The sequence below is a fragment of the Aotus nancymaae genome, unplaced genomic scaffold (genome assembly GCF_030222135.1).
Source record: "Aotus nancymaae isolate 86718 unplaced genomic scaffold, 86718_ANA_hifiasm-v0.15.2.pri h1tg000008l, whole genome shotgun sequence".
Taxonomy (NCBI): Eukaryota; Metazoa; Chordata; class Mammalia; order Primates; family Aotidae; genus Aotus; species Aotus nancymaae.
The window spans coordinates 55,060,769-55,204,947 of NW_026988419.1; the positions used below are offsets into that span (position 1 = coordinate 55,060,769).

The 144,179-nt window shown below is 37.4% G+C and overlaps 2 protein-coding genes, 1 long non-coding RNA gene and 1 other non-coding gene across 5 annotated transcripts; 2 read left to right on the forward strand and 2 right to left on the reverse strand.

Moving 5' to 3' along the window:
- Positions 1–584: 584 nt before the first annotated feature.
- ATP5MC3 (ATP synthase membrane subunit c locus 3) lies at positions 585–4,061 on the reverse strand. 2 transcript variants are annotated; one of them, XM_012471919.2, is made up of 5 exons: positions 3,975–4,061; positions 3,674–3,785; positions 2,417–2,494; positions 1,720–1,913; positions 585–1,093 (listed from the first exon to the last, which is right to left on the reverse strand). In XM_012471919.2, exons 2-5 carry the CDS (start codon positions 3,710–3,712, stop codon positions 979–981), a joined length of 426 nt encoding a protein of 141 aa, XP_012327342.1. In that variant the 5' UTR covers positions 3,713–3,785; positions 3,975–4,061; the 3' UTR covers positions 585–978. The 2 variants fall into 2 exon arrangements, with proteins under 2 accessions (XP_012327342.1, XP_012327343.1); XM_012471920.3 differs by lacking the exon at positions 3,975–4,061 and having other exon boundaries at positions 3,674–3,960.
- On the forward strand, positions 4,003–102,168 carry LOC135273662 (uncharacterized). The gene is made up of 4 exons (XR_010341454.1): positions 4,003–4,198; positions 39,278–39,443; positions 51,905–51,998; positions 102,080–102,168. It is a non-coding gene; the product is annotated as an uncharacterized LOC135273662 (long non-coding RNA).
- Positions 12,262–12,368, forward strand: LOC135273696 (U6 spliceosomal RNA). Its single transcript, XR_010341512.1, has one exon. It is a non-coding gene; the product is annotated as a U6 spliceosomal RNA (small nuclear RNA).
- On the reverse strand, positions 29,912–33,000 carry LOC105730592 (thyroid hormone receptor-associated protein 3-like). The gene is given in 5 exon segments (XM_064372852.1): positions 29,912–30,297; positions 30,299–31,871; positions 31,874–31,913; positions 31,915–32,114; positions 32,117–33,000. Coding segments are annotated over 5 exon segments (2,850 nt in total). The 5' UTR covers positions 32,871–33,000; the 3' UTR covers positions 29,912–30,014.
- Positions 102,169–144,179: the final 42,011 nt, after the last annotated feature.

Genomic DNA, 144,179 nt, shown 5'->3' on the forward strand with positions numbered 1-144,179 from the left:
GGGCACTAAAAGAAGTAAAATATAGCTTTCCTAATTGTCATCTTAACTTTCAAAAAACCCTGAAACTTGGATGATAGATAATATGGTACAATATAATTTGCTAGGGGAAAAACTGTCTATAGTAGCACCACGTTCTTCCTCTGAATGGGAAAAGTTTGATCAAGAAGCAACATATTAGAAGCAAAATACTATTGAACCAGCTATCATCCCAGACTCCCACTATACACGTTAGCAACAGTGATAAACGCTGGCTTTCAGCAACTTTTGACTTTAAAAATCTAGCCAATTCAGTTTACTTTTTGATATCTGGTTTTTAATAGTCTTGTTCAAGTAAAAAGCTAGCTGCTAGCTGGACTGACCCTGTTCTGAAGAGACATGGAAGATTCATTATAGGCACACAACTGCTTAATGTGAAACTTACTGAAAAACAAAAATCACATTATCTTCCAGCTTCAGGCTTCATTTCCTAAAAAGCTGACGTGATTTATTTTTAGAACCAATCATTTGGAAGGTAATTCTGATTTGATGGAAGGTGATTCTGATTTGATGTATTCTGAGGTTAGTCTTAAAAACACAAGACCATCTTGAGTATTAACTATCTTTAATATTTTATAGAAGCTTAAAACACCCAAATATTTATCCTTTATATGAATAAACAAAAGTCCCATGAATTACAATGTGCAGAACACTATATAAAAGAATTCCCATAAAAATTATATTGGGATATTTTTCATCAGTGGAGCAACTGCTGTAGCTTCCTTTGAACTGGACAGCATCTGCCTTAATGCATGTTCTTCTTATCTAAACTTAGTGTAAGTACAAATCACAGAAGAAATTAAAGTTTTCATCTTTAATGAAATGACTTTGGAAACAATATACATTTCCATGACACCAATACTACAGTTTTGGAGTCACAGTAAGATACACAGAATTACATCCGTAATTAATATGAATGCCAACATGTCAAGCAGTAATTTGTTACATGGCAAACAAAATCAAGAAAGCAACCATCAAACAAAAGAGACCCATAGCTTCAGACAAGGCAAATCCCAGGATAGCATATGAGAACAGCTGCTGCTTCAGTGAAGGGTTTCTAAAAGAGACCACATACGACTGTTACTTTGAAGTATTAGTTTCAACATGTTTGGTAAATGTTAAAGAATCAGATTACTAGTGTGGGGATTTTTGTAAACTGAAAAGTCTGCTGAAAGATTATTTGCCTAGGTCTCTCTCACACTCTGTTCTTCTCAATCCTGATAATACAGCATAAAGGTAGGGAGCTGTCACACATTTTGACGGCTTCTGACATTCTTATTCCTCTGAAAGTATGTTCTATACCTTTTAAGATCTGACAGTTTAGGTGTTAAATAAATTGATCCTTTTAAGGAATGTGCTCTAATAATTATATTCCCAATATAGCTTAACAATTAGGAATGCAGACTCAAGTCAGACTTAGTTAAAATTCATTTTCTGACATTTACTAGCTATGACCTGGGCAAGTAATGTAACCTCTGTGTCTCTAGTCCTTCCTAGGTGTTACTCTAGTAACACTGCAAATGGTGTTATGAGAATAAAGTGAGATACTGCATACAAAGCCCTTTAAATATAATGCAAGATACAGAGTAAGCACTTAATGCAAACTATTTCAGTAGCTTTCTAAGTTTCCAATGATTTCAAGCATGCTCTTAAAAGAACTTATTTAGGGACAGAAATGATTACCTGGCATAACCAATGATAAGGCTGCCAAAGACTGTTCCAATACCAGCACCAGAACCAGCCACTCCTACTGTTGCAGCACCCGCACCAATAAATTTGGCAGCAGTATCAATGTCTCTGCTGATTGCACTGGTCTGAAACTCCCTTTGGATTAGCTGAGATACACCATTCTGGGCCCCATTAAATACCGTAGAGCCCTAGAAAACAGAAAATAAAGGTAAAGGTCGTATCAGTGATCACAGGTAGCTATTTTAATTAAGTACCATACTGTCAAAATAACTACTTCTCTATTTTGCCAATCCAGGCTAATTTTTAAATTTTTTGTAGAAACAGGATCTTACTATGTTACCCAGGCTAATCTTGAACTCCTGAGCTCAAGCAGTCCTCCTGCCTTGGCCTCCCATAGTGCTAGGAACACAGGTGTGAGCCACTGCATCCAGCCCAAGAAAGTAGATTTTTCAGTAACTATAGCTATTATAATTTTAAATATAGGCAACTTAAATCAATAGACTTATAAATACTACAGTATTTCTTGGCCAAGTTTTGGATAGAGAAATTTCTCTATTTGGCTCATCTAGTTTTTTGGATAAAAGAGTGGAAAAGAATTGCCCTAAAACTCATTAATAAAGTTTTTTTCCTTCACTCTAATCAAAACCCTTACTTGGTAGTGTTACCTAATTTCAATTATTGCTGCTATTACCTCTCCATTTCTAGTCTCTGGTCGAGATAACACTGATGCAGAAATTGGTCTGTATGCAACTCTGGATCCAGCTCGGATCTATTAATGAAAAAAAAAAAAAGATTCCAGTATTAAGAAAGAATACAGGTAAGACTTCAAAGACTTTTCAGGTACTACGAATTCTAAAAAAATCAAGCAGTAAAAATGAATCAGAGACTTCTGTATTGACTCTTCGCTGTTTGGTCATTTTTAATACATGAAGAAATTTTAATAAAGTTTCATGCTAATGAAATTGTAAAGCTTGCTACCCTGAATAAAATTTCTAATAACAGTTACAAAAAGATTAAGAACCGCTTTTGATATTTCCATTATTGTAGTCCCATAATTCAAGTCAGAAAAAAGCAATAAATACCACACGTTCTCTGGCAAGTTTAAGTGGACCCAACAAGTACATTAGGAGTGTCACTATAAATGTTTATCATTCAAAATAGCCCAGCAGTTAATACGACCCCTGACCATTTCCAAGATATTTCTATATGATCATTAATCACAAATTTTTTTAAAGGAATTTAAGCAATTCTACATCAGTTTAAGTATAATCTCTGAAATATCTGACCATAAGGACATATTCCGGTCCAACTTCTCTGCCCTTGAGTGTCCACTAAACTAAGGTCACAGAAAAATCCCTTCAGAACCAAGACCTGATTCTCGAAGACAAATCCTCCAGATTTAGGCTTCACTTAAAGCCTGCAAAACTGTTATGAAAGTCATACTCAGGAAGCAGCAAGAAAGACTTTGGGCTCGTTCCCCCACCATCTTCCTCCACCCCCACACGGAAAGGCAGTCCCTCCCTCTGCAGGAACGAGTTTGACCTACAGACAGGCATTGGAAAGCGCTGCTGCGGTGAAATAGGCCTCAGCGGCCCCCTACATCCTCTGCAGTACCCCAACCTTCGCGTCGACCCCAATCCAACAGAGAGGTTGAGGAGGCGGAGGAAAGAGTCGCTCCGGGCCTAGGGACAGGAGGGTTTGACCTACACCCAGAGAAGCCTGACAGGCCTCGGCTGCTCTCCATCGCCCTTGTGGCGAGGAGAGGGCTGAGATGCCGTAAGATTAAGAGGAAAGGAAGAAAAGGGAAATGGGTTAATGGGTGAGGAGAGAGTCGTTCCCGAGCGGGCGGTGTGCCCCGCCCGAAGATTGCCCCATTCAACAATGTGAACGCTCCAGGCCAAGAGGCCCAGCCAGACCTCAGTCCCCCGGCCCTGCCTGGACTACGCACCAGAGCGGGGGTGCAGGCGAGCTTGGCGCAGGCGAACATCTTACAGTCTTCTGGACCACGCGGCTGGAGGTCTTGAATGACACGCTACGTGGGCTCCTCTCCCGCTTCCTCTCTGCGGAGGTAAAAAGACTTAAGGTCAAGTGCCCTCCAGGGGCCTGTCCTTCCCACCGAGGCCCCGCGGGCTCCTGTGCACGCCGTCAGCTTGGGCCCCGTGCCCAGTGAGGCGCTGGCACAATGAATGGGTCCCTATTGGGCGCTGCTCCGCCCTGGCCAGGCCGAGCTCACTCTGTCCTCCACTTACCTTCCCAAGAGGTGACGGCGGCACCGGGTGCGGCAGAGGTCGAAGGAATGGGGCTTAGCGCGCAGGCGCGGTCTGGCTCTTATTCGCGCCGCAGCACCCGGATGAAGAAGGCGGGGTTTCGAGTACAGCAAGGAAGACACTCAAGGTCATTTTGTAACAACTTTATTGGCAACTAGCCGGGAAGGACAACGACAACCACCTGGTGATGGGGCAGGCAGAGAGTGGTAAGAGAGAGACAAAATGAAAACTAGACTAACCCGGCAGAGAGGACTAAACAGATTAACTTTTGATCTAAGTTGGCTGCAGGATAGTGGGCCTTTTTCTTCACGTTGACACCTTGTAAGATTTGGCCTTTTATCAGTTGCTACTTCTCGGTAGTAGAGTGGCATCTTTGCTGGTCATTCTCTTCCTCTGTGAAATAGGACTGTGGCTGGGGGGAAGAAAGAAGGGTCATTCACTACTTAACAAGAAACTAAGGTCCCCAGCAAAGTGAAGATATTTATTTCAAGGAACCTGGAAAATGGTTCCAGAAGTATGGCAAATCCTTCAGGTGAAAGAGGGCCTGATCTAGAAGTACTGGTAGAGCCTTAGCAAATGAGTAGATCTAAGAGCTTTGTCACCTGGAGCACAAAATTGCCTCTGGGTAAAGTGAGGGTGCTCAACTTTTCCAGCTCTAGGATTGGAAGAATTAAGGGATTTAAATATATTTTATGTAGGACTTGAGACTAAAAAAAGTCTTGAGTATTTTCAAAACCTACTCAAATTTAACATCTTGTTTTTGTTAACTTTGGACAAATTATTTTTTTCCAGAGGAACGCAGAAATATCTCAGAAAAATGGCTCTTACTGAACTTCTGGTCTTTTTAGATCCTTCAATTATGTAAATTTAATTTAGTAGTTATAACAAATGGCTACCAGAAGTGATATCAACATGTCAACATAAAAGATCAAACATCTAGTCAGATGCGGTGGCTCACGCCAGTAATCCCAGCACTTTGGGAGGCCGAGGCGGTCGGATCACCTGAGGTCGGGAGTTCGAGACCAGCCTGACAAACACGGAGAAACCCTGTCTCTACTAAAAATACAAAATTAGCCAGGTGTTAGGGGCACATGCTTGTAATCCCACTACTCCCGAGGCTGAGGCAGGAGAATCGCTTGAACCCAGGAGGCGGAGGTTGCCGTGAGCAGAGATTGCGCCATTGCACTTTAGCCCCTGGGCAACAAGAGCGAAACTCCGAAACTCCGTCTCAAATAAATAATTAAAAAAAAGAAAAGGTTTAAACATCTAGAATGCCCTGCTAAGAAGCTGGCTGGGGACTGAACTCCACCCCACTCTGCCTGGAGCCCTGGTATGAGACATCATCAACCTAGAGGATCAGCTTTTTACTCATTAGCACAAAGGTGCAATATTATCTAGCAGCAATCCTGGGGGGAAACCCTCAGAACTAACACTTAAAAATAAATAAGACTTTGTCACTAATCCAACTTCAAATGCAAATCGTTCAGAATTACAAAATGCTAATCATTTTAGGCTCAATCTTTAGCTGGAAAATAGAGATAATTCACATGTACAGTTCAAGAAGCTAGTCATACAGTTTTTCAAGTACTCAATTCTAACCTGAAGAACATGGTGTCCTGTGGTCTACAGTAGAATAAACAATAAGGCCTTGTACTTCAATAATAAATTCTCTAGGGGAAAAAATTATTCTAAGTGGATTTGTGTAAAGAGATGGTTTAAATGATGTTTCTATCTCTTCAGCACTAAATCAGTAGCAGTAACTATTGAGGAGGAAGCAAGAAAGAAGCCAAGATCTACAGTGGCTGATTCCAAGTTGCATGTGGACTAGTTTCTCATGGCAGGGAGAGACATAGGTTTGAAAATTCAGGTTAGTCTGTTCTGTTGAGGGGCCTGACCGTGGCTGACTCCATGGGGGTATTCTAGATAGATTAACTCAGACTTTGCTTGGTTTTGCATCCTAAGACTTGCATTATAGAAAGAGGGGAGTGAATTGGAGTAACACCAACCCATGTTGATTGAGGGTGGATATTTGCACTGAGGGAGTTTGAAGTAAAAAGGTACCTTCTGAGAAGACTAAAGTGAGGCCATAAAGATGAACAGGGACCTCCCTGAGAAGTATCTATTCCTTTCTGTGCTTTTTCATGAACAGTGGAGACAGTCACAGTAAGTTATGAGGCATCATAATTTGACAATATCTGATAAGACTGGGTGATGATGATAGCCTGAGTGATGATGGCATGTTCAAGATAGGACTTGGATAATAAAGGGAAGTATGACAGATCACTCCCAAATGTGCCCCTGTCCAGAAACCACCTGGACAGGAAAAAGGCCAGAGAAAGAGAACTGAGGCATCCAGCACATATGAGTGAGGCCTTCTTGGATCTCTATCTCTCGTCAAGCCTTCCCAACACCATGAGGAACAGTGTTGTTCCTCATGGTGTTGTCATGAGGAGTGAGTCATCCCCAGTGAGCTCACTGTTATGGTGAAGTATGGTTATATTGGCTAATTTGAAGTCATTGATGATCACACAGCTGGGAAAAATTGTTGTGAACCTCACAGGCAGGCTAAACAAGTGTGGAGTAATCAACCCCATATTTGATGTACAACTCAAACATCTAGAAAAATGGCAGAATAATCTGCTTCTATCCTGCCAGTTTGGTTTTATTGTACTGACAACCTCAGTTGGCATCATGGACCATGAAGAAGCAAGAAGAAATCACACAGGAGGGAAAATCCTGGGGTTCTTTTTTAGAAATGTAATACATATTTACAAATAAAATGCCTCATAGACTCTGGTGCTTAAAAAAAAAATACCAAAGGTTTTCATTTGAAGCTATGTTTTAGGATAGTTTATTATGAAGTGCTAATATATATTTAGTAATAGATAACTAAAACAGGAAACATTGTCTGCCAAATATTCACTACTTCTTTGAGATCCACGTGGAGGTAGCATCATCTCTTTTTTTTTTTTTTGAGACGAAGTCTTGCTCTGTCATCCAGGCTAGAGTGCAGTGGTGTGACCATAGCTCACTGCAGATTTGACTCTCTGGCTTCAAGTGATCCTCCCACCTCAGCCTTCTGAGTAGCTGGGACTACAGGCATGCACCACCATACCTGCTAATAAAACTTTTTATAGAGCTAAGGTCTCCCTATAGAGCTATGTTGCCTAAGCAGGTCTCTGATGCCTAGGCTTAAGTGATCTGTCTCGGCCACCCAAAAAGTTGGGATTGTAGGAGTGAGCCTCCATGTCCATCCAGTAGCAGCATCTTAAAATGGGGAATTTCAATTTAAAATTCCAAGTGTAGCTCATAACTAACAAGATAGAAGGAAGCCCAGGTCTTGGTTACTAACTCCCTTTTCTTGAAGTATTGAGGTGGAGTAGGATTGTTGTCATTAACTTTAGTAAGGTAATTCTAACTGACAACGTGGAAAGATATATTATCTACTTTTGGACATTTTAGGCCAGGCGCGCTGGCTCAGGCCTGTACTCCCAACAATTTGGGAGGTCGAGGTGGGTGGATTGCTTGAGTTTAGGAATTTGAGACTAGTCTGGGCAACATAGTGAAACCCCATCTCTACAAAAAATACAAAAATTAGCTGGGCCTGATGGCGTACACTTGTAGTCCCAGCTACCTGGGAGGCTGGGGTGGGAAGATCTCTTGAGCCCGGGAGGTGGAGGTTATAGTGAGACAAGATTACACCACTGCACTCCAGCCTAGGCGATGGAAATGAAATCCTGTCTTTAAGAAAAAAAAAAAAAAAAAAAATTGGCCAGCCGTGGTGGCTCAAACCTGTAATCCCAGCACTTTGGGAGGCCGAGGTGGGCAGATCACCAGGTCAAGAGATCGAGACCATCCTGGCCAACATGGTGAAACCCTGTCTCTACTAAAAATACAAAAATTAGCTGGGTGTGGTGGCGTGTGCCTGTAGTCCCAGCTACTCAGGAGGCTGAGGCAGGAGAATTGCTTGAACCCGGGAGGCGGAGGTTGCAGTGAGCCAAGATTGTGCCACTGCACTCCAGCCTGGTGCCTGGCAACAGAGTGAGACTCTGTCTCAAAAAAAAAAAAAAAAAATTAATGCCTGCAAAAGTTTCACCAGCCTTCTCATGCTGGTGTAAATTTAAAAAATAGTTGAAATGAAAATCAGAAATATAAGTTTAAAATCTTCTGGGCTCTGTTACTATATTTCATTTTTCTTATAAAAGTTTTTACATCTTATTATTGGCTTTAATTTGTTATCAACTTCTCTGAATAAAAAAAAAAACCTCTGAACTTGCACTAATTTTATAGGACATTCAATTGAGGTTAGCTCAAATAAACACTATGCCCTTTCTTTGAGCATCGTGAGGACACAGGGAACAGGTAAGAGTTTGAGATGTAATTGGGATATTGGACTGACATATATAAAAAAATAGAGAAAAATACAAATTAGTACATGTTCCAGGACAAAGTTGTATGATGCACTAAGGGAAATAGCTTTAGAAAAGAAATTGACCTGGTCAGAAAGTACCTTACTGAAGAGAAACTTGAGCTAGGACTTGAAAGATGGAATTATTTGGATAGAAAAGATTTCTAGGTATCTCTTAAATAGACCCTAACACTCCCAGATCTACTAACTGCCTACACTGCTAATCAATTTCTAGTATAGAAAATTTTGTCCTTAAACTTCATTTTTGACTATTTTACAAATTATTTAACTATTTTAATGACATCTAGTATATTGGACTAGAGTATTTAGTAAATGGGCCACATATAATTTAGTAAGAAACTAAAAGTAAATGTATCTCTCCATGTCCTCTTCAGTTACATGAAACAATATCCTAATAAAATAAATTTTATTCTGTCCTTCTTTTCTACTAAGATATTTTAGTTATTGAAGAAAAAACAATTGTGTGTCATAGTGTATAATTAATATAAAAAGACTACTTACATGAAAAGAAAATGAACAAGTATATGGAAATGAAATCAAATCCCTTTGCTAACTCTTGCCTATCTCAAATGTAAGTAATTTCCTAATTTTTCAATTTGTGGCAGATACAGCTAGTTACCTATCCAACATTTATTCTCTCCTTTTTTCTTACTTTCAAAGATCTGTTCCCAGTTTAAAAAAAAAATGCTGAGCTTCTCACATTCCCTTATGATTAGGAATGGTCAATGACATGTGAGTTAAAGTTACTTGGTGATGCCCCCAAGAATGTGCAGAAAAGGGATAGATTCAAATGGATCATTCTTTCTTTTCCATTACCTCCCTTTTTTTCCTGCCTGGAACACAGATCTAATGTCTGAACAGGGGCGCAGCAATATTGCGACCACAAGAACAGAAGTCACATGTTTAGGATGGAGAATCTGGAAAGTAGGAGCCTGAATTTTTCCCTTTTTTTTTCCCTTTTTTTTGGAGTAAGCAGCCCTTAACTGCCTATTTATGGAGTTCATGTCACATGAAAAAAAAAAATCTCTATTTGGTTAAGTCAATGAGGCCAGTTTCTGTTATATGCAGCTAAACACAATCCTAACTAATAAATAATTTTACAGACTTACATCTCTGAAGATCTTTGGCCTTTGGGCTGTAATTACAGCTGAAGTGTGCTTTCTCCCCCCAAATTTACATTAATTTACTTCTGTCTTTTCCTCCTTATTTGATGGTATGTCTGGGACCAATCAGGAGATAAAAAACATACCTGTAATTTGAACAGGGAAAATTTAACATAAAAAATTATTAACCAGTGAAAGATGCCTAAAAGGTATACAGTGGACTCTAAGGGGTCCAGTAGTAGTCCTGTAGACACAACTACTAACCTTGGCTGAAGAAGAGCGTACAACAAGAAAGAAACTGAGAAATTTAGAGGAGCATTTGTGGCTGCCACAGGAATGTGCAGTCCACTTGTGCTGAAGCAACTTGCTGGAGGATTGGGCCATAACTGAGTGGTGAGGACTGCTGAGGTGAATACTCCCAGGCCTCTCCTGCAAACCAGTCCACTGGCTCCACACAAAAAAGTCTACCAGAAGAAGAATGTCACGTCCTTTCCTCCTGCTCTGGCTTCTCAGTGTCTCTCCATCACCCTCTATTGGCAGAACCTATCACTTTACCACTGCCAAAGCAGAAATGCTTTCAGGGTACAGCTCCAGAATAACAAAGCAAGGCAAAAAAGGGTGGATATGTAGCTGAGAAGTCATAAGTTAATAACTAGCACAGATAGTAACATTCCCAAGGGCAGGGATTATGTCTAATGCATGCTATGTCTTTCATGGCACCTAACAGAGTGTTAAACATAGTAGTCACTCAATAAATATTTGCTCGATAATAAATAGTATAAATGAAGTAATTGGCAATACTTTTATTTTTTATTTTTAATTTATGTGGGTACATAGTAAGTGTATATATTTATGAGTACATGAGATATTTTAGAATAGGCATGCAATGCGTAATAATCACATCATGGGTAATTGGCTACCCATCCCCTCAAGCATTTATCCTTTGTGTTGCAAACAATCCTATTATACCTGTTTAGCTATTTTAAAATGTACAATTAAATTATTATTGACTATAGTCACCCTGTTGTGCTATTAAATACTCGGTCTTATTCATTCTGTTTATTTTTTGTACCCATTAACCATTCCCCCTTCTTTCCTACCCACACTCCCTACTACCCTTCCTGTCCTCTGGTAACCATCCTTTCATTCTCTATCTCCATGAGTTCAGTGTTTTGATTTTTTTATTCCACAAGTAAGTGAGAACATGCGCTGTCTATCCTTTTGTGCCTGGCTTATTTCATTTGACATAATGACCTCCAGTTCCATCCATGTTGTTGCAAATGTCAGAATTTCATTTTTTGTTATAGCTGAATAGTACTTCATTGGGTACAAGTACCACATTTTCTTCATCCATTCATCTGCTAATAGACACTTAGAGGCTGCTTCCAAATTTTGGCTGTTGTGTGAATAGTGCTGCAGTAAACATGGGAGTGTATACATCTCTTTGAAATACTGATTTCTTTTTTTGCGGGTATATACCCAGCAGTTTGCTGGATCATATGGTGGTTCTATTTTTAGTTTTTTGAGGAACCTCCAAACTCTTCTCCATAGTGGTTCTTCTCCATAATTTACATTCCCACCAACAGTGTACAAGGGTTCCCTTTTCTCCATATTCTTGCCAGCATTTTTTATTGCCTGTTTTATGGATAAAAGCCATTTTAACTGGGGTGAGATGATATCTCATTGTAGTTTTGATTTGCATTTCTCTGATGATGAATGATATTTAGCATCTTTTCATATAGGTTTCAAACAGGTTTCATATATAAACCTGCTTGTCATTTGTATATCTTCTTTTGAGAAATGTCTATTGAAATCTTTGGCCCATTTTAAAATCAGATTATTATATTTTTTCCTACAAAGTTGTTTGACTTTCTTATATATCCTGGTTATTAATCTCTTGTCAGATGGGTAGTTTGCAAATATTTTCTCTCATCCTGTGGGTTGTCTCTTCACTTTGTTTCCTTTGCTGTGCAGAAGCTTTTTAACTTGATGTGATTCCATTTGTCCATTTTTGCTTTTGTTGCCTATGCTTATGGGGTATTACTTAAGAAATTTTTGCCCAGACCAATGTCCTAGAGAATTTTCCCAATATTTTCTTGTAGTACTTTCATAGTTTGACATCTTAGATTTAAGTCTTTAATCCATTTTGATTTGTGAGAGAAAAAGCTCAATTTCAGTCTTCTGTATATGGATATCCAGGTTTTTTCCAGCACCATTATTATTATTCTCTTTTAGCTAAGATGTGTGTCTCTTGAGACAAATTAGGATGACCTCTAGTATTTCTTTCGTATACTGCAAAATTCAGAGAACCCAAGGGATAGTTTAAATTTTGTGGTATGAGTTTAAAATACTTGGACATTTCTGTGTCTATGAAGGATTCTGTGTTTATCCTTTCATGTGCCTAAAGAATTCATTAAAAAGCCCAAAACATTAAAGCCCTTTATGGATCCATTGCATGATCTAATAAATATTGGCAGGAATGGGACATAGGCTCAGGAAGAACTAGGCCCTAGGCTGAGTTGTGAGGTAGGCAATGTCTGTTTGTGGTCATCGTTTCACTTCTTTTGTCAATACCTTCAGTTCATTCCCAGGCCACTTACTCTCTCTTCAGACATCTGGAATCTTTATGGTGGCTCCTGATTACATAAGGCTTTTATGGTAGCACCTACTAAAACCATCTCTGTCTAGACCATGTATATCTCCTGAATTTTTACCCATGTAAAATCTTGATCTCTAAGTGCTTGTTTCAGCAGCATATATAACAACATTTTAATGATATAGAGAAGATTAGCATGACTCCTATGCAAGGATGACACACAAATTCATCAAATATTCTATATTTTTATAGTATGCTATCATTTATCTCAGAAGTGGAGAGAGATGTATGATTTTTTCTAAGAAGTGAAGAGAATTACAAATTTATTTCTTACATTTAAAAAACAGAAGGGTCATAGACACCTGTGGGAGAAGGAATAGGTCAGAGGGAATAAGAATAGAGGCTGGACTTCTTTGCATGTACTTGGCTTTGTAGATTTAAATTTGGAACCATGCAAACCATATGAAAATTACAATTTTTAAAAATTCCTAAAAATTAAAAATTAATGAAACAAATGAATTGAACTCCACATAGTTGGTAGCATAATTACACAGAGTAAATACAAAGAGTTTCTATTAAGGAGTAAAAAGTCCTTGCTCTGCTTCACACATACTGGCCTTCTTGCTCTTCCTCAAACATGTGAGCCACACTTCACCTCACAGAGCTGTACGTTTTGTTCCTTCAGCTTGTAATACGTTTTCCCTGGATATTCACTTGGCTCTCACTTTCACTTCTTTCAGGTCTTTGCTCAAATGTCACGTCTTAAGAGAGGCTTTCCCCGGCCGGGTGCGGTGGCTCACGCCTATAATCCCAGCACTTTGGGAGGCCGAGGCTGGCGGATCACGAGGTCAAGATATCGAGACCATCCTGGTCAACATGGTGAAACCCTGTCTCTACTAAAAATACAAAAATTAGCTGGGTATGGTGGCGCACGCCTGTAGTCCCAGTTACTCGGGAGGCTGAGGCAGGAGAATTGCTTGAATCCAGGAGGCGGAGGTTGCGGTGAGCCGAGATCGCGCCATTGCACTCCAGCCTGGGTAACAAGAGCGAAACTCCGTCTTAAAAAAAAAAAAAAAAAAAAAAAGAGAGGCTTTCCCCAAATCCTTTACTTATCTTTATATTTCTTCAGAGCTCTTCTTGCTACCTGGCATCATGTATTTATCATTTGTTTGTTTGGCTCTTGTATTGGACTGTAAATCTATGAGGACAGAAACTTTGTTTTTTTCTTTCTTTTGTTTTTTTAAGGATGGAGTCTTGCTCTGTTGCCCAGGCTGGAGTGAAAAGGTGCGATCTGGGCTCACTGCAACCTCCGCTTCCCTGGTTCAAGCGATTCTCCTGCCTTAGCCTTGGGAGTAACAGGGGACTACAGGCGCCCACCACCATGCCCAGCTAATTTTTGTATTTTTAGTAGAGATGAGGTTTCACTGTATTAGCCAACATGGTCTCGATCTCCTGACCTTGTGATCCGCCTGCCTTGGCCTCCCAAAGTGTTGGGATTACAGGCATGAGCCACCAAGACAGCCCCCCTCTCCCCCTTTTTTTTTTTTTTTTTTTTTAGGACGGAGTCTTGCTCTGTTGCCCAGGCTGGAGTGCAGTGACACGATCTTGGCTCACTGCAACCTCTGCCTCTCAGGTTTAAGCCGTTCTCATGCCTCAGCCTCCAGAGTAGCTGGGATTACAGACATGTGTCACCACGTCTGGCTACTTTTTTTTTTTTTCTTTTTTTTTTGAGACGGAGTTTCGCTCTTGTTACCCAGGCTGGAGTGCAATGGCGCGATCTCGGCTCACTGCAACCTCTGCCTCCTGGGTTCAGGCAATTCTCCTGCCTCAGCCTCCTGAGTAGCTGGGATTACAGGTACACACCACTGTGCCCAGCTAATTTTTTGTATTTTTAGTAGAGACGGGGTTTCACCATGTTGATCAGGATGGTCTCGATCTCACGACCTCGTGATCCACCCACCTCGGCCCCCCAAAGTGCTGGGATTACAGGCGTGAGCCACGTGTTCCGGCCCGACTTTGTTTTTTTCATTGCTGTGTTCACACAGTCTAGAACATGCTTAGCCCATTAAGAGGCACTCAATGAATGTTTGAGAAATGAGGTTGGAGAACGAAAGGATAAACTGTTAACTTTTTCTCTATACATCTCTGTACTTATTTGATATGTTATAATAAGCATGAATTACTTTAACAATTAAAAAAGTGTTAGGAATGTTTTAATATTTCACAATAATTGATAAAATATTTCCTCCGTGTGCTTGCATTAATTAAACCAAAGGGAAGCGTGGCTAAATGTTGAATTTCAGTTCTTGGTGACAGGCTTGGGTGTACTTTCAGTCTATAGCCCTAACCGGCACTCTTCAAATTATATTCTAACCCTATCTATGGCTCGGCTATCCTTGTTTTAAAGCAGTGTGTGTGTGTGTGTGTGTGTGTGTGTGTGTGTGTATGTGTGTAGGGGCTGTGTGTGTGTGGAGTGTGTGTAACTTTCTATCTATATATTGGCTATAGTGCCTTTTTTCTTTTTTTGTTTTCGAGAAGGAGTCTTATTCTGTTACTCTGTCACCCAGGCTGGAGTGCAGTGGCACGATTTCCACTCACCGCAGTGTCCGGACTCCCAGATGAAGCAATTCTCCTGCCTCAGCCTCCTGAGTAGCTGGGATTACAGTCACGCATCACCACGCCCGGCTAATTTTTGTATTTTTAATAGAGACAGGGTTTCACCATGTTGGTCAGGCTGGTCTCAAATTCCTGACCTCGTGATCTGCCCACCTTGGCCTCCCAAAATCAGGCCTCTAGTTTCTTATATGTGATAGGAAGACATTATGTGAATTTTGGCTATTTTTTAATAAAATCAGTTGCAAGTGTAAATCCTCATTCTCCTTCAAGAAGTTAAATTCATCTATATTTAGTGGACCCAGATATTCAAATTTTGGTTAAGAGATAAGAAATTTCACAACAGTAACAAAATATTTAAAAGCACTTTTACTTATCAAAATTTTCTGTTACTGTAGTCCCAGTGAGGTCTGTAAAGGTCATATTCCTAGTCAATTCCTTATATCAATTACAGAATTCTAGGGTTTGCATGTGGTACAAGTGCACCATGCTGAGTATGCTTCGTTTTCTCTCCATTTTTGGATCGTGTCCTGATGGAGGAATAACATAGTTACACAGAGCTAATCATACTTTTCTTGGCTGCCTTTTTCCATTACTGATTTAAATCAATTATTCCATTAGATGAATAGTCTCAGACTTTTCCTTGCCCATCTTGCCCTTCTAAAAATTTCTGATCTCTAGACTTTGAAAATTGGGTTAGTTTCCTATGTCAGGTCCCCAAGCCAGGGAACTTGACTTAAAGTAGTGATGCCTATATAATAATTTTAGGTGAAATATGATGTTCAGAGGCAAAACATCAAGGAAACACATTCTACAAAATGGGGTCTGTAAGTGGGAGCATCAGGATTTGCTTATGGATTGAATTAGATTGCTTGCTAAAATTGCTTTCATTGATTTGAACTAGAAGATAGCTAAGTAAAAGATGCATGTTTTAAATTAAAAACTTGTATTTGAACTTGAAGTAGAAAACATGGTTGGAGGAACACCCATGATCAATAACTACAGAAAAACAAAGCGGAGAACATAGTAGTTAAAAGCTTTAGTATTTAATTTAGAAGGCCCTATCCCTCATGTTGCCCAGGCTGGTCTGGAACTCCTAGGCTCAAGTGATCTGCCCACCTTGGCCTCCCAAAGTGTAGGGATTACAGGCATGAGCCACTGCGCCTGGCCTCCAGCTGCCCTTCTTGACCTTTTAAGGGAATCCTCTGAACTTGTTCTACCTCAATGGAGATAAACAGATCCCCTATGAGAGCATAGCCTTAAAGAACCAGTAAAACTTTTTTAAGGCTTCTGTTCTATTTTAGCTTAGAAAAAACTTCAAATCTTTTTAAAAAATTATGCAATGTTTGTATTACATTCTATTGTGTATCTGATTGAGATAATTTAAAATACTTTAAATTACCAATTAAATTACTAAATTTCCTTCCTATTATGCTCCAGTAAAACTGATACTCTAGGAGATAAGCCATGCTTTAGTATGGTTTTGCTCACATCCCATCCCACCATTGCCTACCTCAAGAGTGCAAGAACCTCAGGATTTAGGTGGAGGGATTTGTTGTCAGAATTTCTGCTTTCTATCTGATCATCCCATAGTCTCTGGCTAATAGAGGGTACATAATATACAACAATATAGGCAGAAGGTAAACAGTCCATCTTTCTGGAAACTACTAGACTATAGCAAACTGTGTATGAATCCTTTTCTTAAGATCCTAGCAATTTTAACTTCTCAAGAGTTAACCTTAGTCAAGTTTTCCCCTCACCCTATTTCCTCACTATTTTTTAACCTCTTGGCTCAGAACATCCAATTCATGCTTTTTTATACCACATTCTTATTTTGGGTCAGCATCAGCTAACATCTGATCACACAGCATGCTGAGAGCTCTGGGGAAAGAACTGGGAAAAGAGACCAGGTATAAGAAGTTCAGGGTAAACTCAGGGCCTAAAGTGATAACTGCTTTCCCCATGGAGAGACTGTGGCTTCTTTAGATAAATACTTTGGAGCACACTTTTGTAGGCAGAATGGTTCCCCACTACCACAAAAAAAATGTCCATGGCCTAATCCCCAGAACCTGTGAATGCGTTACTTCACATGGCCAAAGGGACTTTGCAGATGTGATTAAATTAAGGATTTTGAGGTAAGGCGATTAGCCTGGATTATCTGGATGGGCCTGATATAGTCACAAGGGCCATTATAAAGTTAAAGAGGGAGGCTGGAGGGCCAGAATCAGAGAAGGAGCTGTGATGACAGCAGAATTAGAGTGGTGCTGCATGAGGAAGACTCCACTAGCCATCACTGACTTTGAAGATATGGAAGGAGGCCACCAGCCAAGGAATGTGGGCAGCCTCCAGAATATGGAAATGTAGGGCAGTGGGTTCTCTGTGGAGCCTCCAGAAGGAATGCAGTGTTGGCAACACCTTGATTTTAGCCTGCTGGGACACATTTTAGACTTCTGACCTCCAGAAGTATAAAGTAATAAATTTGAGTTGTTTTAAGCCAACAAGTCTGCGGTAATTTGTTACAGCAGCAGTAGAAAACTAATACAGTAGTCAAACTTTTGTCTGCTTCTAGGCATGGGTCATTAATCTGGGAGGACAAACCAAGGAGAGGAGATGGAGCCTAGATTCTGGAATTCAGGCAGCTGAGGTGGACTTTGTTATATGGGATGGGTCATGTTAGTGCAGGGTCAGGGATATGAGCAGCAGGGCCATGCCCTGACAAAATGGTAACATGATCTGCAAAAGCACAGTAGGTATACTAGGCAGTGGGTTGGGTCATAGGACCAGGCTTATTCTGGGCACCCAAAATTTTGGAGAATAGGAAAAAAAAACACATACCCAAGAAATGGACAGAAGTGTACAAGAAGAGAAGGTTGATTATCTCTAGGCTGGTAGATACAGGAAGCTGATACATAATAGTGCTGCTAAAATGCTCTTAAGCATTAAAGCTACACACACACACAAAATTAAAGCATTAAAGCTACACAACACTTTATGAACTACACTGGCTGTTAAAAGAAGAGCTGGTGGGCTTGGTGGCCTGTGCCTTTAGGACCAGCTATTTCAAGGCTGAGGCGGGAGAATGGCTTGAACCTGGGAGGCGGAGGTTGGCGTGAGCCAAGATCACACCACTGCACTCCAGCCTGGTGATAGAGCAAGATTCTGTGTCAAGCAAAAAGAAAAAAAAAAGAAAAAGAAAAAAAAGAAAACCCTGCAGGAACAGGGAAGCTAGAGAAGAGTCATCAATGACAGAGTGTTGGCCAGAAAGGTAATAGAAAGAAGGCCAGGAAATGTGAGACAGTGTCAGTTCAATGATGGGTCAGTTTCACTGATAGCTTACCAGAGGGTAAAAGTTATGGGTTTCTAAATTCACACTTTTTTGACATTGTTGTTGTTTGTTTCTTTTGAGACGGAGTTTCTCTGTCACCCAGGCTGGAGTGTAATGGCGCGATCTCGGCTTACTGCAACCCACACCTCCCAGGTTCAAGAGATTCTCCTGCCTCAGCCTCCCCAGTAGCTGGGATTACAGGCACCCACCATCACACCTGGCTAACTTTTGTATTTTTAGTAGAGACGGGGTTTCACCATGTTGGCAAGGCTGGTCTTGAATTCCTGACCTCAGGAGATCCACCCACCTTGGCCTCCCAAAGACTTTTGATTGTATTGGGGTCCTGTCCGGTGTTACTGGGGAACAGGTCTAGATACATTCTTTTATTTTCTTCCCCCACTGAAACCATTCTATTTACACCAATATCTTACTGGTGTTAGTCTACTTTTATTTAATCTTATTTAATCTACTTGTCTTCATCTCGTCTCATTAGATTCTTTTGTCTCACTCATTCATTCAACAAGCATTTTATTTGTTTATTAAATACAATTGCTAAACTGCTTTCTTATTTATCTGATGAAAAACCTAGAATAAAATGTATACTAATTAATGTGAACTTAAAAGCCTTCTTTTTTTTTCTGTCCTTCCCTGACCCTGACCATTATTGAAACCCTCTGATCTGCCCAAAATGGTCCAGTTCCCATCCTCCAGACACCCATTGCATAACTTCTTTGTAACTCTGACTGCTTTGCTGTAGTAAAGTTCACAGAGATCTCTGAGTCTTCAGTTAGCTCCTTCATATATTAGCAAAATATAACCTACCCAAATACAGCTGAAGGTTAAAAATATAATAAACTGTGGGGAGTAGTACCAAGTCTTCTTTACTGTCTCTTTCTGCTATTGCTGCTGCCAAATTATCTGGACAAACAGCATTACCCTTGAGATCTGCTAATTCCTTCTCACACTCAGCTCTTCTGCCTCAGAGTTTTTATTTAATTTGGATCTCTATCCTGCCAAAATATTGACTCTTGGCCTACTTGTCCTGTGCTTTCACATCTGACCAACTTTCTCTTAAAACCAAGAGCAAAACAATCCTTATATAATTATATAAGAAATACATGAATATGAGCTCATAAGTAATCTAAACAATATGAATTATGTAGAGCAAAACCATAGCTCGTGCACAGCCTACTCTCCAGTATCGTTTTCCTTTCCAGAAGTAATCATTATTAACGGTTTAATATGTATCTTTTCAGATATTTTACTATGTTTTTATGTGGAAACATATAAATATGGTTTTAATTTTCTTAAATAAAAACTTACACTGTCTTTTCAATAGCGGTTCTAGGAAAACTGAATATCCACATGCAAAATTATGAAGTTGGACCCTTACCTTATACCATATGCAAAATAACTCAAAATGCACCAAAGATCTAAATGTAAGATCTAAAACTACAAAACTCTCAGAAGAAAACATAGGAGAAAATTTTCATGACATTACATTTGGTGATAATTTCTTGGATATAACACCAAAAGCATGACAACAACAAACAGATAACTGGAACTTAAGCAAAATTAAACCTTTCATACATGAAAGGGTACTCTTAAGAGAGTGAAAAGACAACACACAGAATGGTGAAAAATATTTATATATCTGATAAAGTACAAATATCCAGAATATGAAAAGAATTCTGACAACTCAACAAGAACCAAAATATTCCAATTTATAAATGGGCAAAGGCCTTGAATAGATGCTTCTCCAAACAAGATATATAAAATGGGCAATAAGCACATGAAAAGACCACATCACTAGTCACTAGGAAAATGCAAATCAAAGTCATAATGAAATACCACTTCATACCCATTAGGATGGCTGGTATTAAAAAAAAAAAGAAAAATAAGTGTTGGTGAGGAGGTGGAGAAACTAGTACCCTTGTTTGTTGCTGTTGGGAATGTAAAATGGCAGTCATTGTTTGAAAACAGCATTGTTTGAAAATTCTGTGTTTAACTTTCTAAGGAAAAGTTAAAAACAGAATTAACATATGATTCAGCATTTCCATTTCTAGATATAAACTCAAAAGAATTGAAAGCGGTGACCCAGACACATACTTGAACATCAATGTTCATGTACCATTATTTACAGTAACCAAAAGGTGGAAACAACCCACATGTTCATCAAAAAAATAAACAAAATATGGTATATACATGCAATAGAATATTATTCAGCCTTAAAAAGGAGTACAATTCTTATATATGTTACAACATGGATGAACTTTGAAAACATGCTAAGTGAAATATCCAGATTCAAAAGGATAAATAGTATATGATTCTACTCGTGTGGCATACTTAGGATTAGCAAATTCATAAAGACAGAAAGTAAAATAAGAGGTTCCCAGGGCCTGGGGCCAGAGGAAATTGGGAGTTATTGCTTAATGGCCACAGAGTTTCTGCTTGGTAAGATGAAAAGTTATCTTTCAAATGGATAGTGGTGATGTTTGTACAACATGTGAATGCATTTAATGCAACTGAACTGTACACTTAAAAATGGTTAAAATGGTAACTTTTATATTATGCATATTTTACCATAATAAAAAGTGTTTTTAAACTAATATATATTAGTGTTTCAATTTCAGTAAACACAGCACAGAGCTACCTCAATCAACCTTGATTTTTCAACTCATATATATTATTAGTATTTCAATTTCAGTAAACAGTTACCTTAATCTCTTAAAAATAATATTACAATTTTATAATGGAAATTAAAAACAAATTTCAAAAAAGGAAATAGTATAATAAATTCCCACATTCCCACCTGTCCCCCAGGGTCAGCACTTATCAACACATGGCCAATCTCGTGTCTTCTATTCTTCTTCTCCTCCACATCATTTCCTTACTACCTCATGTTGTTTTGGAAACACATTCCAGAAATCATGATATTTAAATTATAAATGTTTAAGTATGGTTTTCATAAAGACTCTTTTCTGAAAAACATAACCACAATACCATTATCACACCTTAAATATTTAACAATTTGTTAATATTATCAAATATCCAGCTAGTGTTAAGATATCTCTGATTGTCTAATAAGATCTGAATGAGTCTATAAATTATAATTAGTCATATGTCCTTTAAGTCTCTTTTAATCTCTAGATTCTCCCTTCCTCCTCTTTCAAATTTATTAGTTGAACAAATTAGATTTTTTGGCATGCAGTTTCCCACATTCTGGATTTTGCTAATTTTATCCTCATAATATTACTAAACATGTTCTTCTGGACCCTGTATATCCTGTAAATTAGTAGTTAGAGCTACAGGCTTGGTCTGATTTGGATTTTTGCTTTCTTCAAATGGTATTCACAGGTGATGTTGTGTACTTCCTATGTGCACCATTTAGGAGACCCATAACATTTGATTGTCTTTTTAGTGATGTTAAAATTAATCAGTGAGGTCAGTCTGATTTGTTTATTTTAATTCCTGTCAGCTTTTCACTTAGTGATTTTAGTGGCCATTAATGATTACTGTCTAGATCCATTATTTCATTGGAATTGAAAAATGACAGTATTCTTTTTCTATTATTTCTTCTTCATCTCTTAGCTGGAATTCTTTTACAAAGAATAGCTTTCCTTTATCAATGATTTTTGTTACCCTGTAATACAATTAGAACCAAAAAGCCAGAATAAATTGCTGAGTTTTTCCTTTTATTTACTAGTTTTCAGAATAATGAGTCATATATAATTTTAAACTATCAAGTAGTTAGTGCAGAGTGATTATCTCATAGAGTAAGATTAGATGATGTGTCCTTAAGGGAATTTTGATGATTTTCTGTCTTTGAAAGAAACCTGGACTAGGTTATCTCTAAGGTTCCTTTGAGCTCTTGTAGCTCATAATTTTTCTTGCTCATGAAAAACATTTATGTTTTAATTCTCAATTTTCAAAAAGAATTAGTTGTTATATTTCAATGTTATGTAGGGAGGAGGCATTCCTTTAACATAATTATTTGCTAAAGAATTTGCAAAAATTTTGTGTATTTGTCTTGAAGTTCTGGATAATTAGCTAATTTTTTTCAGGGGCTACTTCACTATCTTTTACATTTCTTTATGTACATTTTAAACTTTGATTTTTAAACTTAAAATTTTTCAACTTAAAACTTTAAACAATGAAAAGTTACAAGAAGTATGCTGAGAATTCCTATTTGTTTTTATGCTGATTCAATAAATTTTGCCATTTTCCATACTTTTTAATACTCTTTCTCTGACTGTTCCTGCACATGCGCGCGCGCACACACACGTATGGTATTAACTATATATATACACATCTGTGTGCCTGTCATCTATACACATTTGCACAAGGACATTTTATAGGTATTTTAATTTCTTTTCTAAGCCATTTGAAAGTAGGTTGCCTGCATCATGCTCCTTAATATTTCTGTGCATATTTTCTCAAAACAAGGAGATTCTCTTACATAGCCACAGTACAGTTATCAAATTCAGGAAATTTAACAGTGATATAAAACTTTTACTTAGTCTGCAGTTCATAGTCCAGTTTCATCAATTATTCCAATAAGGTTCTTTATAGAATTTTTCCCCTGTAATATAGGATCCAGTCCAAAATTACATATTGCATTTATTGTTGTGTCTCTTTACTCTATTGTAAACTAGAACTTTTTTTGTTTTTTTGAGATGAAGTCTCGATCTGTTGCCCAGGCTGGAGTGTAGTGGCACGATCTTGGCTCACTGTAACCTCCACCTCCTGGTTCAAGCAATTCTCCTGCCTCAGCCTCTCGAGTAACTAGGATTACAGGTGTGTGCCACCATACCTGGCTAATTTTTTTGTGATTTTAGTAGAGACGGGATTTCACTGTGTTAGCCAGGATGGTCTTGATCTCCTGACCTCATTATCTGCCTGCCTCGGCCTCCCAAAGTGCTAGGATTACAGGTGTGAGCCACCATGCCCAGCCGCTAGAACATTTTTTAGCCTTTCTTTATCTCTCATGATTATTTTGTTTTGGAGAAAGGGTCTCACTCTCTTGTCCAAGCTGTAGTGCAGTGGTGCAATTGTAGCTGACTGCAGCCTCAAAATCCTGGGCTCAAGTGATCCTCCCACCTCAGCCTCCCAAATTGCTAGGACTACAGACATGCACCATCACGCCTGACCAATTTTCATTTTATTTTTGTAGAGATGGGGTCTCTCTTTGTTGCCCAGGCTAGTCTTGAACTCTTGCCCTCAAGTGGTCCTCTAGCCTTGTTTTCCCCACAGTACTGGGATTATAGGCATGAGCCGCTGGACCCACCCACATCGACATTTTTGAAGAATACAGGTCAACTGCATACTTTTTGTCTGCTAAAATCATATGTATTGCCCAGTTATTAGTTGTAAATAATAGAAATTGCCTGTGGCTGATTTAAGTAGAAAGGAATTTATTGAAAAAGTATGGAGGACTTCCTAGAACTTTAATGTATCAGTATATCTCAATAAATATTTTATTTTAAATTTATAAAATATACACCTAACAATATTATTTATAAACAACAGTAAATCATATTTATTGAGCACTTACAATATGCTGCACACTGATATTACACTATTGCCTTAACCAATAAATAGCCCTATGAGGTAAATTTCCTTTCCAATACTCCTGAATTTATTTTAAAAATGAGATAACTATAGATTAGGGAGGTAAAATGAATTTCCCAAGGCCACACAGCTAGTAAGGTGCTGAGCCAGTGTTCAAAGTCAAGTTTCGTCTGACACTAAACTTCCTTTTTCTACTCCACACTTTAATGGCAGCATAACTTGAAAATAAATGATCTGTGGTAGACTGAAACTTTAAATATTGCTTCAGTTGATATTATGAGAGATGTGCATTGTAAAACATACAAGCTTTTTAGCTTTTCTCTGTCTTTATTACCAAATGCTAGAGGAGCTGGAGAGAAAATCCTCAGCGTGCACATCAAACTGTACCCACTTGGGGGCACCCACAATGCAGCTTTCCTGCCTGTTCTGTCTAGAAGCTTCAAGCCTGGCAGAGCTGGATTGAGCCAGCTGACATTCAGTCTGCTCTACAGGACTCAGACAGCCCGATCTGATGTCTCAAGAAATAGTTCCCTATATCTCCAAGTTTGGGGGATATTTTATTTAGTTTGTTGCCCACATGATAAACTATTTTCTGTGATTTAAAACATCAATAATTAATACAATTACTACAGGCTGAATGTGCTGGATATATGTTAGGGTTTAATGACCAACAATGAATAATAATTTGCTAATTTAAAATTATATATTTGTCCAGAGGATTTTTTGGATTTATGCTATGCCAAAATTAGGAAGATAATGATTAACCAGTAGGGGTAAAAATTGTGCTATAAAATCAAGCTAAGTGTTTTTAAATGGTTTTGCATTGTGGTCTCACCTGAAACATGCTTTTTGATATGGATATGTGTTGGCAATCTCCAGTGCTGCTGCTGATGTAATCTCCAGGCCAGCCATTTGGTTTTTAGCTCTATCTGATAGGAGAGGTCCTCTTGATGTATACTAATGTCTAAGATACCTCTGACCCAGATGTAGTTAGTGTGGCTTTGCCTAGAGAGGGGTTATTATTCTAGAGCATAAGGAGAGAAGATAGAGCAAACAAGATTGTACGGGACATGGCTATCACAGTCTTTTATATCCTCCACTGCTGCTAAAGAGGCAGTTGAAGGTGGCCATGTTTTAAACCATATAAATCCACCTTTAATATGGCTGCTTAGACTAGAGGGAGCCAAAGTATAGATGAGAGCAGCTCATGGGGTGGTTTGGCTCAAAAAACAGTTCAAAAAGAAACAAGTTGGACCAATCATATGCTCACCTATGAGGATCTGATTCTGCATACAGAATATGAGATGAGTCATAGTAGAAACTGATACGAAAGGATGTATAGTGGGTGTATAATGTAGAATATATGTGTATATATATATATATAGCCAAGAGCAAAGCCAGATTATGAGGAAGCTAAGCCTTGAAGAAAGTAAGACAAAAAGCTGAAGCTACCAGAAAAAGAAAAGATGAAGAAAATGAATTTAGTCTTTGGCAAGAAGATATGTGAAGAGAAGCAGGGACAGGAAGAGGCTGAGCCATGTTTCTGGTGGCGCTCTTGAGGGAAGGTTCACAGCTCTTGCTCCTGAGGGTTCTTGGGTACAGTCCCAGTTTCTGTCCCAGTTCTGGTCCCTTCTCATTGATCACCATGAGATCCTGGCTTCCATCTTAAGTCTTGCAGTAAACAGCCATTACTTGTGGAAACTTGAGTGAATATCTGTCCCTTCCCAACCTAAGTAACTAGCTAGACTAGGAGTAATATGAGAGAATAATATTCCTGTTTCCTGTTTTCAGAGTCCTTTTAAAAAATTGTAATAAAATATATATAACAGAAAATTTACTATGTTAACCATTTTTAAGTATACAGTTCATTGGCATTAAGCATATTCACATTGTTGTCCAACCATCACCACCATCCTTCTCTATAACGTTTTTGTCATCCCAAATTGAAATTCTGTATCCATTAAACAGTAAGTCTTCACTCCTTACAGTCCCTGGACCATTATTCTACTTTTGATCTTTTTGAATGAATAATATAGATATTGAATGGTTAAGATTTATTTATACAGCAAGCCTGTAAGTGTCAAAGCCACTGCCCAGAGTTTTTGGGGAGCTAGAGTTATCCCAAATGGCCTGGAAAGTGTTGTCTATTTATTGTGTATAGTCAGGCAACTGCAGAAGCATGTCTCACAACTTCCCTGGACTTGGCTGGTACCCTGTTCTGTCCATCCGTTAGAATGGCTGAACGACTCATTTTACAACAATAGTGAAAAAAAAAAAAAAGAATAGTTGAATGTCCATTCCTTCAGTAGATCCATCATCAGAGAGTTAGGGGAGATGGAGATAAGGGAAATGAAGTTATGGGCTAGCAATAGATCCAGCAATGCAATAATTAAGTGTAATCAATGTTAATAAGAACCGCCACCACTTAGTCATGACTTACCATGTGCTTTTGTATATTAACTTATTTGATTTTTATAGCATCCTCAAAAAACCGAAAATAGAACTACCATATGATTCGGCAATCTCACTGCTGGGTATATATACAAAAGAAAGGAAATTAGTATATCAAAAAGATGTCTGCACTCCCATGTTTATTGCAGCACTATTAACAATAGCCAAAATATGGAGTCAACCCAAGTGTCCATCAATGGATGAATGAAGAAAATATGGTATATATGATGGAATATATGAAGCCATAAAAAGAATAAAGTCCTATCATTTGCAGCAACATAGATGGAAGTGGAGGACATTATGTGAAGTGAAATAAGCTAGGCACAGAAAGACATATATTGCATCTGCTCTCTCACATGTGGGAGCCTAAAAATTGATATCATGGAGTGAATAGAATGGTGCTTATCAGAGGCTGGGAAGGTAGGGAGGAGTAGGGTTGAAGAGAGATTGGTTAATGGGTACAAAAATATAATTTGATAGAAGAGATAAGTTTTAGTGTTCGATAGCACAGTAAGGCAACTATAGTTAAGAATTTATTGAATATTTCAAAATAGCTGGAAGAGAAGATTTGAAATGTTCCCAACACAAAGAAATGATAAATGATGGGGTGATGGATATCACAATTACTCTGATTTGTTCATTACATGCTGTATACGTGTATCAAAATATCACATGTTCCCCATGTGTATAACCATTATATATTAATAAAAGAAAAATTACAAAAAATTTCTTTTAAAAAAAATTTTTTTTTTTTTTAAATATTTTTTGTAGAGACAGTGTTTTGCCATGTTGCCCAACCTGGTCTTGAACTCCTGAGCTCAAGCAATCTACCTGCCTCAGCCTCCCAAAGTGCTGGGATTATAGGCATGAGCCACTACACCTGGCCAACAAAAAATTTCTTAATTTTATGAGGCAGGTATTATCATTTCTGCATTTTGTAGTTAGGTAAATTAAAGTACAACATGGTTAAATTACTTGCTCAAGCCGGGCGCGTAGCTCATGCCTGTAATCCTGGCACTTTGGGAGGCTGAGGTGGGTGGATCACCTGAGGTCAGGGGTTCAAGACCAGCCTGGTCAACATGGTGAAACCCCATCTTTAAAAAATAAATAAATAAATAAATAAATACAATAAATAAAATTACTTGCTCAAGGTCACATAGCTGGTAAGTGACATAACTGAGTGACTCTAATGGAAGAAGCTAATTCCAGTCACTTCTCACTTCATTGTTTCTTATCAGCATCAAGCTGAACCTTAGCAGTGTCAGTAGTATTATTATAAAGGACTATTGTTCTCATGTTAAAATAGATTTGTTGCTGAACAACTGAAAGGAAACAGATATTTATTTGTTACGTTTCTTTTTTCATAAAACTATATTAACATTTCATTTGTGTATCTGAATTTTCATTAGTTCCCAACAGTGAATTTGGTATGTGAATTTTTGATCTCTTGGCCTTAAAGCAGCCAGGTGGTCAGCAACCTCTCCTATTCACTCCAGTGGATTGTGCAAATATTATAATTTCTATGTGTGCTTTGATGTGAAATGGGTTGGGAAAACCTAGCAAATTAGTTGATACATCAAGTTTTCCTCCTCTTGTCTTCTTATTCAAATACTTATGAATACCAAATATGCTGGATAACCTTGTGGCTTAAAGAGCCTTTTTTTTTTTTTTTTTTTTGTTTCTAATTATCTCAATTTAGATTGTTTGAAGTTTAAATATTTTGATATCAGGTCTCTCCCTGGCTGGGAAGAAGACACGAGGAGCAGGATACCAGTAGAATAGGGGTTTAGGATATTACATTAGAAGGTGTCCAGTTCAATGAGATGAAAAAAGTACACTGAAATCAGAAGCAAACTTAAATATAGTACTGTGAGAAAGGGTAAACTTGAACGTAAGTGACCCACAGAACACACAGAACTTTGCTAAAAGCCAGATTTTGCATTAATTTTATTATATCTCAGGGCTTAAAATAAAGTGATCCATCAATCAAAGAATTATTTAAGCAAAGATCTATACATATGCTGTTTCAATAAAGACTTATCTGCATTTAGGAAGACTTGAAGCATTTCTCCTCAAAGCTTCTGCTAGGTATTCTGATGAACTGGAATGGTGCTTCTCAAACTTTGCTGTACATTAGAGTCACCTGTGGATATTTTACAATTCTTGATGCCTAGGCTGTGCCATATGCCAATTAAATTGAAATCTCTGGAATTGATGCATAGGCATCAGTATTTTAAAACATTTCTCAAATAATTCTAATGTTTGGGAACCAGTGGTTTAGTGCACTGGTTCTCAGACTTTAGCTGCACTAGAATCACCTGGTGGGCTTGTTAAGCCACGTGTTGCCAGGCCCTACCCCAAGAGTTTCTGATTCAGCAGGTTAAAGGTAGGGCCTGAGAATTTGCATTTCTAGTGATTTCCTACATGGGGCTGGTGCTGCTGGTCCAGGGAACCACAGTTTGAGAACCACTGATTTAGAGAATTATTTACTTATTCATTAATGCCATTTGAAGACATGAAAGTCATAAATTTTTGCTGGGTGGCCTAAGTAGATGCAACATCCTTGGAAAGAAGTCTAACCACAGTTGTGAACTCATTGCACACACTGATTCTCTGGCAGGGTTACATTCAGGCCCATCTGTTAGGCTGGCAGCATGCCCACAGAGAATGTGCTATGCCAATTTCAGCAGGGCATAGGTGCTAACCAAACACAGTTTTAGAAGGGCGGCTTTCATCACACAGCAAGCGCCATTTCTTGGGCCAGGCAATCCTGCTGTTTGCAAACAGCTCCAGTCTGAGGCCACATGCTTTCTTACATCTGTACATGCTTGAGGACATGATTAAAAAATAAATAATCAACAAATGGTTGATTATATTTCTCCCTCAATCTGCCTTAGTGTTGTAATTTGGCATGTAGAGAGGCAGTCTTTCTTTGGTAAGCTGGAAGCCATTCTAAAGGACCATAGAGTACAAATGTAATGCTTTAAAACTGCAAGATTTGGATCAGCTGCATTTGTTCCTTTGAAGATATCATTATCATTTTTTGCTTTAATTTATTTAGGCTTTTACTCTGCAAGCTAGATTTATTCCCCCTGTTTATCATCAGTATTCTGAGGTCTTCACTAATTTATTTTATTTTTTTTCGAGACTGGGTTGTTCTCTGTTGCTCAGGCTGGAGTGCGGTGGCATCATTATGGCTCACTGAAGCTTGACCTCCAAGGCCCACGCAATCCTCCCACCTCAGCCACCTGAGTTGCTAGGACCAAATCAGCCACCATCCCTAGCTAATTAAAAAAAAAAATTAGTTTTTGGTAGAAACAGGGTCTTCCTGGGTTGCCCAGGCTAGTCTTGAACTCCTGGACTCAAGTGATCCTCCTGACTCAACCTTCTTTTTTTTTTTTTTTTTTTTTTGAGGTGAACACTTCAAAGTTTATTCACATGCTTTGCTTTCGCTTTTAAGAATCAAAGTTTCCCAAATTAAATGTTTCTAATATTACTACATATGCCTAAAAAAAGAAAATTAAAATAGCGGGGCTTTTTAAAATCAGGACAGGGGAGAAGAGATTTAAAATCATCAAATTAGTCCTCTTAGCTCGAAATGAAATGAAATTAAGAACAAAACTGTTGGTTTCTAATAGGAAACAAAAATCCAAGCATTGCTCTCCCACCCTACCCCTGCCCCCACCCCACACACCAACAACAAATGAGAAAAAAACAGCTAAAGCCCAATGCGTTGTGTTCTGCTCAAGAGCTGGGCCTGACCCCCAGGCTCCACGGCCAGCCTCCTCTGTCCAGTGGGAGGCAGCGCCAGGGATGCCTTCTGTGGTGGGGGCAGGATTTTCAGAATCTGCTTGAGGTTCCTGTGTCTTGCTCCTCGCCAGCCATCTTCCCAGCGCCTCTCTCCCCTGGGCAGGAATCCCGTCACAAGTGGCCCCTACTCGGTTGCGGGCTGTAAATTGTCCTTCTCTTCTCGGTTCTCTGTCCCGCTCTCATCGTCTTCAATCTCCCCTTCTTCCCCACTGAACTTGTCATGGGCCCACTTGGGGCTGGTACTTGATTTCCGGAACATGAACCGGCCCCGACCCCGAGGAAAGGCTCCTCGGCCCCGGCCCCGGCCCCGGCTCACCCACTTCTCACTGCCTTCACCCTCACGGTCATCATGCAAGTAGTATTTCTTGCTTTTGGGTGTGTACTCTGGATCCCACTCCTCTTCCCTTTCTTTTTTGAAAATCGTTGTCGCTGTTGTTGTTGTTGTTCCCAGAGTAGTTGCCTCTGCCCCAGCCTCTTCCTTTGGCTCGAAATTGAAAGGTTCCTCGAGCTCTGCCACCTCCTCTTTCACTTGGACCCACAAAGTCTTTGGTCCCCAGTCTTGATTTGTCAAAGCCTGTGGTGCTCTCCTCTCTTTCCTCTGTCTCTTCAGTGTACTCTTCTGCTTTGTAGGAGTGAGATGACTGGGAGGAAGAGGAGGAGGATTTTGACCTGTCTCTCGCTCTCTGGTGCTGCTTCTGCTTCTTTGATCCTTTATGAGTTTTCTCTGTTTTCTCAGCTGACATTTCCCTTGAGTGGCTGGAGTCTCGCGAATCCACTGATTCTCTCGATTTACCTCGTTTAAGATCTCTCTCCTCATGTTTTTTATGACGTTCAATATCAAGGTGGAGATCAACAGGATCATCTTTGTATTTTCCTTCAGCCTTGTAGCCAGGTTCCCGGGGACTTTTCATTTCATCATGAACCAAACCATGTTTTCTGAAAGTACTGGGGGAAATGTCTATTCTCCTGTGTATCTCTGGGCTTTTCTTGTTTTTGGCTGCCTCCTGCTCAGTTCCTCTCTTTAGGTATTTAGTAAAGCGTTCATGTAATGTCATTCCTGAGGACCCAAAGTGATGCTCTTTAACATGGTGAACAATGGTCACTGTATGTTGGGCAAACCGTTCTGAGGGGCTACGCTGAGACTGAGCTGACTGTATGCGCTGGAAAACGGAACGAAACTCCTGTTCCTTTTTGTTGCTATGGACTAGATCTCGGCAAAGCTTGCATTCCTGAGCCAATAAGCCACTGGGTCGTGCAAGGTCCTCATCAAAAGAGTCCATCCGGACATTGAACTGTGCCTCTCGAGTAATGGAAAAGGAAGACTTCCCTGTGGAAAAATCTCCTTTTGCTCCCAGCTTGTCTCGGCTCTCAGAGGTCTTTCTTGGGGGAGGTGATGAGCTTTTGTCCTGGACTGCTTTGTAAGCAGTCACTCGGAAATTCTTCTCAGGCACAAAGCCCCTGTGCCCACCTTCGGTTCTCTTGCCCCGATCCTCCTTTTTGGATCTCTCTGAGAAAGACTCCTCCTCCAGCTCCTCTGTTTTCCTCTGCTTTTCCTTCCCTGGAGGTGCATATACCAGGCCCTCCCATTTGCCTGACTTCTCCTCCTCCTGGTTTTTGTTTGCACCTATGACTTTAGACATAAATTTGGGTTCATCATCAAACTCAGATTCCTTCCTTCCCTTAGCTTTGTCCTTATCTTGATCATCCATCTCCTCCTTGTGAAAGTCAGCCATCTTCTTCTCAAAGTCATCTCGGAGCTTATACCTTTTGGGAGACTGACTGCCCCGAAAAGGCTTCTCAGAATCAGTTTTGGGAGCAAAAGAATCAGATTTCATTTTTCCATCACCCAAGCCTGTGTCAGAGAAGCTCCCTTTCTCTTTTATTTTTTCTTTATCGGTATTTGTTTGTTTCTGTTCCTTATCTTTTCCATTCTCTGTCTTCTGCTCTTCTAGATATCTCTTTGTATAGGCTGCTCCTCCTTCTGAGATGAGCCATATGTAGAGCCAGTGGATGGTGGCTCTTTTTTTACCCACAGGGCTCTTTTTGGATGGACTCAGGGACCCAGAACCATGGTCGAATTGACCTTGGTGTGTCCCAGACTGATACCCAGCACCACTCGGCAGAGATGAGCCCATCTGGGATGTGCTGGAAAGTGGAGGACTAGGTTTTGGCACCAGGCTAGGACGGGGTGACTGCCGCCTCACCACCACAGACTGGAGGGGCTTTTGAGAGCTGGGCTTCGCTCCCGAGGACTCAGCTCAGAAACTGCTGAGGCCCGGGATGCAGAACCAGTGCCATAGGTGGCATCTGGCCATGGCTTTGAGCTCTCAGATGCTTTTGTATCTTGAGAGGTGCTTCCAGGGAATGCCTGCTCCTTGGTCTCATCTCCCTGGTTATCCCCGGCAGCCTGAGAGGGCCGGTTATCATTAGAAGAGGACTTTTTCTCCTTTGCAGACTTGCGCTTAGAAGATTCAACTCGGCTATGGTTGGAGGAAGAACGGGAGGATGAGGAGCGCCTTGACCGGTCAGAGGACGACTTATCAGAGTTTCTAGAACGGCTCCTGGACCTTGGTGAAGGGGACCTTCTCTTTGGGGACCGGGATCTTGAGCGGCCTCGACGAGGACTGTATGCTTGCCGGTAATTCTGCCAATTTGAGCGGTAGTTTCCATAGCCGCCTCGGTTATACTGGCCCCATGGATAAAAGCCTCTGTTGCGCCCACGAAAATAATAGGGCCTTCTATAGCCTCTGTTGTGACCTCGAAAATCCCGATTCTGATATACTCTTGGGTGGTTTCTTTCTCTGTTATGAGCTGGAGAATATGATCTGGAACGAGACCTAGAACTCAGCCTGTGCTTCCTTGAACGAGAGACAGTTCGGCTTCGGGACCGAGACTTCGAAAATGAACGAGAACGAGATCTTGATGCAGATCTTGAGTGAGAAGAGCGAGATCCAGACTTGGATTTGTTTGTTTTTGACATCTCTGAAGAGAGGATAACTTTTCAATTACACCTTATCTGAACAATGGTTCGACTTGCACTGGATCCCAGACCCCACCCCAAAATAGCACTTGCAGCACCACTGGCTTCTTCAATTTACAAGTCAGGATACACTTCTGGGCCTACCGCAGCGATTGCAGCTGTAGCTCGCTCAACCTTCTAAAGTGCTGAGTTTATAGGCTTGAGCCACTGTGCTCAGCCTAACTTGATTTTTTTTTTAATTGGTTTTTTAAATATATGTGTGTGTGTGTGTGTGTGTGTGTGTGTGTATACATGTTTTAAAGTAGATTTTATTTTTTAGAGTAGTTTTAGGTTCACAGCAAAATTGAGCAGAAGGTACAGTGATTCCCATGTACCCCTGCACTCCCCACATGTATAATTCCCTGTATTGTTATCATACTCCCTGCCCCTTATAGTGCTATATTTGTTACAATCCATGGACTTACATTGACACATCATTATTACCTAAAGTCCATAGTTTACATAGGGTTCACGCTTGGTTTTATACATTCTATGGGTTTGGACAATTGTGTAATGGCCTGTATCCACCATTATCATGCCATATGTATCATACGGCATAGTTTCGCTGTCCTAAAAATCCTCTATGCTCTGCCTACTCATCCCTCTTTCCTTTCTAACCCCCAGCAACCACTGATTTTTCTACTGTCTACATGGTTTTGCCTTTCCAGAATATCATATAGTTGGAATCATACATCCTTTTCAGATGGCTTGCATTTAGTAATGTACATTTAACGTTCCTCCATGTCTTTTTATGATTTGATAGCTCATTTCTTTTTCGAGTTGAATAATATTCCAAGTCTAGATATATCACAGCTTATTATCCATTCACCTATTGAAGGACTTCTTGGTTGCTTCCAACTTTTGTCAATTATTAATAAAGCTGCTGTAAATATCCATGTACACATTTTTGTGTGGCCCTAAGTTTTCAACTCTTTTGGGTAAACATCAAGGGATGAAATTGCTGGATCATGTAGTAAGAGTATGTTTAGTTTTCTAAGAACTCTCAAACTGTCTTTCAATGTGGCTGTACTATTTTGCATTCTTGCCAGCAGTGGATGAGAGTTCCTGTTGCTCTACATTGTAACCATGATTTGGTGTTTTCAGTGTTCTGAATTTTGGCCATATAGATGTGTAGTGGAATCCTATTGTTGTAATTTGCATTGCTCTGGTGACATATGGATGTGAAATATCTTTTCATGTGCTTATCCAGACAATGGCAGGTCATTCAGTGCTAAAAAGAAATGAGCTATTAAGCCATGAAAATACATGGAAGAAACATAAGTGCATATGACTTAGTGAAAGTCATTCTGAAAGGCTACATACTGTATGATTTCAGCTATATGACCATATGGAAAAAGCAAAACCATGGAGACAGTAAAAAGGTTAATGATTGCCAGGGATTAGAGGGCAAAGAGGGATGAGAAGGCAGAGCATAGAGGATTCGTAGGGCAATGAAACTACACTGTATATTATATTGTTGGATACATGTATATCTGTCTATCTTCCTTGGGGAAATGTCTGCTAAGGTCTTTAGTCCACATTTAATTTCTTTTAATTGTTGGATTTTAAGAGTGCTTTATGTATTTTAGGTAACAATTTTTAAAATCATATATATCTTCTGCAAATATTTTCTCCCATCTGTGTATTCTCTTTTTATTCTCTTGACAGTGTCTTTCATAGAGCAGAAATTTACAATTATAGTGGAGTCCAACTTATAAATTCTTTATTTCACAGATTATGCCTTTGGTGTTGTATCCTGAAAGTCATCACCGAACCCTAGGTCATCCAGATTTCCTCTTGTTATCTTCTAGGAGTTTTATAGTTTTGCATTGTGAAGTATTTTGAGATAAATTTTGTGAATGGCCTAAGATCTAGATTCATTTTTTAATGTATGTGGATGTTCAATTGTACCAGACAATTTGTTGAAAAGACTATCTTTCTTCATTGTATCACTTTTGTTCCTTTCTCAAAGATAAGTTGATTATATTTATGTGACTCTGTTTCATTTATCTGTTTATTCTTTTGCCAATACCACACTGTCTTGATTACTATAGCTTTATAGTAAGTCAAAATCAAGTGGTGTCAGTTCTCTAATTTTATTCTTCTTCTTCAATATTGTGCTGGCTATTCTGTTTTTGTTTGTTTGCTTGCTTCTCCATATAAACCCCAGAATCAGTTTGTCAATATCCAGAAAATAACTTGCTTGCATTAAATTCCAAAGATGGAAAAAACTGACTCAATCTTAACAATATTGAGTCTTTCTATGCATGAACACAGAATATCTTTTCATTTATTTAGTTCTTCTTTGATTTCTTTCATCAGAGTTTTGTAGTATTTCTGGCAAAGATCTTGTACACATTTTGTTAGATTTATACCAAAGCATTTTGTTTTTGGGGTGGTAATATAAATGATATTATATTTTTAATTTCAAATTCCACTTGTTCATTGCTGTTATAAGGAAAATGATTGACTTTTGTGTAGTAATCTTGTATCCTGCAACCATGCGATCATCCCTTATTAGTTCCTAGAGTTTTTCTGTTGATTCTTTCAGATTTTCTACATAGGTGATCATTCCATGTGTGAAAAAAGACAGTTTTATTTTTTCTTCACAATCAGTATACCTTTTATTTCCTTTTCTTGTTTTACTGCATTAAGTAGGGCTTCTAGTATGATGTTGAAAAGCAGTGGTGCAGGAGACATCTTTGCATTGCTCTTGATCTTAGTGGAAAACTTTGAGTTTCTTACTATTAATTATGTGGCTAGTTATGGAGGGTTATTTGTAGATATTATTTACCAAGTGGAAGAAGTTCACTTATATTTCTAGTTTACTGGGAGTTTTTAAAATCATAAATGGTATTGGATTTTGTCAAATACTTTTTCTGCATCTATCAATATGATCATGTAGTATTTCTTGTTTAGCCTGCTGATGTTATATTACATTAACCAATTTTCAAATATTGAACCAGTGTTGCATACTTTGGACAAACCCCACTTGATCATGGTGTATAATAATTTTTTTTTTTTTTTTTGAGACAGTCTTGCTCTGTTGCCCAGGCTGGAGTGCAGTGGTGCAATCTTGGCTCACTGAACTCTGCCTCTTGGGTTCAAGCAATTCTCTGCCTCAGGCTCCCAAGAAGCTGGGATTACAGGCACACCACCGCTGTCTAATGTATAATTCTTTTTATACATCGTTGGATTTGATTTGCTAATAGTTTATTGAGGATTTTTGCATCTATGCTTATGAGAGATATTGGTCTGTATATTTTTTTCTCTTATAACATCTTTGTTTTTGGTATTAAGGTAATATTAACTTCACAAAATGAGTAAGGAACTATACTATTCTCTTTACTATTTTCTTTTCTTTTTTTTTTTGAGATGGAGTCTCACTCTGTCACCCAGACTGGAGTGCAGTGGCATGATGTTGGCTCACTGCAACTTCCACCTTCCATGTTCAAGCAATTCTCCTGCCTCAGCCTCCAGAGTAGCTGGGATTACACGCGCCTGCCACCAGGCCTGGCTAATTTTTGTATTTTTAGTAGAGACGGATTCACCATGTTGGCCAAACTGGTCTTGAACTCCTGACCTCAGGTGATCTGTCCACCTTGGCCTCCCAAAGTGCTGGGATTACAGGCGTAAGCCACCACGCCCAGCCTCTCTTTACTATTTTATAAAAGAGATTATGGAGAATTGTTACAATTTCTTTCTGAATTGTTTGGTAAAATTCAGCAGTGAAACTATCTAGGCCTGCTGCTTTCTGTTTTAGAAAGCTATTCTTGTTTCAATTTCTTTAAAAGATAGAGGCTTATTCGGTTTGGCTATTTTTTCTTGTGTGTTTTGGCAAATTGTGTCTTTCAAGGAATTAATTTCATCTATGTTATCAAATTTGAGGTTATAGGGTTGTTCATAGCATTCCTTTATTATCCTTTTAATGTCATGAGATCTGTAGTGATGGCCCCTCTTTCATTTCTTATATTATTAATTTGTACCCTCTCTCTTTTTTCCTTTTCTTTTTCTTTTTTTTTTTTTTTAAAAAAGAAAAAGAATAAAGAAGAGGAGGAAAAAGGAAGAGAAAGAGAGAGAGAGAATGGGAGTACTGCTTTCTTGCCCAGGCTAGAATGCAGTTTAGTAATGGGTATTGAAAACCTCTTTTATACCAATAATCATACTTGATGTAAACAGGAAGGAATAAGGGAAGAAAATAACAAACGAGCAGCCAACCAATATTTCATTTAAACCTATGAAATGCTATGCGATTACTGAGGAGTGATTTACTTCCAATTATGGAGTCACTTATGGAATAGGTGTGAGGTGGTAATGTATGTTTTGTGTATTTGAAGTGGAGAGTTCTATAAATGTTTATTATAATAAAGTTTACTTGTTCTGGGTCTGAGTTCAAGTCCTGGATGTCCTTGTTAATTTTCTGTCTCGTTGATCTATAAAATCGTTAGCTCTTCTTGTTACATTGATCCTTTTGCCATTATGTAATGTTCTTCTTTGCCTCTTTTGCTCTTTGTTACTTTAAAGTCTACTTTATCAGAGGCGAGAATTGCATCTCCTACTTTTTATTTGTTTATTTTTACTCTCTGATTGGTTGATAAATCTTCCTCCTTCTCTTTGTTTTGAGTCTTTGTGTATCGTTGCATGTGAGATGGGTCTGGATGCAGCATAGCAATGGGTTTTGGCTTTTTATCCAATTAGAATATATATAACTTTAATACTAGCATTTAATCCTAGCTGGCTGTTTTGCCCATTAGTTAGTGTAAATTTTTCGTTGTGTTAATGTTCTTTCCTTTTTGATATATTTTTGGAAAGGCTGATATTGGTTGTTCCTTTATATGTATAGTGCTTCTTTCAGAAGCTCTTGTAAAGCAGGCCTGGTGGTGGTGAAGTCTCTAAGTACTTGTTTGTTCGCAAAGGATTTAATTTTTCCTTCGATTATAAAGCTTAGTTTGGCTGGATAGGAAATTCTGGGTTGAAAGTTCTTTTCTTTAAGGATGTTAAATATTGGTCCCCACTCTTTTCTGGCTTGTAGGGTTTCTGCTGAGAGATCTGCTGTAAGTCTGATAGGTTTCCCTTTATGGGTAACCTGACCTTTCTCTCTGGCTGCCCTTAGTATTTTCTCCTTCATTTCAACCCTAATAAATCTGGCAATTATGTGCCTTGGGGTTGGTCTTCTTGAAGAATATCTTTGTGGTGTTCTCTGTATTACCTGGAGTTGAATATTACCCTGCCTTGCCAGGTTGGGAAAATTTTCCTGAATGATATCCTGAAGAGTATTTTCCAACTTGGATTCATTCTCTTCATCACATTCAGGTACACCTATCAAACGTAAATTAGGTCTTTTCGCATAGTCCCATATTTCCTGGAGACTTTGCTCATTCCTTTTCATCCTTTTTTCTCCAATCTTGTCTTCTCATTTCATTTCACTGAGCTGGTTCTCGACTTCTGATGTCCTTTCTTCTACTTGATCAATTCGACTGTTTAAACTTGTGCATGCTTCGCGAAGTTCTCGTGTTGTGTTTTTCAGCTCCATCAATTCACTTATATTCCTCTCTAAATTGTCCATTCTCGTTAGCATTTCGTCAAACCTTTTTTCAAGGTTCTTAGTTTCTTTGCATTGGGTTAGAACAAGTTCTTTTAATTCACAGAAGTTTCTTATCACCCACGTTTTGAAGCCTGCTTCTGTTATTGGAACACACTCGTAATCTATTAAGCCTTGTTCCGTTACTGATGAGGAATTGCGATCCCCTGTAGAGGGAGAGGCATTCTGATTTTGAGTATTCTCTGCCTTTTTACACTGATTTCTTCCCTTCATTATATATTTATCCGTCTGTTGTCTTTATAATTACTGACTTTCTAACTAGGTCTCTGAGCAGACGTCCAACTTGTTGATTCCCAGCGCTGAAATCTGAGCAGTCCACTGCGCTGGCCAAAATAGCAGTGTTAAGATTGATGGTGCTTTTCTGCCCGGGAATCTCCGGACTCTGCACCAAGAACTGCCGCGCTAAGGCACCAGCAAAACCGCTGCGCGGGCCCCAAGAGTCGCCCTGGCGACCCGTGGGGCTCCTCTGCTGGGAATCTCCTGGTCCGTGAGCAACAAATATTCATCTGAAAGTGTGGCGTCCTCTCGTTCTCTGCGCTTTCACTGGGAGCTAGGAGCCCAAGCTGCTAGTGATCAGCCATCTTGGATCTCTCTCTCTCTTTTTTTCTTAGCCTGGACAGAAACTTATTGATTTTATTGATCTTTTCAAAGAAACAGCTTTTGGTTTTATTGATTTCTTGTTTCCAATTTCATTAATTTCTGCTCTAAATTTTGTTAATTCTTTTCTCCTGCTTACTCTGAACTTAATTTGCTTTTCTTTTTCTAGTGTCTTAAGGTGGAAGCTTATGGAGATGGAGGCTGGCGCTGTCACCAAGGCTGGAGTACAGTGGCATGATATTGGCTCACTGCAACCTCTGCCTCCTGGGTTCAAGTGATTGTCCTGCCTCAGCCTCCTGAGTAGCTGGGACTGCAGGAGCATGCCACCTCACCTGGTAATTTTTGTCTTTTTAGTAGAGATGGGGTTTCATCATGTTGGCCAGGCTTGTCTTAAACTCCCAACCACAGGTGATCCCTAAGATGGGAGCTTAGTCGTTGATTTCAGATCTTTATTTTTTCTAATTTATGCATTCAATGCTGGAAATTTTCATTGCTTTTGCTATATCATACAAATTTTGATGTGTGTTTTAATTTTCATTTAGTTCAGAATATTTTTACATTTCTCTTGAGATGTCTTCTTTGACTCACATGTTATAGAAGTATGTTGTTTAATCACCAAGTATTTTTAAAATTTCCAGCTATCTTTCTGTTATTTTTAGTTTAATTCCATTGTGATCTAAGAGCAGACATTGTATAATTTCTATTCTTTTAAATGTGTTAAGGTAGGCTCCTTGGTTGGCAAAAGTTTCATGTAGCTTGAGAAAACTGTGTATTCTGCTGTTGTTGGATGAAGTCATCTATAAATATCCATTATATCCAATTGATTGATGGTGTCGTTGGGCTCAACTATGTACTTACTGATTTTTTTTGCCTGTTGGAACTGTCTATTTCTGATAAAGGGATGTTGAAGACTTGAGCTATAATAGTGAATTCATCTATTTCTCTTTGAAGGTCTATCAATTTTTGTCTCACGTATTTTGATACTCTGTTATTAGGTACATTAGGATTGCTATGTCTTCTGAGAGGATTGACCCCTTTATTATTGCATCATGTCCTTCTTTGTCTCTGATAACTTTCCTTGCTGTGAAGTCTGCTCTGTCTGAAATTAATATAGCTTCTTCTACCTTCTGTTGACTAGCATTCAGATGGTATATCTTTATCCATTTACTTTTAGTTGACATGTTTTTATATTAAAGGTGGGTTTCTTAAAGACAATGTTTATTCGGGTCTTGTTTTTTGATCCACTCTGATAATCTCTGTATTTTAATTGGTTCATTAGACCATTTACATTCAAAGTGATTATTAATATAGTTGGATTATAGAGATGGAGGTCTTGCTTTGTTGCCCAGACTGGTCTCAAACTACTGGGCTCAGCGATCCCCCTTCCTTGGCTTTCCAAAGTGCTGCAATTGCTGGAATTACAAATGTGAGCCACTTTGCCTGGAGATATATATGTAAAGTATGTGTGTGTGTGTGTATATATATATAAAGTATGTATATATAAAGTATATGTATATATATGTGTATATATAAAGTATATATATATAAAGTATATATACATACTTTACATATATGTAATTTTACTGTATATACAAAATAGTTTTAAATATCATATGTATGTGTAAATCATATACATATATATGATTTTAAAGCTATTTTTTATTTGTTGCCGTTGTTTTTTGTTCCTATTTTTGCTTTCCACTCTTTATCTGCATTTTGTAGTTTTAAGTAAGCATTACATATAATTCAATTGCTTAGCATATCAGTTGTACTTTTTTTTACTTTTTAAAGTGGTTGCCTTAGAGTTAGCAATATACATTTATAAGTAATCCAAGTCCACTTTCAAGTCACATTCTACCATTTCATGGGTAGCATAAGTACTTTATAATGACAAAATAATCCTGATTCATCTCCCCTGTTCCTCGTATCATTGCTGTCATTTACTATCCTTATATACAAGTATATATAAGCATATGTGTACATAAACATATTTAACCATATGTATATATACATGCATACATAATTGAAAATATTGTTGGTGTTCTCTGGAACAAACTGTTATCTGAAGATCAATCAAGAATAAGAAAAATAACAGTTTCTATTTTATCTTCACCTATTCCTTCTCTGATACTCTTCCTTTCTTTATGTAGATGCATGTTTTTGACATATTATTTTCCTTCTCTCTAAAGAACTTCTTTTAACATTTCTTGCAAGGCAGGTCTACTGACGACAAACTCCCTCAATTTTTGTTTGTCTGAGAAAGTCTTCATTTCTACTTCACTTTTGAAGGATAATTTCACATGGTATATAATTCTGGGTTGGTGAGTTTTCTCTCAACAGTCTAAATATTTCACTCCACTCTTTTCTTGTTTGTATGGTTTCTGAGGAGAAGTGAGATATAATTCTTATCTTTGCTCCTCTAAAGATAAGATGTTTTCTTCCCTTGTTTTTTTTCAGGACTTCAACTTTGGTTTTCAGTAGTTTTAAAATGATAGTCTAGGTGTAGTTTTTTCAGCATTTATTCTGGTTGGCATTTTCTGAGCTTTTTAAATCTGTTGTTTGTTGTCCAACATTAATTTAGGAAAATTCTCAGTCATTACTATTTTAAATATTTTGTTTCTTATGCTACTTATACTCTGGTATTTTCGTCATACATGTATTACGCCTTTTGTAGTTGTCCACAGTTCTTAGAGACATTCTGCTCTGTTTTTTAAAATTCCAATCTTTTTGTTTGCTTTTCAGTTTTAGATATTTCTATTAAGATAGCCTGAAGCTCAGAGATTCTTTCCTCAGCTGTGTCTGGTCTACTAATAAACCCACTTAAGGCATTTTTCATTTCTGTTACAATATTTTTATTTCTAGCATTTCTTTTTAGTTCTTTCTTAGAATTTCAACCTCTCTACCTAGATTGCCAAATTATTCTTTCATACTGCCTACCTTTTCCATGAGAAACTTTAGCATATTAATCATAATCGTTTTAAATTTCTGGTCTAATAATTTCAACATTTCTGTCATATTGAAGCCTAATTTTGATGCTTGCTTTGTTTATTCAAACTGTGTTTTTTCCTTTTAGTATACCTTACAAATTTTATTGTTAGCTGGACATCATGTACTGAGTAACAGTAACCTAGTCCTAGTCCCTAAAGAGGTTGCTGCTCATGGATTTCTGCCTCTTGTAAGTTAGGATTCTCTGTATTTGCCTGCTCTTTCTAATTTTGGAGGCAATGATTTGTCCTATGACCTTACTTCCCTTACAGATCTAAGAACAATTGTTGATTTTTCAGTTTGTTCAGATTTTTACTTGTTCTTAGGACAGAGTGGCAACTTTCAAGCTTCTTACATGCTGGGCTGACAACCAGATGTTTAATTTGACTTTTAAAATCTAGAAGAATCCTATTATAAATTTAGACTGGGGGTAAGAAGGGTTCTGCTACAGAATTCCAATTACATTGTAAATCAATGTGTATATTATTTTGTCTTATAATGAAATTTGGAATATGAGGAAATCTTTTAATTTTTTAAGATTAAAATATTAATTTTTGGATTAAAAATTATTTGAGCTCTTTAAAATAAACAAATAAATATATAAATATAAAACATACAAAAAAAGAAATCCATTGATTAGAGTTGCCAAAAATTACTTTCTTTTAAGAAAGCATACTGATTATTCTGGGATTGTGCATGGTAAGCTAGGGCTGGAATAATGGATGAGCAAGGAGAAACTGGAAGAAGAGCAAGCCCTCTTCCTTATCTATGGCTGGATTTTATATTGGTATAAGTGGCATCCAAGGGGGAATGGAGGTCTGAAGCATTATGTACCCCAAATTCCAGGAAAGGAGCCCTGTTTGTTAAGACCTAAAGCAAAACTGAACATAAATTATGACTATAGAAAAGAAATCATTTTTATTAATTATACTCACTTGGTTGGATGAGAAAAGTAATATTTAAAGTGGATTTAGAAATGATAATCACTGAGATTCTTTATTACCCTAAAAAGCCCTTGAAAGTCTAGAAGTCTCCTTCAGAATTTTCATAGATGTCTCCATTGACCATCTCTCCAATTTCTGTATATAAGTACTTTCTTGAGGGCAAATTTTGAAGTTAAATTTCAAAAACTCATTTTTAGAATTTATTTTTAAAAATTAGTGATATAGTTTGGATGTTTTTGTTTCCTCCAAATCTCATGTTGAAATGTGATCCCCAGTGTTGCGGGTGGGTCCTGGTGGGAGGCATTTGGGTCATGGGGGCAGATCCCTTATGAAAGGTTTTGTGCCCTCCCCATGGTAATGAGTTACCATGAGATCTGATTGTTGAAACGACTCTGGGACCTCCCCTCTCTTATTGCCTCTCTCACCATGTGACATGCTTGTTTCCTCATGCCTTTTAACATGAATAAAAGCTTCCTGAAGCCTCACCAGAAGCCAGGCAGATGCTAATGTTATGCCTGTACAGCCTGCACTGTGAGCCAAATAAACCTTTCTTTGTAAATTACCCAGCCTGAGGTATTATGAACTATCACAATTAGTAATAATTATTTTTCAAGAAAGATTTTACATTCCTTTTTGATTTCAAGGTTAGATTTGTAACTATGCTAAAACAAGATTTAGGGAATTAGCCTATGGATTTATCTAGCATGTACAACATCATTCCTTTGAGAAAATATCCAGTAGAGCACACAGTTTAGAAATAGGCAAAGAGCTTGGGAAGATAATCTTTCCAAAAGTTGAGAACAATCCAATTGAAACTTCTCTGATTAAAATGAATAGTTATGAATAATAATATTAATATAACTGAAGGCCAATTAGGTATTTATTTTCCTTTGCAATTTAGAAATGCAGTTCTAAATTTTTTAAGCATTAGGAGTTAACAAGTAGCAAAACATGTACCTTACATATTATGTTATTTTATATACGTGTGTATGTGTATAAAATTGAACTCAATCTTTGTATGATGCTACTTGAGAAATATTGTTGTATTACGAAGTTGAGTAAAAAAGATTTTAATGTTGCTCATTAGTACTCATTGATGTTTCTTTTATACAATTTTGATTCACTAATGAAGGAAATAAAAGGGATATATTTTTATTGCCATTATTTTATGAGAGAGGTTATTATTTTAAAAGTATAATATTTAATGTATATTGCTAAAATTTAATTTTCTGGAAGTGAATTATTGCAGAAGAACTTTAAGACATGCTGTAATTTGTTCTCTACATGAGTATCTTTGTTAGTTTTATGTAACATTTTTTACTCACTGATTTCTTATATCAATAATAAAAATTTAATCATAAGAAAGAAGAGTTTCATTAGTAGAAAACTAGATGAAAAGAGGAACACTTTAGGTACACTTTTCCTTTCTTTAAAAATTTTTTTTTCTTTTTTTCTTTCTCAGTGTGAATAGGTACACTTTTCATATACTTCTCAGTTAGGATATTATGCAGTTCATAGATTAAATTACTATTCCATTTCGATTTAGGGAAATAATGCCTTAAAACAATTTCTAATTATATGAATAAATCCACCTCCATATAGAGACAGGAAGAAATGGAAAAAGCCAAATACATCAAATATCTTAAAACGTCAATTTAGAACATTTTATGTAGAATTCAAATAAATCTTTTTAAAAGGTGGTAATTATTTGATAGTAAAGATGCAAAGTCTAAAAGCCAATTAGTGGCTTTTCAAAAATGATTTTGCTGAGGTACAATTGAAACACAATAAATTACACATATGTAAGGGTGTAATCTGATAGGTTTTGACATATATATATATATAAATATATATATATATATACACACTTGAATTCATCACCATTAAGAGAATAAACACAGCCAGCAGCACCCAGAGTTTTCTTTTTCTTTTCTTTTCTTTTTTTGAAGATGAAGTCTTGCTCTGTCACCCAGGCTGGAGTGCAGTGGCGTGATCTCGGCTAACTGCAACCTCCGCCTCCTGGGTTCAAGCAATTCTCCTGTCTCAACCTCCTGAGTAGCTGGGACTACAGGCACCAGCCACCACGCCCGGTAATTTTTTTTTTTTTTTGTATTTTAGGAGAGATGGGGTTTCATCGTGTTGCCCAGGCTGGTCTCAAACTCCTAAGCTCAGGCAATCTGCCCACCTCGGCCTCCCAAAATGCTAGGATCACAGGTGTGGGCCACTGCACCTGGCAAAAGTTTTCTTATTGCCCTTTGCAATCCCCTCTACTTCCACTGCCCCCAAGGAACTGCTGACTTGCTTTCTGTACCTATAGATTAGTTTGTATTTTCTGAAGTTTTATATAAATGAAGTCACACAGCATATATCCATTTTTGTTTGAATTCTCTCACTTGGCATAATTATTTTGAGTTCATCCCCAATTGGTAGCTTTGTATCTCTGATTTCAAATAATTTTCAGGTGAAGGGAATTTTTATGTATGTATGAGGACAACATAAAATCTCTCTCATTAGAGGGCCAATCGATTAGAATTGTGAGTTGGAATCTGTAGGAGCCAAGGAACTACCAGAAAGTCACCTTTTTTTATAATGTCAGACTCCATATCAGTTGGGTTTTCTGTTGCAAACAAAGAAAACGTTTTCTGGAACTTATGAAAAGGAGGAATTTACTGGAAGGGTGGGAACTGACTTATGGGAACAAAAGAAAATGTGAACAACCAGGGCTCTGTAGTCCAATTTTAAGCCATATTTGAGCCTGAGGAAAAAGGAAAAAGCAGTAACACTGATACTGTCTTTAAAGTGTTGATATTTTGTTCATGGATTTTTGCATTAATTTTTATTTTTAAAAATATTACATTTGACTATTATTAACTTGATTATTGAGTTTTTTATTAACTTGATTATTGAGCCCTCTTAAATTTTTCGCTCCAGGTGAATGCCTCACTTGCCTCATCCCTTCACCCTAATCCTGGCCCTTGCTCTGCTAGATAAAAATTGGGGGAAACTCTGGATTCTAAATAGGCAAACAATGTATATTCTCTTTAGGATATGGCACAACCTCAGATCAGCTCCCACTGCATTGAACTTCACTGCTCAAGATTCAAATGCCAGGAGGCAAGAGGCTAATGCCCCTTTGTCACTGGCAGATGAGGGTGGGTCACCTTGCTTGACAGTTTTCCCAGAACGGCTGTTTCAAAAGAAGGTGGATGAGATGCCTGACAAGGGAAAACAGGAGATGTCAATTACAGATTCCAGGAAAGAAAAACAAAAAGGTGTTTAGCTGCAACTTATTGTTCAAAATCAAATCTTCATTAGAAAGCTATCAGAAAATGATTGAGAAAAGTAAGGTGCGAGTTATCCTTAAGTAGCAGGGTAATTTGACTTCCTTTTGGCATTCACAGGTTGACCTCTCTTTCTTTCTAGAAACAGGCTTTCTGCACACCAGGTCTCTGGGGTTCTCCTTTTATGACTTCCTTTTCTCAGTGCTTTTCTCTGGCTCTTTATCTTCTCCCCTTTCTTTAAGTGCACCTGGTACCCACTTTCCTTGACCCTGTTCTCTTTTCATTCTACTCGTTGCTCTGAAGAGTCTCATTCATTGCTCTGGCTTCTCTGGTCCTTTGTGTGCAAATATACTAATAAGATAACTGAGCACAAACTTCTTTCCTGAGCTTGTGACCCATATGCTCAATAGAAAACTGAGCCACAATCATCACCCACCTCATATGTAAACCTGTTTCTTATCATTTTTCCCCTTGTCTCAACCAGTGGTCCTAGCGTGTTTCCAGTGACTCAAGTTTAAAATATGTAATTCTAGACTTCCTCACTTTATAGAATTAATTCTCATTTTTGATGATACTCATTTCTGAATGTGTTTTTGGTTTGTTCGTTTTTTCCCATGTCATTACCTTAGTCCCATAACCTGTCATCTCCTGTTTGAATAATTTTCAATAGGCTCTTCATTGCCCTTTCTTCTTGCATGTTATGCTCTCTGATACACTTTTTGTACTTCTCCCAGAGTATTGTTTCTATAATTTATGTGTCATCCTCTTCTTAAAATCCTTCAAAAGTTCATTGTGATCTTTGAGATTGAGAGATCTATTCTTCTGCTTAAATAATGTAAAATAATTGAAACCATATAAAGTAGATACTTAGAATCCAATGGAATTGAATTAAAAACCAACCACCAGCCAGTAATCTCAGCACTTTGGGAGGCTGAGGTGGAAGGACTGCTTGAGGCCAGGAGTTTGAGACCAGCCTAGGCAATATAGGGAGACCCACTCACCACAAATTAGCCAGATGTGGTGACGTGTGCCTATAGTCCCAGCTACTTGGGATGATGAGGCAGGAGGATCCCTTGAGCCTAGGCAGTTGAGGCTGCAGTGAGCTGTGATTGTGCCATTATACTCCAACCTAGGACAACAGAGTGAAACCCTGTCTCAAACGAACAAGAAACACAAACAAGAACAAAACCAACAAAGGGAAACTTGGAAAATTCACAAATATATGGAAATTAGATTACATACTCCTCCCAAATAACCAATGGGTTAAAGAAAAATTGTAAGAGAAATTAGAAAATACTTTGAGATGAATGAAAATGAAAGCATGAATACCAAAATGCATGAGGTGCTGAGTGTTTAGTGGGAAATTTATAGTTGTAAATGCCTATAATAAAAAAGAAGAAAGATCTTCTTGGCACTGAAGAGGAAACTAAACCCAAAGCAAGTGGAAAAAAAAAGATTAGAGTAGAAATAAGTCAAATAAAGAATTAAAAAACAATTGAAAAAAAATCAATGAACCAAAAAGTTTGTTCTTTGAAATGATGAACAAAATCAACAATTCTTTAGCTAAATTAGCCAAGAAAAAAGAGAGAGAGATAAGTCTCAGATTGTTAAAATCAGAAATGAAAGAGGGAGCATCACTACTGATTTTTAAAAATTGAAAGAATTATAAAGAAATACTATGAATGACTATACACCAACAAATTATGTAACACAGATGAAATTGACAAATTCCTAGAAAAATACAAACTACCAAAATGGACCCAAGAAGAAACAGAAATCTGAATAGACCTATAACAAGTAATGAGACTAAATTAGGAATCCAAAAAACTTCCCACAAAGAATAGCTCAGAACCAGATGGCTTCACTGGTGAATTCTATCAAACATTTAAAGGAGAATTGCCAATCATTCGCAAACCTTCAAAAAAACAGAAGAGGAGGAAACACTTCCCAACTCATTCTATGAGGTGAGCGTTATTCACATACCAAAACCAGACAAAGACATCACAAGAAAACTACTGACCAAGATACTTTATGGATATGGATATGAAAGTCTTCAACAAAATACTGGCAAAGTAACTATTAACATATACAAACGATTGTATTCCATGACCAAATGAGAATCATCCCAGGAAGGCAAGGTTATATATATGAAAGTCAATAAATAATATACTATATTAATAGAATAAAGGACAAAAACTACATAATTATCTCAATAGACAGAAAAAAACATTTAAAATCAAGCAGCCTTTCATGACAAAAATACTCAAGAAACTAGGAATAGATGGAAACTTTTTACAACCAAAAAGGCATCTATGAAAAACCCAAAACTCATGCCATAGTTAGTGAAAGACTGAAAGCTTTCCCCTTACAATCAAGAACAAGGCAAAAATGTCTACTCTCATCATTTATATTTAACATTGTACTGGTGGCTCTAGCTAAAGCAATTAGTCAAGACAAAGAAATGAAAGGCATCCTGATTAAAAAGAAAAAAAGTAGATGTATTTCAATTTGCAGGTAACATGATTTTGTGTGTAGAAAATTCTACGGAATTCACTAAAAAGCAATTAGAACTAACAAATGAATTCAGAAGGTTGCAAGTTCATGTACAAAGTTACAAGATCATACATAAAATTATTTTTATACACTAGCAATGAACAATCTGAAAATGAAATTAAGGATACAATTTCCTTTGTAATACTATAACATACTTTAATAAAAGAAATATCAGACATCAATTGAAAACCACAAAACATTGTTGAAAGAAATTAAAGAAGTTTTAAACAAATAGAAAGACATCCATGCACATAGATTGGAACACTTTCTGTTGTTAAGATGGCAGTATTCCCCAAATTGATCTTCAGATGCAATACAATTCCTATAAAAATCCCAGCTGGCTTTTTGCAGAAATTGATTATCTGATTCTAAAATTCATATGCAAATGCAAGGGACTTAGAATAGCCAAAGTAATTTTTTAAAAAAGGAATAAAGTTGGAATTTTCACATTTCCCGATTTCAAAGCTAAAGTAATCAAGATAGTGTAGTACCAACATCAGGATAGACATAAAGATCAATGAAATATAAATGAGAGTCTACAAATAAATCCTTACATTTTTGGTAATTTTTTTTTTGCAAGGGTGAAAAGACAATTCAATGGGAGAAGGGTATTAATTTCAACAAATGGTGCTAGGACAACTGAATATTCACTTTCAAAAGAAGGAATTTGGATCCATACTTCACACTGTGCACAAAATTTTAGTAAAAAAGGATCAAAGACCCAAGTATAAGAGATAAAACTATACGATTCTTAGAATGAAACATAGGCATAAATCTTCATGGCCTTGAATTAGTTAATAGTTTCTTAGATATAGCAAGAAAAACATAGATAACAAAAGGAAAAAATAGCTATATTGAACTTCATCAAGATAAAAGCTCTTGTGTTCCAAAGGGCACTATCAAGAAGTAAAGACAGCCCACAGAATGGAAGAACATATTTGCAAGTCATATATCTCACAAGAGCCCAGAATATGTGAAGAACTCACAGCTGAAGAATAAAAAGACAATAGCTTAATTATAAAATGAACAAAAATTTGAATAAACATTTTTCCAAAGAAGATATACAAATGAGCACATGAAAAGATGCTCAACATCATTAGCCATTAGGGAAATATAAATCAAAACCACAAAGAGACACCACCTCTTGTTGTGAGTTGAAGTGTATCTCCCAAAGAGATATGTTGACCTTCTCACTCCTGGTACTTGTGAATATGATCTTATTTAGAAATAGGGTCTTTGCAGAGGTAATCAAGTCAAGATGAGGTCATACTGGATTAAGATGGACCCTAATTCACTATAACTGGAGAAGAGACACAGGGGAGAATGCCATGTGATGAGTCAGAGATTGAAGTGACATGCATCAATAAGCCAAGAAATGATTAGGATTACTAGGAACACAAGAAATAAGGGAAGGGCATGGAACAGCTTTTCCACTAGGGCCTCCAGAGAAAGCATAATGCTGATGATATCTTGATTTCAGGCTTCTAGCCCCAGAACTGTGAGAGAATAAATTTCTGTTGCTTTAAGCCACCTAGTTTGTGGTAATTTGTTACAGCAGTCCTAGCAAACCAATACACCACTTCATATCCACTATGGTGGCTATAATATTAAAAAGCTAGACAATAACAAGTGTTTGTGGGGATGTTAAATGGTACAGTCACTTTGGAAAACAGTTTGACAGTTCCTCAGAAAGTAAACATAGCCAGGTGATGTGGTACATACCTGTAGTATCAGTTACTCAGAAGGCTGAGGCGGGAGGATTGCTTTAGCCCAGAAGTTAGAGTCCAGTCTGGGCAGCACAATACCCCATACCCCTTCTCTCTCCCCGCTGCCCTTTTTTTTTTTTTTTTTTTTGAGACAGAGTTTTACTCTGTCACCCAGGCTGGAGTGCAGTGGCGCAATCTCGGCTCACTGCAACCTCTACCTCCTGGATTCAAGTGATTCTCTGCCTCAGCCTCCTGAATAGCTAGCGTTACAGGTCCCTGCCACCACACCTGGTTAATTTTTGTATTTTCATTAGAGACAGGGTCTCTCCATGTTGTCCAGTCTGGTCTTGAGCTCCTGGCCTCAAGTGATCCACCTTTCTTAGTTTCCCAAAGTGCTGGGACTACAGGCGTGAGCCACTGCACCCGGCCTGATACCCCACCTCTTAAAAAACAAAACAAAACATAGAGTTATCATATGACCCAGCAATTCTAAGTATATATCAAAGAGAGAAGAAAATGTATGTCTACCTAAAAAATTGTACCTGACTTTTTATAACAGTGCTAACAGGCAAAATGAGAGAACAACCCAAATGTTCATCAATCTATGCATTGTAGACAAAATGTGCTTTATCTATACAATGGAATATAATTTAGCAATAAAAAGAAATGAAGTACTAACGCATGCTATTACATGGATGAGCCTTGAAAATATTATGCTAAATGAAAGAATGCAGTCACAAAATATCATAGACTGTATGATTCCTTTAATATGAAGCATCCAGAATAGGCAAAACTGTGAAGGCAGAAAGTAGAATTCGTGGTTGCCTAAGGCTGGGAGTGAGGGATGGAGAGTGACTCCTAATGAGTATGGGATTTCATTTGGGGAGTGATGAAAATCTTCTAAAATTAGGTAGGGATGATGGTGGTACAACTCTGTGAATATACTAAAACCCACTGAATGTACACTCTAAATGAGTGAGTTTTATGATAGGTAAATTATATCCCAGTAAAGCTACTAAAAATAAAAGTCCATTTTTTTCTGTGGGTACTTCTTATTTTAGCTATGTAAAACTCACTCTGCTGTTTCCCAGCTCAGATCTTTATACATGCTGTGCTGAGAACTCTCTTCCCAACTTTGTCTACCTGGCAAATTCCCACTTAATCAACACTCAGTTTCCACATCAACCCTCCTGTGAAGCTTTTGTGCTCCAAGGAGAGCAGCACTTTAATGCATTGCCTCTTTCTTTGGTACTTGTGTAAAAACAGTTGCATGCTTTTCACTGTATCGACACTCTTTGTTTTCTTTTTGCTTGGTTCTCTTCTGTAGATGGTGTTCCTCCCTGAGGACAAAGAATGTATTTTACCACATTTGCGTCTATCCTGGGTGCTCATCACTCTGCCTGGCACATATCAAGCACTCAGTAAGTACTTGTTAAATTGAACAAAATAATTTGCAAGCATTGGAACAAAGCTCAGGAGTAAACAGCAAAGAAAGGGTTACCCAAGGTTGTGGTCATGAACAGCATTTCCTAATTAGACTGCTAAGAATGTGGTAATAACATGGCATTCAAGGCACTTGCAGTTATAAAAGCTCTCAAATCTACCCTTCTATCACCCTAGCTATACTTCCAAAAGCCAGCTAGCTTTGTGCTTTCATTCTTTCTTCCCTCCTACTTTTCTTTCCTTCCTCCTCTCTCTTCATTTTTATTTATAAGCCAACATATGCATATTTGTTCCTATTTAAAATTTTTCTGAATTTCCATTTTGAAGTAATTTTAGGCTCATAAAAAAATCGCAAATATCAAATAATTATCATATGCCCTTCACCAAGCTCCCTAATGTTAACATCTTATAGAACCACAGTACAATGAACAAAACCAGGAAATTAATATTTATGCAATACTATTAACTAACTTACTGACCTAAATTTTAATTTTGCCAATTGTTCCATTAATGTTCTTTTTCTGGTCCAGGATCCTATACAAGATCAGAGTCATGCCTTCTTGATCTCTTCCAATCCTCTAATCTGAGGCAGTTTTCCAGTCTTTCATGACCTTGACACTTCTATGGAGTACAGGGCAATTATTTGAAGAATGTCCTAAAATTTAACAAAGGCCTATGAGACACTTTTGTAGGCACTGTGCTAGGTTCGGAAGTACTTTAGTTTAGGTTCAGTCTTTGCCCCCAGGAAGTTGATCTTATTGTGGAGAGGAGCTGAGATGCACAAATTAACAGGTATTTACAATGCAGTGTAATAAATGCTCTAATAAGGGTAAACACTGAGTATGGAGAGGACATCAGAAGGGGCAACTGGGTATGCCTTGGGAGACCTGGAAAGACTTCTTGAAAGAAATGACATCTAAACAAAGAACAGAAGCATGAGGAGTGGTGACCCAGACAGAAGGTGGGGGCCCTAGAGAGAAAGGTGGTCCAGGCAAAATTTAATCCATCAAGTATAACAGAAAACTGCAGTCATTTTAAGGAATAACCTAAATACTCCTCTTAAAAATCTTTATAATCAGGACCACATTTGAACATGTTGAAGAAATCTGCTGTGACCTTTTCTGTCTTGTCAGAATTCATTTAAAAACCCTTGACATTCTGACATTCATCCTGGTACTTTGACAATTTTAGAAGTTGTGTTGTTAAAATTGACTTTAAGAAGCATAATAAATGTGAAGCTAAAGAAGAAAAAATGATTTTTTAATCGAAGTGAACTAATGCAAGTAAATTCTAAAGTACATGAGCCTCTGAAGAGCATGATTAGGGATGATATAAAAGGAAATTAATTTGTCAAAGGAACTCTGATCTTGGTCATTGCCAAGAAGCAATCACATAAATGTCATACAATTAGACAAAATCATACAATTGTGTAACCTTTTTGTATCTTGTAATACCCCACAGGAATAGTCCCCCTTTGGACACAAGGGTTATAATAAGTTCGTGTAAGTGGTAGCGTGCCAGACTCATTTAAAGCTGGGCATCAGCAGATTGACTGATGAACTGAAAGCTGCCATCACTCAGGTTCAACAATTTTTACTTAGGAACCTTTGAATAAGATCCTTTTTGTTTTTTTGAGACGGAGTCTCGCTCTGTCGCCCAGGCTGGAATGCAGTGGTACGGTCTCCACTCACTGCGACCTCTGCGTCCCGGATTCAAGCGATTCTCCTGCCTCAGCTTCCCTAGTAGCTGGGATTACAGGCACCCACCACCATGCACAGCTAATTTTTTGTATTTTTAGTAGAGATGGAGTTTCACCATGTTGACTAGGCTGATGAATAAGATTCTTGGCTGTAATTTAGAAACAAATTATTAAGGATGGCTCTATAGGTAAACTGTATATCTAGAGTGGAAAACTTCTTCCCTCCTACCCTCTTCCTCCTCTTTTTCTTTTTTTTTCTTCTCCATTTTCTCTTCTGGTAACAGCCTTTCTCTATCTTACTCCCCCTGCCAAAACTTGACCAAACATAATTCCTCATTTCTTTGGCCACTGTGATTGGCTTAAACGTAGGAACAATGCTTTAGCAGGGCCAATCAGAGCTTTTTGCTGGGATATTTCAAACTGGTCTGGAAAGAGAAGCCACCTTGCCCTCCAGCTGTGGAGTTAGATGCATAGGAAACTGGAAGCCATGACTAGCCATGTATCACTTACATGTTGGGAAAGATCTGCGTCGAATGTGTGAGAAAAACAGAGAAAAGAGGCTGAGAAAGAACTCTGATAGCGTTGGCTCCAACCATTCTTTGATAGTATTTCTTTTTTCTTTTTCTTTTAACAGCTTTATTGGGATATTATTTGCATGCCATACAATTCACTCATTTGAAGTGTGCAAATCAATGATTTTTAATATATTAACAAAGTCATAAACCACAATCAACCTTAGAATATTTTCACCCCCTGACCCTACAAAAAAACTGCTGTGTGCATTATTAGTCACTCCTCATTTCTCCCTAACCACCCCAGTCCTAGGGAGCCACTAATCTACTTTCTGTCTCTATAAATTTATATTTACACCTTTTTTCTTTTTTCCTTCCTTCCTTCCTCTTTTTATTTTCCTTTCCTTTCCCTTCTTCCCTCCTTCCTTCCTTTCTTTCTCTCTAATCTACTTTCTGTCTCTATAAATTTTATACTTTTTTCTTTTTTTCCTTCCTTCCTCTTTCTTTCTTTTCTTTTCCTTTCCTTTCCTTTTTCTTCTTCCCTCCTTCCCTTCTTCTTTCTCTTTCTTTCTTTCCTTTTCTTTCTTCCTTCCTTCCTTCTGTTCTCGCTCTTCTCTCTTTCTTTCTTTCTTTCTTTCTTTCCTTCTTTCTCTGAGACAGGTCTCACTCTGCTGCCCAGGCTAGAGTGCAGTGGCACAATCATGTCTGACTGCAGCTTCAACCTCCTGGGATCAAGTTATCCCCCCACCTCAGTCTCCCAAGTAGCTGGGACTATGTGTGTATCCCCATGCCCAGCTAATTTTTGTATATATATATTTTTTTTGTAGAGATGGAGTTCCACCATGTTGCCCAGGCTGATCTTGAACCCCTGGGCTCTAGCGATCTGCCTGCTTCAGCATCCCAAAGTGATGGGATTACAGGAGTGAGCCACTGTGCTCCATTGATTTTCTTATCCTTGACATGGCATATAAATATAATAATATACCAAGTGGTCTACCAGGACTGGCATCTTTCACTTAGCATGCTGTTTTCAGAATTCATCTATCTTGAATCCTAGTGCATTCCTTTTTATGGCTGAATATTTTACTGTATGAAAGACAATCATATTTGTGCCATTTTCTGGCCGTTCTGAATATGCTGCTGTGAACATTTGTGTACAAGTTTTTCCGTAGACATATGTTTTCATTTATTGTGGATATATACCTAGCAGTGGAATTGGAGGCTCATATAGCAAGTCAGTTTAGTTTGTAAGGAACTGCTAAACTGTTTACAAAGTGGCTGCACCAGTTTGCATTTCTGTCAGCAATGTATGGGGCTTCTAGTTTCTCCTCAACTCTGCAAACACTTATAATTGACTATCTTTTTGATTATAGTCATCCTAGTGAGTGTAGAGGGCTATTTCATTATAGTTTTTATTTGCAGTTCTCTAATGGCTAATGATGTTGAACGTCCTTTCAGTTGCTTATTGGCCATTTATATACCTTCTTTGGAAAGATTTCTATGCATATCATTTGCCCATTTTTAAATTTAATTGTCTTTTAAAAATGAAGAGACTTTATTTTTAGAACAGTTTTATATATACGGAAAAATTGAGGGCTTTTCATCTTTTTATTACTGAGTTGTAAGGGTTTTTTTGAAAAATAGATTTTAAATACAAGTTACACATCAGATATATGATTTGTAAATATTTTTTTTCCATTTCATATGTAACCTTTTCACTTTCTTAATGTTCTCCCTTGAAGCATAGCTGTGAATTTTGAGGAAGTCTTTGTCCTTTGTTGTTTGTGCATTTGTATAGCCCCAGGTCACAAAGATTTAATCCTCTATTTTCTTCTAGGAGTCTTATAGTTTTAGCTCATACATTTCCATTTGGAGTTAATTTTTGTATATGATATAAGAGAAGGAACATTCTTTTGCTTGAGGCTATCCAGTTGTCCCAGACCTATTTTTTGAGAAGGCTATTCTTCCCCATTGAATTGTCTAGGCACCCTTGTCAAAATCAATTGACCATAAATGTAATAGTGAGTCTCTGGACTCTTGATTCTGTTCTATTTAATTTGTATGTCTATCTTTATGTATATTTCTTTTTTTGTTCACTGTTTTCCCCTGTGCTGATTTGGATTGATGCCATTTATTTATATTGGTTATTATGGAAGTTTTATTATATATATTTAACTGAACAAAGTCTAAAGCTGCATAATAACTTAGTCTCTTGTTAAATAAACAAGTCTTTCTAACAATTTAATTTGGTTCACACCATCTCCATTTCTGACTTGTTTGTTATCCTATATCTTAATTTTGTCCTTTTTCTAAACTCATAAATTAGACATTATTATTTTTATTATTTAAACAGTAATTGCATACATCATTACCATATTATTTTCTCACTATTCCTTCTCCTATCTCAGATTAGCATTTTATAGAGTCATTTTTTTTGTTCCCAAAGTACCTCCTTTTATTATTCCACTTTCTTTCTTGAAAGATAATTTCGAAAGGTACACAATTCTAGATTGAGGGTTTTTTTTCTCTCAGTATTTGAGAGAAATACTAGCTCCTAGCTTTTATTATTGATATTAAGAAATCTACCATCAGCTTAGATGGCACTTCTTTTTAATCTCTCCTTTTTCTCTGACTGATTTAAAGATTGTTGTCTTTGTTGTTTGGCATTTTTACATGATGTGCCCAAACATGAATTTCTTTTTATTTACACTTTAATTCCAGAAAAATTTCAGCTACTATTTCTAAAAATTTATTATTTGATTATCTCTAATCTTTCTTTCTGGGACTACAATTAAACACTGAGAACTACCTTATATAATATACAAAAATAGTTAGAATTAAGTCTTAAATGAAGGAAAATGAAAAAACTTTTTTAGGAAAATATTTTTATGACTTTAGGGTAAGGGAGAAATTCTTGAACAAGAAACAAAGCACAGACTTACAGGAAAATATTAGTGAATCTGACTATGTTAAGGTTAAAAAAAATCTGAACACAAAAGGACACACCATTTGAAATATAAAACATATTTTTTTGTTTGGTGTCATTATGAACTTGTGAATTTAAGCACATAAATTGTATTTTAATCCTTTAATTATTCTTCTTCTGAATGTTCAAACTACCCTCTTTGTTCAGTGGAAAACTCAAATTGACTCTTGAGCACTGTTGATGCAATACTAGCAGTCTTTATAGTGTTCTTATTTTCAGTTATGATGTAGCAGACTTATTCCATATATTTTTTATTATAGATTAGGAGATAACCATTTATTTAAGTATCCTTAGTTTGTTCAGTAGGAAACAATACTTGGAGCCCACAATCTGTTCTCTTTTGTAGGATTGTAGGAAACCATTTTATGATATTGAAAATGGTTAAAAGAAATATAACATTTATTTTGTCTTTCTTATTCATATATTGGTGCTTGTACTTGTACCATATATGAGGTACTTGTACATCAGGGTACCAATAGCTCATTAGAAGAAGTTTTTTTTTCCAGATAGCAAATGAAGATAGACTAATAGCATTAGAATATCATCATTTTGCAAGCCCTAATGAATGAATGGATCTGGGCAATGATCTTCTGTAGCTGCTAGCATCTCACAAAGAGAGCCAGCTAGAAGTTATGTATCTCTTGCTGTAACTACACTATCATCCGTGAAGAACTTTATTTTATTTATTTTTTATAGAGATGAGGGTCTCACTATGTTGCCTAGGCTGGTCTTGAACTCCTGGGCTCAATGATCCTCCTGCCTCAGCCTCTTGAAGTGCTCCGCTTACAGGTGTGAGCCACCATGCCTGGCTCAAAAACATCAATGAAGTAATCTTGTCAAAATAGTTGAAGTTGAATCTATTTAGGGATCTCAATTTAACTACCAATTTATGGAAAATACAGGGGACAGAGGAACATGCTACACTACAACCACATAGATTCAAACAACAAAATTCCAACTTCATAAACTGCACAGGACAAAAGCCTGGCTTTATCAACAATAACAAAACATTTCCAAAAATAAAAATAAAAAGAGGAGAGAGAGAGAGAGAGGGATGAAGAAGTAACCTATAATTTAAAATGTGCTTAAAAGATATATCAACCAGTTGTAGTGGTTACTGGATAATGATTGTTGAACACTGATGGTAATTGGTTGTTTGGATATGGACGCAAACAAATTGTAAAAACATTTATAAAGCAATTGCAAAAATTTGAACATTGACTGAATAATTCGATTATACTAAGGCACTGTCTTTTTACATATTATTAGATTGATGATGGTATTATGGTTTCAGTTTTATAGAGTTCTTATCCTCAGAGATTCATAGGAAGTGACATGATGTCAGGGAATTTTCCTCTAAATAACTTAGTGTGGGAGGATGTGGGTGGTGATATAGATGAAACACGATTTCTGTGAGCTGGGTGATGGGTACTTTGGGATTCATTATATGATTCTATTTTGTATATGATTGAAGATTTGCATAATAAGACTTTTTAAAAGTGAAGAGACAATCTACTACCTGGGAAGAGATATATCTAATGCCTGGAATTTAAAAAATTAATATCAAGCATATTTTGTAAAAGTTTTTATATCAATAAGAAAGAGGCCAAAACCCCAATTTAAAAGTTAGGCAAAGAATATGAATAGGTAGTTTACAGAAGAAGAAGCTCTAATGATTGTAAAAATATTAAAAGATGCTGAGCTTTACTGTTAATCAGGAGAATGCAAATTAAAACCACATTGAGGTGTCTTCACACAACTATTAGTTTGGCAAGCATTAAAATGCTAGATGACACCACATGTTGGAAACTGTAGGGAAGTGGGAACTGTCCTTTGTTGTAGTAGGAATGAAAATTTTTATATCTACTTTAGAGACCAACTGAGTAATAGGTAGTAAGTTTGAAAATTTGCATATTTCCCTGCAATGAAAAATTGCAAGACACATGCCTTCCTAAGCCTTCTGTAAAGATGGGATGCAGGTGTTTTACTCAGTCTGCCAAACAGATGCACCAGCTCCAAACTGTATGAAGTGTGAATATAGTATTAAAAAGTAGGAACCAAGCAGAACTCCTGTAGTGAAGGGGGCAGCAGTGATGGCACCTATGTATAGTTTCTGGAAGCAGCAATGACTATAGTGCAGAAAACAATACCCATCACCCAGCATGTGTCATTTCAGAAATATAAGTTGCAGGAAGTGTGTTCATAAGCAGTGCAGAATCCACATTAGATCAAGTCCATGGTGTCATATTGAGTGGTTTACCTTCAAGTTTGCTTCTCAAGCCTTCCTGAAATTCTGTAAGCTATCCAACATCCTTTAAAAAAGAATTTTTCTTGTTTGAATGATCCATAATGGCATTCTCTTGCTTATAATTAAGAATCTTGATGATGTGAAAAGCAATTTGGCAATATCTATTAAACTTGAGAATGTGCATACCTTACAACTCAGCATTTCCACAGCTGCATGTACACTTTATGGCAGCATTGTCCAATAGAAGTTTCTATAATAATGGCTGTGCCATCCAATATGCTAGCCACTAACCACATGTAACTACTGCACACTCCAAATGTGGCTAGTGTAATTGAGGAATTGAAATTTTAATTTTATTGAATTAATTTTGATTAATTTAGTTGATTTTAATGAATTTAAATTTAAGTAGCCACATGTGGTTAGTGGCTACTTTACTGAACAACACAACTCTAGCAAAATGCTTGCCCACATTCACTGAGATGCTCATTGTAGCAATATCTATAATCATAAAAAAAACGGAAAAAGTCATATTCACTCACAAATGTGAGAAAGCAGTCAAAATGAAGAAATTCAGTTTGCATTATTGATATGGGTAAAACTAAAGAATACAATTTGGAGGGGAAAAGCAAGCTGCTTTTATGGAGGAAAATTTTGGGTCGGGGGACAAACAAGCTAAGTTATCATATGATGTGAAATCACTTTACATAAAGTCAAAGAAAACACCTTGTTATTCATTATACTGTGTATTGATTTCAAAATGTAGTAAAATTTTAAACAGCGTGGAATTGAAAGACTCACACTAAATTAAGGAGGGAGTTTCCCTCTGTTAAGGAAGGGGAAAGAATTGGAGGTCTCTAACTGTATAAAGTCTAAGATTTGTTAAAGCTGGGGTGAGTATACACTAAGTTGTTTTATTATTATTGCAATTTGTGTATATATAATATATGAAAATTCATATAAAATATTTAAAAATATATACATATGTATATATCCTCTTGTACATTGAGGAACAGACTAGACTGCCTCTTCAGCCTCTTTTCATTCTATTGATTATAAGGATCATCTGTCCACCCAAATCTATCTCCCCTTCTTTCATAATAATGGAGATTTGGTTGAGATAAAACATCCCATTTCCCAGCTCTCACTGAAGCTAGATATGTGTGTGTGGCTACACTTTTGTCAATGGAATGTAGGTGGAAGTGATGTGAGCATCTTGCTTCTCATAAATTCCTGGTCCTGGGCTTCCAGGCTTCCGCCCTCTTGAGGCTGGAATGGCAACAACCAAAGTAATTTTGGAAATCACAGGTGGAAGCGGGAGGGCTGTTACCAGCCTCAGTCTCTGAATGGCTGCGTAGAACACAGGCTGCCTCCCTACCTGTGACTGCTATCTGAGAAAGAAATTAACTCCTGTGTTTCTTAAGCCTTACTATTGAGTCCTACGGCAGCCCCTTTATATATGTAATCATCTCTCTCTTTTTGTTTTCACTCACTGTGTTCAAAATTAGCTTCTGATACCTTCTTTGTTCACAGTGTTTATTATTCTACTAAAATAAGAGATTAGAAATAGGTATAAAATAATAGTAATGGTCACCCCTGTTATAGTAGGTAAGGTATGATACATTTTTACAACTGCCAGACATAGGTGGTGGGAGAGGGAGTAGAAAAGATAATACTAGTAACATTTTCATAGCAGTAAATAGGTTAGTGAGGATAATCATAGGATAGTGAGTAGAAGACAATATTGGTAACATTTTCATAGCAGTTATAATTTATAGGAATTTTATATGTGACACATGTGGGTCTGCCTCTAGTTTAAACCTCTTTTTCATAAAGAAACCATGGCCCAAAGTTGTTGTACTTGACTAAGTTCACATTGTGAGTTAGTGGCAGAACCTCCTGGTTTATTTCCTATCCCATCCCTCAGCTCCTCATAATGCCTCCCTTGCTTGGAAAGGAATTTAGAGATAATTTGGTTGACATATGATGCTTAAATTTTAACCACAGTAGTTTATTGAAACATAAAGACAAGATGCACACAATCCTGAGAATTCATAGATTTGGGTCACTCCAAATGTTCACTTACACAAGTATTAGAGGAATAAACTCAGAGCTAGTAAGAAGTTTTGAAACACAGTAGTAAGTCTGACTATAAATTCTGGTGCACTGACTTGAAGCTAAAGTGGTATTTTTCACAGTAGAATTTGAGAAGTCATGTAAATTCTAAGGCAATGACTTTCCAACTTTTCCCTTGAAGTTTCCTGGTGACCAAGCACAGTGATCATCCCTTTGCATAGTGGCCAAGGTGAGAGAGGGGTTCCAGGTGTAAACTCTAAACCTCCTTGCTCATGGGCAAAATTAATTTGAAGGATTGCATTTTACTTTAAAAATTCATGCTGATTTTTGCATGCTCCTCCACAGTATGGCTGTAATTGCTTTCATATAAAAAGATAATTTAAATCATTAATTAAATTTCTTAATTACTTCTTCAAAAGCTTTGTGGAAAGTTGATACATCATTTGTCCTGTGTCCAAATACACTTCCTCATGTTCTCAAAGGGACAAGGTTCCAATTTCTATAGTCATTAAACTAAGATATTTGGCATGAGACTACTTGAAGATCTTCATTCCAAAGTATTATCTCTCCCTCAACCTTCTGAGATTCAGGCCAAAATTGTCCAGAATTAGAAACTTTTTGCAGGGGTTGTTTGAAAATTGGGACTGACTGTATGCCCATAGATGTCTAGAAAACTTTTTAAATTCTTTTTGGTGGGGGCGGGAGGAGAAGGCCGGTCATGTGCATTTTGGCTAGGTAGAAGAATATGAACCATAGAACATTAGTACTAGAAGGGCTGGTAGAGATTACTTAATATATAGCATTGATTTATAGATGAAGAAACTAAAGCCAAGATAGATCATGGTTCTTGTCCCAAATTACAAAACTGGCCAAGTACTAATATTTACTTTTTCCTTGATTAAGAGTTAGGATATCTTTTGCCCACATTCTATATTACTAAGAGTTATAGAATGTACAGTGGCCATCAGCTGCTTCCAAAGTTATCAAGAAGTTGTTGAACATTTATAGTTTATTCACTCTTCAAGGTGGTCATTACAGTTGGGATGGCATTTTAATAGATATTTTATAATCCTTTTGTATTTGAAATGCCATTTCAAACCAATGTTATTTTATGCAATCTTCAACAACACTTAATTAGCATTCCTGAATTACAAGAAAGATTGGCCAGGTGCGGTGGCTTACGCCTGTAATCCCAGCACTTTGGGAGGCCAAGGTGGGCGGATCACCTGAGGTCAGGAGTTTGAGACCAGCCTGACCAACATGGTAAAACACCATCTCTACTAAAAATACAAAAATTAGCCAGGTGTGGTGGCAGGCATCTGTAGTCCCAGTTGTTAGGGAGGCTGAGGCAGGAGAATCGCTTGAAGCCAGGTGATGAAAGTTGCAGTGAACTGAGACTGTGCCATTGCACTCCAGCCTGGGTGACAAGTGCAAGACTCTCATCTCAAAAAAAAAAAAAAAAAAGAAAAATTAATTATTTAAGTAGAAATAACATGTGATGCCATAATTCAAAGGCCTAGAGCAGAGGTTGGCAAATATTTTCTGTTAAATGTTTATGGATAGTAAATATTTTAGGTTTTGTAGATCATAGAGTCTTTGTTGAAACTACTCAACAGTGCCATTATAATGTGAAGGCAGCCATAAATGATGTGCAAAAAAATGAGCATGACTATGTTCCAATAAAACTTTCTTTACAAAACAAGGCAGTGGGCTGAATTTGGCCTTCAGGCTATAGTTCTCTGACCCTAAGGGTCCTGTATTTTATAGGTTTTAAGTGATGCGTGTGTATATAAAGTGATGCTTGCTTTAAAAATGCTTACTTTAAAAATGCAGATAATCTTTTGTTTAGCTAGTTTTATTTTTCTTTTAAATAGTCCTTACATATTTAACTAAATTGAATATAAATACAAGTGACAGGGTAGTTCTAGAGATATGTATGTGACCTGGCAAGAGTTCATACAATATGACTCATCTCAATTACTTCATCTGTAAAATGGCATATAATATAATCCTTATTTAATTGCTATTTCCAAACTAGTGGGCTTGGGGATGATAGTAGGATGCACTAAAGACACAGAGGGCATACTATTTATTTAGTGATGAATTTGTTATATGTATCTGCTTCTTTATTTTGTACCTTGAGAATGTCAAGTTTCTATACCAGCCTCCTATGCGACCTCCTGTGAGTTATCTCTGCTCCTTTATCTAAATCATAAAGAATGATGCTTACCTACATCTTATGGGTGTGGTATGGAAATTTCTAGAGATATGACAAATGTCATCTAGCACTTAAATGCCATTGGAAAAATGGACATGGCCACACACTTTAAGTTTTGCATACTGATGACTGCCAGGCCTCAGTCTTATGGCTTTCCATCAGACAACCTGAGAAGGGAGATAAAAAGGAAAGTAAACTAACAAAGCAGAAAAAGAAAGATGATAAAAGGTAAGGATAATGGTTGAGTGGATGATGGTAGGGAGACATCTTTAGCTGCCATGAAAAGTATTAAGCCTATGTGTTTGTTGAATTCATTTTGTTGGTGGTCATTTTGTGTTTATTCTGAACATCCAGCAGTTAGCTAAGTAAACACACATGACTGATGAAAGAAGAAAGGGAACTATTTTTACAGGGGCCATTAAACTTTAACTACCATCTGGCAGGGAATGATTAGAGAAGATCAAAATTAAGGCAGTCAACACAAATGCTGTGTGAATACCTCAGGGAATTAACATGGATAAAGACAGTGAACTTGTGGTTAAATAAAGAGACAGACATAAGAGGGAAGTGGTGAACACATCCTTTATAGCTTTGGACCTCATGGTCATATTCGTTGCCAAAGGAGCTTAAAGGGAGAAAATAACAAGGAGGCCATGAGAAAATCTGAAACACCTGGAAATAATCAGATGCTCTGCACCAATCATAAAAAAGAAAGTTAAAGAACTACACAGGACCACATCATTTGGGCTTCCTCCCTACCCAGGAAGGAAATGTTTATAGGAGAGGTGTGTTGAAATTGGCAGGTAGTTAATATTCAGATTAGTCTACTATTTAAAAGTAGGAAATGGTTGTGTATACTGCTGGGAAAAACATTAGGAACTATATCCTTGTGAACACTAAAGACTCCATAATTTCTAGGAATCACTGTTTGCCCACTAATTAAACAGTCACCCAGCAGGTAGTTTGAGAGAGGATATGAAAAAGGGAAGTGCGGCCTTACTCTTGTAGGGGTGCGTCTCTGTCTTCTATCAGTTGTAGTACAATGCTTAACCCTAGGGCAGCTTCACTCTGTTAAAAGCACACACGATTCTTGGAGAAAGCTATTTTTTTTTTTTAATGTAGCTTATTTCTGTATTCAGGTGGACTCAGAGGCCAACCTTCAGAACTTCTAAAGAGGAACCATGACAGGTTAGCTGTGTTGGATGGGTCATTTAGCCTGCTCTAGGTTCTGAAATAAGGATTCCTACCCTGAAAAAGTCCAGGGCCCTAAACTTTAATTACTAAAGTGATCAAGACAGGTTTGGAACAATCAAACCTAAGCTAGTCTATTCTACATATCAAAATGGAAATATCAGGAAGGAAGGAAGTATATATTACCTGAGTTGATTCATGTGTGATTAACAATGTATGGTTTCTTCTTATTTAGGATTTATTCTCAACCAGATGCAAAGTGTGTTTCTATCTATTATCTCATTTAATCATCACCACTATCTTATGCGGTGTGTATTATAATCCCCATTATACAGAGAAGAAAACTAGGAACCAAGATATAGAGAGGTTAGGTAACTTTTCTAAGGGTAAGGTCACATGGTTTACTAATGCTCATGTCAAGATTCAAATCTAGGTCTTAGTTATAGCTCTTACCCAACCCACCATTGAAAAACTTCCCTCCTGTGACTCTATGGGGACCACAGTCCTAATGCAGGTTCCTAGCATAGTGGCCTCCATGCTTTTCCCTTTTTGAAGGAGACTGGGCCCAACTTCCCTTTAGGGTCAGAGGGTTAAATATAATATATACCTAGAATACTATGCAGCCATAAATACAATGAGTTCATGACCTTCACAGGGCCATGGATGAAGCTGGAAACCATCATTCTTAGCAAACTAACACAGGAACAGAAAACAAAACACCACATGTTCTCACTCATAAGTGGGAGTAGAACAATGAGAACGCATGGATGCAGGGAGGGGAACATCACACTCTGGGGCCTATCGGGGGATGGGAGGCAAGGGGAGGGATAGCATTAGGACAAATACCTAATGCATGTGGGGCTTAAAACCTAGATGATGGATTGATTGGGTGCAGCAAACCACCATGGCACATGTATAGCTATGTAACAAACCTGCATGTTCTGCACATGTATCCCAGAACTTAAAATATAATAATAATAATAATAAAGATAATATATACCACCTAGGAAAGTGCTGAAGCAAACCTGCTATTATCCGTCCATAGCAGAGGGCAAAGGCTCCCCTGTACAACCAGGGAGACAGAGCCGTGCAGGACCTGGCAAGTCATTCCTACAAAGGCAAGAATACCTGGCCCAGGCCACTTCAAGGGCTTTTGCAGATGAAAATCAATAGAAAACAAAACAACTAATGTTTTCAAGCTTTGAATAATATTTAGTAGAGTTTGATGGTTAAAACATTTCCTTTATTTCTTATTTTTAGGATAAAACATTCCAGAGAAAAATTCTATTTTAATTAAAAATTCAAGGAATGGCACAATTCATGCACATATACCCAATGTGCAAGAAAAGGCAGTGTTAAAAAGGAAGATAATTTCAAAGGTATGCCAGAAACCTCATCATTAACACATTTCCTTCTGCCTTTGTACTTCTGGAATCTCTGAGCATCTGGTGATTTTACCATCAGGAAACAGTGCAGTGTCCATCTGTTAAATCAGGCTTTGGCTTGATTCACCTGGGAGGATCAACCAGATGTGGGTGTCCTTTACATTATTAATGATTTCAGCCTTCCTTTTGTACGTGCCCTGTGAGGCCACAGTGTAGGGTACAACCTATAAATCACTACAAAGTGAAGAAGTCATATTTTACTTCATTTTAGGCCTAATGAAGAACATTTTTTAAAAAAAATCAGGGCATAAACTATTAGAATCTGTTTAAATGTTTGCCACCAGAGGACTTTCAACTATTTTTTTTCTTTGACAGGAAAAGCTTGATAAACATTACCTCAACACAAAAAAAGATTTGCCGATGCTCAGACACTGGATGTTAAGTGAGTCAATCTGGCAAAGGTGTTCCCTAGATCTCTCATTTGGTGGCAGTCTATGTGATCTTACAACTTATTTACAAACAGCTTCATACAAAATTTCAGCCCAAGTCTTTACTATCCCATCATAGTCACTAGTCATGCCCATAAGTTACAACATCCCTGTGATAAAACACTGACTTCAGTCAGGTTGGTGGCCTGCGACAGCATGGCATAATGATGATATCCTGGGCTCCATCCATTATGACAGTGACCTTTGGCGAGTTACTCAATCTCTCCAAACCTCATTGCCTCCTCTGAGAAACCCAGATGCTGGTAATGATAGTACCTACTTTATAGGATTGTGTTCAGGATTAAATGTGACAAGGTGTATAACTGCTTGACATATAGTAAGGCAGCAAAGTTAGCCATTATTAAATAGTCACTCAGAGCAAACTGCTTATGAAAAGCTTTTTCAGCAAAACTGAGAGGAAGGTACAGAGATTTTCCATATACCCCCACCCTAACACATGCAGTTTCCCTCTTTATTAAAATCCCCCTCCACCCACAGTGGTACATTCGTTACAATCAATAAACTTACATTGACACATCATTATCACCTGAAGTCCATAGTTTACATGAGGGTTCACTCTCGATGGCATATATTACATAGGTTTGGGCAAATGTATAACAACATGCATCCACTTTTACAGCATCACACAGAGTAGTTTCACTGTCCTAAAAATCCTCTGTGCCTAGCCTATTCATCCCTCCTATCCCTCTAACCCCTGGCAACCACTGATCTTTTTACTGTCTCCATGGTTTTGCCTTTTCCAGAATATCACATGGTTGGAATCACATGGTATGTAGCCTTTCAGATTGGCTTGTTTCACTTAGTAATATGCATTTAAGATTACTTCCTGTTTTTTCATTGCTTGATAGTTCACTTCTTTTTAACATTGAATAATATTCCATTGTCTGGACATATCACAGTTTATTATCCATCCACCTACAGAAGGATGTCTTGGTTGCTTCCATGTTTTAGCAATTATGAATAATTTATGAATAAACTATGAATAAATAGCATCCATCTGCAGGTTTTTGTGTGGATACAAGTTTTCAATCCATTTGGGTAAATACCAAGGATTGAATGGCAGGAGTATATTTAGTTTTGTAATAAACTGCCAAGCTGTCTTCCAAAGTGTCTGTGCCATTTTGCATTACCACCAGCAATGACTGAGAGTTCTGTTTAATTTTGCTATGAACCTGTATTAGTCCCTTTTCACACTGCTGATAAAAACTAGGAAATTTACAAAAGAAAGAAGTTTAATTGAACCTACAGTTCCACATGGCTGGGAAAGCCTTACAATCATGGCAGAAGGCAAAGAGGAGCAAGTCACATCTTACGTGAATGGTGGTAAGTAAAGAGAGAGCTTGTGCAGGAAAACTCCCCCTTATAATAATCATGAGATCTTGTGAGACTTACTCACTATCATGAGAACAGCATGGGAAAGCCCTGCCCCCATGATTCAGTTACCTCCCACTGGTCCCTCCCATAGCATGTGGGAATTCAAGAGAAGATTTGGGTGGGGACAAATCGCATGTCCTCACATTTCAAAACCAATTATGCCTTCCCAGTAGTCCTCCAAAGTCTTAACTCATTTCAGCAGTTACTCAAGAGTCCACAGTCAAAAGTGTCATCTGAGACAAAGCAAGTTCCTTCCACCTATGAGGCTGTAAAATCTAAAGCAAGTTAGTTACTTCCTAGATACAGTGGAGGCACAGGCATTGGATAAATACACACACTCCAAATGGGAGACATTGGCCAAAACAAAGGGGCTACAGGCCCATGCAAGTCCAAAATCCAGCAGGGCAGTCAAATCTTAAAGCTCCAAAATGATCTCCTTTGACTCCACGTCTCACATCCAGGTCATGCTAATGCAACAGTTAGGTTCCCAGGGTCTTGGGCAGCTCTGCCCCTGTGGCCTTGCAGGGTAGTCCCCATCCTTCCTGCTTTCACAGGCTGGGATCGAAGGTCTGTCTTTTCTAGGCAAACAGTGCAAGCTGTTGGTGGATCTACCATTCTGGGGTCTGGAGGATGATGGTCTTCTTCTCACAGCTCCATGAGGTGGTGCCCAGTATGGACTCTGTGTGGGAGCTCTGACCCTACATTTCCCTTCTGCTCTGCCCTAGAAGAGGTTCTCCATGAGGGTCCTGCTCCTAGAGCAAACTTCTGCCTGGGCATTTAGGTGTTTCCTTCCATATTCTGAAATCTAGGCAGAGGTTTCAAACTTTAATTCTTTTTTTTTTTCCTTTTTTAAATTCTTTTTTTAAAATTATACTTTAAGTTCTGGGGTACATGTGCAGAAAGTGCAGGTTTGTTACACAGGCATACATGTGCCATGGTGGTTTTCTGCACCCATCAACCTGCCATCTACCTTAGGTGTTTCTCCTAATGCTATCCCTCCTCTGTCCCCCACCCCCTGACAGGCCCCAGTGTGTGATGTTCCCCTCCCTGTGTCCATGAGTTCTCATTTTCAACTCCCACCTATGAGTGAGAACATGTGGTGCCAAACCTCAATTCTTGACCTCTGTGTATCTGCAGGCTCAACACCATGTAAAAGCTACCAAGGCTTGAGGAGTGCACCCTCTGAAGTTTGAGCTCTACGTTGGCTCCTTTCAGCCATGGCTGGAGGGCTGGGATGCAGGGCACCAAGTCCCTACATTGCACAGAGCTCAGGGAACCTGGGTTTAGCCCATGAAACCACTTTTTCTTCTTAGGCCTTTGGGCCTGTGATGGGAGGGGCTGCCATGAAGACCTCTGACATGCCATGGATACATTTTCTATTGTCTTGGGGATTAACATTTAGTTCCTCATTACTTACGCAAATTTCTATAGCCAGCTGGAATTTCTCCTCAGAAAATGGAATTTTCTTTTCTATCATATTGTCATGCTGCAAATTTTCCAAACTTTTATGCTCTGTTTCCCTTTTAAAACTGAATGCCTTTAACAGCACCGAGGTTACCTCTTCAATGCTTTGCTGCTTAGGAATTTCTTCCACCAGATACCCTAAATTACCTCTCTCAAGTTCAAAGTGCCACAAATCTCTAGGGCAGGGGCAAAATGCAACCAGTGTTATTGCTAAAACATAGCAAGAGTCACCTTTGCTCCAGTTCCCAACAAGTTCCTTATCTCCCTCTGAGACTACCTCAGCCTGGATTTCATTGTCCATGTCATTATCAGCATTTTGTGCAAAGCCATTCAACAAGTCTCTAGGGAGTTCCAAACTTTCCCACATTTTCCTGTCTTTTTCTGAGCCCTCTAAACTATTTCAACCTCTGCTTGTTACCCAGTTCCAAAGTCACTTCTACAGTTTTGGGTATCTTTTCAGCAGCACCCCACTCTACTGGTACCAATTTACTGTACTAGCTCATTTTCATGCTGCTGATGAAGACATACCCAAGATTGGGCAATTTACAAAAGAAAGAGGTTTAATTGAACTTACAGTTTCACGTGGCTAGGGAAGCCTCACAATCATGGCAGAAGGCAAGGAGGAGCAAGTCATATCCTACATGGATGGCAACAGGCAAAAGAGAGCTTGTGCAGAAAACTTCCGCTTATGATAGCCATCAGATCCTGTGAGACTTACTATCACAGGAACAGCACCAGAAAGACCCACTCCCATGGTTCAATTACCTCCCACTGGTCCCTCTCACAACATGTGGGAATTCAAGTTGAGGTTTGGGTGGAGATACAGCCAAACCATATCAGAACCTAAAGCTGCTCTAAAAAAAAGCACATTAAAAACTTTAAAAAAGAAGCTTTTTTCCTTGCTAAGTGGTTTTTTTTTTTTTTTTTTCATGATACACTTGCTTTCATGGGCTGGATCAGTAGCTCTGTAATCATGGGCATGGCCAACTTAATCATTCAAAGTTTCTTGTTCTTTGAGTGTGTTGGTGAAAATTATAGAAAGATTATTACACTTGTGAACTCTTCTAGAGGTATTAATTTTAATAACTATTACTGTTTTCTCAGTGACCATTTACTGAGAGCTTCCCACACAGCAGATCTATACCAGAGGCTAAGACATATAGTGCAGGTCAAGATAGGAAAGGGGCATGGGGTAATTCCCAACCTTCAGTATTGGATACTCTGACATATAGTTTGTATTCTAAATGTGTAAAAAGAAAAACAACTTAAACATATATAAAACAATTTATATAATTCTGGCAGAAATATAAACTTTTCCTCATTTTCTTCATGAGCATACTTTATTCTAGAAAAATCACATTTAACAATGAGAACCAGTTCATGTCACTTCCAACCTCTGAGAGACATAAAAACTGGGCATTGAACATCTCTTTAAAAGCCAGTATGAATAATGTGATAAGCTACCAGTTTTTCTGTTTGTGTTGTGTTAATTATTGTATTATATATGTTCTCAGCTCTTCACTCTCTCTCAGGATCTGTGGATACATTTTACTGGTTGTTGGCTTTAAGTATTTACTCTTTTCTCTCTCCCCCTCTTCTTTCTCTGATTTGTAATCAATTCCACTACTGCCCTCATCCTGTTCTTGCTTCTGCCTGGGACACAACTGGGACGTTTGTCATCATTCTCCAGCTTCTCCAGGGCTTGATTGAATATCCAAGAGTTCATATCGGGAACCACTCTACATTCCTCCTCTTCCAGAACCCCTCCCCTGCTTCTCAGCTCCCTTTCCCCACTTCTACTTCTTTTTTTGTTGGTTTTTAGACAGGATCTTGTACTGCTGCCCAGGCTGGAGTGCAGTGTCATGATCATGGCTCACTGCAGCCTTGACCTCCCTCCTACCTATCCTCCTACCTCAGTCTCCCAAGCAGCTGGGACTACAGATGTGTGTAGCCACATATGGCTGATTTTTAATTTTTTTTGTAGAGATTGGGTCTTGCCATGTTGCCCAGGCTGGTCTTGAACCCCTGGGCTCAAGTGTTCCTCCTGCCTCAGCCTCCCAAAGTGCTGGGATCACAGAAGTGAGCTACTGCTCCTGGCCTCCACCCCTACTTCTTAGACGTCTGCTCCTTGTAGTTCATAGAGTCTCATTGCTGCTCATGATGGTGGTACCTATGGTTATGTTTTAGAACTTGGAAACCCCAACTCCCTCTATATGACAATGGAGAAGGGCAAAGATAGAGTTGCTGTGTTCTTCCAGGGTGACAGCCAGAAGAAGTACATCACTAGTATTTTTGTCCCATTTTCTGAACTAATTTTTCAAGAAAGATTGAACCAAGCTGTATTTATTTTCTGCAGTGTTTATAGATTCCATGTTTTGTTTGCATTCATCGTTAATGGAAATTCTGCAGCTGACCTGATAGACACTAATTCGCAAGACGTTAGAAACACAGCTTTTTACTAAAAAGTTACTGTGGTCACCAACAATATTTTATCCAGATTTGTCTGGATATAGCTATATTTATGGTATCTTTATTTGATCTGAGTTGCATTCTATCAATCTAATAACATATAGCTTTATAGAATGTTCTATAATTGGCTCTAGATTCAAAATATCTGCCCAACTATGAATTGGCCTTTATCTTTGCATGTCGATGAGTGGAGGAGAAGAGATGCAGAGAAAACTCTATGGGTTGGATGCTGTCAGGTTAGGGTTCTGTGTGGATGCAGTCTCCTTAAACTCTATCTTTTATGATTGGGCCATAGGTCCTTTTGGAAGCACTTTCCAGATGTCTTGCAAACTATTACTAATCCAGTAATCCCAAATCCAGAATTTTACTTTTTCCCATCCTGAAGTCAAGCCAAACTCCTTTTTATTTATGTAGCTAAGAACTGCACATGAGATTAAGAAAAATAAATGGAGAATATTACCCAGAATATCGTTTATATTTCTAAATTGAAAAAAATACTCATTTATTGATATGGACACACTAATATCTTAATTATAAACATTAGTAAGTAAAAATATTAATTGAACTTGGTTCCTAATATTTAGTTTATGATTTCATAATATAAAATTTAAAATGTACTATTATATGATACTGACTCATAAAATGTAATTCAGATTTAGTGAACAATTGATTGAAACTGGAAACAATTTAAATGTGATAGTAATTCATATTTGAAATATTTTTCTCCATTTGTGTGTAAACAGAAATGGGAATGTAAAATGTGTCCTACATGTTAACCAGAAATGAAACTACTATAGAATGATATTGAACATACTTTGAATTTTTAAGGTTTTGATTAATTTTCATACATTTGTATTTTGAAAAATCAGCCTCTACTTCAAGATGTAGAACAAAAAGCAAGCAGGAAGATAGGAACTCATTTAAATAAGGTAATTTCTATGTTTTAACAAGTTTCTAAATAGAGATATTGACCACTAAAAAATGGAGATCTCTTATGTCATGAGAAGGTACTACTTTGTGGAAAATAATGACAATATTATTTATTGAGCACCTATTATGTGCCAGTCATGGTGTTAGATGCTTCATGTTAGTTAATTTTGTAATATAATCCTCAATATAATTTTTCAAGATTGGCAAGTTTATCCAAAGAAACTGCTACTCAGGGAAATTTTTTTTTTTTTTTAATTGCATTTTAGGTTTTGGGGTACATGTGAAAAGCATGCAAGGTTGTTGCATAGGTGCATACATGGCAGTGTGATTTGCTGCCTTCCTCCCCTTCACCTATATCTGGCATTTCTCCCCATGCTATCCCTCCCCAACTCCCCACCCCCTGCTGTCCCCCCCACTCCCCCCCAACAGACCCCAGTGTATAGGTGTATAGTGCTCCCCTCCTTGTGTCCATGTGTTCTCATTGTTCAACACCCGCCTATGAGTGAGAACATGTGGTGCTTGATTTTGTGTTCTTGTGTCAGTCTGCTGAGAATGATGGTTTCTAGGTTCATCCATGTCCCTACAAAGGACGCAAACTCATCATTTTTGATGGCTGCATAATATTCCATGGTGTATATGTGCCACATTTTTCCTGTCCAGTCTATCATCGATGGGCATTTGGGTTGGTTCCAGGACTTTGCTATTGTAAACTGTGCTGCAATGAACATTCGTGTGCATGTGTCCTTATAGTAGAAAGATTTATAATCCTTTGGATATATGCCCAGTAATGGGATTGCTGGGTCAAATGGAATTTCTATTTCTAGGTCCTTGAGGAATTGCCACACTGTCTTCCACAATAGTTGAACTAATTTACACTCCCACCAACAGTGTAAAAGTGTTCCTGTTTCTCCACATCCTCTCCAGCATCTGTTGTCTCCAGATTTTTTAATGATTGCCATTCTAACTGGCGTGAGATGGTATCTCAATGTAGTTTTGATTTGCATTTCTCTAATGACCAGTGATGATGAGCATTTTTTCATATGCTTGTTGAAATTAAGTAGTAGGTTATAGCTTATAAATACCACACAAAGTTTGGTTAGCAGCACAAGGCTTCCTTGCCTTGAAATTTACCTTCCCATTGAAATGATAGCTTTTCTTGAATTCAATTGAGGAGAACTACTTCAACAGCACAGTCAAATGCAAATGCCTCCTTATTCACCTTCCCTGTTTCAACATTAACAACCTTCAGTCCATTTTAGTACACAGCAGTTAGAGGTCTTTTAAAGCCAAGTCACTTTCCTCCTTAAAACCTTTCAAAGGCTTCTCATTGCACTTTAGAAAACTCAAGTTAATAGATCTTACAAGGGCCTGCATGATCTGGCCACAGCCCATCTCTAATGCCATGCAGTCGCACTGCCCCTAACCTGCTCTGCCTCAGCCACACTGGCTTCCCTGGGTCCTGGGAACACCCAGGAATCCCAGAGCACTTTCCTTGTGTTCCCCCTTCTTGGAAAGCTCTATATGTTTCTCATTTTGCAGACTGTGGCTTAAATGTCATCCTACAGAAGCCTTCTGTATTTGACTGTTGGCATTCCCTACTCATTCCCTTCACAGCATGTATTATCATTTGTAGTTGCATATTTATTTATCATCAGTATCTCTCATAGACTGTAACCTACCCAAGGGGAGGGAGTACATACCTATGCTTACTTAGTGCCTCACTCACAGTACGAGCTCAATAAACACATGTGGAATGGATGAATGGGCTTATGAATAATCAGAGACTGAACAAGAAACTGAGAATTTGAAAGAAGAAAGCCCAGACCTTATTTGACTTTAGGACAGCATAACAAATGAGAGAGATTAGGACATTTGGGCTAAACTTGACGGATGACTCAGAGTGAGTTCTTACAACTTATATTAAAAATGAACCAACCAAACAAACCCAGATGAAGATGGCCACAGTATTTATATCCCTCATAGGATCATTATCTGATTTAACCAACTATTAAATACTTGTTACGTTGTACTTCTTGATATTTTTATTCATCATAGGTTTCATGATTAAAACCTCAACACTTTGAAAAGTTGGGAAACTTGGTCCCGAATGTCTTATGCTAACTTTCTCTTAGCCCTGTCTGTGCCCCAGGGGCCCAAAGGCTGTAACAAAAAAGCATTTTGCATAGAACATTTACATGCTTGATATAGTACATGGCAGTTGCTAAGGCAGAAAGCCAGAGGTAATGAGCACTGTGAGAATTATGTGCAGATCTTCTTAGCAGCACTTCCCCACTGTAATTGAACTATCCCTTCCTGATCCTTCAGGTGCTATCAGCATGATTTTCTGCAGACTTCAAAAATATCCCTGAAGGGCCAAAGACACTTTTTTGGTGTTACAATCCTTATTTCAAGTGAAGCTAAATGTTTGACTCCTGAGTATTTTAATAACTTTCAAGAAAAAGGAAATTCTGAGTTGCAATTCCTTCTTCCCCACCCCATACAAAAATGGAGAAATAGATCTTTATATCTATTTATCATCAAAATGTAAGAAATGCATAATATTCAGCATTATACAAGAATGAGAAGTGGAAATTTGGTTTTCCAACTTAAAGGCACAACATATTTGTTTGTGTTTTTTTCAACTCTTCTTTTTAAGGGGAGATAGAAGGGAATTAATGTTCTATTTTTTAAAAAGTGCAATATCAGCATATGAGTTCCAATATGCAATTTCTAAACCTAGTAGTGGAATACATAATGCCTATTTAAGTGTAGAAATTGGATTTTCTTTCACAAATGAAGACTATACATTTCACTAAAACAATAGGAAGGTCCCAAAACTATGTCTTTGTCATAATCCATGCTTGTCTCAGACACTCTGTTAAGTTTACAGGCATTTTTTTACTTACATTAGGTTCTGTAAGTGTCATGTATGTTAATGGGAGTACAGAGCCCATTTGGTACTTATGGCCTCAGCAAAGAGTCTGAGTATAAAATAAATAATAATAAAAATTCTGTCTTTTTCTTTCATCTCCTGGAGTTGACTTAAACAGGATAAGGATACCTACCTATCTACACTTTGCATTTTGAAGCTCTAGCATTTAGGTTTGTGTGCAATTTGTTCTTTCTCTATGTGTCCTAAAAAATACTAGCTTTCTAAACATAAACCTCATTAGAGTAACCATTTACATACAAAATTCCCTAACAATATTGATGACCATGACTTTTTGAGCTCTTATACACCAATTTATAATTTATACACCAATTTACAATTTATATACCAATTTACAATTCTCTACTTCAAAGAACGGTGATAAGGACTGAGTGAAGTAATTGTAAATTATTTAGCTATTTCGAGTGTATATAATGGGAATATAAATATTTCTATTAGTCAGTGTATAAAATAGGTGATATGGTTTGGATGTATCCCCATCCAAATCTCATATTGAATTGTAGCTCCCACAATTCCCACATGTTGTGGGAGGAAACTGGTGAGGTAATTGAATCATGGGGGTAGGTCTTTCCTGTGCTGTTCTCGTGACAGTGAATAAGTCTCATGATATCTGATGGTTTTATAAAGGGGAGTTCCCCTGAACAAGTTCTTCTTGCCTGCCACCATGTAAGATGTCCCTTACTCTTCCACCATGATTGTGAGGCCTCCTCAGCCATGTGGAACTGTGAGTCAATTAAACCTCTTTCCTTTATAAATAACCCAGTCTCTGGCATGTTTTTTATTAGCAGCATGAGAACAGAATAATACAATAGGAATTAGATATTTTTATTTCACATTTGAAAAAGACTCAGAGGTGAGAAGAAACTTGTCAAGATCCTTCCTATGTATTGGTTTAGTTGAGGCATGGTTTTGAACTCAACTTTGTCTAGCTCTGAAAACTGGGCTCTTAGTCACCACGATTCTGCTACCTAATCATTTATGTGTTCCTATCTTTCCCTTTTTTTCAAGAACAAAAGAGAAAAAGGGAAAAAACACATTTTTTCAGGTGAAGATTAATTTTTACTGACATCTTTTCTTGTGTTAAAATGTGAAGTCTCTTTTGTCTCAATGTCAGTCAAGTATTTAGTTTTCAGTTTCTTTATGCTATTTGTATTAAAAATATACTTGATCTTAAAAAAGTAGGGGAACACTTGATTTGGTCTGTTTTCAGATTCCTGCCATTAATTTGGCACACATTCAAAACGGTCAGATGATTTAATTACTTATCATTTTCATGAGTTTAGTTATTCTAAAGTAGTTTCCAACCTATGGATCTTAGTTTCTAGGAGTCCTTAAAGTTACTGTGGTAAATTTAGTCTGTGAATAGATTTAAAATAGGTTTTAAATACTGTCTTCCATATACATATATTGCTACTTTCCAAATATATGTAGATGTTGTGATTAATTAATTGCAAGTTAATCTAAAATTAAATTAATCATTAAATTGGTAGTAGCTTTTCATCATTATATTGCTTCCTAATCAGCAGACACTGAAAGTTCAGACTTTCAGCAAGGAATCCTCACACAAGGGAACTTCAAAAAGTTCACAGAAAATGCATATTATGAAAAAAATTATGCATGGATTAAAAAAAAATTTGCACCAAAATAAACTCCTAGTGACTTGTTATAACATGTCTGAACAGGATTTAGTTTGAGGCATTAAGAAGGATAAGGTATCAGTTTGAAAAGAGCCTCTATCAAAGCAACATGACTTCTGCTAAAATTGAAGCAAGAACTAACATCAAATTTATTGTGAAGCTTTTGTGGAAGAATGGTGAAATCACTGAGACTTTATGAAAAGTTTATGGGGACAATTCCCCAAATAAGTCAGCAATTTACAAATGAAAACCTAGTTTTAAGAAGGAAGCACGATGATGTTGAGGACCAAGTCCCACAGTGGCAGACCATCCACATCAATTTTTGAGGGGAAAAAAAACTTGTTCATGCCTTAATTAAAGAGTACTGATGGTGAACAGCAGGAACAATAGCCAACACCATAGACATCTTAATTGGTTCAGCTTACACAATTCTGAATGAAAGATTAAGTTGAGCAAACTTTCCACTTGATAGGTGCCAAGCCATTGCACCCAGATAAGAGCAAGAGCAGAGCTTTCAATGAAAATTTTAAATAAGTGGGGTCAAAATTCTGAAGCATTTCTTTGAAGAATTGTAACAGGAGATGGAACATGGCTTGACCAGCACAATCCTGAAGACAAAGCACAATCCAAGCAATGGCTGCCAAGAGGTGGAAGTGGTCCAGTCAAAGCAAAAGCAAATTGGTTAAGAGCAAAGGTCATGGAAACAGTTTTTGGGGGCATTTTGCTTGTTGACTTTCTAGCGGGCCAAAGAACAATAAGATATGTTTATTTAAGAGTTTTTTGAGAAAATTAGCCAAAGCTTTAGCAGAAAAAATCCAGAAAAATCTTTGCCAAAGAGTCCTTCTCCAGCATGACAATGCTCCTGCTAATTCCTCTCACCAAACAAGAGTTTTGAGGGGAAATCATTAGGTATCCAAAGGTTCCAGTCTTGATTTGGCTATTTCTGATTTCTTTTTGTTTTCTAATCTTAAAAAGTCTGTAAGGGAATTTATTTTCCTTCACTTAACCGTTTAAAAAAGACTGCATTAATATGGTTAAATTCTCAGAATTGTCAGTTCTTTAGGTATGGACTAAAATAGCTGATATCTTCACTTAAAAAAGTGTCTTGACCTTGATGGATTTTTTTTTGAGAAACAAAGTTTATATTTTTTAATTTTATATTTTAATTCCATTTTCCACAAACTTTTAAAAGTCCCCTTGTGATTAAGAAGGTTGAGAACCTTGTTACAAATGATTACTTTGAGATTCTCTAAATAATTTCTAGAGATTTTCAAGTGTTTTCTTAAACATTCTCAAAGACATCCACCCAAAATTAGAAGTTTCTCTCATGGTACTCTCTTTGTAAAGTATTTTCATTTTTGCTGGGTTCAACATTTGGAAGAGAATCAAAGAAACACAAGAAGTTTGGTAGGCATTATGACTTTATCAAATCAAGATACTTATGGAGAGAAAAATGGGACTTTAATTCACTATTGAAAGGTCAATCAGCAGGATGTATTTTATTTGGCTTTCTGTTTAAACCATGATTTATTGCTTTGGGAGGATAAAAAATTTGTATCCCCTGGGTGTCCATTTCTTGTCTTGTTTGACTCTACTTCAACACTAAAAGGAGAATGCTTCCTTTACTCCCATCCCTGCTGAATGCTGCTCAAGAAAGGTGGGGAACACAGTTTTCCTGTGCCTCTTACAAGTAGAGCAGAAGAACCTGTCATGGCGATTCTGTAGAGGTGGCCCTCTGTGGATAAGTGAATGCAAGTTAACATTGGCTGCCAACCCTTGCCTCTCTCCTTCTCTGCTGAGCCCCATCTGGGCATCTGAAGCTAGATTTGCATTCAGGCAAGGGGGAAAAGATATGTTCTCCCCTTCCTAGTGTAAACCTCGGGGGTCTCTCTCTTTATCTGTGACAGCCTGGTCTGAGCCGAGTGCTTGAGTAGATATTCCTTAGTTGAGTTTGCAGGCAATATGGACTTATCAGCTTATTCAGCATTAAATATTATAAAGCATATATTTTAATCTTGCTTTCTGATATTATGACTAGACAAGAGTAGATTTTTGAGTGTGTGTTTTACAATTCTTCCTTTCTCTGGACCTCAGTGGTAATTTGATTTGCATCTGGCATACATAAAATGCTGTTTTTAATGCCAGTATGCTCATTTCTAACAATACTTTTCTTCCAGTTAACCAAACTTGTTGGAACGTATATAAAAATAAGAGTAAATAGACTATAAATGAGGTACTAAGGAACTTTGCCACAAATAAAGTGGTTGAGCTTTGACCTGATTTATTCTTATTTCTTAGATGCCTTTTCAGTTTTCTTCTGGTTCCTTGGTTGTTGTAGTCTATAGAATGAAGTAATCAGATATGTGAGATATAGTTAAATGAAATATTACTATGCTTTTGAAAACATAGCTAAGTCTATTTTCTCAATTGTTGACAAAATCAAGAAAATAATACAGTTTATTAATGTGAAGTCTAAAGGTCAGGTAGGACAGATTCCATTCCAATTAAGAGTTACTGGAATAGAATTCACAGAGTAGAACATGACAATTTCATCCATCTGTATTACCTAACATTGAAATGTAGTCAAAATTGAGTTGATCTCATGGAAGGCTTTATAGAGGCAAAATATTTGCCAAATCTTCTATTCAGAAAAATAATTTTTTGCCATTGAATGGGTTTTATAGTTGTAAAAACATAATAATTTCATATTTCTGGTCTTTATTCTTTAAGATGTAGGTAGCATATGTTCTATAATAAAATAAATTGACATTTTAACTGAAAACAGCAATTTCATATATCATATTTTAAAATATAGGTATCTTTTCTATGATAAATTAATGCAATTTTACATTTTTATTCAATTTGGAAAACAAATATAAATCTTTAGAACTAATTTCTGTACCAAAACATTTTTAATGAAAAGTTGTCAATTGTAATAGTTATTAAAGATAAAATTGCAGGTGTCTATATGTTCCAGCATATAAACTTAGGTTGAATCTTCTTACTGTCATGTCACTGCTCTTCCCTGTAACCTTGATAGATCACCCCTATAAATATTTCTTGGGGTGAAAAGTAATTTAATCTGCAGATCTGTATATTACCTCCTCATGAACATCCTATCAATTGTGCCAGAGTGCTTTCACGATATGCACTGAACTGAAACCATCAAACCAATTTCACTGAGGATTGTTAGACCAGAATCTTTGGTCTCAACTCTGTCATTAAATTTTGCTAAAAGGTTGTGCACTTATGCATGTAAAAAGCTAAGTTCGTGATTTGGTTTCAAAAGATTCTCTCCTTATAGTCTAGGTGACTCCTGGGAACTGTATTATTCATTTGTTTTTATCTTGAGCCTGACCTAATTAGAACCCAGGTTTTATAGTTCTATACAATAACAGAACTCTTATCACTTCCTGAATGATCTTGAAACTTGGAGTTTTGAGAAAATAGCCCACCTTCTAAGTACCAGCATAGTGGATAATGATAGAGTGGTCCCTTTTAGATAAAAAAAAAAAGTCTCAGAAGAGGACAATGCCTACATTTGCACAATTTTAGCTGAACACTAGCTGGAGGTCTCTCCAGATCCTGACTAGAACTCTACCTGGCCTGTTCCCTCATGCCATCTTTCATTCATTGACAGAACCCTTAATTGAAATTCGTCTACAGCTCTCAGAAGATTTGGATTCATTGAGAGCTGGTCTGAATAGGGTATTGTGAAGTACAAATATGGACAAGCCATCCAAGACAACATCATTAATAAAAAGCTAGATTATTTAAATAATTTTCTTGATGCCTTTTTATTAAATAGTTCTCAAGAGACAGAGGCTTTTGAGCCTTGTTGGAAGAAAACTCTCTTTTCCACTAACTAGTGTATAACTTGGTGACAATCATTTAAACTCTCTGACCTCTGTTTCTGTATTTGTCAAATTAGGTTGATAGTCTCTGCTCTATTTCTAGGGTTGTTAGGATACAATATGATAATAAATATGAAAATACATTTCAGATTCAAAAGAACACTCATGTACATGAGTATGCAGTCTCAGGGATTCCACTTTGAATATTTTTTTCCAACTTTTTTCTTTCTTTTTTTTTTTTTGAGACAGAGACTTGTTCTGTTGCCCAGGCTGGAGTGCAGTGACACTGCAGCCTCCGCCTCCCCAGTTCAAGTGATTCTCTTGCTTCAGCCTCCTGAGTAGGTGGGATTACAGGTGCGCATCACTACACCCAGCTAATTCTTGTGTTTTTAGTACAAACAGGGTTTCACTACATTGGTCAGGCTGGTCTCGAACTCCTGACCTCAAGTGATCCACTCGCCTTGGCCTCCCAAAACTTGTTCGGATTACAGTCATGATCCACCATGCCCAGCCTCAAATTTTTATGTAATATATATATTACATTGAGATGGGAATTATGTCTCAGGAAGTATTTTTTTTATCAGATGGTATGTGCGGTATTTGTTGTATAGAAATTATAGGGGAGAATGAAGTAGTTTGGGTAGCTAATAAATCTTCACTATGTCTCTATTAAGTGTTCCATTTTTATTTATGTAAGCTGTGGGTAATAATTTGTATAAGTGATGTTATAAATTACTCTGTATAACTGGCAAATATTTATTTTTAATACAAAATAGCTCAATTTTCAGTGATGAAAAGACTAATTAATTCAACCACAGAAATATCACTTAATCTTTAATGGGAAAACTGGCTAGCTGTAAACCAAAACATTGGTTTTATTGCATAAGTGTCCAACAATAAATTTAGCTCTAATATAAATGGCAAAATTGTGGTAATAATGATACTGCCCTCATTCTTAAGTGCTCTGTAAATTTGTCATCTTTCACTACCAGCAGAGGGAGCCCTGAGAATTAAATCGTGCCAAAATGGCTTTGCTAATTCTTTTGTGTTTACACATTTAGCTCATAATAAAGAAATAAAATCCCATCACAGATTAATGGAAAGTCATTATACTTGGATTAGGCTGTAGATAATTTGATTCCTGACTACCAATTATAATCAGCTTCGATAGAGAAGGAGTGTCTATAGCCTGCCTCCACTCTGCCGTCAAAGCCTCAGCTGCAAACTTCCATAGCCAAAAAAGTTCAGTAATATAGCAATGTACAATCCACTTCACAAAACATCAGAAAGAATATATTCCTCAAACCATAATTTTATCAAATAAACTGCAACAGTATTCTGAGCCATCTATTACATCCACATGAGAATTGGAAAACATACACATATTGTACAATCAGTTTTTCCTAATTTAAACATAATTGTCTACATTTTATAATGTATTTTAATAGATGAGTAAACTAAAATAATGTGAATGAATAATAAATCATGATGTTACAGCATTTATGACTCAATGTAAAGTTTCTTTACAGTATCTCATCAAAAAATAGGTTTTCCAAACCTCAAGGAAAGAGCCTATTTATAGAGAACACATTTTCATTGCTTTATTTCCTTTAATTAGATACTACAGTGCAATGAAATGTATATATTATGCACCTGTGACTAACGAGGCCTATTGAAAATGGAGACTGCAATAACTGCATTTTGATATTGCATAGCAACTCTCATTTTAACAATGATGCAGTATTTTAATATTGGCATAACTCCCAACCTAATATCAAAAACGCCTTTCTCTTGGCATCAAGAAATTTACAAGCACATGTATTTGCCTTCTAGGAGCTTACATAGTATAGTTGGAAATCACACAATGATTGATTCTCTCCTTCATGATAAGGAATTTACTTCCACAAACATTTATTGGGTACTTTTTAGGAGCAAGGCATTGTGCTTAAGTGAAGAGGTACAAATGTGAATGACAGTATACCTGCTCATAATCAATAGACTAAGGCTGACAAGCAAGCCAGTGACTACGAGGCAAGGTGGTACAGATATAATGAAGGCAACCACTCTGCTGGGCTTTAAGATTATTGAAGGTAGATAACATGTCTGATCTTTCTAACTCCAGAACACTCTAGCACTTAGCACAGTGTTTTGCATATACTTAGTGCTCAATAAGTATATACTGAATTAATTAGCAACATGTGGGATATATTAGTAAAGCATCTTCTTGGTAATTAAGCGACTTTCATGTTTCCTACTACTTCCTCTTCCCATCACTCCAGTTCTCTTTTCCCTAGTTCTCACAACTTGTGGGATAACTGTGCTTTCCTTTTACATAGCGTAGGACCTAGGCAACATAATAATTGATGCTTGATGATTTTCTATTCCCTGGATCTTTTATTTGCTATTCTCTATGCTGTTAAGGCTTGGAATTCATGAGATGGATGTAATAAAACAATAAAAAAAAAACAACAAAATTGTAGTGACAGGCATTCTGCTAAGCACCATACATTCATTATCTAATTTGATTCTTAAAATACTCTCGTTATTTCTATTTTCAGGAGAGAGATCTTGCACAGAAAAGTAACTTGCTTCAGGGCACAGGTCTGGTCAGTAGCAGAGCTCAAATTTGAATCCAGAACTCTCTGACATCAGAATTCCTGCTCTGAATGACTGCACTGTATGGTGTCTTTATTTAGGTTGCTTAAAGGCAATTTGAATTAGTAGTGGAAACATTTTCTTGGAAGAGATGGTCTACTTCCTCTGAAAATACTATGAATAAAAAATTTTAATCCATAAGATACACTTAAGGTTTTAGAATTATTTTATGAACACAGTAAAATATTTAGTTAACAGAAGTACAAAAGAATCAACAACAGATAATGCTTTTAAGTAACCTATTTCTTTAAAAAATCAGAAACTAAGACATTTGATTTCTATAATAGGCAAAACACTTTAAAATGTATTTTCAGATGCTCAGCAGACCCCCAAAGACTCCCCCAGTGCTGGACTGCAGTGCAGTCTGCTGCGGAATGCTTAGCAGCTTTGTTTTCCTGACTAGACTCATTAGCAATGCCAGGTGGTAATAACTATCCAACTGATTCGTAACAGTAAAAAATCTGCCTCAGGTCACCATGGACTCTTTCCCCCATTCTCTGCTTCATCTCTGACCTGATATGCTTTTGCAAAATAATTATGCATGGCAGGAAGTTGCCATACAACAGAAAAGGATTGTTGTGTCCTGGGATTATATGGGATCTCAGATCAAATAGGTTTTATTGTGTGAAGAATAAATTGGAAAACATGGTTTTCACCAGCATAGCACAGTGAAATTTATTTCTTGCCTTTTCTTCTTTCTTGTTTATTTCACCATTAAAGACCCAATAAAGAAAATTATTCACCAATTTGGGGAATGTTAGCATTGGTGTTTAGCATCAGCACAATTACGTAGATTCAAGAAGCAAAAACAGCTCCAGGGTCTGTCAAAATTAACTCGAATAAAAGAGCAGATATTTTTAAATGAACTTTTTTTTGACACGTTATACATTGTTGTTCATCAGGTAAAAATATAAAGTGGTACACGAAAGTAATCAGCACTTAGTTAACCATTCTCTATCTAGGAGGAATCTTCAGTTAGCCAAATTTTGTTTGTGCTTTATTCTTTATTAAATAGAGAAACATAATGGGAAATAATTGTGAGGCTATGTTTTAAAAAGTAACTTTCCACTAACTTCAAAGAAAATATAGTCAGTCAAACTCCTAAATCTGCACTCTTCAATATAGTAGCCATTGGCCACATGTGGCTATAAAGCATTTGAAATGTGACTAGTTCAAATTGAGATATGCTTATGTGGAAAATACATAGTAGATTTCAGAAATGGAATGTGAATAAAATAGAATGTAAAATATCTCATTAAAAAGTATTATATTGGCCAGGTGCGGTGGCTTACTCCTGTAATCCCAGCACTTTGGGAGGCCGAGGCAGGTAGATTACCTGAGATCAGGAGTTTGAGACCAGCCTGGCCAGCAGGGTAAAACCCTATTTTTACTAAAAATACACAAATTAGCCAGGTGTGGTGACACATGCCTGTAATCCCAGCTACTTGGGAGGCTGAAGCAGGAGAATCACTTGAACCCGGAAGGCAAAGTTGCAATAAGCCAAGATTGTGCCACTGCACTCCAGCCTGGGCCACAAGAGTGAAATTCAGTCTCTAAAAAAAAAAAAAAGAATTCTATTAATTACAGATTGAAAAGATAATAGTTTGGATATGTTGTGTTCAATAAAATAGATCATTATAATTAATTTTACCTGTTACTACTTTTAAAAATGTGGCTATTAGAAAATTAAAAATTACACATAAGACTCACATTTTGTCTCCATTGTACAGCAATATCCTAGCCTTTTACTTTGTGACATTATTGCTCCTCCAGAACCAACTGACCACAAACAGCAACAAGAGCTTCAATCAGAATTAAAACGCTTTTGAAGAGCATTTCAAGATACATATTAGGAGATTACAGTGTCTAAACTCTTTGAAGTAAGAATTACACTTCTAGTCCTATGTCCTAGAAATTCCATTTCTTGTATATACCCAAGAAAAATGAAAATGTATGTCCACATAGAAACTTCTACACAAATGTTTCTAGTAGGATTATTCATAATAGTAATATATGGAAACAACCCAAATGTCCATCAACTGACAAATGGATAAACAAAATGTAGTATATCCCCACAGTGGAATATTATTTGGCTGCAAAGGAGTGAAGTACTGAAGGCTACAACATGTATGAGCCTTGGAAACATTACAGCAGAAACATTAAGTGAAAGAAGTCGGTTACATAAGACCACATATTGCCTAATTCTAATCATATAAAATATCCAGAACAGAGAAATCTATGGAGACAGAATGCTGACTATTAGTAGGGGTGGTTGAAAGGGGATGCTGAAAAAAGGGTAGGGAAGTGGTAGCTAAAGGGTACTGGGTTTCTTTTGGGGATAATAAAAATGTTCCAAAATTGTCTTTGGTGACAGTTTCATTTATCTGTGAACATATAAAAAACCATTGAATTATACACTAAAAAGGGGTGAATTATGCAGTAACTGAAAAATACTCAATACATCTGTTTAAAAATAACTACATTTCTGGGAAATCAAAGTTGAGAAAATGATCCTAAGTAAACTAGAAAACTCCTTTTGTGCACAGTTGTTGCACATTGCTACATTATATAATAGTAAAAAATTAAAAACAACCCAAATGACCAAATAGGTGTGTGGCTAAGTAATGTATAGTATATCCTCATCATGGAATGCAGATGCTAAAATGCTTCATGTAAGCAAAGTCTTGTAAAAAGTTATAGTAATTTGAGAAAATTTCTGTTTTCTACAAGTAAGTGAAACAAAAAAACCAACTGTGACATTTATTTGCATACTACCATAACTGTAAAAAAATGCCTAGAAAAAAAAAAACTAGAAGGAAATACTTGCCCCAAAAATAATAGTGTTTGTGTTGGGGCTATGTGAAAAATTTTCCTCTTTACATCTGTCTTTATTTTTTATGTCTTCTATAATTAACCTTTTTTCTTAAAATATATTTTGTTAAAAAATCCATATACATTCTATTTTTTTTAAAAGTCAGTGTTTATACTTTCATTGCCAAGAAAGGAGAGTAGACTAATTTTTTTATAAAATTCAAAATCAGAGTTGGAACAAGGCAGAATTTGTTTGAAATCGTCAACAAACCTTCACTTAACCGAGACGTTGTTAGTATTCCATCCCATTAATTAAGCACCACTGTCCTTAGTACATGCACATGAAGATAATTCAACAAACTGAGGTGATAATTAAATTAGCTAAAAGGAAGGCATTGCATGTTATTTTACTGTGTTGAGACCATCAAGCCCAAATTCCAGCATTTTCAGCTTCTCTGAAATTTTCTTTTCTTCTTGTAGGTACAAAGCTATAAAGAAAAAAGTTCCTTACTCCTCCTCTATGTGTACCTTTCTAACTGTGCTCTCTTTCTGCTGCTAATTTTTCATATATTTACAAACATGTTCAAATCTCCCCTCTTTACTGTGGAAAACTTTCCTTGCCCTTGCTACTCTGTTGCCACTTCAAGTTCTCATCTCCTTTCTCCTCCTCATTTTCCAAGACCTCCACATTCTTTCCCCCTTGGAAATCCTGATGATATTGCTATGACCCTTGTAAAATAGCGTTCCAGAATATTTCTTCTTATCTGCTTTCACCAAACCCAGCGCAGTAGGATTCTAAATGACTAGCATTCTCCCTCCTTCAGGCAGTTGCCTCTGCCCTCAATTACTCAGTTGCCTATTAACTTTTTACTCAGCCTTCAGGTCCAACTGGTAACCACTTCTTGCTAGAGCTTTTTCAGATTCTGGCTGGCAAAAATGCTCTGACTCTGTGCTACATGAATGAAGGGCATGGATGAGTCTTCTTCACTTTGTTCCTACTTAGTGGAACGTTTTTCACAGAGTAGTTAATGTTCCAATGGCCACAATATTGGAGGGGCTGACAAGACAAAGGGATGTTGAGCTTTTTCATCTGCTTTTGTGGGTGTTCAAGAATTTCTCACATCATTTGAGAATCTTATTCCTGAAATCGAATCTTAGAGTAGGAAACAGCAGGTCTAAACTTCTCATTTATCCATGATGAAACCAAGGCCCAGTGGCACTGAGGCCAGTCAGACTGGCTCCAAAGACAAGTTACTCTTCCCTGCTTATTTTGTATTTCCATTGCCTAAAAATTGCAGAATTTTTTGTGTCCTTTTGTATCTTTTACACTAAAAGCAATAAAAGCAATTTACTGAGGACACTACTGTCCTCCCTGGTCTATACACTCAGAATTTCCCTTTGAAAGTCACTTCAATGGATATTCCATTAAATATTTATTGTGTACCAGATACATTGACTAGCTGTTTTGGTTTGCCTGGGATTGAGAGTTTTCCTAGGACTTGGGTTGCTAAATGAAACTTGAGAGTCTCAGACAAACCAGGACTTTTGGTCACCCTAGTATCAGGCATGCTACTAAGCACTTTAATATCTTATATGATTCACATGACAGCCCTGTGAAGAGGTATTATCATTCCCATTTTACAGGTAAGGAAAACTGAGGCTCAAAGAGGTTGAATGATTTGTCCAAGGACATGTGGCTTCTAAGTGGCAAGAGTCAAGATTAAACCCTAGATGTGCTTAGGCTCATAATCTTTCCACTACAATGTGGAAGTGTGGGTGCTTTACGCTGTTAAAATCTGCACAGGGAAAGACAACCCTGTGAAATACTTAGTTTAAAACTTGGTTTATTATAGACTAGTTTCTTTGAGGTCTTGCTAATTTGCATGACTGACACCTAAGCAGAAGACAAGCAGCTGCTTAAAATGCATAAATTATTGAAACTGATAATGAACCAGGTAAAACTTAAATTACTCAATCTCAATCCATTTAGTTTGCTTTTCTTGGAGTGGAGGATGGAGCTGGTGAAAGACAACATGACAGTTATTTATATATCTGGTAAGAAATAAATCCAGTTAATTTTATTAAGCTAAATTTGAATTAATGGGCATACATTGCAGTCAAATGAGCAGAGTAAAAAGTAAAAAATGTTGGCAGTTGCAGTTGGAGTAGTAGTTTGATGAATTAGATGGTTTGAGAAATTAGATCTCATTCAAGGGTTGACTTACACAGCTTAAGCTTTAAGAGCACTTGATTTTCTTCCTTTCTCTAATTCTGAGATCAATTTAGTAATTCATTCTTTTCTTTTTCTAGAAAACCCCAGTAATTATAATTAATGCTGTTTTAAAAAATGATCTAAGTGCTTGAGTTTTATTTTTATGAAAAGATAATATGTTGAAATAGGTAAGAATAAAGCATAAAAGGCAATGAAAAGTCTCCCTTCCACTCCCAAGCCAGACCGCATAGTGGCTCTCCTCTACACAACCAACCACAGTTATTCATTTCCTGGATGTCCCTTCAAAGAGAGTGCTATGCAAGTAAACACACAGTGATGGTCCTTTTCCTTCCACTAAGATGGTAGCGCATTAAGAACATTACTCTGATTTTCTTTTAAACACAATAACATATCTGAGAGATCTTTCTGTATCTATACATAAAGAGCCTCCTTATTGTTTCACAGCCACGTAGTATTCCACTCTATTAATTTACCATATTTATTTCACTAGTTCCTGTTAATAGTAGGTACATTACTTAAACAACTTTTAATTTAATTCATTGAATAAGTAATACATTCGTATGTTTCAAAAATTAAATATAAGTATAATATGTATATATAAACGTGTTGTACTCATTCATGTCATCCATCCATTCCAGTGCCCCCAAGCACCACACATACACTCAGGTAAAAACTTTATAGTTATAGTTATAGTTATTATTGTTATTTTTAAAATTTTTAATTTTTTTGGTACATAGTAAGTATGTATATTTGTAGGGTACATGAAATGTTTTGATACAGGCATGCAATGTGAAGTAAGCATGTCATGAGAATGGGATCTCCATCCCCTAGTTTTAGATATAGTCTTCAGAGTTTCCTTATGCAAACAGAAGTAAGTGCAAATGTATATTTGTAATTTTCCTCTCTTTTTGCAGAAAAGATAGCTCCTAGACACAGTATTCTGTGTTTTGCTTTGTTTACTCAACAAAATGCCTTGGAATTTTTTATATCACAGAGAGCATCTTCAGTTTTTGTTCATTTTAACAATTGCATAATCTTCAACTGTGTGGATATACCATATTTTATTCAACTAGTTCCCTCTTAATTAATGGTCATCAAGAACTATTTTGCCTATTCAAATGCTCCATGACTCAACATGCTGTGACTATTGTCTGGCATAGAGAATATTTGATGACTTCAGTTTAAACTTAACTGCTTCTTTACTTTCACTAAAGGTTTTTCACACTAAGGGTTAAATATCTGCTGAATTTTATTATTCTGTGCATGGTAGAAGCCTGTTACCTTAAGCATCATAAATAGTCTCTCTGAATATTATTGAAATGCTGTTGCTACCACAATGAGGAATTACAAAAGATGTTGTAGCAATTATTACATTACTCTTCTCTATTGATTGAGCTGTTGCAGACAGTACCAGATGTGAGTGTGCTGGGAATGCCTGACAATACCCAAGCAATTTGTTTTTAATCTTTTTTTTTTTCTTTTGGGTGTGAAGAAAGTGAAGCCTCCAATATTCATTGATTTTTTAAAATGTTCCCTGACCAGGATCCAAAATGATAATTCCCAATGATCCCTAATTAATTACTTCAAGAGCTAGAGTCCTATATCACTAAATAATGCAGAATATATACAAACCTTATTTTAGATTTGTTTTAGTGGAAACACTTTACATATCACATACAATACTATAAAATCCTTCTTATGCAAGGACCACTATTAGAAGACTTTTATTTAAAAAGTTAAGCATAAATTATGGTAAAGTGGCTTTGGCCACTTTTGGTAAAGATGGTTAAAATTGAAATAATCAGGGGAGGGGAGGGATTCATCTACTTTTCTAAAATAGAGGCATGTTTTGCAATCAAGATAGGGCAAACTCTGGTATTTTAGAGAGGATCTTCAAGTCCAATGTGTAGTTACAATGATGGAAATAGTCTCTATCAAACACAATTTGGCAACATAAAGTAAAAGAAGTAGAATTGAAATATAACAATAGTTATTTAGTTTTCACATAAGGATGGGTCTCTGGGGGTGTAAACTTTGTTACTAAAGAAGCAAGTCATAGATTTTAAGCTTTATGTTTTAAAGAATAAGGATTTAGGCTTTAGTGATAGTATGACCTCTTGGCATCTGAGAGGCAAAGTGCTGCAGTGGTTAAGAGGGTAGGCTTTGGAGCTGGCTGACATGGGTTTGAATTCCAGTTCCAAAGTTTTGTAACTTCAGGAAAACCCCTGAGACTCAGTTTTCTCATCCATCACATAGGGTTTTTGTGACGAACTCAGTGCCTGGAAATTTCAAGCTCTTAATCAGTGGTATCTACATACGGCTTAGCCACTATACTCAGGCACTTCTCCAAGGCTTTTGATTCTCTCTTCTGATTTGCCCCATCATTAAGGTGTGTTCTGCTGTCACATTGAGATGAGATGTCAGATGAGATCCTGGGAAATAATCACGAAAGCCTGAGTGCTGAGAGGCCACCTCTCTGTCCATCCATTTGGCAAACTTGGATTGTTTTTGTGAGTGTTACACTGAGAACAGAGGTGGGGAAGGCTTAGTAATCCCTCAAAGGCCTCTCTATCTAATTTCTGTGCTGTGGCAGGGCACTGATTCCTTTAGTCCTGGAATTCAGAAGACTGCCATCAGAGTATTCCTTCCATTGGGTGAACAGCACACTGTGGAATAAAGAACATAAACTCAATATTGTCTGCTGAAACTCCACTCCTTCATCTGGTCATATTTTTCTGAGCACTCAGAGGAAATGGTGAGAAACGGATGACCAGTTTATTGGAATTTAAAAGAGTGCTTTCCATTTTTAATTCCTACATTCTAAAGTAGCTATATAGTAACCTGTCAAGCATTTTCTAATTTCTTTAATACACATAATAAAGAATGAAGAAAAATAGGGTTATGAAAATCAAAGTAGTATTTTGACTAGTTTGTGTGTGTATTATAAAGAATTCATAAGATATCAAAAGGCTCTATGATACACATAGAAGAATCAAAACAGCATTCAAAGAGTATGCCCTTCAGAAAAGGTCAAAAAAGCCAAGCCCATGGTTTAGAAATGGTAACAATGCACAGATTTAATAAAAAGTTTTAGGTTATGGCTGATTTTTAAAACCACATAAAGTCTAAATAGAGGTGTGAAGTAAGCAATATATAAATATAGGTCTGAAATTTTTCTTGTATTTGTAATCTTTGATCTTTAGGAAATGAGCTACATTTTTACTCACTATTTATCCCTGGCAGATATTAGTTACTTAATATGCTTGATGAATAAATGAATGAATGAATGAGTTAATGCTAGGGTCTAAAAACTCTTGACAAATTTTAACATTTGCAGTATTTTCAATGTGAAAATAGCAAGACTCAGATCTACATCTTGAATGTCAAATGTCTTATGATTGGGTGATAAATCTAAAAATAAGACAAAAAGAATTCTTCAGTATTTTAGGAAAAAACCATAAATGTCATCCATAAATTTGCTGCCTATATAAAAATGAAGACTTTTCATTAAATATGTAACAAAAGATATGTCTTATGACCATAATACTTACATTAATTGTAAGTAATTAAACTTAAATATGTTAATAATTGTAAGTAATATGCTACAAGAGGCAACAAGTTAATAATGTGTTATTAATAATATGCAAACAAAACAAAACTTAAGCTAGACTCCTACAGTGAGTACAGTGAGGTCAAACACCTATACTACTCCTTCTGTTATTTTTTGCTTTTTGTAGATTTTAGGAGCCAAGATAGAAACAAAAATAAAAATCCATTTTCAAGTAGTATATTTAATTCATTTACTTTATTATCTGGAGATCTTATAAAGTAATATTTTATTTTGAGTGATTTTTGCAAGCAATTTGAAATTAAACCTTTTCCTTGCACCTGTAAAAATGTGTAAATGATGGAACTGGCAGCATGATGATCACTTTACAGAGAAGCATTTCCTTCATCATCTTCAAGGTCGTACAGATTTATGATCTAATCACCCATGGCTCTTTAACAGGATGCATTTGAATCTGATTAAAAAGAAAAACAAATAGCTGTATGGATTTATTAATAAAATGTGCCTGACCTTTCACTTATCTACCTCTTTCAACATATTGTGAGTTTAAACCAGAAGGGAGTTTCTGGGGTTTTAATCTTGAATGTTTCAGCTTCAGAGTTGCTTCAGGAGACCCTGTCTACCTATTGGTGTACATGGATCATGGAGGGCTATCTATTTCCCCCCTCTTTCTCTTTGGGGTTTAATTACTTCACCTACATCCTAATTCAGGTAACTCATAAAGCTTAGCCTTTGTTGTAGGTCCAACAGCTGTCTTATGTCAGTAGCAAGTAAAATGTTCACAACGTATCGGAATGCTGCAAGACGGTTTATAGTGCTGCAATAAAAGGTAAATTGAATTTACAAAGATGCATTTGTCACTGATTAAAAACTTACAAAGTTAATTGGAAACACTGTGGAGGTGTTACCACACAACTCGAGGTGTAATGGGTGGTTCTAATTCAGCCTGGAGGAGAATTGCAGGTCCCATTATAGTCTCACACAGTAAGATGCCCAGCGACACCATCCAATTTAAGTAGCAAAACAACACAGTAAAGATTTCAAATATTTTTAATATGAGGTGAGTGTAAATTTACTCACAATTATTCTTGAAAATAGCTGGAGGAGACAGCTTTCTGTGTTACAGAAACACCGAATGTGCTAATCGCATGACTTCCCCTTGCAAAACATATTGAAAGGATTTTATTTTCCCCATCTGCAACTTTTCTTATTTTCCTGCCATTTGCATTGGCAGCACCATGACAAGAAGCACATCAGTTGAGAAGAAAAAAATAAGACTGAGACAGCCAGCAATCTGAAGTTAGCAGGACCCTCCCTTGGGACTTTGGCGAATTATCTCCACATAATTCACTTAACCTTTGCCATTTGGAGACTTGGGAAACTGAATGTTATTTCTAAACTTGAGGCTTTTAATTGCTGGTTTTAATGTCACTAGTCCAGCTCAGTTGGAGAGATGATGATTGAAAAACAGTTCTAGGAGGCTTTTCACCTCTGGTGCGCATCCTGGATATAATTAAGTTGGTGGCCTGGGTGGCTTTTAGATTTCTTCAGACAGGAGTGAACAGTTAAGCCCCAAGTGATGGGACTTATGTAAACATTCTGTGTGTGTCTTGAGTTGAATACCTTTAATTTTAATTTTAGGCCAGATTTTTGTTAAGAGATTAAAAGGCAAGATAATGAAACTGAGTAATTGCCTTTGGTAAACCCATTATACCAATAACGAGTACCAAGTTATCACGGAGTCATCGAATTTTTGGACTGGAGTCTTAGAGATCATGTTTAAATTTAAATCTCTTGTACTGAATTTGATATATATTTAAATTTTTTATTTCTATATACTCTATACTTTTAAAGAGTTTAGTACTATTTACCAGCAGTATTTTTGGCATCAGAGATGGTAGTGACTACAGAATTTTCATATGTATCTAATTGGTTACCTCAGTTGGATGGACAGTTTTAAGTCTCATTGATTCTCCTAGTCAATGGAGACTATATAGACTATGTAGTTTAAAGGCTATATAGACTATATAGTCTAAAAGCTATAGACTATAGGCTATATAGTCTAAAGAATACCATACAGCCACATAAATCTATCTATTTTTTAAGCTAACATTTATTGAGTGCTTGCTGTGTGCTAAGTGCTTCTTGTGTTTAGCCCCATTTAATCCTCACAACAATGCTGTAAGTGCTATCGTTATTCCTATTGTACAGTTGAGAAAACTGAGATTCTAAGATGTTAGGTAACTTGCCCAGGTAAGCATTGCAGCCAGGATTTGCACCTTGTATTGTCCAATTACAGAGGAAGGGCTCTTTGGTATATGACCTTATTACCACTGCATTTGTATGTCAAAGGCCTATTGCAAATATGTAGAGGCAACTATTTCCTTGACCTTTGCTGGTTCCTCAGGATTTGGGGACTAGCTGGCATCAGTAACTAGATGAATATTAGGAGCAAAAGTCAAGTTCATTTCTAAGAGTTAATGTGGTATGGGAGGGGCACAGAATTTGGTATATGAATCTCAAAGTCTTCTCTGACAGTCTTCTATTGATTTAAATAAGTCAACTTCTTAAAACTTCAGCTTTTTAATCCATAAAACTGGGATAATATAGGTTATGAACATTATTGTGAGGATTAAGAGAGATAACATGGGGAAAACACTGGGTAAAATTAAAGTCCTATTTAAATATTAGTTACAATTTTCTTCTTTTTCATATAACATCATTTTCAGGATTTTCAGCAAAGTCTCTCTTATAAAGTAGTTGTACTCACAAGCTGTTTGATGAACTGACTTTTGTAGACTTGGTTCCAGTGATCCATACCTGTTTTGGTTGGAATTTTCCAGCAGATCTTAGGATACCTATGAGGAAATTCCCTTCTTGAATGCTGTGTATGCATTGTCAAAGGAACCAATCACTTTGCAACCACAGTGAAACTTGGAGATAGAGTTAAAGTTAAAAGTTAAAAAAACAAAAATTTGCAGAATTTCATCAGAAAATCTGAAAAAATCAGATATGCATCATTACAGAATGAATGTTAGTTATTATATACCTGAGATGTAAAGTGTGGTTCAACTTAGGAAAGTGGCCCAGCCAGCAGGGAGCTCCATTTATCTTAATTCTTTCTACTTTTCTTAAGCTCCTTTCTTTCTTTTCATCTTGTATCTGTGGTTTATTGAGTTTTGTAAGGTCCTTATTTTTAAAACTGTCCTTTTATTGATGCTGCTCATTAAATAATTATAGTGGCAAGGCAAGTCCATTATTATACTTACAAGAAATCTACTATCCACTGTTGCTAACTCTTGGCTTCCATTCTCAACAAGAAGGTAGGAGAATCTAAATGATTTCAATCTAGAGATAATTTAAAAAAAAACAAACTTTAGCCCTTACTCTTTTTCTCATCAAGCTCTTGGTGAAACAGTTAACGGTGTTGTAAAATAGTCAAAAGTTAGGGTGAAATTCACAAACTTCATAATGAATTCTCAAAATCTATGTATTTGAGTTTTTCTTCCCCATGAAGTATATATTACTATTATTCTATTATTCTTTTATGAATAAGGAAATCAAAGTTTTAAGAGATTAAAGGATTTGTCTGAGATTAGTAAAAGCCAGCAGGGAAGAGCCTGGGATTTATATGACAAATCCTTTTAGAGAAATGCTCACAGACACTTCTCTGCCACAAAGGATAATGATAAACAAATTTATATTATCATCTTTGAACCTAAGGAAGTAGCATCACATTGAACAAACAAAAACAAATTTATTGATATATATATGTATAGATTTACATAAAAAACAATTCTGTTTTAAAAGCATGTATCCCCACAAATCCTTATCTTTTGAAAATATAAGAAAAGTAAAAAATACAAGATAAATTATGGATTACAAGGAAAAGTCTGAACAACAAAAAGAGTAAAATAAGCAAGAGTGAACTTTCCTTGTTTCTAAGTAAGGTATGTTCTCTATCCTCAGAGAGTTACTTCTAGGTGAGACAAAGATCCAAAAGATTTTAAGACTTGAATGACTTTATAATAATATTTTTAATTCGTATGCAATCTCTTTTGATTAAGGATTTGAAAATATTTATGAACAAATGGGCTCAAATTTCTTATTACTCTTAAAATATATTGGTAATACATATATATTATCCAAGTTATGCTAATTCCAGGAAGAGGAGCTGAGCAGCTAAAAGATCTCGATGTGCAATTTATATTTATGAGGTAAGGGCCTTCTTTATTACTGACTCTACAGCACTATGCTTCTTTTTCATGTAGTTGAATTTTTACTTTAGATAGTATGGAATCATGTTTTAATTTAGAAATTAGTTTAGATGCCAGTGAAGATGAGTAGCTGTGTAGTTTGAACAGTCACATAACCTCTTTGGGCCTTAGTTTTTTTCATCTTTAAAGCACATATGTATACAGGAGTGAGGACTGGGAAGAAGAGTAAGATACACAAGCTCAACATTTCTAAAACTCTACTCCAAGCAACACTGGCAGTGGTGTGCTGGAGCCAGAAGCTTGGAAGCCAGTGACATCATATTGACAGTTTATTACTGGCCATGGTTGGGATTATTTACACTATGGAAATGGGCAAGTGCTACAAACCAGGCCCCCTCCCTTTCCCAAGAGCTGGTTGTTAAGCATCTGCCAGCATTTCTGCAGTGTTTACAAATACTCTTTGAAAAAAAGGGTTCACAGATGAATTTTGGAAGCACAGGGTTAAACAAACTTTAACAGTTTCTTTCTCTCTTCATTCCTCCTTTCCTCCATCTTTCCTTTCTTCTCTCTCTTACTCTGTCAAGAAATGTGATTCTTAAAGACACCAAAGAAGAGATATATAGCACTTCACGTAAAACTTTATAGAAATGCTCGTCAGACATATCTCTTAATTTTTAAAGTTACATTCCTCATTGGGACTGATCACATCTTTCCCCATGTCTCTTTCTTCACTTTCTCTGAGATCTATTTCATCATTTATTATACACGTAGCATGCAATATTTTTGTACAAAACAATATTTTTGTATATAATAATAAATAAAAATATATTCAGAGAGTAAAATATAAACTCCTCCCCTTGTTTTTTTTCAATAGCAGATCTTCTCAGCCTTATTACATGCTAAAATGTGCACCACAAGCTCCCAGAAAAAACATTTCAAATTTTATTTGAACACAGACATTGTTTCCTCAAACACCTATTAGCATGTTTAAGCACATGAATATTTTTTGGAAGGCAGTTGCAGAAATAATGGATGAGTGGATTTCTAAGAAACCCCTGAGTTGCAAAATTATATCAAGTGTATGATGCTAAAGATGGTAATTATTTCAGATAGAGGATAAACCACATGATGCACAGAGGTTCTGTTTTCGGATATGTATGTGAAATAAGGACAGATGATTCTGTTGATTTACTTGTAGGATGGAAATGATTTCTATTGTTTATAAGTGTTGGAGTGCTTAGCTCTCTCTTGATGATTATCTAGAGACATCATAGATGTGGAAGATTTTGTGAAATTTCAAGGTAATGCTGTTGCTGTAACCCAAAATAGCTTAGAAATGAAGTCTGTAGTGGAAAATTAAATACACTAAGAACTAAGTGTGTTTAAGAATATATCTATACACATTTACCGATAGATATGAGATAGGCAGACAGACAGATCAATTGATTGACTAATCTAGTAATAAATATAAATATAGTTTTAAAGTTTCCAGAAGAAACTTTGGATCCACAAATTCTATTTAAAGGCTGCCTTTTACTTCTACTGATCCTGTTCACTAAATTTAAATTATTTCTGTGGTACATTTGCAGTTTTTTTTTTTCTTTTTCTTTTCTTTTTTTTTTTTTTTGAGACGGAGTTTCGCTCTTGTTACCCAGGCTGGAGTGCAACGGCGCGATCTCGGCTCACTGCAACCTCCGCCTCCTGGGTTCAGGCAATTCTCCTACCTCAGCCTCCTGAGTAGCTGGGATTACAGGCACGTGCCACCATGCCCAGCTAATTTTTTGTATTTTTCGTAGAGACGGGGTTTCACCATGTTGACCAAGATGGTCTCAATCTCTTGACCTTGTGATCCACCCGCCTCGGCCTCCCAAAGTGCTGGGAACGTTTGCAGTTTTTATGTCCACTGCTTCAGCTAGTGTTAAGGGATGTTATAAGACTACATTTTCTTCTTAAGAAAAATTTATCCAATTAACACCTTTGATTTGTTGTCAAAGATCTTTTAAAGATAAATTGTAAAGTGTGGTTATGAAAACAGCTTACTTGCCTGTGAAATATGGTATAATTATTAAGTGCAATATGAATACCTGGTTCAGTACTTTACTTGTAATAGGCTCATACTACAGGTCTTGTTAGGTTGAATTAGTATATGGATTCTGATAACTGGTATTAAAATAAGGTGTAATGTTAAAAGACTAAAGTAAAGCAAAAGGCCAAGGGAGATGACAACATGGATTAAAGGAATTATTGAACTCTTATTCTGGAACACACAGATAAATCTTAAAGATCGCCTCCTTTAAACTCACCCTGTATCTTATTGAAGTAAGCAATAAAAAACTCTGTCTGGTCTCAATGTGCTAAATGCTACTGCTGAAAGGGTGTTAGACTGAAGGAATCCAGTGGTAAGTTGTAAGTGACACATGCACAGAACTGTTAGCAATTAACCTTTTTCTCCCTCTTGGAATTCACAAGGGACTGGGCCCACAGGAAACTAGAGTTAGCTTTCTTCTCCTTTCAGTTAGGAGTAAATGCCTTTTGCAGAAAATACTGCCTGTTGACCATATTAAAGATAAAGTTGAGAATAATTTACTGCAACCTCACTATCCACAGGTTAGTTAAGTGTTGAAAGAAGTTGGCATGGATAGAGGCTGGGAAGAGTTACTCTTAAGAGCATAGGCACTGAATAACGTTGCAATCCAAGGCAAACTGAACAGGGCAAATGAGGATATTACAAACAGACTCCTGTCAAAAGCAAATATAAATGAGGGTGATTTTCCAATTATTTCTGAATATTTCTAAGGAACAGATTATAAATTCCTGCCCACTTTGAGGATAAATGTACATGAAATGCCAGTTTTACTGTAAAGGAGAAACTTTTTATTTTCTCTCCTTTTCCCAAAAAGAAATAGTCTCAGCTTAACGGAACTGACTTCTATGAAAACAGAGTTGTTTTTAGGAAAAAAAGAATAAATGATGAAATAAGTTGAATATCTGTTATAGGGAATTAAAATTATTCTTTGAAAGCTCCATGCAATTTTGTGAGCTATTGTATACCTAGTGTCCAACACATATTAGGCAAACAAAACATATTTACTGAGTAAATAATAAACAAATGAAGGCAGGAATGATTTTTTTTTTGAAAAAATGTAGGTAGGTAGAGAGGCCAGTGAGAAAACAGAAAAAATATATTGAAAGTGTATTGAAAGATAACTGGACGTCTTTATACATACCCAATACAAGTCGGTGGCTTTAATTTTCTTTTGGCATTTTAATGTTACTCTTCTTTATAATAAACACATAGTTCCATCATGCTTAGCTAATACTTGTGATCTTATTGTATTTTTCCCTTTGTTTAAAAACTCTTATTTCCACCACTAGTGATGACAGTCAACCGTAATGCCATGAATGTTGGAGGAATCTCTCTTCAGGGGAAGGAAGTGGATATCCCTAATTCACAGCAGTGCCAGGTTACTGTAGGAGTAACTCACCCGAAGGGTCTGTAAGAACCATCCCCACCCTGACACACCTCCACTGATTGTCCAGTCACCTTCTGTCACTTCTTCAGATCCCACATCCTATTTGCCATCCTGTTTGCTCTCGTATCTGTGGTTTTCAAGTCCTTCTGCCTTGTGCTGTTTCCACAAGTGCTCATTCTACAGCTGGAGGAGGGCAAACCCACTCTCAGCCTCCCTTTCCACCCACAGATCCTAAAACACCAACCTCAGTTAAAAACCTAGCCCTTCTATCTTTGGAGGGATAGTCAGATTTTGTTCCCAGTTCCTTCAAGGGGATTTAACTAGCTCATCTCTAAGGTCATAATTAGCTCTAACAGACTATGAATCTTGATTTTTATGGTTCTAGGATTCTATGACCTTAAGTAATAACCACACTATATACTTATATATTTCCATTTCAAAGGGCTGACCCATATGTGATTGACCAGGTGGATGGAAGGAGTGGAAAAGCTGCAGGATACCCCTGAGAAGGTTGCTGCGGCCAGCAGCAGACATGGGCAGGTGACTTCTCCCTAGGGATCCTGCAGAAAGGATGCATGCAAATGCTGTTGCTCCCAGGGGTGGGGATGTCAGGGCTTGTCTGCTACCTGGTCCAGCCCCTGAAAAGATTATGATGCCCCCTATACCTAGTATATATTTTGAAATTAAAATTTTTCTTTGTCATAAAACTCAAAATTTATACAGATGTTAAAATGAAAATCATGAGGGTTTATGTTTTGAAAATCATGAGGGTTTATTAAGGTTTCCTGATTGTAAAATTCTGGACAAGTTCATAGAAGTGAAAATTTTATGGCTGCTACTCTATGCACACATTTGGGTCTTTCTGTTTAAAAATTTCACATTGACTTTGAGCTTGGGTTTGAAATTTTGCCCCTTATTTTTGTCAAATGCCAACTCTGTTGTTCTTTCAGTTATCCAGATATGGAGAACTATTAGTTTAAAACCATTCCCATGTATACTCTACAAGTGCACATGGATTAACCCCACGGATATCTCTAGCTCTGTTTCTATTTTTGTAATTTGGTGGCGTTCTCACTTGTTCTATGGCTTCACTGATTACTTCTATGTTGGTCATTCCAGAAAGCCCTCTCCAGGTCCACTCTAGATGACCTCCAAGATTTCACTTTTTCCTTGTGCTCAAACCACCAATTTCTTCAACATTCTCTCATCCATGTAACTCACAAACTTCGAGGTAATTTTTGGCACCTTCCCTTCCTTTTATGCAGTCAGTCACTGATTCCTGTCTTTTCTACTTCTTTAAAACATTTGTCCATTTAGTAAGTGGTGACTGCCTGCATTTTATGCACTGGGCACAGTATTAGGAGCTGGGGATACAACTGGCTTTGCCTTCACAAAGCCTGCAAACAAGCAGGTTTGAAATATCACTTGAATCTTTCCCCTTCCATTCTGTTCCCTTAGTTCCTGTTTCTGTGGCCCTGGACTGATGCTGTGTTGTGCTAATACTGATCTTTTAAATTCCAATTGATCTTCCTGAAACACAAAGATGATCATGCTATTTATTTGCTCAAAAACCTTCAGTGGCTTCCCATTTCCTACTGTGCAGCAGCCTGTTACAGTGGGAGGATACTGTGTCAAGAGTCTGCAGTCTGCTGTGGGTTCCAACCCTGGCTCTGCCTGAAATGCACTGTATGACTTGGGGTAAGTTTCTGATCTTTGTTTTCTTATCGGTAAAGGGATAGGGGCTGGAGGACTGGGTGTGTTGAATCCTAACTCCCTTTCTGCTTCAATTTCCTATTTATTGCTATTGTTTTATTTTTAGAGCCCTATCCATCTTTGGACTTAGGGGGCTTCAAACTTTGGTGTATCTTCTAGGATGTGCATATAATATGGTTTGGCTGTGTTCCCACCCAAATCTCATCTCAAATTGTAATCCCCATAATCCCCATGTGTTGAGGGGACTCCTCCCCATGTGTTGAGGAGGTGATTGAATCATGGGAGGTAGTTTCCTCCATGCTGCTCTGGTGATAGAAGTGCATTCTCAAAAGATTTGATGATTTTATAAATGGCAGTTTTGCCTGGGCTTTTCTCTTTCTCCTGCCACCTTGCGAAGAAGGGTGCCTGCTTCTCCTTCCTCAATGATAGTAAGTTTCCTGAGGCTTCTCCAGCCATGCAGAACGGTGAGTCAATTAAACTTCTTTCCTTTATAAATTACCCAGTCTCAGGGAAGTTCTTTAAAGCAGTGTGAAAACAGACTAATACAGCATAGGAGTTTTCTAAAGAAATTGAATAACATTTTTCTAAGGACTTCTGTTTTTTGCTGTGAAGTTGGAAAAGCTCCTTGATTTATTCCCAGATGGAAAATGTTTAATAATCCTCTGCTCTCTTCTTTCTTGGTATGAAAATAATTGCCAGGGCAGCCATTAGCTATTGCACATGTCTGACTTCCTGAAGTCAGTACAGGTATGTCAGAAGGGAGAATCAGGGCATCTGAGGCTGACTCTATTGTTTCATTGATCTAAATGCTTATGATTTCAGACTTTGAACATAAGCTCATCTTCTGGTGCTGAATGAACATTAAGGCAGGTTGGAAAACAACTGCTCTCTCCCAGGTTAAGCTGTAGCCACTGATCTTTGTAAGGGTGGTTTTCCTGAAGCACTCAGCTCAGGAACACTAGTAGTGATTCTTCCTTTCCCTAAGAGCTTGTAGTTCTTTCTATATTGCTCAGCATTTCAGTGACAGAAGTGACAAATTTGGTGTGGTTAGCCTTTGGAATATTGATATTTAAGAGTAGCCACTTCTACACGTGAAGCAAATATGGTTGTGAATATCTTTGGATTTATATTAGAAAAAAAATCATATGTTCCCAGAACAGACATACGCAAGCCCACTCATATTCCCCCTCACCTTCTTTGAAGGTTCTACAACAAATTTGTTGTTGAGTTATAGTCATCACAGCCACATGAGGAACGGCAAGAAAAAATGATAGTCCATCATATATTATGATGATATTCCCATGTTATTTGGGGCTATTATTACTGATTCTAGAAGTATATCATATTGACTACCAGCTCGAGTCTTACCCACTGCTGTGCCCCCTCTGTGACCTCCACAGCTACGGAGTCTCTGCCTGTTGGCTTTGTGGAGATCTTGTGTGTGCAGAAAAGAGCATGATGGGGAGATAATGAGAAAGATTCCTCGATCTTATTATTACATTTGTAATTGTATACTTGAATTTCATGGAGACAACAGCAATTGGTAGTTTTGGTTAGAGAGAAAACAATATGGTATAGAGAAAACAATATAGAGCCTGTTACATAGTTTACAGAGTTTTTTGATGATTTCCTTGTAAAATCGTGCCTTGTAAAACCACGTCCAAATTATTTTGAAAGTAGTGACTCATTTCTTAGCAGAATGTATTTAAGCTAGATTATTTTGCTGGCTATGATGTATATGTGAATAAAATAATTCACAGGAATTTTATATTTGCCCTGTGTTTTTCATTAGTCTGAAAAGTTAGATTATGCTTTTTTCCTTTTAATTCTAGGTATGTCTTACTCCTAAGTTTAGTTATTTTTCTCTCCAAATAAGGTATTATTACTCTTTCTTAATTGAGTTAATATTCATAAACCATTTAGAACACTGCCCGTTACATGTTAAGTATTAAATAAAATCAGTAAATAGATGCAAAAATTAACTAAATTAATTAAAAATAAAATCCCAGCAACATTTTGGGGAAAAATTCCGATAATTTTGGCATTGTCAGTAGCTCACATGTGAAAGTAATTTTAGGATTTATCCCCAAATAAATGAGATTTAAACCAAATCCCATTTTTGATAAAAGTCAAAATTTATTTTTAAAGATAAATATGTAAATCTATTTTATACAAATTCTTACTCATGCTTATCATAGAAACTATATACAAATATAGATGAAAACAAACTTCCACTACTCAATCATCTTAATATTTTGTTGTCCTTTTATCTGAAATTTTTCCCTCTGTATATACATAATATATATGTAAATACTAAAAAAAAAGAATGTGGGTTCATATTAAATTATATTTAAAAATATACATACATATGTATACATATTTTGAATATTTTTTTAGTTGGATCTATTTTTTTCATTCACTAAACAAATCCCTCTAAAGCAGTTTAAATTGCCGTGCTGGTGACTATGTGGCTGACCCTGAGCTTGTGTTCTACGCTTGTTGTTTTGTCTGGTCCTTACAACTCCTATGAGGTAGCTACTATTGTGTCTACTTTACAGAAGAGTGTCTGAGGATTACACTGAAGAACTTATCAAGGCCATGCAGCTGGTGTCTGAACTAGAATTCGAATCCACTGCATTCTGGATCACTGGGCATTCATGCTAGATATCTCCGTGAATTAGAATGATTAATTTATTACATTTACAATATTTAAGACAACACCTTCATACAAAGGTGTATAAACCAGTCATCATGAGCCACACCCTACAGTCAACCCATTTTCAATACCTAGATTTAACTTGCCAACTAAGATTTCCACAGCATGAAAATAAAAAGATCTGGATTTTCATCCTGCTTCTAACTAACTGTATGACCTAACAAGTTATTCGGCTTCTACTGGCTTCTTTTGAATGTAACATCCCTCTTGGATTGGGCCATGAGCTATTTATTCGCCTACAGTTTATCGAACACAATTGAAAATACAAGTTAGATCCTGGAATAACAAAAGAAATAAGATATAATCCCTCTCCTTAAGGAACTCTCCTTTTAGTAGAATAAAGACCACTGGGCTTCAGAGTGCTGTGTGCTTTGACAGATGTGAGCATGGTGTTGATGAAGCTCTGAGGAAGGAGAGATGCCTCCTCTCAGCACCTCCAGCTCTGAAACGCATGACTCTAAAAATGACTGAACTTTACACAGATGTATCTCTTCTCCATCCTTTGGAATGTAATTCATTTCAAGGTGAAAAAATATGTGTTTACTGAGGGCTTTAACATAAAGCCACATGAGTAGTATCTTAGCTCACTTAAACACTTCATCAGAGAAAATTACCATGGCAACTTAATGTTAGCCATTTAGCTTCTTTTTAGGGGTAGAATTAAAGCTTTTATTAAGTTTTTGGGTTAGTGTATTATAAAGTAAGAAATGATTTGGGCTTTACAGAATTTATAAATTTATCATTTCTTTTCATTCCATTGAAAAATAAAGGCAAAGTACTATATAACGACTGAACTCACCACATACTAAAGATTTGCGTTTTTTTCTTTGTAAGCAGTGTTGGAAAGTATTTAGAAAAATTATTTGAAATAGAAACCTTACATTTCATATTTCTTAGTAAAATATTTGTAAAAGGAAAATATTCAAATCTTATTTTGTTATAGTAGATTAACATGCATTTTCTAAGGAGAATATTTACATTAAATTTTTTTTTTTTTTTTTTTTTTTTTTTTTGAGACGGAGTTTCGCTCGTTACCCAGGCTGGAGTGCAATGGCGCGATCTCGGCTCACCGCAACCTCCGCCTCCCGGATTCAGGCAATTCTCCTGCCTCAGCCTCCTAAGTAGCTGGGATTACAGGCACGCGCCACCATGCCCAGCTAATTTTTTGTATTTTTAGTAGAGACGGGGTTTCACCATGTTGACCGGGATGGTCTCGATCTCTTGACCTCGTGATCCACCCGCCTCGGCCTCCCAAAGTGCTAGGATTACAGGCTTGAGCCACCGCGCCCGGCCACATTAAATTATTTTCTTTACATGCTACCTACTTCTATAAAGAGAATATATGTAACTTTGCTTTTTAGTTAAATTAAATTGTAAACCCTTCTCATTGGTGTTGGAAAAGATTTGCCTATTGAGTTGCTAAATATCCATAACCTATTGACTTTGTGACATTTTATATCCCAAGACTTTCCAAGTTTCAGCTTGAGAATACTTTGATAAATAAGATGACCAAATTATCATTCATTTATTTAAGATAGAATGAAGTAGTAATATGGTTAGCATAAAGATTGAGTAATTGACAATGATTGCATTCACTTTGAATTTAAGGAGGGATGTCTATGTCGGGAAGGAGGAGAGAAAAATGGGGAAGGCAATATGCTTAATTCGTGTTTCCTTGTGGGTGACTTTGTTCACAGGGTACCCAAAGTCCCCAATCCAAGATGTCTCCTCTCTCATCACTAATGAAGTAATATCCAAAGGCGCCAGAACCCTGATCTCTTAGGTCTTGTTCTAGTGCTCTTTCTATTATACCACCTTGTAAGGATTAGTGATTTTTTTGGGATGAGCTGGGGAACGGGTCCAAATGAACTCTACTTATATCTTTAGTTCAAAAAAGAATAGTGAAAATAATGGTCTTATTATTAACTCAAAATGTCTGCTAGTAACTCAAGCACCAGGTATATTTAACCAGAAAGCCAAAAGAACAAAGTCAATGTTAACTGACTTTAAAAAGTAAATAACCAGCTGGGCACGGTGGCTCACGCCTATAATCCCAGCACTTTGGGAGGCTGAGGCAGGTGGATCACAAGGTCAAGAGATCGAGACCATCCTGGTCAACATGGTGAAACCCCATCTCTGCTAAAAATACAAAAATTAGCTGGGCATGGTGGCACACGCCTGTAGTCACAGCTACTCGGGAGGCTGAGGTGGGAGAATTGCTTGAACCCAGGAGGCGGAGGTTGCAGTGAGCTGAGATCATACCATTGCGCTCCAGCCTGAGTAACAAGAGTGAAACTCCATCTCAAAAAAAAAAAAAAAAAAAAGTAAATGACACAGTCAGGTGCAGTGGCTCACACCTATAATCTCAGCATTTTGGGAGGGTGAGTCTGGTGGATTACCTGAGGTCAGGAGTTCGAGACCAGCCTGGTCAACATGGTGAAACCCCATCTCTACTAAAAATACAAAATTTAGCCAGACATGGTTGTGGGTATCTGTAATCCCAGCTACTTGGGAGGCTGAGGTAGGTGAATTGCTTGAACCCAGTAAGCGGAGGTTGCAGTGAGCAGAGATTGTGCCACTGTACTCCAGCCTGGGTGACAAGAGTGAAACTCCATCTCAAAAAAAAAAAAAAGAAGTAAATGACACATAAATTGTAATTGTTATAAAATGCAGGAGAAAAATACAAAATTATCAACTCAGATTTCTAATTTAGTAGTCCTAAACTTCACAGCTGCCCTTTGAAAATTGAATTTGCACAGGTCACATCTCATTGATTAGATTTCATCCTGAGCTGCAAAGTCCTTCAATGAACTTTAATGCATAGCATCTTTCTGGGTCTATCTGGAAGAATACGCACACTACTTTTTGATTATGCAGAGATGAATACCATGAACTTATTATTCTTTGAGTGCCTTTTCCTCCAGGTGGCTGAATGTGTTTTTGGTTCTGATTTGTAGATGGAGGGGAATGTGGGTCACAGAAAGCTCCACAGGAAGAGGTGGTATATATAGAGATTAGAGAAGCCCCTCATCTCCTTTTCTGATAAAAATATTATTTGACAAACCATTAATTTTCTAGGTGTTTTAAAAGAATTAATAACCATTTTCAATCTTAGCTCTCTGATTTTGGAGATTTATCTCAGGGTTAGGCAAAGAAGATGATTATCCCTCAGCTGGGCTGTGCAATGGCTTAGTTTCCTGATTTCATTGTGGAGTTGGCCTCTTAATTTTCCCCAGCTGGGTCACCTTGGCTCAGGGGAGACTTTCTTGGTTAATGCCAGTCAGGATGCTGTTATTTTTGAACAACTAAAACACAATCCACACCTCCTTTAATCGACAAGCCTCAATGATTATAATGAAAGGCCTTCCAATATTTTAAATCTAGAGTGGCTGTGAGCTGCTGGGTACCAGGAAGCCAAGGAGAGATGGGTGGATGGGTCACCTGACACAGGGTCTGGCAATAAAAGAAGAACTAAAGGGGGTGAGGTAGGTGGAGATAAAGGTGAAAGCATTTTTATTACTTGGCAATCCATCATTTTAAGGAGGACAGAGCCCCAAAGAATAATGGAACTATGCAGATATGGTGAATTTGGCTGCTGAAGAAACAAATGTTACTCCACAATAGTGTTGTCAGTTGACAACATCTATTTATTGAACACAGCACAGAGCACTGTACTAGGCATTATGCCAGGGCTTAAATTACACAGACACTCTCAGACTCCCACCCCTTTTCTTCTTGTAACCTGGAGAGAAGGGAAACAGGGAAGAAATGTTTGCCTCCTCCTTTTCCTTATGGTTTATACTATAGTGAATTACATATTTCAGTGAGATGATTTTACATAATGACAGTCTTTCTCAACACTAATATCCTGTTAAGGAAAGATAACTCTTCCCTGAAGAGAATATTAATACAGTTTCATAAATGACAGTTATAACACAGAATGAAATGAGGATAAAATAACACTTTTGTTTATGCTTAGACAAGTTTTCCAAGTCGCTTCCTTACAAAAGTAAGGAAGTGGGTGTGAAGGATAATAGCGGTTACTCAGTGAGGAGTCCTGAGTGGGTGGTTTAAGCTATGGCTGGGAAATGTCTCTCCCTCCCCATTCAATTAAGCAGAGTTTTTTTGTTTTTTTGTTTTTGTTTTTATAACTAGGTTCTCTGTGGGGATATGGAGCATCTCTTTGGAGTGCTAAGCTTTTTACTCACTTTCACCTAATATTAATTCAAGCAAATCAACACCTGACTCAGGGCAAATATGCTTTGATGCTGGTGCAGAAAAAAATGCAAAGATGTGAAGATGCTAGCGCAGAAGAGAAGGCCAGAAGGACCAGGACAGAAAGAAAGCATGGGAGAGGGTGCTGGGACTCCCACCCACATCAGCCTTTCTACTCTAGACTGGCTGTAATTCCCACTTCTGCACACTTGGGATCCCAACATCCTCCTTAAATGTTGGGAGGTGTCTGTGTTATGATCTTATGTTGTTAGGGGCTAAATTATGTGTTTTCTACAAATGCCATTGTTGAAGCTCTAACCCCCACGACCTCAGAAAGTGACTGTAGTTGGAAATAGTCTTTAAAGAGGTGATTAAGTTAAAATGAGACCATTAGTGTGGGCTCTAATCCAGTATGACTGGTGTTCTTTTAAGGACAGACACAAAACATCAGTGCACATGGAGGAATGACCATGTAAGGACACAGCATAATAGTGGCCACCTGCAAGCCAAGGAGAAAGACCCAGGAGAAACCAGCCCTGCCAACATCTTGATCTTAGACTTCCAGCCTCCAGAATTATGAGAAAATAAATTTCTGTTGTTTAAGATATCCAGCCTGTGATATTTTGTTTTGGAAGCCCTAATAAACAAATACATACATGATGAAGCCTTGGACAACAATGGACTCTCATTTCTCTGGCATATTTGTAGAATTCATTCCAATTATATAGAACTCCTATTCTGAGTGCTAGACACAGTGCAAAACACTTTCCCTGTGTTATCTCATTTAACTATTAAGATGAATCCTCCAAAACCCTTTGGAAATCAGACTTAACTAAGAAACTCAGTATTGTAATGAAGCTGCTTTAAAAAAGAAATGAAGGCTTTTTTCTTTATCTTATAATCTGTCATATTCTGTCACATTTTATGATAATACTAATCTAAGGACTGATAACAATTTAACTTGCCAAAATCATTAAACGAAATAACATCTTTAATAGTGGCTGCTAGACAGGGGCAACTGTATATTTTAATGCCATATTTGGGGGGAAAAACAGAGTAGAAAATGAGAATTAATTGCTACAAATTACCTGGGAAGGGAAAATTGTCAAGTTGATATAAAAAGTATTATTGACCCCTGGATTTACAGCTATATTATAATTTGGTACCTGGTTTATTTCTTAAAGACCTAGCACATTTATTGTTCTTTTCTCCTACTATATTATGTGTACATTGACATTTCAATAGTCAAGCAAAAAAGATGTATGCACCATCTTAGTCTTTGTTGTCTAATTAAAACTTTTTATGCATAGCAATTTGTTACCATTTTGTGTTATCACCAGAGCTCATTTCTCATGGAAAAAAAAATTAGCATCAGTTTAAAAGAATATTTCTTTAATCAACAGTTCTGATTGTCAGTAGTATCATTTTGTAGATAGTTTTTAGCTGACTAACAAATCTTTTATTTTATTGGCTGTCTCATTTTGCTCTCTTGCATATTTCACATTTATGGTCTATTCAGACATTCTCCTGTTTTGTTAAGTAGAAATCTGTGTGGTCTTTGATGTAAGACATAATTTATTTGACAAGGAAATATGAGTCTGTGACCTGAATCCACATTTAACTGATGGATTGAGAAATTTTAAAATTGCAACAAGATAGACTCTCCTCCAGATTGCCATACTACTTGCATTTTGCTAATCTATTTGGGAATGAATTTACATATTTGCGTCTATATATGAATATATCGAGAGTCACGCAACTATGCAGCTACTCGTGCAATTTTTCTTCTTTGTTAATAGCAAATGCAGTCTCATTTTATTAGTCATTAATGGTTCCTATAAAAAAGTTTTAAAGAATTTTTTTCTGAAATCAAATTCAAGATACTTATTATATTTTATCTTCATATAGTTACAGCATTATAAAGAGTGTCATAATGTCTTCAAATCTATGCTGCTCACTCCTCAACCTAGTAAATGGAAGTTCTGTTAGCATTTCAAGATTTATATATTTCATACATTCTCCCAAGTCTATGTCTCAGTTCTGGTAATTGGAAACTTACTTGCAGCTCATTCCCTCCGCTCAAACTGCTTGTCAATTAACCTTTGCAAAATGAAAGTTTTAAAAAATATGACTTTCATATTTCAATCATGTTCATCTTCAATCATCTGAAAATGTAGAAATTGAATAACACTTGGGGGTCCACAGTGCTTTTTATATATCATTTAAGGTTTTAAACATCTCTTTGATGTTCAAATATGACTGCCATTTATATTCAATCTATGAGATTAAGTGGTTAAAATTACTTGTACTGGTCATGCCCCTGCTTTGTTTATAGGTGTGAACAAAATACTAAGCATTTTTCACAAATATGCACCATTTTCATTGATGTTTCTGACTGCTGTCTGTGACACATGAGGCCATACTAAGTAATGGGGAAGAAAACATGGGTCCTACTATGATATTAAAAATTTACATTTTGATGAAGTAAATAGAGTTGTTGACCATCCTAAATTGTTGATTATGTGAAGGGAAAAAGCTAACAACTTCTAAGAATAACAAGAGTGGAAAACAGGAAAAAAACAAATGTTAAATCCCACAGATTGGCAAGTGCAATCATTGGTAGGCTGACGGTGGCTACTGAGTCTATTGTTTTTTGAGAGGTTGGGGTTACTGTCTCCTAGGATAGTAGCTAAGTAGAGGGAAAAGAGGTTCACCATTTAGTTCAGACATGTTGACTAGAGCCTGTGAACTATTTTGCATGGTATTGTGGTTTTACAAAGATGAATTAGACCCCGATTTTCCCTACTTTAGCAGCCCCCCTCTACTTACCCCTGCTGAATTATTTCCCATCCTGGTCTGCTTAATCATTTGTTTGCACACCCATTTCTTCCTTGGAGTATATTTTGTTTTCCTAACCTGGCAGAGTGGAGAATGTTTCACCATGAACATCACAACTCTAATATTCATTCCCGAGAGGGAGAATGGTAAGAACACAACCATCTCTCAGCGTTCTTGGGAACATCTCCAAGTAAAATTTTATGTTATTTATCTGCCTTCTGCCCTTTTAGATTTTATGTCCTCTTTCAAACAAAAGCTCTCATTCTTAGAGTGTCTTCTCTTCCTCTTAGAAAACCCACCGTATAATATTCAAACTCCATTTCATAACCACCCTTACCCTTAGGGAAATTTTTCAAACTTTGCCTAATTGTCTCTTTGTCTTAAACCCAATTGATTCTTCAACCTGCCAGCAGAGAAATCATGTATCGCATACATATGGTCTCTTACTCTCTTACCTTTTTCATTTTTTGTTTTTCCTTTCTCATTCATCATTGAATACTAGCAGAATCAAAATCCAGTGATAATTTCTGGCCAGGCATTCCAGGTGGCTGACACCTGCAATCCCAGCACTTTGGGAGGCTGAGGCAAGTGGATCGCTTGAGCCCAGGAGTTCATGACCAGCCTGGGCAACATGGCGAAACCCTGTCTCTAAAGAAAAAAAAAAAATAGAGAGAGAGAGAGAGAAAAAAGAAAAAAATACAATGATAATTTCTTGCAGTGATTAATAAATTTTTATATGTGATTTTTATGTAAAGTAATAGGGAATTGTAGAGTCTGATAGACGTAGATTTGTCTCTGACTCTGGATACTACACTACTGTGTGACTTTGGAGAGTTCATATCCTTTCATTGCGTCTCAATTTCCCCATCTGTCAAACCTAACTTTCAGAGTTATACAAACAGAAATAAAACATTTAGCACAAGCCTGACCCAAAATAGTATGATCAATAAGTGCTATCTTCTTAAAAGCAGTATAGAACAGGTTAGTGGCATAGACGCTGAAGCTAGACAGCCTGGATTCATAGTTCCAACTCCACCAGCTGTGTGATGTGGGCAAGCTACCTAACTGCTTGATGTGATAACAGTTTATTTCCTGGGGTTTTTGTGAGGATTAAATTAGTTAATATCTGTAAAACACTTAGCATAGGGCCTGGCATCTGGTAAGCATTATTTTGGTATGACGTACCTTTATTTTCTGCTTCTTTCTCCAAGATATGACCCTGATCTCATGAGCAACGTTAAGTGTAACCATTGTTTCCCAATGACTTGAAGCAAAGTTGAGCTGCAGAGTTGGTGAAATATAGCCTTCTTTAGCTGATTTTCCAAGCAATGCTCTGATGAGAGCACTTTAACTTTTCTCAAGAGAAAGAAAGCATAGAGGACACATTCTATCTGTTACGAGCTATGAATTAGAGACGGCAGTGTAGGGGGGAGAAAAGAGCTATCTTTCCCTCACTTATCACAAGGCTCATGGCTAAGCCTCTATAATAAAAGACAGATTAACAAGAGAGAAGCACACAAACGTAATTAATTTAAGTTTCATGTGACATGAAAGCCTTCAGAAATGAAGACCCAAAGAAACAGGGAAACCTGTGTATTTTTATGCTAAGTTTGATGAAGAAGTGGATAGTTGTGCAGAAGTATGATTAGCTAAAGGCTATATGATCTAATGGTAATAAACTAGGGGAACTTAGCAAGGCCTATTTGCTCAAATTATTTTCTGTGTCACTGTGTCTTCATAGATAGGGACATTCTTTTCCTCCCTAAGGTATAGGGAGGGTATCTTTGAAATGACTGTTTTATGACCTACTTTGGAAGGTGAGATAATTTGTTGAGGGCCTACTTTAGGGAAGAAGGTGAGAGTGACCATCCTGCTTCTACTGTTTCTCAAATGCCAAGGTGCCATATTTTGGGATTTTGTGTTCTGCATCACATTAGTGGCCTTTGCTAGGACACTGAATAGATTGGTTGGCTGTAGTTCACAATTGTTCTTATGCATATGGGAATCCAGGAAACCAAGCTGAGATTAAGGAAAGAAAAGCCCTTAAGAGTGAATCTTTGAGTACAAAATTCTACATGTATCAGCATTCAAAAATGTGAAAGGAGAGTTTCTAATTATTTCAGCAGTGCAATAAGCCACAGGCAACCTGGTTTATTCATGTAGGTTGGAATTGACAGTCAAATGAAATCCCAGTGAAAACTCAGGAAAGAAATTCAAGATGAAGTTTGTTTTTCTACAGATCAAAAAGACACCATTTAAAAATGTAACAGCGGTCGGGCACAGAGGCTCACGTCTGTAATTAGCACTTTGGGAGGCTGAGGTGGGCAGATCACCTGAGCGCAGGAGTTTGAGACCAGCCTGATCAACCTGGCAAAACCCCTTCTCTACTAAAGATAAAAAAATTAACCAAGCATGGTGGCATGTATCTGTAATCCCAGCTACTCAGGAGGTTGAGGCAGGAGAATCACTTAAACCTGGGAGGTGGAGGTTGCAGTGAGCCGAGATCGCGCCATTGCACTCCAGCCTGGGAGACAGACTGAGACTCTGTCTAAAAAAAATAAAAATAAAAAATAACAGTGATACATGTACTCAACTTGAAGAGTGTGAGATGAAGGTATGAGAATTTACTAGTCAACTTCTAGGCCTAGTGATGCATAAATTACACAGACCCTATGAACACGAATTAAAGATAAAGTAAAGATAATGTATACGGCATTGAACTTTTGGAATTCTAACTAGTTGTTCTCATTATATTTTGTCTGAGCATCAGTGTGATTAAAGCAATTGAATTTTCCTTTATAATTTCATCTTTTTATCCTTCATCAGTAACCTCTTATAATCTTTATTCATTGCTATAAACAAAGGCCATGTCTTGACTTCATAAAACCAATACCTTTTTTCCTGGGTTTTATTTTAGAGCTAGTTTTGGCCCATGATGAATTGCTGAATGGTTGATTTCCTCACACTCCTTTTTGCTAACCTTTCTTGACAGCTTCTGAATTGCTCTACCTAGTAATTTGCTCCATAATAATGGCTACTGTGAGATGTCTCCTATTTTCTTTATTTTTAACAAGGATTCTTAACACCCTCTGTAGGTAACAATATGCAATTACAGATATAAAGTGTTCCCTAGGGGATGGCTGCTCACAGATGCCATTAGAAATTTTGTAATGCAACTGTTAAATGTAATGAAAACAAAGATTCAGATTCTCCAAACATCCAGTTCAAATAAAATTTTAATTAAAAGTTATGAAGGCATTTTATTGATTAACAATTTTAGTAATTAAAGAGTGTGGTTGACATTTTTTTTCCAGTTAGATTTGTTCTTCCTTTGAGATCTCTAATTGTTGTATGGTTTTACATTTATTGATAACTCTGTTTGATGAATGCAGATGCCACCTTTTACGGCCGTCGTTGACAGAGTAATCATATTGTGAGAAACACCAGGCTTATGTAGTAACAGCTGTTGCAGTTATCCATGCTGACATCCATCGGGGAAATGTGTTTGCTGCTATCATGGGTACACGATAAATGGAAGGTGCAATAAAGCACAAGCTAACATTTTGAATATCTTTACAACTCTGGGAACTTTATTGCATATTACAAGCACTTTGATCTCTGTCCAGTACTTAAGTCTTAATTATCAGACTAATTGCACAGACTATGTTCATTTTCAGTGGTAATCCTTTTGTGATTAGCTTCTGTGTTCAATAACTGACTTATCCTTTAATTAAAAGGACTATTAACCTTAAGGCTGCTGCTGTGTCTTGGGATTAACCCATACAGAGTTAATGTTTAATATCATTGTAAAAGCTTTTGCTGAAAGGTGTAGTATAAAAATGTGTAACGGGAAAGCCATGGAATGTATCTCACTTTTCTGATGTGCAGAAAAGCCCTGCTAAAGGTGAGAGTTTTAACAAATCCTCCTTGTAGATTAAATTTCCTAAGGGCCTACCTAACTGTACGGCCACTGGATTAACCCTTTGAACCCTATTCTCATTTACAGAAAGAGAGCGCTTACTTTAGGATAAGGCAGAGTTTTCTCTTGATTTTCAAAATCATTATATGTGTACGTGATCAGGGTGCTTAGCTGATGGGAGTCCAGAATAGAGAATTTCTTTTTCCTTCTTTCTTTTTACCCCTACAGCTGAAAGTTTTTTGATATTGATTCCTTTGGAAAGGTTCACAGCAGCTTGAAAATAGACATAACAGTGGCACCTTTATCTATGTTCCGAGCAGTGTGTGGTCAAAGTGAGTGAAACAGTTCACAGGTAACTAGTGAAACGATTAAGGAGCAGATGCAGGGAGAATCAGTACCAAAGTGTGGAGAGCTTGCCAAAAAGCCAGATGCAGCTGCTGAAAACACTCTATTTCTTCTTCACTTTGGCATCTGGGTTCTAAAATGAACACTTTTCCCCAGTGTGCCTGATGGCACAGGGTCTATTGCTGCGCAGGTCACTTAGGACAAAGGAGACAAATGGTTTCTCCAGTTCCTCCTTCCTTTGCTCATATCCCTGCCTCCCAGAGGTACAGGCCCTTCATTGATTTCTCACCCCTGGTGTCTTCACATGTAAAATGCAGGCCTCTGGGACTGCCGCAGGGATGCCTCTATTCTAAAGCTCCTAGGTTAGCAGGTGACCCAGTAGATGCTGTTCTGTCTTTGCCCTCTTCCAAATTTTACTTCTTCTATTAGTAATGCAAAAGACTAGCTTGACAAGAATTTTCCTTCAATAGTACATGTTTTTTAGGAATTGGCAATAACATGAACTATTTACTGAATAATCAGTGCATTCTTTGCAGAAGGACTCTGGTGAAGTAGGCAGTGAGATTCCGTCCTCTTGAAGCTTAGAGTCTAGCTAGTAGGATAGTAACTGCTTCCAACACACTACACTCATTGCTAGGGAGGGTAGCATAGCAAGGCTATTGATCATACCTGAATAGATTGTTTTCTTCCTAGATTTAGAATTCACTGGTTATTTTGTTCTTAATAATGAATAGAGAGTTTACATGTGATGAGTAGGGCTGGTATAATTTTATCAATGTTAGTGGGGAGAAAGTCTACCCAGGTGGTTTAGAGCATCAGCTCTGGAGCTAGATATCAATTCAATCCCAGCTCCATCAATTACCAGCTGTGTGACCATGGACAAGTTACTCCTTTATGGAATTTTGGATTCCTCAATTATAGAATGGGGGTAATACTAGTGTTGTTGTAAAAAATGAATGAGATGGCATATGGGCAGCATTTAGCACAATATCTGAAGCATAATGTTTAATAAATCGTGTCTATCAATATCCAAATTTAACTTTCTATATCTTGATACACTGACTGGTAGCCACGAAATGAGTAGAAGTGTATTACATATAGTGATGGTGATAATAATAATTTCTTACAATATTGGCGTGCAGATACTCTATTGATCCTTACAGGAGTATCATGAAATAGTCTACTTGACTGATGAGGAAATTGAGGCTTGGGGTAGATATGTGGCTTACTCAGGTTCGTATGTTGGAAATGGGGGACTTAAGACTCAAACCAGTCTCCAAGCACTTGATTGCTAGAAATTCTGTCAGAAGTAGAGGGAGCCACATGGTTCAGGAGGCTTCATTCTTTTTCAGGTTTTCTTGCTAACTCACAGCTCCAACACTTATCTCCTTTTCTCTCAAGGCATTAAACTTTTCCTAAATAGAGTAATTGAGGTGTATTTATTAATTATATATTGATTTTATAAAATCATAATAATTTCTTGTAATTAAAGGATTCATTTATATTTCTAAGATTCAAAAATCTACCCTGCTGCCAGTATGTATTTCAAAATATATTTCAAAAGAGCTTGCAAAGTGTATCTGCATTTAGTAGAGAAATTCTAGTTATGCATTTAACTCCTACAGCAAATCTACATTAATTACATGAGATTAATTTATATCTATTATAATTTATCAAAGCTCAAACTGTCTTGGAAGGAAGTGACACATGAAAAATTATATTATTTGTGATATTACATGGTTACATATTATGTTGTGTGAAAAACAGAGCTAGGATGCTGTAATCCATATTCGTCTCTTGTTAAGGAGCACATGTGAAGGCGTTTTTAAATAAAAAAAGCTTAGTCCTTTTTATTTAAAAATTTGAACATCCCATTTGATCTAAAACGTTCCTCTTCCCTCCATACAGACTAGCTTTGGGACTCGAATAGCTTGGACTAAGTGTGTTTTCAAACTGCACAGCATTTTTTCACAAAAGAAAAATGGCCCAGCATAACATTGGGTAGAAATGAACATGTCCAAGACAACATTCTAAGCTAATTTATTAGCTCTAACCATTTGGAGTTGAGAGTAGGAGGATGGAATATATTGACACACATATAGAGGAAAATGGCTGGAAGTTTAAGAATAGATTCTACAAACTAAATATATATGTCTACACTTTAATTTCTGCTTATTATCTTAAGTAAAGATGAAGATACTATGATATGTTTTAAAAATAAGATGCAGTTGCCACAATAAGCAGCCAACCTCTAACAGTACAGGACATGAACAACCATGTTAGAGAAAACCCTCCCTAAAAATGGCTATATTTTAAAAGGTTGTATTCTATGTGTTGCCCAAAGGTTTTTCCTTGTATGTGTGTGTGTAGAGGGTAGTCTCTTTACTATCTTTCTTGGTGTTTGAATCACACATCTTATTTATGTGGTGTGGTTGAGGAATTTAAACTGATTCAGATATAAACTGCCATCACAGAGCTCTGTACTCTAATCACTGCTGTCATGGACTCTTGCTATTTCCTACATAGGAGCTGCCTTGATAATGGCTCCCTCTGATTCTCAACCTTCTCAGTCACTTGTATTATAATTAGTAAAGTGATATCATTTTTGTTATTAAAACTTAGTCCTTTTTATTTAAAAATTTTAATATCTCACTTGATCTAAAACATTCCTCTTCCCTCCATACAGACCGGCCCTGGGACTTGAACAGCTTGGAGTGATTGTGTGTGTGTGTTGTACGGGTAGTTCTGTCACACACCACTTTGTCTCCTTCTTGCTCTTATTCCTCTGGTGTAGGGGCAAGGAGGAACAAGAGAACAAAATCATGTCCTTGTAACTCTGGTGCTCAAGGTGTCTTTGTCAGTTGTAGTTGCTGTTTCCATCCAACCACATCTCACATCTGACCCCTTTCTGATCACTGTTGCTCCTTCTCTGTGATGGATCAACCATCCAAATGCTTGTCTCCTGTGTGGGTGTTAGGGGGTGTTTTGATGAGTTCTTGTGAGGGCTGAAAGGTGTCTTTGCCTGAATAGTCCCCTGTAAGAGTCTGAGACCTCCCTGAGGCTTGGTTTTGCTTTCTCCCTCAGCCCTTGTCCCAGACTGTCCCCTCAGTGGATGGTCCTCCTTTACCCTTTCAGCAGACAGCCAATGTCCTTGAGAACATCCGGAATTACCGACTGGCAACCTCATGATGTTCCAAGCCTGTTCTGATATTTCCCTGCCTCTAAACATGGAATTGTCTATCCTCCAAGTAGTTCTGATTCTTCCTAATAAAGAACAGTATTGGAGATTAAAGTCTGAGTACTCTGGGATGTTCCAAGTCTGTTCTGATTTTTCCCTGCCTGAAAACTTAAGAGTTGAGCGAAGGTGCTGCTGCTTCTCTCAAAAAATCTTTAGTGGTAGAACTGGAAAAACGTTTCTTTTTAAAGGAACTCAAGCTTTATTTTATAAACTTTGTTTTAATATAAACAATTTCATTTTCTCTATTACATCCTTACTTTACATGTTAGCCTTTAAACTAAACTATAATTCTGTCTTTTCAAAAAAAATTCTTACAGTCTCAATACTCATCATTTTGTAATCACTTTATTGATACACAGGAGGATATTCTAAAACATTTTATAAGAGGGAATAATATAGTAACATGTAAATATGTAATAAATACATAAAGTATAAAAAATATAGAAATATATAATAAATATTTCATTTTAAAACTACTTATTTGTGGATTTCAGCAGAAAATAGCCAGATAATGGAGAGGTCTAATGAACATCGTTGATCCTTAAATAAATGTTTCTTATTGCTACAGACACAAATAATGAAGAATTTTCATTGTAAGTTCATTTTATTTTTGTTGGCTGCTGATGGACAGACTGAAGGTCTAATTCTCATCTTTTCATTCCTCTTTTGGCATTAACGAGGCTCCACAAATAGAAGAATTTCAAATGGCCATAGCCACAGTTGGCCTTTGGCAAGGTTTAGATAGCATTGAATCTTAATGACTACTGCCTAACAGTGGCGGAGCCTACTCATTTCTATGCTTCTAAAATGTTTTTTAGTTTGCACATTTCTACTGCCATTATCTTTCTTTGGACACTTGTTACCTCTACCTCAATTATTGCAATTGTTTTCCTCTTCAAATGTGACAATTTTATTTTTGACTATGACTAGTTAAAATTTACCCATCTGTTTAGGGGTTTTATGAAATTTAAACAATTATATTCATTTCCAGGATTTCTAAATCTTTTTTAAAACATCCCTGCACTTGATTCATTGCTGCCTGCTTTATTTTATAACCTACTCTTGTTTTAAAACATATCTGAAGATCTCACAAATGTTCTTTTAAAATTACTCTATTGTTTCAATTTCCAAAATAAAAGTAAATTCATTTGTGCCTTGAGTTGGCTGACTGTCCTTCATTGGGTGAATTTTTCTTTATGTGCTTTGTATCTCTCATTTGCAAACTCATTTTGAGTGGAAATTTAATTTTTTGTGTGTGTTTGTTCTCTTCCTGAGCTCAGCCTTTCTTTTAGTGATTGTGTAGCTGTCCCCTACAGACTTCAGCCCATAACCAGGTCATATGTTATGTGATGAACTTAGAGCTGTTACCCTGAGGGGATGTTGTCCATTCACCCCAGAACCTCAACTTTTTTTTCCTGGGATGCATAGCCCCTTCCAATCTCTGATTCCCTTCCCCTTGTGGGAAATGTTCAGTCTTCATTCCCCCTCATGAATTTAATTCCCCTTCTATTCTTATTGTCAAGATCTTTATCTTGATTTTGAGTGTAACTCTGTCTTTTAAATATTTTATCTTCTTATTTTTATCTCTTTCTAGCTATACATTTTGAGGTCATAGTGGTAGTGGTTGTGAGGTGGAGCTGAGGGGTGTTTGGTGTGAGCTACTCCATCCTCTTGACTGGAAATCTCTATACTTAAATTCATAATTGGTATTCTTACCTCTATTTCCTTCTCCATTTTCATTTATACTTTATGCTACTGCAAGACTCAAATTCTTAAGGCATCAATTTTGATCTCTATATTACACTTATTAAAAACCTTAAATGATTCCCCACTGGTTATTAAGAAAAATGCTCTAGTGTATTGTAATTACATATAACATTGACTGTTGTTTTAAGATTACAGAATTATTTCTAAACTTCATAATTTTTAAAATTATAATAACTCACAGACCTATTTTTTTCAATTTAAGAGCCAGGCACTTCACCCAAAATAGTTGTTAGTAAATATCAAAGAAAGACAAATGTGTGTGTGTGTGTGTATGTATATATATATATGTATATATATATACATACACATATAATTGCATTTTAGCTTCTAAATGTGCAGAATAATATATATATATATGTATATTATTGCACTTTAGGTTCTGGGGTACATGTGCAGAACAAGAACATGCAGAATTGTTGCATAGGTACATACATGGCAATGTGGTTTGCTGCCTCCATTCCCCCTGTCACTTGTATCTGGCATTTCTCCCCATGTTATCCCTCCCCAACCTCCCTACCCGCTGCTGTCCCTCCCCTCTTCCCCCACAACAGACCCCAGTGTGTGATGCTCCCCTGCCTGTGTCTGTGTGTTCTCATTGTTCAACACCTGCCTATGAGTGAGAACATGAAGTGTTTGATTTTCTGTTGTTGTGTCAGTTTACTGAGAATGATGGTTTCCAGATTCATCCATGTCCCTACAAGGATATGAACTCATCGTTTTTTATGGCTGCATAGTATTCCATGGTGTACATGTGCCACATTTTCCTTTTCCAGTCTATCATCAATGGGCCTTTGGGTGGGTTCCAGGTCTTTGCTATTGTAAACTGTGCTGCAATGAACATATGTGTGCATGTGTCTTTATAACAGAGCAATTTACAATCCTTTGGATATATACCCAGTGATGGGATTGCTTGGTCAAATGGAATTTCTATTTCTAGGTCCTTGAGGAATTGCCACACTGTCTTCCACAATGGTTGAACTAATTTAAACTCCTACTAACAGTGTAAAAGTGTTCTTATTTCTCCACATCCTCTCCAGCATCTGTTGTCTCCAGATTTTTTAATGATTGCCATTCTAACTGGTGTGAGATGGTATCTCAATGTGGTTTTGATTTGCATTTCTCTAATGACCAGTGATGATGAGCATTTTTTCATACGTTTGTTGGCCTCATATATGTCTTCTTTTGAAAAGTGTCTGTTCATGTCTCATCCACTTTTGAATAGGTTTGTTTGTTTTTTTCTTGTAAATCTGTTTTAGTTCTTTGTAGATTCTGGATATTAGCTGTCAGATGGGTAGATTGCAAAAATTTTTTCCCATTCTGTTGGTTGCCAGTTCATTCTAATGATTGTTTCTTTTGCTGTACAGAAGCTCTGGAGTTTAATTAGATCCCATTTATCTATTTTAGCTTTTGTTGCCAATGCTTTTAGTGTTTTAGTCATGAAGTCCTTGACTATGCCTATGTCCTGAATAGTTTTGCCTGGGTTTTCTTCTAGGGCTTTTATGGTGTTAGGTCTTATGTTTGAATCTTTAATCCATCTGGAGTTAATTTTAGTGTAATGTGTCAGGAAGGGGTCCAGTTTCTGCTTTCTGCACAGGGCTAGTCAGTTTTTCCAACACCATTTATTAAACAGAGAATCCTTCTCCCATTGCTTGTTTTTGTCAGGTTTGTCAAAGATCAGATGGTTGTAGATGTGTGGCGTTCCCTCCAAGGCCTCTGTTCTGTTCCATTGGTCTATATCTCTGTTTTGGTATTAGTACCATGCTGTTTTGATTACTGTAGCCTTGTAGTATAGTTTGAAGTCAGGTAGCATGATGCTGCCAGCTTTGTTCTTTTTGCTTAGGACTGTCTGGGCAATACGGGCTCTTTTTTGGTTCCATATGAAGTTTAAGGAGCTTTTTTCCAGTTCTGTGAAGAAGGTCATAGGTAACTTGATGGGGATAGCATTGAATCTATAAATTACTTTGGGCAGTATGGCCATTTTCACAATATTGATTCTTCCTAACCATGAGCATGGAATGTTTTTCCATCTGTTTGTGTCCTCTCTTATTTCCTTGAGCAGTGGCTTGTAGTTTTCCTTTAGGAGGTCCTTTACCTCCTTTGTTAGTTGTATTCCTAGGTATTTTATTCTCTTTTTAGCAACTATGAATGGCAGTTCATTCTTGATTTGGCTCTCTTTACGTGTGTTATTGGTATATAGGAATGCTTGTGCTTTCTGCACATTGATTTTGTATCCTGAGACTTTGCTGAAGTTGCTTATCAGTTTCAGGATATTTTGGACTGAGATGATGGGGTCTTCTAAATATACAATCATGTTATATGTAAATAGAGACAATTTGACTTCCTCCTTTCCTAATTGAATACCTTTATTTCTTTTTCTTGTCTGATTGCTCTGGATAGAACTTCTAATACTATATTGAATAGGAGTGGTGAGAGTGGACATCCTTGTCTAGTGTCAGATTTCAAAGGGAATGCTTCCAGTTTTTGCCCATTCAGTATGATATTGGCTGTGGGTTTGTTGTAAATAGCTTTTATTATTTTGAGATATGTTCCATGGAAACTAGTTTATTGAGAGTTTTTAGCATAAAGGGCTGTTGAATTTTGTTGAAGGCCTTCTCTGCATCTATTGAGATAATCTTGTGTTTTTTGTCTTTGTTCTGTTTATGTGGTGGATTGTGTTTATAGACTTGCGTATGTTGAACCAGCCTTCCATCCCTGGAATGGGGCCTACTTGATCATGATGGATAAGCTTTTTGATGTGCTGTTGCAATGAGTTTGCCAGTATTTTATTGAAGATTTTTGCATTTATGTTCATCATGATATTGGCCTGAAGTTTTCTTTTCTTGTTGAGTCTCTGCTGGGTTTTGGTATCAGGATGATGTTGGTCTCATAAAATGATTTGGGAAGGAGTTCCTCTTTTTTTATTGTTTGGAATAGTTTCAGAAGGAGTGGTACCAGCTCCTCTTTGTATGTCTGGTAGAATTTGGCTGTGGACCCATCTGGACCTGGGCTTTTTTTGGTTGGTAGGCTATGAATTGCTGCCTCAACTTCAGCCCTTGTTATTGGTCTATTCAGGGTTTCAACTTCTTCCTGGTTTAGGCTTGGAAGGGTGCAAGTGTCCAGGAATTTATCCATTTCTACCAGGTTTACTGGTTTATGTGCATAGAGTTGTTTGTAGTAATCTCTGATGGTAGTTTGTATTTCTATGGAATCGGTGGTGATATCCCCTTTATCATTTTTTATTGCATCTATTTGACTCTTCTCTCCTTTCTTTTTTGTTAATCTGGCTAGCAGTCTGTCTATTTTCTTGATCTTTTCCAAAAACCAGCTCCTGGGCTGGGTATGGTGGCTCATGCCTGTAATCCCAGCACTTTGGGAGGCCGAGGTGGGTGGATCATGAGGTCAAGAGATCGAGACCATCCTGGCTAACATGGTGAAACCTCGTCTCTACTAAAAAATACAAAAAGTATCTGGGCATGGTGGCGCATGCCTGTAGTCAGACTACTTGGGAGGCTGAGGCAGGAGAATTGCTTGAAACTGGGAGGCGGAGGTTGCAGTGAGCCGAGATCACGCCACTGCACTACAGCCTGGCAACAGAGCGAGAATCTGTCTCAAAAAACAAAAACGAAAACAAAAACAAAATCCCAGCTCCTGGATTTATTGATTTTTTGAAGGGTTTTTTTTAAATGTCTCATCTCCTTCAGTTCTACTCTGATCTTAGTTATTTCTTATCTTCTGTTAGCCTTTGAGTTTTTTTTGATCTTGCTCCTTTAGCTCTTTCAATTTTGATGATAGGGTGTCGATTTTAGATCTTTCCTTGCTTCTCATGTGGGCATTTATTACTATAAAATTTCCTCTAGACACTGCTTTAAATGTGTCCCAGAGATTCTGGTACGTTGTGTCTTCATTCTCATTGGTTTCAAAGAACATCTTTATTTCTGCCTTCATTTCATTGTTTATCCAATCAACATTCAAGAGCCAGTTGTTCAGTTTCCATGAAGTTGTGCAGTCCTGAGTTAGTTTCTTAATCCTGAGTTCTAATTTGATTGCACTGTGGTCTAAGAGACTGTTTGTTATGATCTTCGTTCTTTTGCATTTGCTAAGGAGTGATTTACTTCCAATTATGTGGTCAATTTTAGAGTAGGTGTGATGTGGTGCTGAGAAGAATGTATATTCTGTGGATTTGGGGTGGAGATTCTGTAGATGTCTATTAGGTGCGCTTGGTCCAGATCTGAGTTCAGGTCCTGGATATCCTTGTTAATTTTCTGTTTTGTTGATCTGTGTAATAATGACAGTGGAGTGTTGAAGTCTCCCACTATTATTGGGTGGGAGTCTAAGTATCTTTGTAGGTCATTAAGAACTTGCTTTATGTATCTGGGTGCTACTGTATTAGGTGTTTATAATTTAGGATTGTTAGCTCTTCTTGTTGCATTGATCCTTTTACAATTATGTAGTGCCCTTCTTTGTCTCTTTTGATCTTTGTTGGTTTAAAGTCTATTTTATCAGAAACTAGGATTGCAACTCCTGCTTTGTTTTGCTCTCCATTTACTTGGTAAATCTTCCTGCATCCCTTTATTTTGAGCCTGTGTGTGTCCTTGCACATGAGATGGGTTTCCTGGATACAGCACACCGATGGGTTTTGACTTTTTATCCAATTTGCCCGTCTGTGTCTTTTGAATGGGGCATTTAACCCATTTACGTTTAAGGTTAATATTGTTATGTGTGAATTTGATCCTTCCATTTTGATGCTAGCTGGTTGTTTTGCCTGTTAGTTGATGCAGTTTCTTCATTGTGTTGATGCTCTTTACCATTTGGTACGTTTTTGGAGTGGCTGACACTGGTTGTTCCTTTCTATGTTTAATGCTTCTTTCAGGAGCCCTTGTAAGACAGGCCTGGTGGTGACAAAATCTGTCAGTAATTGCTTGTTCATAAAGGATTTTATTTCTCCTTCACTTATGAAGCTTAGTTTGGCTGGATTTGAAATTCTAGGCTGAAAATTCTTTTCTTCAAGGATGTTGAATATTGGCCCCCATTCTCTTCTGGCTTGTAGGGTTTCTGCCAAGAGATCTGATGTGAGTCTGATGGGCTTCCCTTTGTGGGTAACCCGACCTTTCTTTCTGGCTGCCCTTAGCATTTTTTCCTTCATTTCAACCCTGATGAATCTGACGATTATGTGCCTTGGGGTTGCTCTTCCTGAGGAATATCTTTGTGGTGTTCCCTGTATTTCCTGGACTTGAATATTGGCCTGCCTTGCTAGGTTGAGGAAGTTCTCCTGGATAACATCCTGAAGAGTGTTTTCCAGCTTGGATTCATTCTTTATGTCACATTCAGGTACACCTATCAAACGTAGATTAGGTCTTTTCACATAATCCCATATTTCTTGAAGGCTTTGTTCATTTCTTTTCACTCTTTTTTCTGTAATCTTTCCTTCTTGTTTTATTTCATTGAGTTGATCTTCAATTTCTGATATTCTTTCTTTTGCTTGGTCGATTTGGCTATTGAAACTTGTGTATGCTTCGCGAAGTTCTCGTGTTGTGTTTCTCAGCTCCATCAGGTCGTTTATATTCTTCTCTAAGCTGTTTATGCTCATTAGCATTTCATCAAACCTTTTTTCAAAGTTCTTAGTTTCTTTGCATTGGGTTAGAACATGTTCTTTTACCTCAGAGAAGATTGTTATTACCTACCTTCTGATGCCTGTTTCTGTCAATTCATCAGACTCATTCTCCATCCAGCCTTGTTCCCTTGCTGGTGAGGAGTTGTGATCCCTCGGAGGAGGAGAGGCATTCTGGTTTTGGGTATTTTCATCCTTTTTGTGCTGGTTTCTTCCCATCTTTGTGGATTTATCTACCTGTGGTCTTTGTAGTTGGTGACTTTCTGATGGGGTCTCTGAGTGGATGTTCTTTTTGTTGATGTTGAAGTTATTTCTTTCTGTGCTTTAGTTTTCCTTCTAACAGTCAGGCCCCTCTGCTGTAGGACTGCTGGAAGTCCATTCCAGATCCTGCTTGCCTGGGGATCAGCTGTGGTTGCTGCAGAACAGTAAGGGTTGCTGTCAGTTTCTTCTTCTGTTATCTTTGTCCCATTAGGATACCTGCCAGATGTCAGCCTGAGCTCTCCTTTATGAGGTGTCTCTTTGGATATATGGTGGCCTGCCTCTCGGTAATGGCAGACACCCTTACCCCCACAGAGCTGGACCGTCCTGGGTCTAGCTGTGCTTGCAGCAAAACTGTCAATCCAGAGCGTTTCAGATTGCTGGTCTTTGTTGGGGTGGGAACCACTGAGCCAGATCACCTGGCTCCCTGTTTCAGCCCCCTCTTTTTCAGTTGAATGGGCGGCTCTGTCTCCCAGGTGTTCCAGGCACCAGTTGAAACAGCCACCCAAATTTGTGTGAGTTTTTGTGTGGAGACCCACTGTGCTGGCTGAAACAGTCATGTGGAAACTCATGGCTCCTTTCAGCCTGGGAGTCTCCTGGTCTGTAGGCAGTAATAATTCATTTGGAAATGCAGTGATCCCTCACCCTCTGTGTTGTTTTTTCTGGGAACTGCATTCCAGAGCTGTTCCTATTTGGCCATCTTGGATCCTACCAAGTTTTTTTTCTGTTTCATTTGTTCGTTTTTTAATTTTTTGCTGGTATACTTTACAATGAGCTCTGATTATTTTTTCCACCTTAATATTTAGAACTATACAGAAATATAATTATTATCTACCCACTGCTAATTTGGCAATTCTTTTGATTTATTTTCTTGTGTTTATAATGGATAATATTGATAGTTTTATATTTTCTTGGCCACATATAGAGGTAAGACTTAGGGATACACTCTATGTTAATGGATCAAATTAAAGTTAATTGTTTAAATGAGATTAGACTCCTGAATTTGACATCACTTATATGTTGCTCTATCTCAGGACTTATGCACTTTGTGGTAATCAGGAAAAACATAGTGATCTACCTAGGAGGCCACTGGGGTTTGCTTGATGTCAAAGGGATGTCCTGAACAGCTGTGTAACTATGCCCTGCACAGAGTGTTTGACTGGAGTCATTGCAATCCAGGATGTGATTCTCACCTTTTCAGGTTTGCAGACTTGATTTTGTCAGTATACCCAGAGTTCTTCCTGCTTAGGGGAATTAATGTACTTGAAGGAAGCCATAGGCAGGTTGGTAAGCACATCAGTATTGAAGGTAGACAGATGATATGAACATGAATCTTAGTTCTGCCACTTACTATGCCTCTCTGAGCCTCAATTTTATCATCGCCATGATGGTAATAGGTAAGAGTTTTTACCTTTTAGGGTTGTTGTAAAGCCTAGAGATAATATATGCAAGTAAAGCATCTGGTATCCAGGCTGCATCTTTGCTTTATGTAGCTCTTCCTTCCCATGACCCAAATTCCATGTAACTTACTGAAAGGAAAGGTCCAGAACCTACCTTCTCATTGGCTCAGAGTTTTGTCTTTTATCCTCTTTTCCTGTCTAGACTCCCTGTATTCTGCCTCCTTTACTTCATACCTGATTCTCTCTCTCTCCCTAACATCTATAGATGACTATTCATTAGATACTCTCCCGGATTTTCATTTGGTATGTTCCTAAGATCTCCTCTCATCACCTCCCCAAACCATTTCCATGAACACAGTCCTTGGATAAGGGATGTCTCACTCCTATGTCTGAGCTTGGGAGTATTCACTCCCAACCTGTGCCTAGGACCCTAATTATGTTGCACAGCAATACACATTTACCAATGGTGGGAGGCCTAAACATTTCCAGAAGGTTATGAACCCACTCTAGATGTCCCTGGAGGTTTCCCCAACACTATTCTCTCTTGTGCCATTTCAGCCTCCTTGGAAGACTGCTTTTCCCTGGCTAGCTCCTTAAATGTGGCCCCAGAGTTCTGCTCTTTGCCTTGCTCTTTCTTTATACATTCCCCAGAAAGCACTCACTCACTTCTAATGACTCCAGCACTATGTGCTATCAGCTTCCAAGCCTGTGTCTCCAGCTCCTACCTTTCTCCTGAATTCTAGGTCCAGATATCTAACTGATTACTGAACCTTTCCACCTAGAAGTTCCACTAGCATCTTACCTTAATAATGTCTAAGCATATCTCACTTACCCATCTCAAACCACCTTATTGCTGCATATACTTAGTTATCTAAGTTAGAAACATGGAATGATTCTTGGCTTTCCTCTCTGTTTAACTCTTCCTCCTATCAGAATCTGACCAGTCGCCATGGTTTTTTATATAGCATGCCCTGTTACACCAACATAGTTCAGTGTCTAGTGTTCATCACTGAGTGTCTAACAAACTTCCAGAGAGAAAGATTTGTACATAATATTTATTATTGTATTCATAAATACAAATTGGAAATATTATGACCATATCAATTACATATGTTGCTTTAAAGACCTAAGGTATCTGTTTTTCCACAAGGCTTTTGATTACTACCGTGATTACTGGAACATCTCACAAGAAGGACCCTTAATCAAGGAGATTTATGGCCAAATTTTTGATGATCTTGGTTAGAAGACCAAAAAAAAAAAAAAAAAAAAAAGCACAAGAAATGGGAATAATGAAATGTTAGGCAATAACTTCAATCCTCTTTCCCTCTGAATATTTTATCAGTAGAGACAACATGTGAAGAAGCTGTTATTGGCTTGAATTTCTGCCTCTTGTATTCCTCAAAGCAAATGAGCAGCGAAGTAGACAAGATACCATAATTCCCAAAGTCAAGATAAGAGGAAGAAGCAAACAACCCAAAGAATTTAGAAACTAGATAAGACTCTGCATGCTCCACTGAAAGAGAAATAAAGGCTTGAGGCAGATCAGTCTTTGTGCTTTTGTTTCACTTAGTACTTCTCCCACTAAGTGGCACAGTGATGACTGAGTTTCTGGGCTATGGTTTGAAGATTTAAACAGCTCATCTGTAGTGGTTTTCCCTGTGACTATTTGTATTTTGGTCATTTGTACAATGAAGATAAATGCTGTCCCAATAACTTAGACCCTTGTCATAACGTTAGGAGCTTAGGCAAGATGAGAAAAGGTCAGTCAGAAAAGGAAATAGCATCTATTATTGGACAAGGGCCAGTCATGTCAATTGGAAAATTGAATAAGACATTGCCATAGTGCCAAATCCTTCCCTTGGCTAATCTCATGTGAAGACATTGATTTCGAGTGCATGGGAATGAAGGGCAAAATGCAACCATTTAGAGCTGCTTTATCCATCATTATCTCAGACTTCATGATGAGGCTTATAAGCTTGATGTAGGCATTAAACCAGTCCCTATAATTTCTCTTCTACCACTTTCCTTGACTTCTTACTGGTTTAGTCCAATAATCTGGGTAGGAGATCTCTTAATGTACCTGCTCTGTTAAGCAACAACCTGGTGTGAATGCCTCTAGGTTTACTGATTTCCTCACTCCTTAAAAATAAAATGATAAATACTACATTTGAGACTTGTCTTTATTTAGTATTTTGTTTGTTTATATTCTGGCAAATTATTCACATAAAGGGCCCCACAATGCGGAAGAAACTGCCGTATTGCATTTTGAATGCATGGTATTGATTGCCAGAGAATCAGTTAAATTGCAGTATGAATAATGATTGGCACTGGCCTTAACCCTTTTGGCTAAAATTGCTTATTTGTCATCCTGGCTCATGGAAGAGATAAACAATTGCTTGCTGATGATCTAACGGATCAACTGTGAGTATCATTTGGCATGCCAGATGAGAGCTAATTTAATGAGCTTCAGTTCCTGCCAATTACCTGGGAACAAATCTCTCCATAAGCTATTCTGTACATCATCAAAATGTTTAACCAAATTTTCACTTGTGGCAGGTAAGATGATTGGGTGTTTGATTAGTCAACATGCTGTCGATATTATCTCCTGTGCATTTGTCCTGTCTACTTATCCAATCACCTTCATTCTTTAACAATGACAAATTATAATATGTAGCCATCCAATTCTGTATTTTAAATTACTCTGTTTAGTATGTGTACTAACTGTAAAACAGAAACGACCTATGTGAGTAGGTTTGTGAATTGCAGATCAGGTTATTTGTGTGGTATATGATCTTGTCAGCTGGCTGGAATAGGAAAAAGTGACTCTATTCATGCATGGTTTGAATGCCTATCAAGAAACTCTCTAGCCAGAGCAGGAAATATAAATGAACATGTGAATGGCTTCATGTGAAAAGGGGGAATCTTTGGGAATGAGGTCTGTGTACTAGCATTAATTGGGCTAAGGAAAGAGATGGACAATGGCAGGATGCAGTGTGAAGAAAGGCAAGCACCAGGGCCAGAGGATGGCAGAGGAGGCACATGGATCATCCAAGGGAGAAAAGAGGGGAGCAAAAGCCTGGATCACCCAGGACATCTGGAGACTCCCTGGCTGAGGGCGCTTCATAAATCCTCAGCTTCACCATTTTCACTTTTCCCTCTGCCTGGATTTCTATGAGTTTCAGAAATTGCACTTCTGCACAATCCCTTCCTGGCTCTATCCTTCTGACTCTGGCTCTTGCATTTGAGTACATTGTCTGCTCCTGTCCCACTGTCACATTAATGTAAACATGAAGCCCAGTGTGTTATTTAATCCCCATGTACAAAGCATTTTGTGACATCAGCAAGTTTACTTCCTGCTGTCCACCTTGCTATTGCCATGACTCTTCCTTCTTCCTCTCTTATTCTTCTTTTCTCATGAGCAACCCATCCTTTCTCTGTTTCCAGAACAGTCCTGGAGGTCAGAGGAAGGGAAGCTCGGCAGCTTTTGCCCCAAGAAAGCTTATTAGGGAGTTTGCGACATAGGCACCTCTCTCCCCGAAGAGGAGTTCAGGGTGACTGCTGAGAGAACATTTTCACCATCTTTTACATTCTCCCATGAGAAAAAAATATTTCCATTCTTGCTAATTTACTGCACAAGCCATCTAAGGCACATGGAAGAAGAGAAAACCTGAGCTGTTTTTACCCACAGCACCTCTGACACCAAATGTGTGGGGTTTTTCCATATCCAGCTATTCTCTAATTCTCTGATGACATCAATGAGGTGTCATAATTTAATTCAATTGTGTATGAACTACCTGGAATTAGAAAAGTCTCTGCAAGTTTAAGGATTTAGTCTCACAAGACTGCCTCTCACTTCAGATACCAATCTCAAGTCCAGGGATTCCAATACTTCTCACCAACTGGCTATAAACTGGGGATTCCCATGACTACCTCCTCAGGTTCAACACTTTTATAGACTGGCTCATAGAACTCAGGAAAGCACTTTACTTCCTATTACCAGTTATTATAAAGGATACAATTCAGAAACAGTAAAATGGAAGAGATGCATAGGGCAAGGTTGGGAGGAGGAGGGTGGGAAGTTGGAGTTTCCATGCCCCCTCCAGGCACATAGCTCTCCCAGTACCTTGATGTGCTTGCCAACCTGAAAACTATCCGAATCCCATATATATTTTAAAAAATAAAGGTATTGTTATATTGTCACTATGGATTAAATTTCTGACAGTTGGTGATTAACTCAACCTTCAGCCCCTCTTCCCTCCCTTGACATCAGGTCGTGGGCTGAAAGTTCCAATCTTCTAGTCATGCTTAGGTCTTTCTGGTGACCAGCCCTCATCCTGAAGCCACCCAGGGGCCTGAACCACCAGGCATCACATTGGAGAGCATACAAAAGACACGTATCACTTCAGAGAGTCCAAGCATTTTATGAGCATACAAAAGGCACTCATCACTTTGGCAAGACCAAGCATTTTAGGAGCTGGGTGCCAGGAACTAGAGACAATGTTCAAATAATCTATTTCCCATTGAACCACAGAACTAAAGATTTATTTGTGGTATCTGTGTCTCAACATATTTTTTTATTCTAAGGGACTGGGCAGGACTTAAAGTCTGAGGCCTTTTGAAGTTGTTCCTTCCTGGATCTGCTCATCACCTAGGTAGTTGGAGAGGGTTTCACCTTCTTGTCACTGACTTGGTGCCACGTACTGGACCTCTTCCATTCCTACATGCAGGCAGTGGGTTTTCTTCATCAGCAGAAGTCCTTGGCAGTCCACAGAGGGCTGGGGCAGTATCACTGGTTGCTGCATAGTGGTATTAGGGGCTAGAACTTCTACCATACATGCTTTACCTTCAACACAAATTAAGGTTTTCACATCACACAGTCCTGGGAAGTCCTGTGTGCTTCTGCTTCTATCGAATGCCTGGCCCCTATTAGGTCCCATAACATCTCAGCTTGGTGTGGGCTGGCCCTATACTGAAGGCACATCAATGGGTTTTGTCTCCACAGCTGGCCCCTGTTGTGTTCTGTGGTGTAGTCTTAACCAGATATGTATAATGTAGTTACTTCTTTCTCCTGGGGCCTTGCTTTTTTGACAGTTTGACCACAGGAGGCTGAAACATCTGCAAATCAGAACCTGGGTCCCTAATTTCAGTTTTGATGTTCTGATTTGTTCCCCAAGGACAGTTGATAACCTTGATGCTCTTCCTCCTTCCAAATTAGTTTCCTGATAAGAGAGAATTCAGTGGCCTCTTGAATTCAGCAGTCTGTGCTTCCCCAGTAATGGTTCACAGTATTGCTCCTGTAGCAATTTGCTATAACTGGGTCTAATTCTCCAAATTGCAACCACAGCTTTGTGCCACTATAAAAGACTTTCCCTCTCTTTTCCATTGTTGTGATCAGAAAGTTGACATGTAAGTCCCAACACCTCTCACATTATAGAAAGCTTAGTCCATACAGCAAGACTTCGGTCCTAGTAACAGGAGGTACATTGGTGGTTGCCATCACTTCTTAATTCCTACCCTGTTTTTAACCCCCCAGCTTTCTGTTAATCTGCATGACTACTCCACTGTCAAGGTTTGCCACATGTAACCTTTCCTTCCTTTTCAGGAGAGTGGTGTAGCACCTAAGGTGCTATTGTTTGTGAAATTAAATTCAAATAAATCCATAGCAGTAGAAAACACTGCTTAATATTTGTAATTAGCAGCCAACATTCAAGAAAGGGCAATATCAAGGGAAGAGGGATGCTTACGTGTACTCCCAACGTGCTATACATCTCAAAAGAGGGCTGCCCAATGAATGTATAAACCTTAGATATTGACCAGGATTAGGAAACCATGATTCTTGCTCACGAAGCACTGTGCAAGTGTCCCCCTTTCCCTCTGCAGCCTCAGGCAATCTACTCTACCTTCTGCAAACTCTTCAATTCAACCTAATTCTTTTCAACAAACCAGTTGAAAAGCTACCCAGGTGAGAACCACTGGATTAAATGTAAGAATATAGAGTTGAACATTTTATGAGGTCAGCATCATTCCTGATACCAAAACCTGTCAGAGATACAACAAAAAACAGAAACTTTTAGGCTCGGCTGGGTGGCTCACGCCTATAGCCCCAGCACTTTGGGCGATAGAGGTGGGCAGATCACTTGAGGTCAGGAGTTTGAGACCACCCTGGCCAACAGCCATCTCTACTAAAAATACAAAAATTAGCTGGGCATGGTGGTACATGACTGTAGTCCCAGCTGCTCAGGAGACTGAGACAGGAGAATCACTTGAACCGACAGGGAAGAGGTTGGAGTGAGCTGAGATTGTGCCGCTGCTCTCCAGCCTGGGTGACAGGGAAAGACTGTTTCAAAAAAAGAAAAAAAAAAAAAAAAGAAAACAGAAAACTTCAGGCCAATATCCCTGATGAACATTGATGCAAAAATTCTCAATAAAATACTGGCAGACCAAATCTAGCAGTACATCAAAAAGCGTATCCACCATGATCAAGTTGGCTTTACTCCTGGCATGCAAAGCTGGTTCAACATACACAAATCTATAAACATAATCCATCACATAAACAGAACGAAACACAAAAACCACATGATTATTTCAATAGATGCAGAAAAAGCCTTCAATGAAATTCAACATCACTTGATATTAAAAACTCTCAATAAACTAGGTATTTATGGAAGATACCTCAAAATAATAAAAGCCATTTATGACAAACCCACAGCCAATATCCTACTGAATGGGCAAAAGCTGGAAGCATTCCCCTTGAAAACTGGCACAAGACAAGGATGCCCTCTCTCACCACTCCCATTCAACATAGTATTGAAAGTTCTGGCCAGAGACATTGGGCAAGAGAAAGAAAAGCATATTCAAAAGGGAAGGGAGGAAGTCAAACTGTCTCTGTTTCCAGATGACATGGTCCTATATCTAGAAAACCCCATTGTGTCAACCCCAAAACTTCTTAAGCTGATAAGCAACTTCAGCAGTCTCAGGATACAAAATCAGTGTGCAAAAATCAAAAGCATTCCTATACACCAACAATAGGCAGGCAGAGAGCCAAATCATGAATGAACTCCCATTCACAATTGCAACAAAGAGGATAAAGCTAGGAATACAGCTCAAGAAAATCAGAGAAGACACAGACAAATGGACACAAACACTCCATGCTTGTGGATAGGACAAATCAATATTGTGAAAATGGCCATATTGCCCAAAGTAATTTAAAGATTTAATGCTTTTCCCATTAAACTACTATTGACATTCTTCACAGAATTAGAAAAACCTACTTTAAAATTTATATGGAGACAAAAAAGAGCTCGTATTGCAAAGACAATCCTAAGCAATAAAAACAAAGCTGGAGGGATAATGCTACCTGACTTCAAACTATATTACAGGCTACAGTAAACAAAACAGCATGATACTGGTACCAAAACAGACACAAAGACCAATGGAACAGAATAGAGAACTCAGAAATAAGACTGCACATCTACAACCATCTGATCACAAACCTGACAAAAAATAAGCAATGGGGAAAGGATTTCTTATTTAATAAATGGTGTTGGGAAAAGTGGCTAGCCATATGCAGAAAATTGAAACTAGACCACTCCCTTACACCTTACACAAACATTAACTGAAAATAGATTAAATACTTAAATGTAAAACACAAAACTATAAAAACCCTAGAAGAAAATCAAGGCAATACCATTCAGGACATAAGCATGGGCAAAGATTTCACGGTGAAAATGTCAAAAGCAATTGCAACAAAAGCAAAAATTGACAAATGGGATTTAATTAAACTAAAAAGCTTTTGTATAGCAAAATAAACTGTCATCAGAGTGAACAGACAACCTACGGAATAAGAGAAAAATTTTTTCAATCTATTCATCTGACAAAGGTCTAATATCCAGAATCTACAAGGAATTTGAAGAAATTTACAAGAAAAAAACAAACCCATTTAAAAGTGGGCAAAGGACATGAACAGACACTTGTCAAAAGAAGACAATGATGTGACCAAAAAACATATGAAAAAAAGTTCAACATCACTGATCCTTAGAGAAATGCAAAACAAAATGACAATGAGATACCATCTCACACCAATCAGAATGGCAATTATTACAAAGTCAAGGAACAACAGATGCTGGTGAGGCCGTGAAGAAATAGGAACACTTTTACACTGTTGATGGGAGTGTAAATTAGTTCAACCATTTTGGAAGACAGTGTGGTGATTCCTCAAAGGCCTAGAACCAGAAATACTATTTGACCCAGCAATCCCATTACTGGGTATATACCCAAAGAAATATAAATCATTCTATCATAAAGGTATGTGCATGCATATGTTCACTGCAGCACTATGCATAATAACAAAGGCATGGAATTGACCCAAATACCCAACAATGATAGACTGGATAAAGAAAATGTGGTACATGTACACCATGGAATACTATGCAGGCATAAAAAGGAATTAGATCATATCCTTTGCAGGGACATGGTTGGAGCTCGAAACCATTATCCTCAGGATACTAACGCAGAACAGAAAACTTATGACTGCATGTTCTTACTTATAAGTGGGAGCTGCATGATGAGAACACAGGGACACATGGTGGGAGAACAACACACACTGAAGCTTGTCAGTGGAGTGAAGGGAGAGAAAGCATCAGGATGAATAGCTAATGCATGTGGGGCTTAACACCTTGGTGATGGGTTGATAGGTGCAGCAAACCACCATGGCACATGTTTACCTGTGTAACAAACCTGCACATCCTGTACATGTATCCTAGAACTTAAAATAAAATAAAATATGAGTTGGGGAGGGATAGCATGGGGAGAAATGCCAGATATAGGTGAAGGGGAGGGAGGCAGCAAATCATACTGCCACGTATGCACCTATGCAACAACCTTGCATGTTTTTCACATGTACCCCAAAACCTAAAATGCAATAAAAAAAAATAATAAAATAAAATAAAATAAAAAAATAAAAAATAAAATATAAAATATAAAATAAAATAAAATTTAAAAAAAGAATATAGAGTTGAATAAAATATCACTGTGTCCTTGAGATATTCACAGTCTGGTGGCTCCACTCTTCCTGGCTATGTGAGCTTAGGGAAATTATTTAATCTCTCTCTCGCCACAGAGAAGTATAGCAATAATACCTACCTCGTAGGAGTGTCATGAAGGCTAAATGGTTTAATAACTATAAAGTACATAAAAGTGTGTTTGTCACACAGAAAGCATTTAATAGATGCTATCTATTTTATTTACTCAGGCAGACACCAGAGTAATTAAATCTGGTTGCCATTTTACCCATCCTTCTAGCTCCCCTCACACCTCATCCTAGCTCTGCCAAAGTTCTCTGACTCTTCATGTGCTAGTGATCAAAGTGACTGACGCTTTTGGGTAGAAGGCTGCACACTGGCTGGAGTGGATCTGAAATTATGGAGGAGGTTATGTGAAAGCTCAGGCTACTAATTCATTTTCTGCACTCTTTGTTTAGAGTAGGGTTAGTACAGTGTCACAGGGGTTCAAAATGACAGTATTCAGTGGGCAGTGCACTTCTCTGTGGCATTTCTAAATCAAAGCCCTAAGTTGGCTATCAACATACTGTTCCTGAGAAACTATGTATTTGGAAATATTCTTTTAGAATTTCTGCCCTAGCACCTTCTCAAGTGTTCTTTATTCTCAGGATCCCCATGCCTAGGGACTACCTTATAATTAAATTGCCTTCGGAGAAGGTTTTTTCATAAATCACAAAATCACACTCTCTTGGACAGGATCCAAGTGAGACCTGTTTCTTATTGAAGTCAGCTCTACTGTTTTAGAAGGGATCAGTTATTTTATTGTTATTTCAAAACCAAACCAAACCCACCCCTAAAACCTTTTATCTCTAAGTATGTGTAACTCTGGCACTGAAAATGTAGACATCAGCCTGAAATGTTTGGATTATCGTTTCTGATTGTACAGTCAGACTCTGAATTGTTCCCAGCAAATGAAGAGACAGTGCCAGGCACTGTCTCCTCTTGTCCTGCAGGAACACATCTAGAAGCACACCTAGCCGCAAAGCTTCCAGAATGGGCACATTTTCCGTTTCTGTTGAGAAGCAGTGGTTCATAAATATGGCAAGAAGCACAGAATGAAAAGGTTAAACCAGTACATTTTGGCTGGATGAGGTTTAATTAGGAGATGATTTGCGAGAACTATTATGTGTGTGCTAAATTTACTGACCTTTCCCCCACCCTGTATAGAATGAAGCGCTGTGCTCTGTGCTCATTATCTTTAAATGTTTTCTTTTCTCTGTATCATCACCTCATTCATTTTATTTGGTCATTTTAAAATGCACTAATTTGGAGCAGTAGGCTTCATTGATTCTTGGGAATAGAACATTCAGTAGGCACAGCTATGTAGGCCTTGGGAAAATCATATGGTCACGGGGGCCCTTTGGCACTAAGATGGACCCCTGGTCATGTTGGCAAGGATCCTGACAAATACCCTCCAACTTCCCTGTGGGCAGCAGGCATGTCTAAAGGCCCTATGAACAAGTTTTAAAACCAACTTTAAGTACTGACTTGCCAGTTCTTGTCTATTTAGAGACAATGATCTATTTTGCTGGTTAAGAAGAATCCTTTCCCATCTATTCTGTTTTCTTTGTCAGCCTTTGGACCAATTGCTGCTCTGTGGCAACAGTCCCAAGGGCAGGCAGGAAGGAAGATTTTAAGGTGAGGGCTGGGCATTCTAGAAGTGCCTAACTCTGCTTTGTCTGAGCATCTGACCACAGGATTCTCCAAAATGCAGAAGGCCTTCCTGCCTCAGAGCCCCTTAGGTCACCCAGATGGCCAGAAAAAACAGAGGAAGAGGTTGGGTATGAGGATGTGGAGCCTAAGCTAAAAGGACAGATTGGCTGGGCAATTCTGCTGCTTCTAGGCTGAGGTTGTCTGGAGAAGAAAAGAGTATGGAAGCAGAGGCTCCTCTTCAGCTTCTATGTGCTCTTGGGTCCCAAGCTGCAGAGTTGAAGACATTGAGAGGATCTAGAAAAGGGTAGTAGAAGGTCCAGAGCATAGATGGACAATTTCCTCCTGAGGTCTCATGTTTATCCGCAGCTCTTTTTCTTACAATCTTGCTGCTTCTCAGTCTTTATAATGTAATGATTTGAAAAATAAAGTTTGAACTAAAATATAGAAGGAACAGAGCTCTTTTCACTGTCGGACAACTTTTCCTCCATTTGGTTCTGGCTAGAAATTCTGCTAAAAGATATGAGCGGGTGAGAGAAGATACAAATAAAATCTTAAAATAATTTGTGACTTTGTTTGTGTTTAATTTATCTTTGTCCCTCTATCTAGTCTACCTTAAGCAAGCAAAGCGTGATTTAAAAATATATAATTTTAAGAATTTAAAAAACTTATTAAAGAATTCATCATGTTCTAAAACACACTCCCTTGGTGTGTTATAAATATGAACTAGTTATCAAAGACGCAATTTACATGCAACTTCTCAAGGGTATGTCTAATTGTGGGAAGTGAGCTACCTCAAGGTGTAAGGGTTGACCACGCTGAATGCTTGCTCAAGCCTTTGGCACAAGTAGATGTTTGATAAATACTGAGTCCATAATCAGGATGTTCTCACTCATTGGACTGCTTCGAGCTGTTGAATTTTAAATTGCCACTTGCTAGCAAGGTAAAGTTGAAGGTGAGTGCAAGTCCCAGGACCAGCAGGAGCCAGATGAGCTTTGATCGGACTAAGAAAGATGGAGTTTCCAGGGCTTTGACATTTCATTCTCTTGTTATATAGCAGCTATAAAAAAGTCACTAGCATTTTCCCGTCTTCCTCACTGATACATACCAGCAATGAGAGAAATGAGATCCCAGTCTCATGGCTAATTTGGTAGCTTAACTGGTGAAAGAAGCTATGAGATACCCAGGGCAGTAGGGCTCATGTCAGCAGGTTCACCCAAGCAGAATTTCCTGTGGAGGTGATTGAAATGGGGAACGGTTTCATGCGAAGGTCCCTCTCCTGAAAACACCCAGTGTGAATGATTACTGAAGGCCATTCCTAAAGTTATTTCTAAAATGTGCATTGCAGAAAATGGAAGAAAATGACAGATGCTAATGTTTGAATATTATGAAGCTCAATGTTGTACACATCAGGACATTTCACATTTAACTTAATGAGTCACCCAGGTGTTCACTGACCAGTTGCTTTCTTAAACTTGGACACAGAATTTTTTTCCTTATGCAGTGGTCTGCTCTGTAAGTGGCTTTTAAAAAATATGTGGGATATTACGAAACTGAAAATATTACTGATGCAGATTTTATTCCCAGACCATTGAGTCTATTTAGGTATGTCACACTCATAAAAGCTCATGTTTATTGAAGAAGGTTATTAAATTTACCGTAAGGTTTCATAAGGACCCTTTTAGGTGAAAAATGCAGGTAGAATGATTTGAGTGGATGCTTTATAAACCTTTTACGAGTCCCCAAAAATTCTAAATGCAAATGTCTTACATAGAAAGTAAAAGCAATTTGTTTTTCTCATTAGGTGCCAGGCAGTCAGCTAACGTGAAGATGACAGATTTGGAGATCTATGAAATCACAGCCTGCTTTTTTAAACTAAGGACGCCTACCTGCTCACATTCTCTATCAAAATGAACATTCATTCCAAGGTTAGGTACAGACATATAAATGTCTGCCTGGTTTGGAAATGGTTTCATTTGAACCCTTGATGTATTATTGAGAGGATTGCAATACATTTAGTTTAAAACACACACACATACATACACATGCACACACGCAATGTTACAGAATATGGTCCATAATTAAAGATATTCATCACTATGTTCATTCAAACTAGGACAATAAGAGTAGCTCACACTGCTTCTCTTCATTACTATGCAAGACCAGAGCTTATATTTCTTGATTTGGAATGGTGCCAGAGTCATTTCAATATTTGAGCTATATGCAGTATTATTTATCATGATGATCATGTACTTTTCAATATTCATGATGCTTTGCAAAAATTTTATTAGTTATTTCTCCTAACCATTGAAATCAGGTCAAAGAAAATTACTTACTACTTTCTTGCAGGTGAAGAAACAGAGGCACAGAGATATGTGATGACTTCTGCCCATATTATGGATTATTGGCATAGCTGGGATGAAAGTCCACAATCTCATATTTTTACCCTCTGACCCTGAGGCTCTTCCTACAAGTTCTCAGTTTTGAGAATAAATTTTTATATTAGAAGTTTCAGATTTACTTGGGAAACTAAAAAATATCATTAAGTAATACAGCATTGGGCATATAATAGGTTTTCAATAAATATTGGCTAAAGAAAAATATCAGTTGGAAATTTAAAGCATAAGATAGTTAAAATAATGCTTTGTTTGTGTCAAAGGAATGTATTTTGAGTTAATTTGTGGGAATTGGAATAGGACACCACTTAGTGGGTAAGACGGATATATTGTGTATTTCAGAGTAAGTGATAACTCACTGCAGGACCATAACGAGAGTATATGCCTCCAAGAGCTTTTCAGAAAACATGTGATGTTCTAAATGTAAACTAGCAGACCAAAGAGATAGTGAAGATTTATTTCCCATCTGCTGGCCTAAATAGATTTCTTTCTTCATAAAAATGTTTACAAAATAAACTCAGTTAAAATTATAAAGCAAATATACTATAATTAAAATATCTACAAGTCCCAAAGAACCATGACCATCGGTTTTAATATTATCAAGACAGATTGTATCCCAGGAACTTAGCTGTTCTCTGTCTCTGGGGGAGATTTAACAATGTAATGTCATATAGCTTGTGACCACTGACAAGAAAATTACATTATCCCATCCCTCAGTGTCTAAGTGTTTCACTACAATATTGCTCTTAAAATATCTGGATCTGGTGTCTTGGTAAATTCTAATGTAGGTGGCTTAAATGTAGTTATTTCAATCTTTGCTCAAAAGTTTTATGAAACATTCTAAATGTTCTTTCTTCAAAGTTATGTCATGCAGTTATACCACTGTTCAAAGAAAATGTGTATTCCACAGGGAAATACTGAACACTGTGGTGCACAGAACAGTGTCGATCATCGCTTCCTCCTGTACTGGCCAGGCAAGCTGGACACTGCTCATGTAGTCCAAGGAAGGTAGGACAGACATTTGTCTCTGGTTTTAGATGTTCTATTAGATCATTCATCATGGAGCCCACTTTTTCAGACTTTTTGGATTTTGAATAATTTAGTAAAATGAGACAAACAAATATTCACTTTGTTTTTAAAGCCATTATTATAGGAAGTCCTGAGAGTCAGAATTCTAAGCTTACCATAAACTGCGTTTATAAAATGAAAATGTTTTCTAAGTAGACTTTATTGTTTGGACACAAGTCTTACCCTTTGCTCTGTCTGAATCATCTATGGCAATCACATAAGCAGTGGAGGAAGGACTCTGGACTAAACAAGACAGCCTTGTGATGCCTGAAGATGTTGCATGTCCAGGGCATTTGAGATTGGCCTGCATTTATGGGGAAATACTATGTAATATCCACATGCTGAATTTGAGGACTCACTCAATAAATGCTTATTGGACACCTATTGTGGGAGAGACACAGTGCTGAATCTACTAAGACTCCAGAATAGAGTCCTCATGGACATTAGGAGTCTTCTGTATTTTCATCCATTAAATTTGGTTACCTGAGTTTGGGATGGCTTGAACCTAAAACCCTGAAGTGGAGATCCCATTCTGACGATTTGGCAGCTTGCGAAGAGCCACACTGAAATAGGGAAGCAGGGGTCACCCATAAAATAGGTATAACAGCACTCTGTTTATCATGTTCAGTAAAGCGTTGGGCAAAAGAATGTATCTAGGCTTGTGTGACAGCAGAGTCTACTTGTCCCTGTCACCATATCACCTGCTTTGCCAGCAATACATTTCCAATGACTGAGCACATTATTCACAGTGAATGAGATTAGAATGTTTTCCGGAATATTTAACGCCCTCTTAGCTTGTGAATGGTTTCCTTAGGCAAATACTGATTTCAAAACACCTTTCTTAAAAAATATAGTTCTTTAAGACATGATCAAATTAATTAGGTACTGCAGCTTTTCTTTTGCCATGTGTTTAAACACTGCACCTATATGCTCAAAAAAGAAACAAAATCACATCAATTACACACACACACACACACACACAAAACACGAAATTAAACTCCCCAAATAGAATGACTTACAAAATCTATTCATAGGCCATATTGATATGAAGTAGTTTGAGTCACATACTCTCACAAAGACTTGCAGCAATTTGCAAATTTGGAATCACCACCTAGGGGAAGCTTCCTAACTCCTCCTTCCTCCCATGGACTATTTGCATAGTTGTAAGTAACATCATAGAATCAACTAAATACTCACAGTACATATGCTCTTCTAGTTTCCAAAATCTATAAATCACAGGGAGGGGTTCTTTGTTATTATAATTATAGCATTGTACAAATCGAATGAAGAACAATAGCAACAACAACAATAATGATAGCTGGTATACAATGATAGGCACTGCATGATAACTGTTCTAAGGGCTTTTATGTATTCACTCATTTAATACAATTAACTATGAAGTAGGTACCATTTTTAGTCCCATTTTATATATGAGGAAACTGCTATACAGAGTGGTTTAGTAATTGTCCAAGATCACATAACTAGTAAGTAAGAGAGCTGCATTATGGAGCCT

Coding starts and splice junctions, on each gene's coding strand:
- ATP5MC3 (XM_012471919.2), bottom strand. CDS start 3,712: ATGTTCGCCTGCGCCAAGCTCGCCTGCACCCCCGCTCTG. Junction 2,495..3,673: donor TCGCCTGCACCCCCGCTCTG/GTGCGTAGTCCA, acceptor TTTCATTAATAG/ATCCGAGCTGGATCCAGAGT. Junction 1,914..2,416: donor CAGAGACTAGAAATGGAGAG/GTAATAGCAGCA, acceptor TCTGTTTTCTAG/GGCTCTACGGTATTTAATGG.